The 132278-nt window shown below is 35.9% G+C and overlaps 2 protein-coding genes and 1 long non-coding RNA gene across 11 annotated transcripts; all 3 read right to left on the minus strand.

Annotated features, from left to right (window-relative positions):
• Nucleotides 1-7888: 7888 nt before the first annotated feature.
• LOC131162242 (S-adenosylmethionine carrier 1, chloroplastic/mitochondrial-like) lies at nucleotides 7889-69836 on the minus strand. 5 transcript variants are annotated; one of them, XM_058118520.1, is made up of 14 exons: nucleotides 69479-69722; nucleotides 66796-66903; nucleotides 55815-55897; nucleotides 55129-55205; nucleotides 39719-39809; nucleotides 36501-36554; nucleotides 36280-36375; nucleotides 35851-35940; nucleotides 34421-34576; nucleotides 22562-22613; nucleotides 21441-21502; nucleotides 21255-21335; nucleotides 20356-20454; nucleotides 7997-8093 (listed from the first exon to the last, which is right to left on the minus strand). In XM_058118520.1, the coding sequence occupies exons 1-14, from the start codon at nucleotides 69510-69512 to the stop codon at nucleotides 8025-8027; spliced, it is 1152 nt and encodes a 383-aa protein (XP_057974503.1). In that variant the 5' UTR covers nucleotides 69513-69722; the 3' UTR covers nucleotides 7997-8024. The 5 variants fall into 5 exon arrangements, 3 of the variants coding, with proteins under 3 accessions (XP_057974504.1, XP_057974503.1, XP_057974505.1); XR_009138730.1 differs by lacking the exons at nucleotides 7997-8093; nucleotides 20356-20454 and adding exons at nucleotides 20619-20729; nucleotides 20815-20911; XM_058118521.1 differs by lacking the exon at nucleotides 34421-34576 and having other exon boundaries at nucleotides 7889-8093; nucleotides 69479-69717.
• A 1514-nt stretch (nucleotides 69837-71350) lies between these two features.
• LOC131162244 (uncharacterized) lies at nucleotides 71351-72043 on the minus strand. The gene is made up of 2 exons (XR_009138732.1): nucleotides 71959-72043; nucleotides 71351-71848 (listed from the first exon to the last, which is right to left on the minus strand). It is a non-coding gene; the product is annotated as an uncharacterized LOC131162244 (long non-coding RNA).
• A 5300-nt stretch (nucleotides 72044-77343) lies between these two features.
• On the minus strand, nucleotides 77344-114293 carry LOC131162245 (uncharacterized). 5 transcript variants are annotated; one of them, XM_058118523.1, is made up of 12 exons: nucleotides 114117-114293; nucleotides 113954-114015; nucleotides 113532-113651; nucleotides 102689-102772; nucleotides 99766-99865; nucleotides 99322-99402; nucleotides 98733-98782; nucleotides 98486-98636; nucleotides 98346-98402; nucleotides 83219-83340; nucleotides 82898-83107; nucleotides 77344-77570 (listed from the first exon to the last, which is right to left on the minus strand). In XM_058118523.1, the coding sequence occupies exons 1-12, from the start codon at nucleotides 114213-114215 to the stop codon at nucleotides 77561-77563; spliced, it is 1146 nt and encodes a 381-aa protein (XP_057974506.1). In that variant the 5' UTR covers nucleotides 114216-114293; the 3' UTR covers nucleotides 77344-77560. The 5 variants fall into 5 exon arrangements, with proteins under 5 accessions (XP_057974506.1, XP_057974510.1, XP_057974509.1 ...); XM_058118527.1 differs by lacking the exon at nucleotides 102689-102772; XM_058118526.1 differs by lacking the exon at nucleotides 99322-99402.
• Between the last annotated feature and the right edge of the window lie 17985 nt (nucleotides 114294-132278).

Genomic DNA, 132278 nt, shown 5'->3' on the forward strand with positions numbered 1-132278 from the left:
TGTCCTAGAATGAAAAGCTCGATTCCTTGCAATATGCAAGGCACTCTGACTGTCACAATATAGAGAAATTTTCTCTTGACTGTGCCCGAGTTCTTCCAATAGTCTTTTAATCCATATTGCCTCCTTATAAGCCTGCGTAGCTGCCATATATTCAGCTTCAGTAGTAGACAATGCCACAACAGTCTGCAACTTTGATACCCAGCTTACTGCTCCTCCTGCAAGAGTAAACACATCACCTGTAGTGGATTTTCTTTTGTCAAGATCACCTGCAAAATCTGAATCAACATATCCCCTGACAATAAATTCTGATCCTTCGTAACATAATGCAGCATCTGAGGTCCCTTTAATGTATCTTAGGACCCTTTTCACAACATTCCAATGCTCTCTACCAGGATTCGCCATGAACCGACTGACCGTACCAACTGCTTGAGCAATATCTAGTCTTGTACAAATCATAGCATACAGTAGGCTTCCCACTGCTGATGCATACGGCACTCGAGACAATTCCATCCTCTCTGCTTCATCGCTAGGACACATATTTGAGGATAATTTATAATTGACAGGAATTGGGGTAGAAATTGGCTTACAATCTTGCATGTTAAAGCGTCGCAAGACTTTCTTCAAATAATTTTTTTGAGAAAGCCAAATCTTCTTGTCTTTTCTATCTCGGTTAATTTGCATCCCTAAAATCTTGTTTGCTGGTCCCAAATCTTTCATATCAAACTCCCTAGCCAATTGTGTCTTCAATTCTTGGACTCTTTCTTTGTGGGGCCTACAACCAATATATCGTCCACATACAATAATAAAATAATGAAATCATTATTACCAAACCTCTTGTAGTACGTACAATGGTCTGCACTGAGTCTGTTGTATTTGAGGCTAATTATGAAGGAATCAAATCTCTTGTACCAACATCTTGGCACCTGCTTTAAACCGTACAGAGATTTGGTTAACCTGCAAACCAAGTTTTCTTTTCCTTTTTCTTCAAAGCCTTCTGGTTGGAGCATGTAAATTTCTTCTTCAAGTTCTCCATGAAGAAAAGCAGTTTTTACGTCTAACTGCTCTAGATATAAATCAAACACAGCACACATAGCCAATACAGTTCTGATAGTAGTAAGTCTAACAACTGAAGAAAATATTTCATTAAAGTCAATACCTTCTTTCTGAGCATACCTTTTCACTACCAGTCTTGCACGATATCGTTCCACTTGATCGTTACCATCTCGTTTGATCTTGTAGACCCATTTATTTCTAATGGCTTTATGTCCATATGGTAATGGAACAAGCTCCCATGTATTATTTCTGTACAAGGCTTCAATTTCTTCCTGCATTGCTGTCATCCACAAAGAAACATCAGTGCTACTAATAGCCTCATGGAAAGTTGATGGCTCTCCATCTTCTGTTAGAATACAATATGCAGTATTACTTGCCATGACATAATCTGAGTGTCATGATGGTTTCCTTGTTTCACGTACTGAACGTCGAACTTCTGTATCATTGGCGTCATTTGATTCTTATTCCTCATGCTCTGGTGCAGCTTCAAAAGAATCTTTATTTTCTTCTATCTAAACAGTAGTCGTTTCTGAAGTGCTGTTGTTTTCTTTATTTTGCATTTCATTTTCTACAAATATCACATCTCTGCTGACTACGACCTTGCTCCGTCAGCATAACCCAAGAATATGCATTTCCTAGACTTTGGGTCCAATTTAGATCTTTCCTGGGCATTATACATTATATATGCAGGACATCCAAAAATGTGAAGAGAAGAATATTGGGCTGGCTTACCAATCCACATCTCCATTGGTGTCTTCAAACCAATTGCTGTTGACGGTGATTGATTTATCACATAACAAACGGTTTTGACTGCTTCAGCCTAGAATGACTTGGCTAGATCTGTAGTCTTCAACATGGCTCTGGTCCTTTCCAATATGGTTCTATTCATCCGCTCTGCTACGCCATTTTGCTGAGGTGTATGCACAACAGTGAACTGTCTTTGAATACCCTCTTGCTTGCAAAATGAAATAAAATTGCCATTTTATATTCTCCTCCATTATCTGTCTTTAAGCATTTGATTCTTTTTCCAGATTCAAGTTCCACCTGCGCTTTGAATTCTTTGAACACTAGAAACACATCTGACTTCCTCTTGATTGGATACACCCATAATCTCCTGGAGTAGTCATCAATAAATGATACAAAATAATGCGCTCCTCCTAGGGATGGAACTGGTGATTCCCATACGTCAGAATGAATCAAGTCTAGAATGTGTTTGCTTCTGACAGTAGATCTTTCAAATTTTATTCTATGTTGCTTACTTGTAACACAATGCTCACAGGAAGGTAGACTTACTGATTTGAGTCCGAGAAGAAGATTACGTTCTGAAAGAATCTTCAGACCACGTTCAGACATGTGGCCAAGTTTACGATGCCACATTATCGTTGATTCTTCCTGGGTTGATGCAACTGATGCGTCTCCCTGTTGTATAGTATTTTCCAACAGTGTGTATAGATTTGCCACGATCTTTTCTGCTTTCATCAATACAAGCGCGCCTTTGACAACTTTCAAGATCCCATTTTCAATAAGGGTCTTACAGTTGAGGTCATCTAACTGTCCAAGAGACAGTAAATTTTTCTTCAAGCCCTTCACATGTCGTACCCCTTGAATAGTGCGAATTGTATCGTCGTACATCTTCATTTTAATATTACCAACTCCAACGATCTCTAAGGCATGATCATTATCCATGAATACAGATCCGCCTGAAACAGGTTCATAAGAGTGGAACCAATCTCGGCGAGAGGTCATGTGACAAGTTGCTCCTGAATCCATGATCCATACATTAGTAAGTTTCTTACCACCATTAGAGATTATTTCCGCTTCGCTGTACAGGATTTTGCCATCACTAGAAGTACTCGCAGTGTATCCTTGAGAAGCGTTCTCCTCAGGAGCTTTCCCTGCGTTCTTCTTCTTATGCCAACAATCCTTCGAGATGTGCCCCCTTTTGCCACAGTTGTAGCATTTAAAATTCTTCTTACTCCTTGACTTTGATCTACCATGATTGTGACTCCCACTAGGGCCACGTTCTGTTGATCTTCCTCTCGTCATCGGTAGTGCCTTAACTTGTTGAGAACTGGACGATCTGTCTTCCTTGTTTTTGCGTCTGGATTCCTCTTCCAGAACAGCTACCGCAACATCATTAAAGACTAGATTATCTGACTGAATATTATTTGTAATGTTGATGATGAGTTGATCATACGAATCTGGCAGACTTTGGAGTAGAAGCTCCGCTCGTTCGGTTGGTTCAATATTATGGCCTAACGTTGTTAGTTGGGAGAACAACGTATTAAGATTGTTGATGTGGTCCGTAACCGATGTGGACTCACTCATTCGAAAAGAGTAGAGTCGCCTCTTTAAGAAGAACTTATTGTGAAGTGACTTTACCTCATAGAGCTTTGCCAGTGCATCCCAAATTTTTTTTGCTGACTTCTTCTCTGCAATGCTTGATAACACCGAATCTACTAATGCTAGATGAAGATTAGCCACAGCATTGTCATCCATCTCGCTCCATTTTTCATTAGTTATCTCTGTTGGTCTGTCTCCAATTGCCGCTAAGCAATTGTCCTTTCTTAGGACTGCTTTTATCTTCAATTTCCAAAGGGAGAAATTACCCCCATTGAACTTCTCAATTTCGTACTTTGTTGCCATTGTAGTAGATAAGATATGCTCCTCCACTAAACCGGCTCCCACTTTTTCACCGTGATCAATACCGTATACGTGAACAGTATTGTAAATGAATGGAACTGTATACTTGAACAAATCTCGTATACGTTCACAATACTGTAAAAGTATTCGGTGACACGTGTGAGTAGTAACCGTGAATAGTAACCCCAACCCAAAGGCCGTAACCCAAGGCTCTGATACCACTGTTAAGAAATTGAATGGGTAGGAACAGTATCACACAGCTAAAATAAGAAATTAGAAAAGAGGAATTGACACCAAGATTTACGTGGAAAACCCCCAAACAAATTGAGGGAAAAATCACGGGTAAGAGTAGAAGGAATCCACTATGAAAAATAATGATATAACTTCTCTCAAATTAGGAGAAACTAGAAACACAGGCTACAACAGAGATACTTTGTAGGAGAGTACTTGATCTCTCTCTAAAGGTGGAGTTGGAGATGCTTGGGATGGATACAACTTCCTTCACCATCACTTCCCTATTTATAAGGGTTTTGTAAGCCTCTTTTTCAAAGCCGTCAAATGAATAGTGTAGCCACCTTTGTAGACTTGTGCAGCCACTAAATGAATAGTGCAACCACCAAATGAATAGTGTAGCCACCTTTGTAGACTTATGCAGCCACCAAATAAATAGTGTAGCCACCTTTGTAGATTTGTGCAGCCACCAAATGAATAGTATAGCTACCATATAAATAGTACAACCACCATATGAATAGTACAGCCCCAATGTTAGACTTTGAATGCTTGAAAAAGACTTTACAATTTAACATTCCTTCATCTTCTCCCACCTTTAAATGAGTAAATTTGAATTTTATATTTGACTTTAAACAATTTGTAGATTCACATAGAGTAAATTAAAGACTCTAGGAGAGTTGAAGCAGATCTACTTAGGTTAATTTTTTTTTTTATCCTAATATTAAAATTAAAACCAAACTTCTCCCATTTAAAAAAACTAGAAAGAGGTAGTAGTCGAATTCTTAATGGAGTCATGAATTGGAGAGATTATTTGGTAGACCAAGTCTATCTAGTAATTTTTTCTTAAATAACCAACTCGCGAACAATTCAAATTAAGTAAAAGACAACTGGAGTTTATTTGAGTTAAAAATAGAATAGATATTAAAGCAACACTTTGATTAAATGGAACTTGTATATTTAAAACTTCACAAATGCTTGGAGCAAACAAATTTAAAATAATAATAGTAATAATCGATTGAGACACTCCGTGCACGTAATACAAGATAGGTGAGTACAAAAATTATAAACTTCACCCCCCCTTTTTTTTTTTATTTCAAATGTATAAACAAGACTTAAAAGACCAGTGGGCAAAATGGTCAATGTTAAGGAGACTTCGATTGAGGAAATATATTTCATGCGGTGAAGCATTATCAAGAAAGTGAAAACAAGAGGGATTGGGGCACGAACAAGAGGTAGGGTTAGAATGAAAGAAACTTTGTTTGGTGAGGATGGTGCAAATAAAGTTTTGCACTAGTTTTTATTTCAAATGTATGTCATGGGAAATGGAGATTGTTAAAAGAAATAATTGATGCTAAGGCAACTTCGGTAGAGGGAATGGATCTAATGAATGAAGCATCGAGAGAGAGAGAGAGAGAGAGAGAGAGAGAGAGAGAGAGAGAGAGAGAGAGAGAGAGAGAGAGAGAGAGAATGGTTTATGGAAAATCACACTTCTTTAGTTCTTTTCATTTCAAATGAATGACACAAGAAATGGAATCAAGTGGCTGGAGGAATGATGTTGAGGCAATTTTAGTGAAGAAATACCCCACGTGACAAAGCATCAAGAAGGGAAAACCATGAGAGTAATTGAAGTACAAGGAATAAGCAAAACTAGGAATGAAAGAAATTTTATTAAGTGAAAATGGATTTGTTTGTGTCCTCTTTGCACCTTTTGGGATATGGTTGTTAGACCAAATAGTTAAAAGGTCTTTCATTCCTACTATGTTTTGATGTTATCAACCCATTAGCTGCTCTCAAGGTCACTAAAGTTTCTCTAAGATATGTTTCAGGTATACAAAATGACATCTGAACCAACAAGCAGTCAAAACAACTCATGTCATGACCAGAAGCACAAGTCTCTTAAAGCATTCATGAACAATACAACAAATGTACAAAAGTCATCTGAAAAATGAGTGTGTAAAATAAGAGAGAGATTTTATCTTGTAAATATCTTGTACATAAAGTGAAACTCAATACAAAGAGCAAGAAAAGGGACATATCACACACACACAACAAAGTACTAGTTAAGCCATTTTTTAAGTATATAAAGAAACTCTCAAAATGAACAAGAACCTTGTTAGAAACTTAAAAGGACAAAAATTGAAGAAGGAGGATCTCGTCGATGAACACAGGGTTTCGTCGACGAGCTTAGTGCAAACTTTGTCGACGAACACAGGGTTCTCGTCGACGAAAAGAAACCGAGGGGCATCTGAATTTAGAACCACAACTCATCGACGAACACAGGGCGTCGTCGACGAATTAAATGAAGGCCTTGTCGACGAACACAGGTTCGCGTCGAAGAAAATATACCGAGGGGCATCTGAATTCAGAACCAGCAACTCGTCGACGAACACAGGGCTTCGTCGACGAAATTACTGAAGAGCTCGTCGATGAACACAGGGGTTCGTCGACGAACGTCGGGCAGCAGCGAACATTAAATGCTGCGAAGGGCTATTTTTGAATCTTGTCTTACATTCATAAATGCCCAACGGCTCTCCAGCGTTGCCCTCGTCCATTCAATGTATAGATAGGAGTAAAAGGCATTTTACTATACACCTTGAGAAATCATATTGAAAGAAGAACATTCATTGGTGTTGTCATCTCTAGGGTTTACTCACAAACTCACTTCCCCTCTTCTTGCTACTCTTAGTATTGCATTCACTCTATTGACAGAGGATCTTGAGTAAGGAGTTTATTGGTTTAACTACCTCAAGGAAGTATTCAAGCTTACACTTAATCTTCATTTACCTTTTTGCAAACAAAGGCTCTTTGTGGGCTGTTTTTGGGTGTCTCTAAGTGAGCACCTTGTTGAAACTCTTTGTGAGCTGGTGTGTATTGACTTATCCGCCCGAAGGAGGATTTTAGTGGATTTTGGGAATCCTTGAGTTGGTCTCAAGGTGTGAACGTAGGTGGGGTGCCGAACCACGTAAATATCAATGTGTTAAGCTTTTCTTCTCTCTTATCTCTCTCATATTGTTATTGTGATTTGCTACATTTCCTTTACTCAACAATTTTATGCACTTGCTCTTGGTAAGATTTTTGTGTTTGTAGAAAGTAATCTCATTACCGAAGAAAGTCTATTCACCCCCCCTCTAGACATACTACTAGGCCAACAATGGTAATAGTCGTTTGGCTATGAAAATATGTTGCTTAGACACATGGCAAATAAACCATAAGATCTACAATGACAAATCACTTAAATGGTACATTTGACGAGTGTCACTTGGACATATGGTAGTCACCCTATGAGGTTAAACATTCACTGCTAAACCATTCAAGAAATAGCAAGGAAGATCACCTATCTGTTCATAGCTCATCCACTCACTACTGAAGAATTTGTAGGGTGAAACACAGTGATCTTTTGTCTTAAAACTCAATTCACCATCACTTTGATGCAGTTGGTATTGACTTCCTTTCTCAGATAACTTATAACTTCTAATCAGAAGCTGTACCAACTGCTTATGAATTGAACCAAACTCGATTAGAGTTAGTAAAATTAATCGAGAAAATTAATTTGTCTTTTTGTATTAATAGCTAACACCTTTATATTGGTGCGGTAAGAATAGTCATCCTTACTGAATTAAAATTCAAAAAAATCAACTAAGATATTAAATCAAATAGAACTGAAAATAATAAATTAATGGTCATAAAATGTTCATTAAATAAATAATATAATTAAAATAACAAAACTTGCATTTATTATAAAATCCTCAATTAAAATGTTAATTTTGAAATCAGAGATTAATTTTACATAAAAAATAAATTATCTTTCAAAATCACTCAAAATTTTAGATCGCAATTTAAATGTTATAGTCATAAAAAAAAAATTATTTTTATTTTTATTTATTTTATGAAAAATAATAATTTTTTTTTTTTTTTTTTTTTTTTGTGTAGCCTATTAAATTCTCTGAACACAATGGCTGTATTTTTTAGAAAAAAAATATTTTCCAAACCAAATATTAGGTAGGAATAGAAACATCTTCCACATTCTCTAAGAATAATAAAATTACAAAGAAAAAGAAAGCTGGCATTTGGATGGAGATGCTCAACTTGGGCACCATTTATATCTCCAAGTGGGCTACGCGCTGCCGTTCCCTTCTGCACGCATCTGGAATCTGTGGATGATTAACCTAATGGGAAGAATTTTCTTTTTTAAAAAAAAAAAAAAATTGATGCATAAAACTATCATGTATGTGAAAAAGATGAATGGACAGTACAGAATCTTATTTTATAATTTTATAATATATTATTTTCACGCCTCAAATTTGTGAACCCTCAAATTTTATAATTTTAAAATATATTATAAATAATTATGAACCCCAACACTTCAAAGATTCTTAAAAAGAAGAAAATGTCATTGTCAAATACGGAATCTTTTCAATTTAGGTTGTCCACACGAGCTGTGATACCAGAATGCTGCTGGGTCCCAATCATTCCTGGCAAATTGCGTGTGCATACAAAATACAGATAAGCTATCAATGGTCATTCATATAATCGTATTTTATTTAATTACTTTTTTATTTTTTTTATATATTTTAATATTTTTTCTCTCTTTTTAAAAGATATTAAGATGTGAAAAGTTCAAGACAAAAAGTTGTGATTAATAATGTGTTTGATATCAAAATCGTGCTTCAATTTTTTCAATCAGCCCTTAAAGATCAACTAGGGCTATGCAAAAAATATTTGAAAACCGAACTAACCTAAAAATCTGATTTAAATAGAATTGAAAATTCGATTAGCTAATTTGTTTGATTTGATTTTGATTATTATTTTCTAGGATATCAATTTTTTGTTCCACTTCAATTTAATAATCAAACCAAAAGGCTAGATAGGTCTACTTGGAGACAATAACAACATACTCGTATAAAAAGAAAAAAAAAAAAAAACTAATTTACTCCCAAACCCAAAAAGCTTTTCGCAAGGGACCTCTAATGTGTAAAAAAATGTGCTATGCCCCACAATAGCTTAAAAGCCATTTAATAAGTGAAACCATCGGTGACCCGAAATTTAAATAGAGAATATAAAGAGATAATTTATATAACTCTTTTATAATGACATACAATCCCTTATTGACGGGACCATTAATCCTTTAAATCTTAGGAATACCGTCGACGATTTCCTGTGGGCTAGGGGTCTATAAAAGGAAATCTATTATTTCTTTTCCATTTCCATTCTCTCTTTCACTCAGGGTTTTCTCTTTCTCACCCCCTTTTCCTAAACCGAGCCTCTCACTCTCTCTCTAGCCCAGAATCTCTCCGCACGTGCTCTCTGGTCCTCTCTCCCTCCTCTTAGCTTACCAATCCTCGTTCCTCGGCCAAGTTAAGAAGTTAGGGTTTTCCTCCAAACACTGTAGGCAAATTTTCAGGATCAGGTAAAGGGATTAGATTATATCAGTTATTTTTGAAATGTGAACAGATTAAATTGAAGTTTATGGATATAGGAATACTATGTATGATTTTTTAAACGAATCAGGCGTATGAAAATGAAGTTTTTGGTTTATTATATACGTATTTGAGAAAACCTAGAGTAGGATAATTATCTCCTTTTTCATGTAAAACATATATTTTGAGTTAAAATAAACCCTAGAGATGATTATACCCTTACTTTCAACAAAATATATTTTCTCTGGACAGTTTATTATATTATGATATATCATTCAAATAGTGTGTCATGAGAATGATTATTATTGCATAATTAAACTTGTTGATTTTTAGGGTATGGTATGGTTGTTATGGTTTTATACTGATCTCAGGAAATGTTGAGCATAATTTGGAATTATGATATGACGGTTTTATACCAATTTGTGAAATGATGATTTGAAATGATGGTTTGATATCGAGTTGAGAAAAATAAAATCATGTTATTGTTTTTATAATGTAAATTGCATTATATGGTTTAAGAACCCTGAGAGACTTTATGTAAATGAAGCTTGGTATCGTAACTAGTGAAATTGATAGTGCAACCACACTGTAATGGAAGTGTAAGCCATGAATAGTCGATTTGGCCTAAGAAGAGTAGGGTACCCTCTTGGGTTCGGACCAGGATGAGATAGGCAAATTGTACTTTAAACAGAATATTTTTGACTTAGTCTGGTGGTAGATCAGCCATGGCTAAGTCTAATTTTTAAACCATACAACCTGATCATGGGGGTTTATACATGATGTTAGTCCAACAAGATTGGTTCTTCTATGCATATATGTGAATTTATGTAAAATGAGTTATATTGAGCCGAAACTATGTTATGAAGGAAATTATGTATTTTCAACGATATAAGTGCGAGTATAGTTTTCAAATTCCATTTTTCTTACAGTTAAATAAATGGATGTATTTTGTTCACACTAAACTTATGTTAGTCATACATTGATGATAATCTAATTCGTCTTACTGAAAGTATTTCATCCCAATATCCATCTCATATTTCAAGACCTACAAGGAATTAAGCCTAATGAGTTACAAGGCTGGGATTAGATTATATAGTTATTGTAAGTGCTTGCGAGACATTGCGTTTGTTATGTTTTTGTCTATTTTTGGATGAAATATTAAGATTTGAAGGTACATGTGTAACAATGGTGGTTTTCAGAACTTTGGTAAAGTATTGAGGTTTAATTATCTTCCGCTGCATATTTTAAATTGAGTTATGGACAAGGATACCTGAGACCCCCTCTCGGATTCAAGTCGTTATAATTATGGTATTAGATATATATATATATATATATATATATATATATATATATGGATTATTTACGAATAGAAATGTAGTACTCCAGGCCCCACTGGATTCGGGTCACTACAATTGAAGAAGCATATGAAAGACCGACCAAGAGAAGGTAAAAACTCTGTAGGAACTATGATTATGATCCCATAAATGTTACTCTATTTAACTCTTAACTTGAACAGTATAGAAGGTCCTCAGGTCACCAAGGTCTTTTACATTTTGCTTTCCTTGTAGGTAGGAGTGTTCATGGTTCAATTGTCCAAACCAAAGTTCTAAAAATAGAACTAAAAGTTATAAAAATTGAACCACTATAAAGGTTTTGGTTCACTATTTTTGTGAACCGATAGAATCAATTGTCACATCATCATAAAAAAATAAAAATAAATGAACAGATCTTGTTTGAGTTTTGATTTGGTGTGTGCAACTGCATTTTATTTATATAAATTAATTAAACAAAAAAAATTTGTATATATATTGTTTTTTTTTTGGTAATTTTAGGATATATAATATATTGTTATATAATAATATACAATATAAATAACATATATTTTAAATAAATACATGAATTGGTTTTGTTCGGGTAATCATTTATTCATGAACATTAAAACCATTTCGCCAAGTTTCTTCAAGTGGGTTTATTTGGTTTGCTGCTTAAGGCTATTTACCGAAGTCATCATCATCAGAGATGGTATGCTCTTTAATACCATTTGTCAAGTTTTTCACCTCAAAAGGCGACCTTCTCTTGAATGCTATCTGCCAAGTGGGTTTATTTGGTCTTGTACTTGGTAATCTTGCCAAATTTTTTCAAGCGGGGCTATTCCACCTTTTGAGCTTTTTATTTAGTTCTTGGGCTAATAGAAATCCAAAACACTATGCTCCTTTGGAGCTAATAAAAAAATCAAATATAATGTGATCCTACTAACTAACAAGCAGGAAAAATAAAACCTAACTTTAAATTCCTCTTCCTCCCCCCCTTTTTTGGCCTCCTCAAACCTTGGAACTAAGGTGCCTCCCTCTTCTTCTTGCCTTTTCTGGCCTTAAAGTTAAGATGCTCCTTGATCTGGGGAGCTTGATTCCTCTCTCCACAAATAAGAAAACAAGCTTTATATTGTCAAAGATAATTAAAACTTGAAATCCTTTTTAATGCTTTCTAAGACATGAGTTTATAGAGATTCACCGATTACATAATTCTTCAAAAAGGCTTGAGGATATCTCTATCTATAGATGTATGGAGAGAAAAGTCCTACTTTGGTTCGACTTCATCAAAGCTAATTTCATCAAAGAGTGTTGTGTAAAAAGCTATCTATACATTTTCTTTGGTTTTATTCATTAGAGATAAATACTTGCTATGATCTCACATATAGTATGACAGAAAAAAAACCTTTTGCTTTGGCAACATCATCTCAAATAAAGCCTAAGACACCATGTGGATTTCCATTTGGCCTTATTAGCATTTACTCAAATTAAGTTAGTGACATAACAATCTCAAATTGGTCATTAAATTCAATGAGGCATAATTTAATTAGTATTCTAGTGTTCCTTTCGAACCCTTTTGATTTGAATGGTAACAATTTGATTGGCTTGCTTTTTTTATTCCTACAAATGCCCCTCAAGACTTGATTATATGCACAATCTTTGAATGAAAAGCAAGCATTGAAAATTTGATTCTTGACCTAGACAAATGGGGCCTCAATTTCACTTAACAAAATGTTCATAAAAAATAAACACCTTTTAAAAGAAAAGTGAAAAGGGTTGTGGAAAGATGGTAGGTGCCGAGTGTTTGGGATCTCATGCCATCCCCCTTGATGCAGAATATCTTGTCTAGTAAGAAATACCTTAAAAGACAAGGGAAGAGATGGTGAGAATAGTAGAAGGGTAATCGTTACAATGCTATTTATAGGTAGCTAGCCTAACCTACTAACTTACTTTTAAAGGATTTGAGATTATTCGATTTATTTTGAATTCAAAGCTACAACTACATTATAAATCAAGTCTCTTAGGACATTTAAATTTGAATGCAGTCCTATAACTACCCTTGTAGCTTAAACCTATAAGCCATCTAACTCAAATTCAATCTCCTAACTACCCCAAATGATCTTGTAACCAATCCTTTGTAATCACATCCAATCTATTTCCTTGGTTGCAACATTTTTTGTGATAACCTGATCCTTGATGATGCCTAGATCCTATCATCTAGGCAACCATGTTTGACTTGTGGGATGCCTCGTAAGAGTGTTCGTGTGATGCCTGGCTACCTTTGCCTATGTAATGGCCTGACTATGTGCCTGCCTAGCAGTGTCTCGCAATTCACTATGATTTGACTTAGGCCTAGTATTGGCCCTTCTCATTAATATTTAAACAAAACCAAAAGTTACCTACGGAAGGATACTTCGCATAGTTACATCAAACTATCAAAAAATCAAGTCACATAAATTCTTCCCCAATTTATGTTCAATTGCAATGTAAGGGAGAGAGCATTTATTGGGGGATAAAATCACGCCCCCTAGGGCCCTGCGCTATCCACAAGATCAAAGAAATCTCCCTAAGAAGAGGGTAGGTTAGGTCGGCCACATGTTGGTCATTTGACTAGAGTAGCCTCCCCACGAGGGGGCATGTTAGGTTGGCCATATTTTGACCACGTAACCAGAGAAGCCTCCTAGTTAAGTCAGATGTGTGATAAACATGTGATTAGAGGAGCCTCCCTAGGAAGGGGCAAGTTGAATTAGCCACATGCCAACTATGTGGCCAACTTTGTTGGGGTTGAAGGTGTGATAGAATAGACTACAGTTACAAGTCTACCAACCAAGGTAATCCACGTGATATTTTGTGAGGAAGGTGGGTATGCAAGGGGGAGTTCCTCCTCCAAAGGGTATATCACTTACCCCTTTCTTTCTCTCTCAGTTACACTAAAAAAGGCACAAGTGACTTGAGCATTAGAAAGATCCCTGGAGGCCATTAGGACTTCCATGGATGCTTGCTTTTCGTTAGTCTTGTTTAAAATCAAAGAGGATTGAACAATGTGGCAATAGAAGGGTAGGTTACATCCTTATGCACAATTCAGCTTCCAAGAACTTGAATGTCACTAAGGAAGGCAAGCATGTGCCTCAAATTCTCAATGGATATCCTATTGCACATAATTAGAAAGTTGCCATGGCATGATCCTTTATTTAAAGGCCTCCTACGCTCAATATGATCCATTTATGTTAGGAAGGTATTATACACACCCATTCCATGAGTGGTAACAGATTAGAGTATAATTACCCTTTTCAGCTCAATTAAGCAAGACTCTTAACTTTTCCATGTTTATTAATTATCGAGTTTTTAATATTGAACAATCCCACCATTGTGGAGACTGCGCTCACCTCGAAATTCTCGAAAGGACTCCATTGCCCCACTTTCAAGTTCCACTATCGAGCATGTAAATCATACATAAAACACCACAAATTGTCTAATACAAATTACCAAGATAATTCAAAAGTGATTGAATTAGATAAAATGCTTTCACAGTTAAATAAGCAAGACCTAAAATGACCCATCCTTGGTTCTCCATGACTTTGGTTCTCACATGCAAGGTCTTAAATTTCAATTTCGATTCAAATTTCAAAGCTCCAAAAGTACGGAAATTTCGATTTCGATGCCGATTTCGATTTTGATTTGAAAAAATAACAGAAACTAGCAGTAAAGCATGAAATTCTTTGTGAAACTTTAGAAATGGTTAAACATAAAAATATAAGTTTTAAAACTAATATATTACAAATTAAATACATCTATGTTTTGTATGAGGTGGAAAATTTGCAAAATAGTATGTGTATCAAACATGTTTGTAAGATAATGTACATTAAACATATTCAGTTAATGCAAATGAAATTTATAAATCATTTAAATATTATTTTTTATACAAATATTGATAATTTAGACATGAATGGTTAAATAAAATATTACTATAAGTTTATTTTTTTATATAATTTCAAAAGAACTTGTGATAGCCTTTTGTTTCAATAAAATAAATTAAAAGAGAAATTTCACTTCACTCTCGAGGTTTCGATAAATTTCGACAAATTTCGCTAAAATTTCGAGGTTTTGATAAATTTCGGATGATTCGTTGAGATTTCGACAGAAATTATGCAAGACGGAAATCGACTGCCATTTCGATTTCTAGGGTAACAGAAATCAAAAATTTCGACGGTAATTTTGACAGTTTTGTGGAAATTTAAGACCATGCTCACATGCATGCAAAAGGTGACAAAATGATGGTAAAGGGTGCAAGATGACATCCAAATGCATTTAAATTCGATTTTAAAAGTCTACCTTTTGAATTTTTCTTCAAATGTTTTGAAAATGACAATAGAAAATACTCAAAGACATGGAAACACATTTTGGGATTTTCTTTATAATAACAATAATGTAAAAATGCCAAGAACATGATGTTATCAATCATATATACAAACTCACATGTACACTCATGCATGTCCACACATACTATATGCATTCACATGTTTATGCATACATTGACACACATATATGTTCATATGCATGCATGCACAGGTACATATATTCATAACCTTACATGCTCATAACCATACATATATGCATTCACATGCCATGAACACATGCATTCACGCAAATGCAACTTTTAACACATCCGTGCTCACATTCCCATGCACGATCATGCTACTACATACATGCATACATTTACAAGTCCTACATGTTCATTCTTCCACATTCATTTACCTACCTTGCACATGCATGCATATACAAGTGTAAAAACATTCCTAGGCTAAGTTATGCATACCTAGTCAAGCATATCTTCAACATGCATGCATCAATGTACTCATGCATATACACATACATTCCTACCTACACACATACACGTTCTACACATAAAAAACTCATGCATGAACATGCACATTAATATGCACACAGTCACTACACTCACTTACATAGGCAACACGAACTCATGCACACATATATAGGCTCAAACAAGAGAGAGACCACAGAGGGGCAATTCTATGTTCTTGGTGCTGCTCTTGTTATTGCTAGGAAGGGTGAGGGGGGAGGAAAGGAGAGAGTGGGGAGAATGATATGTGCGGGTGTGTGTGTGTGTGTGTGAGAGAGAGAGAGAGAGAGAGAGAGAGACCCCACAAAGGGGGGCAATTCTATGTTCTTGGCGCTGCTCTTGTTATTGCTAGGAAGGGTGAGGGGGGAGGAAAGTAGAGAGTGGGGAGAATGATATGTCCGGGAATGTGTGTGTGTGTGTGTGAGAGAGAGAGAGAGAGACCCTATGGCTTGAGTTTGGGTGTTTATATAGGAAGGAACGGAAATTAAAAAAAAAACAAAGAGGAAACCAAAAAAAAAGAAGGTGAAAGGCATAGGTGGGGAATAAGATGGAGCTGGGTTAGTATAAAAAACCAATTTTGGCAGACATGGCCAGAGTGAGGGGTGGTAGTGCATGTGGTCTTTGGCAAGGGCAATATGAGGTGGATTTTCAGGCATAGGAAGTTTGGGGGAGGAGAAAGATGAACAAAGAGGTTACACAAAGGGGAAAGGGCCATACATGTTAGAGGATGCATGGGGGATAAGATTGTCAAAAAAAAAAAAGAAATTTTTATCATCAGAAAAGGAGGGAAAGGGCTAACTCAGTGAGCTTGCGTGTGGAGAAGGAGAAGATCAAGGCCCAAAACAACATCGTTTTGGCCCTGGTTTCAAATTTTTTTATTTAAAAAATTCATTAGCAGGACCACGCACATGTGCATGCAACCACTTGCCAATTAATTAATGAGTTCAAATAAAATACCTAAAAATTTTAGAAAAATTTAGAGAGGGTAAAAATAGTAGAATTATACAAAAAAAAAAAAATCGGAAAATATAGGAATTTTCATGATTTTCGTGCAAAAATCTCAAGAACCTCCCCAGACTGTTCCAAATCATTTTGAAACGTCGCGAATCACTTGAAAACCACTAAAAATAACTAAAAAAAGTAGCATTACCCTAAAAAGGAAAAAAATGGGCAGAGAGAGAGGATCAAGGCTTCTCTTATTTAGTTTTTCAGAGCAATTAACTCAGACAAAATTTAGAACTGCAAGAGAAAGAGGAGCTTCTTTGATATGCCAATAAAGGATACCCTTGAAATACCATTAAAGACATGAAAACAATAAAATTAAAAAAAAAAAAAAAAAATTAAAAGCAACACACTGGAGGTACCACAAAACCAACCACATGAATTTATTATGTGCCTTTGGTTGGTGTTTGTGCAACTTCTGTGCACCAACCAACCAAAGGCACATAATAAAGGCCAAGTAATTGGACATTTGGTGTATAGGAAGTCGGCACACATTGGGATGGGGCCTTGCCTAAAGGTCATGAGGGCAACCTTAAGACATGAAAACACATTGGCCTAGTGTGACACAAATGTCACCCAATCATCAAACCATTGCTTGAAGTATCAAAATTTCAACCATAGACAAAAACAATAGGGTCGTTTAGTATTGAAAGGGTCCGCCTAAGGGAGCGAACTTGCATGGTCTCAATTACCAATCCAAAGCATAGGGTCCTGATCAATGCAAAGCCTCTAGAAGGAAAAGTTACTAGTTTAAGACCCAATAAATGTTAGTATCAATATGATCCATTTATGTTAGGAAGCCATTTGAAATTTTGCTAATTTAGGAAAAGATTATTAATTAACAAGAATTTGTGCAAGTATTGGGGGCCATTTGTAACCTTACAATTGATTTAGGATGGGTATAAGTAGTCTTGATACAAATCTTGTAAGGACATCTAAAACATTATTCAACTAGCCAGTACAAATAAAACCTCTCTCTCCCTCCCTTACTATTCTTTATATCACTACCTTCCTTACCTCTTCTGATATGAGTATACTTATTTCCATCCTTTCTCCCTCCTTTGACTTTCAATGATTTTTATGATTCTAATTTCCTATTTCGCAAGATGCTACCTTGCGCAATAGGAAATCCATCCTTACACCTCTAATAGGGGCAAGCATAAGATCCCAAACATACTACTTCTACCATCTCCCTATAACCAATCACCACCCCACGAAATTTAAAGTTGTTAGCACAAAAATTAGACAAATATCTTTTTGGCATACCTAATAGGACCTACCATGCCGCCAATTGCCACTAGTGCAGGACAAACAATCAATGGAGACAATGTGTTGCAAATGTTGGCCAAACTTATCATGTTGATATGGTAGTGATTCAACACCAAATAACTAAAAGAAAATATTCATTTGATTGCTTACACCTCTCATGAAGTAACGATTGCAAATGGGCATAATGGTTTGCAATTTAAAAGTTGAAATGAGATCCTCAATGGAAAGCATGCAAAAATACATGTTCAGAGATACATGGTCCATAACAGAAACTTTTTTCGTAACTCACCAGCAATATTTCCATAGGTGTGGCCAAACCATCACTCATAATTTGTGATCCATAGGGGTTTGACCAACCTGCTTTTTGTCAAGTAGACATTGGGAGCCAAGTGTCGATCACTCCATAATATCCCCCTAGCCGAACATTCACTTATGATAATTCCATTTTGGTTAGACAATAAGAAGACATCATAATCTTTTTACAGTCATTGACTATGAGGATTATGAGAATCTTCTACTTGTTGATTACATAAAAGAGGACGAAGAGCCTGAACCTACCATTGACAAAAATTATGAGAACTCTTTTGTGGCCAATTGCATCGAGGAAAGCGAGGATTCCAACCTTGAACATAAAGAAACAGAGAACTCTTTATGAATGAGAAATTGAAGCCCGCTAATGATGAAGGTTCTAGTCATCTTAAGAGCAAAAACTATCTCAAAGATCATGGGGGTTTTAAGTAACCTGATGATATAGGCTTGAACCCTCATACCAAGACTTGGAAAATTAAAGAACTTGATTTGATGTGGGCAAGTTTGTTGGTGAAGCATTTTCAAGTTAGGCGAGAATCAATATGGTATTGGCCCAAGTTGAATATAGCATGATTGGATTATGTCTTTAACTCATGACTGATCAAACTATGCTACAAGGAATTTAACCAATCAAGACATTATTTGCCTGAAAAATAAAATGAAATAAAATAAATTTGAATACTCTTTAGGGTTGTGAAGGTAATTATTGGCATGCATCACCATTGGCCAAAATGGTCGAATCCTCATCCCTCATCCAACTAGTTATTATAATATTAGTGGCTAATTATTAATAAAATGAAATAAAATAAATTTGAACACTCTTTAGGGTTGAGAAGGTAATTATTGGCATGCATCACCATTGGCCAAAATACACACACACACACACACACACTTATTATATATTGGCTTTGCATCATAGGCTTTAAGTATAATGAGATCCCAACACCATGTGGCTGAGGTCCGACACTTGGATATAAGCGCACTTCAGGATTCACAATTACCCCCTTTTACAACCAATAATTGCCCACCAAAGATGTAACATGGAGGCTAATATAATCACATGGCACATAAAAAGTTGATGCAGATTAGAATAGGATCTGGCCCAAAGTTCATGATCGCGACCTTATGACATAAGATGCACTAACCCAATGACATAAATGTCACCTAGCCATCAAATCATTACTCAAAAGTGTCAGAAGGTCGGCCATAGGAATTAAACACAAGGTTGCCTAGCATAAAAAGGGTTGGCATAAGAGAGAACTTGCATGGTCTCACCAAACTAAGGTGTAGGATTCCGATTTGTGTGAAGCCTCCCGAAGGAAAGAAGTTGTTCGTCAAAGACACAATAAATGTCTAAATCAATATGACCCATTTATGTTAGGAAGTTATTTGAATTTTTGCTAATTTAGGATAGGATTATTGATCTGCAAGACTTGTGCAAGTTTGGAGGCTATTTGTAACATTAGAAATGACTTGGGATGGGTATAAATTGATGTTGATCTTGTAAATACATCTAAAACATTATTCAACCAGCCTAGTGCCAATACAACCACCATAGTGCCTAGCAAACTCATCTCTTTAATTATTTTCTATAATTCTATGATTCTAATTCCCTATTTTGCAAGGTGCTCTCCTTGTGCAAAATAACATCGATCCTTACACCTCTAACAAGGCAGTCATAGAATCTCAAACATACCACTTTACCATCTCCCCATAATCAATCACCACCTCACCACATTTAAAAGGTTTTTGTACATAAGCTGGACAGCCATTGGCCAAGAATTTTATTTTAAAGAAAAAAATTAATTTTTAGTGTCTCTACATCAAACACTATTGGAATCACATATTTACCCTAATATGATAATTTTCATATTTGATTACTAAAAAAAGTGAGAAATAAAATGAAATATTTTGTAAATTGATGAACAGGAAAAATTCTTTGATGAACAGGAAAAATTCTTTTCATTCTAAATAGGTTTTTACATAGAAAAAATACAATGAACAGTATATTCCTTTATTTCTTCCCCTTTACTTTTCTCAAAGAAATACTTAATCCGAACTGAGCATGAAGATTGCCAAACCAACATAGCAGAACATAAAAACAAATAGGTGATGACATACGCATTCCAGTAGAAGATCTTATGCAGGGGAGGAAAGAGAAAATAATACAGCATTAAAAATAGGACTTGTGAAGAAGGAAATGGATTGGACATGGAATCAGCAAAAGTTAGTACTGCTTGAAAGAGTTTGAGTTCCGAACCTCTGGGCGCCTTTGGGCAAGTAGCTGCTTTGTCCTTTCAAGAACACCAAAGAAAATTGAACCCCCAATGCCTATCCACAGTACTCTTGGCCCAATGCCCTGCAGCAGACAACAAGGATTGTCATCAAATTATACTTTTCTACGAGTCCTTTACAATCTACCTAAGAGGGGAGAAAAAAAACTCTACTAAATGTAGTGCATCCTATGTCAAATATATTCTAAATCTAGAGACCTCTCCTGCATCCCATGTCAAATATATAGTAGCAATTATACATTTTTCACTTGTGTGTCTATATATGCATACTCAAAGCATGCCACATTTTGGGGCACTCAATGTATTGCAATTACACTTGGTGTACCACAGTGTTCGATTCCTATTTCACAAACCAGAACACTCCATCAGATTCAAGGCAATATTACTTGTGCACAAATCAGCATACTGAGTTACAGTTCAATTACCCAAGCCAAGCGATTATGACAGGTTTTTATCTTCGATTTAGTCAAAGACACATTGATCTCGCTATCATTTCCCACAAGACATATCCACATGACACTTCTGCAAAAGTACATGAACAACTTTGTTTTTCCACAGTTTTAAGTAATACAAAAAAAGAAAAATGCTTCTTTATAATGCAGTAACGGGACATCATGCAATTGGTTTGTTCTTGTTCAAAACAACAGGAATTTAAAAGAATTCTTGTCCCAATTATTACCATTCATTGCCCTCAGCCTGAACAGCTCTGTTAGGTTAGTAATAATACGACCAAATAAATCTACTTGCCAACACTTTCATTATATCATTAAAATGGAACAAGAGCAAAGAAACGATAGTAAAAATGGCTACTTCACTTCTGCATCGAATTCTCGAGGAAGAAAAATATAACATGGATTGATCATACCTTCAAAAGAGCAGGAGTACCTTCTTCTCTTATTATAGTCCTAACACAATCAAAAATCCCTCTGTACTGGTTTGCTGATCCCTGCAAGGATTTAAAAGAAAAGACGCTCATTATGCCATCGGATCTGAATTGAACCATTAATCTAGTCATCACGTCAAAAGCGAAGAAGAAGCAGATGATCTGAACCTGAACCATCATTCTCGTCTTTATCACATCAAGAGGAGTTGTCATAGCTCCAGTTATTGCGCCTGCAGTATCAATGAGATTTGATTAAAGAAATTCAGACTAATGGAAGAAAAGGGTTTATTTGTTTTCTTTAAAACACACAAGTTCCCTATGGAATATGACTGCTCAACATAAAGACTGAAACCACTGCGGTTTTCTTTTTCCCATTGGAAAATGCAATAAGGGAGAGAGATGGGTCAATGCTATCAAAATGAGATAGCATATCCTAATAATTGTGATATTGCAAGCCTATTAAAAAAAAGAAAAAAAAAAGAAAAAGAAAGAATCACAACAGCCAGACAATTATCTGGAAACTGGTGCCAAAACATGAGGAAGGGAAGCCATTTTTTCTTCATTTGATCTTTAAAGACACAGAACTTCAAAGATGTGAAGAACTGTAACAAACAAAAAATTTAGATTTTTGTACTATCTTTAAGATATTAATGTGGAACTTCCAGTATTATTTCTGGGATTTGCATTTACCAAACATTTACTGAAGGCTATCGAGCCTAAGGTCCCCTGCTCACCAAAGGAATAACATCAGGAAAAAAGCTCATCAAGGTGATAGTGACACATTTATCTGAATGGTGCACTCTTATCAGACTATCCTTTGGCAAATGGTTTTCTGTATATCAGAGGAGACTCAGAAGAGTTGTCATTTTTCAAAAACTTGGGAGATCAAAAGGGTTCAGGTTCAAGAACTTTTTAAGTGTATAATCAACCTTTGCATTATAAAGATAATCTTGCTTCTGTATCACATGATAAGCATGATCATCAGACCTGCATCATGCATTTCAACTTCAACACACTTCATAATGGGGTTTCACAGATAAGATAAGCCATTGAAGGATTTAAGCACGAGTTTCATGATGTTTCTTGTGAAACAAACGTGACAGTGGTGTAAGTTTTTTGAAATTGCATCCAGTTTCTTTTGACGATTGCATAAACAATAATAAATGGAGCTCCATCACCGAATTTTGATGAGGATGGAAATTGCAAATATTCAAATAAAACAGCAACAGCCTAAAACAAAGCATAAAATAAAGGCACACTCAAAAGAAAAAATTTGTCTGCCATGTTACCAGCAAAAGCACCAATTATGGCATTCTCTGGATCATTCAGTTCCCTTTTCGCCTGCCCAAAGAACAAGAAAAACAGAGGGGGAGGGGGTTGGAAGTTAAAAGATAAAAAACCAATCAATCCTAAAAAATTTTATCCATGAAATTATGCACTCAATATTTAATCATCCATCACATAGAAACAGAATTTTTTTAAGGAAGAAAGATATAAAAGCTAGAGGATGAGATGTCATCTGACAATTAATGAAGTAGCGAAGGATGTAAGGAGGGGAGGGAGGGGTGTCTCATGAAAGTTGGATTTTGAGAAAAGCCTGCGACATGGCGAGTTGGAGCTTTTTGGACCATGTTATGGCTAAGAAGGGATTTGGAGGGACATGAGGAGAGGGATTAAAGGGTGCTTATCCTCAATAATGATATTCATCATAGTGAATCATCATCTGAGGGAGTGGTTTAAGGCTTCATGGGGGTTGAGACAAAAGAATCCCCTATCCTGTTATCTATTCAATCTTGTCGTTGAAGTGTTGAGTCATATGTTGAGACATGCTCAAGGCCTAAGTGATTTAGAGGCTTCAGGTTGGTAGGGAGGAGGTTGTAATTTTTCATCTTCAATTTGCTGATGATACCCTTCTTTTTCTTGAGGTCAATGTTGTCAGGTTCAATGTTATAACCTTAAAATGTTTGAGAAAATTTTGGGACTGAAGATAAACATGTCCGAGGGTGGGTTTACAGCCTTGCAGGTAAAAATATTGGCCGATTTAGAAGTTTTTGCTACCCTTAGGAGGGCATACCATGTTACACTGGCCTCTCACTTATTTGGTCTCCCTCTGGGTAAAAATCCTAACTCTGCTACTTTTTGGGAGCTGGTGGTGGTGAGAGTGGGTAGCAGATTGGAAGGTTGGAATAGGGGCGTATTTATCTTTAGAGACCGCATTACTCTCATCATTCTAATATTCCCATTTATTTTCTCCCCGTATTCCAGCAGTGTTGGCTGCTGCCCTAGAGAGGATTATGTGAATTTCATATGGTCTGAGTATCAGGGAAGAGAAGAGATCATCTTGCTAGTTAGGAGAAGGTTAGAAGACCTTAGTCTGGGAGTTGAGGGGACAGGAAATGGGGTGTTGGGCCTTGTGAACTTGTTCTCTAAAAACATGTTGCTAGTTGGTAGATGATCATGGAGATTCCCCTTTGAGGTTGATTCCTTATGGCACATGGTTATTATCAAAATAACACTTTATCTAAAAGCTTAAGCTATTAGGTTGTGGGCCAACAATATATATCAAGTCTTAAGATTCCCCAACATGTGCAGCTCGATTGCACATAGAGAGATGAACACACAATGAATAACACCCATATTGGGAACACAATAATTTTTTAGCAAACTTACATTAAAAGCAGGCAACAAGACTAGAACCTCAGACCTCTAGGCAACCATGACTTTGATACCATGTTAGAATACCACTTTACCTAAAAGCTTTAGTTGTTAGGTTGTGGGTCAACAATGCATATCAAGCCTTAACAGTTATTAAAAGCAAGTATAGGTTGCATAGGAATGATTGGGATACTAGGGTTTGTGGCAATGTTTCTAATGCTAGCCCTTGAAATCTATTTCTCTAGTTGCTCACTTCTCTTATTCTCTTATCGGCTATCAAGTTGGGAATGGGAATCATATTCAATTTTGGGAGGACTCTTGTATAATGCCTCTGTTAATAGTTACTTAGTCGTTCAGCATTATTATTAATTGTTAAGAGTTTGGTTTGTAATAAGTGTAAGTAAGGGTACTATAGTCATTCCTATTGTACTTAACATATCTTATAAATAGAGGGAGAGACCTATCATTGAGTTCAGGTCTTCCATTTTACCCAATTATTCAACATGGTATCAGAGCATGATTTTGAAACCAAAACCCTAAGTGTTACCACCCCCATCAAACCGAAGCCTGAAACCCAAAATCCGCTGCGTGTCTATCATCATAGAAGATTTTTCAGCGATACTATAACCCTAGAAATCAGCCAGCAGCAGCAGAAATTCAGACCAGTCGCTGGAATTTTCTAAGCAACACTGCTAGTTCAAGAGCATCAAATCCACTATAGATTTGTCAAAATCAACACCTTAGTCACCCACAGGCACTGCTGATCTGCCCCCTCTGAAATCCCACCTCCAGGCAGTGTCCCATGCACCCTCATGCGCCGGACGAAGGCTGCCAGGGCCAACCCCACATGCCGGCGTGTGGGGCCACTTTCAGGCATGGTTTGGACCTGAAATGATCCAGCAGTGATCCAATCTCTCTATTAACATGTTTTTGGAGTTTTTCGTGATGTTTTTTGCCCAAAGATCTCACTCTTTTTAATTGCTCAAGTGCAGCACCCAAGGAATGGTTGTTTGATGCTTCATGAAGCAGTTTATCAATGGTTATCGAGTTTATTGGGTCTGAAACAGTGGGATTTGCTATGTTTTTCGATTCAATGATCTAATTCCTTCCATATATCAAAATATCAAGCAGTTGAACGTGTCTTGCTCAAAGATTAACAGTCATTGGTGACCTTCTTGGAGCAGTGACAGTGCTCATAAGCTGTTTTTTGTAAGACTATGGCAGGGTTATATAAGTAGTTGGCAATTTCTCCATGGTAGTTTCCGTGGTTCACTTCTCCAATTGTTTCAATGCTGTGAGTTGTTTTCTTGGGGCTGTGTTTGAATTTCTTGGTGCTGTGGCAGTCTTGTACTGATTTATTTGTGACTTGTTCATGGTTGGTCACATTGCTCGTGGTTGTTCCGATTGTTCCAACAATTAATCTTATGGTCATAGGGCTCAATTCGTGAATGTTGGGATGGAGTTTGCACATCCCAAACGTATGGTTCCTTCGTTGATCACTTGTTTGAGTGGAATCGTGTACTGTGACTATATTAGAGGAGGAGTATTCAAGGTTTCTACAATATTAGTTGTCCCAACTAGCATATTCTCACATTGTGTCTTTTGCATAGAAACGTAATCCTACAGTCAGTATGTCATTTGGTATCCTTCCTACTAGTCCTTGGTTTATCGATTCTGCTGCCACTGACCATATAACAGGTGCAACCAACTTCTTTTATGATTTCTAGTATCCTAAAAATCAACCTCAATTTACCCTTGCTGATGGGTCCACTGTTATTGTTGAGGGGATAGGAACAGTAAATCCTACTTATTCCATCTCTCTTTCTTCTACTTTATACATTTCCTAAATCTCCTTTCAATCTCATGTCAGTTAGCAAGCTTACAAAGTCACAAAATTGTTCTGTCACATTCTTTCTTGAATCTGTTGTTATTCAGGATTTGAAGATGAGAAAGAAAATTGGCACAGGGCGTGAGGCTCGTGGACTTTACTACTTTGAGTCGCCTTCTCCACCCATTGTCTAAATAGTCACAGCCACACCACTTCAAATCCATTGTCACCTTGGTCATTTGTCCTTGGACAAGTTGAAATAGCCGGTTTCTACATTGAGTTTTGTGTCTAATATTGAGTGTGAGTCTTGTCAATTGGGCAAGCATCATCATGTTCCCTTTGCTTCCTGAGTCAACAAACCAGTGGTTAGTCCTTTCATGCTAGTCCATTCCAATATTTGGGGTCCTAGTCGTGTCACATCAAAGTTGGGGTTTCAGTACTTTGTTACATTTGTTGATGACTACTCTAGGATGACTTGGTTATATTCAATGAAAGACCATTTCGAGTTGTTTGATATCTTTTGTGCCTCTGTTCAGTATGACAGTCAAGATACTTCGTAGTGATAATGCTAAGGAATACTTCAATACCCAATTTAATACTTATATGACTAGCTTTAGTATGATCCATCAGCCCTCTTGAGCCCAAAATCCACAACAAAATAGCATTGTAGAGCAGAAAAACAGACGTATTCTCGAAGTCACTCATACCCTATTGTATCAAATGAATGTCCCCAAAGTTTTCTGAAGTGATGTTGTGCTCACAACGTGCTCCCTCATCAATAAAATGTCATCCTTTGTCCTAGGCAGAAAAATCCCATATTCAGTTATCTTCCCTAAAGCTCCTTTGTTCTCCCTTCCTCCTCGTATATTCGATTGTGTGTCCTTTGTTCATCGTTTAACTCCAAGAATGGATAAGTTGGATCCTCATGCTATCAAATGTATCTTTTTGGGCTATCCCTATACTCAAAAAGGATATCGATGTTATAGTCCTACTTTACATCGATTTTGACTCTCTAGATGTCACCTTCTTTGAGTCTACACCATATTACTTAGATTCCATGAGTTCTGTTGACAATAAAGAGTCTCTTTCTCTACCTTGCCTTCCAGATCCAAACCTAGCATCTATGCCCAATCCTCCTACATCTTCATCCAATTTGAGTCCTTCTCGTCCCCTGGATCATCCCAATTTGTAGGTATACACACGACGACTCAAAGGGGAAGTACCTCCTTCAGATTCGACGACTCTGCCTCTAGTCCCCTTGTTGAATGATCTTGTTTCCCATGATGTTGATCCTCCTATAGCTGTTCGAAAAGGGAAATGCACTTGTAGCCAACATCTGATCTCTAATTTTGTTTGTTATGATTTCTTGTCACCCTCTTATTATTGTTTTGCAAGTACTTTGCCTTCGGTTGCTCTTCCAAAATTTGTTTCTGAAGCCCTATCCCATTTTGGGTGGAGGACAGCAATGGTTGAATAGATGCGTGCACTAAATGATAATGATACTTGGGATTTGGTACCTCTTCCTCCTGATAAGTCTGTGATTGGTTGTCGCTGGGTGTACACTGTGAAAGTCAATCCCGATGGTTTTGCGGCTTGTTTGAAGGCTCGCCCCATGGCTAAGGGGTATACTCAAGTGTATGGTTTGGATTATTTAGACACATTCTCTCCGGTCGCTAAACTTGACTTAGTACGTTTGTTCATTTCTTTAGCCACCACTTGTCATTGGCCTCTACATTAGTCAGATGTGAAGAATGTTTTCCTACATGGTGATCTTCATGAGGAGGTATATATGGAGCAACCATCTAGGTTTGTTGCTCAGGTGGAGTCAAGCTTAGTATGTCGACTTAAGAAATCATCGTATGGATTAAAACAATCTCCAAGGGCATGGTTTGGCCATTTTAGTGTTGTAGTACTTGAGTTTGGCCTTCATTGGCGTGCAGTAGATCACTCTATTTTTTATTATCATACTCCATCTAGAAAAATTGCTTATTGTATATGTGGATGACGTTGTGATCACTGGTCATGATGATCAAGGCATCCAATACCTAAAGCTTTTCCTACAGAGTAAGTTTTAGACCAAGGTCTTGGGACCATTGAAGTACTTCTTGGGTATAGAAGTATCGAGATCTCATACAAGAACTGTATTATCACAGAGAAAGTATGTGTTTTATCTTTTAGATGAGACGAGAAAGTATGTTTTTTATCTTTTAGATGAGACGGGGTTGTTGGGATCCAAACTTATTGATATACCCATGGATCCTAATAGTAAGTTAGTGCCAGATATGGGTGATTTGTTGCCTAACCCAGGCCGGTATAGGAGACTTGTTGGAAAGTTGAATTATCTCATAGTCATCCTACCAAATATATCCTTTGCAACAACTGTTATGAGTCAGTTTCTTGATTCCCCGAGAACAAGACATTGGGATGCAATGATTCACATTTTGAGATATCTCAAAGGTTGACTCTGGAGAGGTCTTTTATAACAAGATCGGGGTCACACTCATATTCAGGGATATACAAATGCATATTGGGTTGGGTCACCTTCCGACCAAAGATCTAGAACTAGGTATTGTATCTTTATCGGTGGTAATTTGGTGTATCGGAAAAGTAAGAAAAAAATGGTGGTGGTCAGATCGAGTGTAGAGTTAGAATACAAGGCTATGGCGCACACTATATGTGAACTTGTTTGGCTGAAGAACATGTTGAAAAAGCTAGGTTTTTCACATTCTCAGTCTATGGAGTTGATATGTGATAATCGAGCTGCTATTCATATTGCCTCCAACCCTGTCTTCCATAAGCGGACAAAGCACATTGAAGTTGATTGTCATTTTATTCGAGAGAAACTTGTATAGAAGCTCATTACAACCACTCATGTGAAGTCTAGGTTTCAGCTTGTTGATTTGTTCACTAAAGCCTTGGGAGGTGCTCGTGTGAAATTCATTTGTAACAAGCTAGAAGCATATGATATATACGCTCCATCTTGAGGGGGAGTGTTAATAGTTATTTAGTCATTTAGAATTATTATTAATTGTTAGTAAGGGAATTATGATCATTCCTATTGTACTTGACATATATTATAAATAAAGGGAGAGACCTATTATTGAGTTTAGGTCTTTCATTTTACCCAATTATTTAACAGCCTTGATTAATGCTTTTTATTATTTTGAGGAGGCCTCTCTTAGTATTTTCAATCTTTTTTTTTTTAAATCTCAATGAAAGACAGGTTGATAATTTCATCATGTTGCTCAGCATGGGAGTCTTTTGTTCCTCAAACGAGAAGTGATAAGGATTTGGATTGGGTTTTCTTTTGGTTCTTTTTACACTAAATCTTTTCTTTCCTAGTTGTTGAAAATGCCGAGTCCTTATTTTCCCTTGAACCATTTGAATAGAAAACCTAAGGTTCCTCTCAAGATCCAGGGCTTTTAGTTGGGCATTGACTCTTAATAGGCTTAATAACAATTATTTTCTACAGGTGAAGCCTTATGAAGCCAAAAATCCATGTGTTTGAAGGCGAGAGATACAACAACCTCCATTGTCAAGTGGCTAGACTGCTAAGGGCTTATCTTTTCTCAGTTTTCAAGGAGATCTTGGTGTTGTCTTAAACTGTTGATGCTTTATTGTTTTTGTGGCCCAGAGGCTTCGGAAGGAGTAAAAGGGGAACAATTTATGGAGATGTGTGGTATTTTCCCTTTCTTGGACCATGTGGATTGGAAAGAACGCAAGGATTTTTAATGGCAAAATAAATCCCTTGCATCTTCTTTGGGATAGAATTGTTTTCTTGGCTTCATTTTGGGCTCATTTTTCAGGTTGCTCCAAGGGAATTTTGTTGTTGGATCTTTTGCAAGATTGGAAAGGGGCTCTGATGTAATTGTTTATGTTTTTTGCTTTAGATTTATTATGTATTTAGTAAGATATTTTATCCTCCTTTATTTGAAATTTTCTCTCCTTTCTATTAAATAATTTCTTTCTCTATCAAAAACAAAAAGAAAAAAACAAAAACACCTATGGAACTCCTCTTTGCATCATATGCTACCTCAATAGCAACCAAAACTACATCAAGAATCAATATATCCTTTATAAAAGCACCCTCTGACATTGTCACTGCATCACCTAAAACGTCACAAATCTCCTACACAACAACTTAGGCATCTTTATAATGACTAGTAACAAAGTAATTGGCCTCACCTTGGAAAACAGATTTTCCTTAGGAATAAAGGCAATAAAAGTTACACACTCCTTCCAACAATCCAAAAAAATCAAATTTCATTAATCATTTCCCCTGTTTCCCCCCCCCCCCCCCCCCTCTTAAAAAAAAGAAAAAAAATCCCTCTCTCAATCAAAGACATTGTTGTTTTTACCTCTTTTGCATCAAAAGGTCTCTCTAACCAAGCAGACATTTTCTGCTTAATGTGTTAAAAAAATCTCTCTCCATCTTAAAATTTTTTGTTTTGACCTCTTTCACATAAAAAAGGTCTCTCTAACCAAGCAGACATTTTCTTCTTAATATGTCTCCAATCAAGCCCTTATCATCGACGTATATGAACATGGTTTTAAACCAGCAACCAACCTGATGCTTCATTGGGTTGATCTGACCAGTTAAACCAATGGATTAAGCAGGTGGGTGAACCGTTGATATATATCAGTTAAAAAAGCATACAAGGATAATTGAGTACATATTTTGTTCAACAATAAGATCAAATTTGTAAAAGGGTGTACTGGTGACACCCTTTGATGCAGCATGCAAACAAGAGCTACTTTCGTTTCCTAATTTTTATTGTATATTCATTTCTTTTATTCAGGGTATTTTTATTTGGGTCTCATCTTCAAAATTCTAGGGCATTATTATTTAGGAAGCAAGATTCTAGGGTATTATCAATTAGGAAATTCATATTTTCGCTTAACTAGGTTTCTTAATTGCTTTCCTTATCTTCCAAGCATTACAAGTCTATAAAAGGCAAATGTATATTTTTTTTTTTTTAAAGTTGTTGGATGTTGGTCCTGCATCAAGATGCAACTGACATCAGACTAAACTCTAATCCAACACAATTGTCTTTCATTTTACCGGGTTTGTGATCTCAACAATCAGAGCAGAACCTTGAGCCACCATTGCTGCATTGGCTATGGCTGCTGTGATACCATCCCGCCATCATCACCACTGCCCAGTCAACTCTAAATCAAGCCATCACTGCACCCAAAAGCTCTATATTAAAGCTGTTGAAATATATTGTACTTACATGTCCTTGCTTATTCAAATTTGAATATATTTCATACAATTGAATTTTGATGACTCTAAAACAGAAATGTGTTCAATGTGCTTTAAAATTACATACTTGGATTATATTGATGTAAAAATGTGAAGTAACTGCAGGGTCAGGTCATGAGATGATTGATAATGTGTCTCATGCATGGCAGAATTTACATGCTGTCTCCGCTTGATTGTGAACAACAAACTGTTTTTTTGGTAAGTTTATGTAATTTATTCTGCAAATTTTTAAATGAACAGTAGGACACATCCTATGCTTATTCTCAATAGTTTACATGCCATCCCTACTTATTCTGAGTTGAACTATCATTCTCTTGAAAGTCAACTAATTAGATAGTATTCTAGATCTTTATATAGCTAGCTTGATTCTCATTTGGCAATTTCAAAATATCATTTGATTTATTTGATTCTCTTATCACTTAAATTGCTACATGTTTATCTTAAGGAAAGAGATTCAAAATTTTGAATTTGTAATTTTTTAGAAGAGAACTCTTTATAACTGAATTTTGCTTGTCTTCAAAATCAATGTGGGCATGTCTTACACACTCCCATTCACAATGACTCTTGTCTATGCTAAATGGAAACTATATTTGAAAGTCTAACCAATTTATTATTTGATTTTGAGATATTTGACTATTGTGGACTTTTGCAAGAGACACTTCGGCAAAGAGACGTTGGAAGCAAGTCTGTATATTTCCTATGTGCTGGAAATTCAAAGATACAATGACAATAGTACACAATTGTCTAATCTCTTGCTGCATCTTACGGACAAAAGGAGTTACCAAGTGAGAAAAATCTTTCCTACACTAAATAACAAAACCAAGCTATCACCCTGTGAAGTCTCATTCGTGTGCTTGGAGAAGAAATTTGAGCTTTAATTCTTTATTATCATACCATTCTTCTTAACAGGCTTGAAAGTAATATCTTTCACTAGTCAATTGAATTAACTGATTGACTTAATAAAAAGCCTGAGATATATGTTATTTTGATTTTAAATTCTTTTTCATATACCATGTTGATGTGATTAGATTACAGGATCCATGGACTGTTGTCTGAAATTGATTGGTGGCTTTGGTAGCTGAGTTTGAGTTGTAGACCCATTGTTATTTGGACAGTGTCTGTGTCTGTGTGCACGTATTGTAAGTTGGTTGGCATAGTGGATTACCTAAAGTGTTTGCTTGGGGAGCGGATGTAGGTCATGAGGACTGAAGCACTATAAAATTCAATATGTTTGTGTTTGGGAAATTTAATTTTGCTTCCGCACCTTACTCTTTAAAATTGTTAAAACACAATTTTATGAAGCACCCAATTCAGCCCCCCTCTTGGTTGCCTAACCAGGACAACACCCCCCCTCCCCCATCCACCCCACCCATAGACTAAAACTCAGTCCACCTTCTCTATCAATCTCATTCATCAACTGACTCTGTCAACTCAAACCCTTAATTGAAATCCAAACCATCTACATCAATCAAGCTTCAACCCTAAAACCTCAATTATCCCAACCTATTTAGACTGGCACATCCAACCATTAGTCCAGCCACAATAAAATCTCTAGCCAGCATGTTGCTGTCGCAACAAAACCATATTCCAAAAACTTCAACTCAAAAGAATGGAGCATTGATTGGTGCTAGAAGCTGCCATCATTATGGAGAATTTGTCACCAATGGCATCAAGATTTATAGAAACTTCAGCAACCCCATTGAGTTCTGATGTCTCCATCAACATGATCCTTGTCTTCATGACCTCATACCTGTGCCTTTCATGTCCTAACAGGTTCACAACCCCTGGTTATCGAAGAAGTGAAGGAAGGTGAAGGATTATTATTTATCCCATATCAAAACCAGCCTGACCAGCTTTTTACATTGTGCCTAGACCACCAAGTGGGAGAATCCTGTGAAAGTAGAGATCAGCTCCCCAATTTTGGAAATCTCAGCTAAGCTAGGAAAAAGTGGTGAAATACTCAGATTCTGAAGTCTCGGACAACCATGTTACTGAATTGGCCGAAAAGGTGGAGGCAGGATATAATGAAATGAAATTAAGCAGGGTTGTACAGTTGCACAAGATGAAAAATGTCACCAATTACCAGCTGTGTGCTATTAACAACCAGCTTCACACCATCATTCCAAGGTTAATTTCCATAGAAGCAAAAAGGGCCATGAATACTGGTAGTTCTGAACCTGTAGTTGATGTTAACCAAATGACTCATCCCACTAAAAATGTGCTATCATGTTCAATCTGCCAGAGTTCAATGGGAAGGTGAACCAGACTCTTTTAGATGGGATAATGCACATGGAAGACTAGTTTACTTACAGGGAGATGCCAGAACACCCAGTATGCTGTTTCCTGCTGTGGTTATGCCTCTTAATGGTCGCAACAGCCACGGTTAATTGCATTGGTCTATATTTGGGTGGTATCATGGACTGGGAACAGATGAAGACTCTCCTGACAGATGAGTGGATGGATTATTCCCATTAGTTATGAGCCAAAGATGTATCAAAAAATGTGTGACTTGTCCCTTAAAGATAATGACATGGAGTCACACACTTGGGAGTCCTAAAAATTGCATTCTAGGAATCATCTAACTTAAAACTGTAAAGCATAAGGTTTCCAGATATCTATGTGGACCAGACTTGTATACTGATCTCCAGATTCTGAACTTCCTGGAGTTCTGTTCCATTGAGCATGCACCCTCTCTCTAGGGGTAAAGAGCTGCATCAGGCCTTTCCAAAGCAGTTTCTCATAGCAACTCTAGTCCCACCTTTTATAAACATTATATGTAGGAAAAAGGACAGAAATTTTCTTCAACTCCTACTCCTAGGACTAGGTTAAAAGGATAAGGGAAAGAAGCAGGAACCTTTGAAGTTCTTTAAATTTGGAGAGAAGGGTCATGTTGCCATCTTCTGTCTGTATCATACGCTTGCTGTTGCTGTGGAAAAACCTGGAAAGGTGGAAGGAAACATAGTTGTTGATTTGACTTCTAATGCTCAATTGCGACCACATCGTGCCAACGACACTCAACTGTTCACCCCTAGAGTAATTCGTTTTTGGAGGATCCAACCATCCTACACATATTTTGGCAAATCCTAGTTCTTCCCTTACCCTGGTTGTCTGTATTCTTGGGTTGCATGTTTAGATCTCAACCAGTTCGAATTTGTGCCTACTACTCATATCAAGTGAGAAAATTCTTGCAACTGCTCAAGTTACATTTATTATGCATGGGATACAATTCTCTATGGAAGCAAGTTAGAGCCTTTTTTTTAAAAAAAAAATAGATAAAGCTAAGGCAGTGAGATCAGGGTCAACATGATATCTTTTATCCAAAGTCCAATTCCATGTCAGACATTGACAAGCAGCAGCAAATCCAGCAATAACTCATCAGATGCAGACAAGCAGTTGCAGTACCTCATCAAGTCCCAGCTGCCAAGAGAGTAAAATGAATCTGCACCAAAGCTTCAAGAAATATTCTTTGAGTAGCCCTTCCAAATCGAACTCGAGGATCAATTTTTTCCAAGTAGATGACATTGATGCAGGATGAAACCTATGCGCCACCACATCATGCTGCTGATATGGATCATCCATAAATACTAACTATTATAGGAAATTTTAACCATTTTTGTTGTTATTTTTCAGCAGGCTAGTTTCAATTTGTTTTATTTTAAGAAAGCATATTTAAAGTATTTAGGGTTCCTTATGTAGCTTATGCTGGGTCCCAAGGCTAGGAGCCAATAGATTGTCTTCTGCAATTGACTTTCAGCAGGTTTTGGGAATTAAAGAATTTGATTTTGAGGAATTTGTGCTTAGCCATACTGTCTGCTACTTCACTTAGAGTGGAGGAAATACTCACCATCACCCCCTAAACAATGAAAATCCATCAAGGAAATCAGTTGTCCAAATTACATATTAAATAATAATGGAGGAATTTTGAACTCATTGCAAAATGATCCCATTTCTTCATTTAGGGTAGACTCAGGCGGTCCCTTCATGGGATTTTCACTTCAGGAGAGTCTTGAATGATAGGGAAACTATAGAGTTATATAATTGTGGGGTATCTTCCGAAAATGATAGTCGATATGGGTTGTTAATCCTTCGGGAGTTTATTCTTGTAAATCTTTCTTGAATTCTTGGTTGGGACAAATTTCTCCTTTCCCCTCTACAAGGTAATATGGAAGGTCAAAATCCCCCCCTAAAATCAAAGCATTTCTTTGGTTGGTTGTGCTTAATAAAATAAATACTAATGACTCGTTGCAGATGAGGAGACCTTTAAAGGCTTTCCTTCCTGATATATGTATGCTTTACTTTCAGAGTCCATCTCACATCTTTTCTTGCACTGCGATTTTGCCTGGAAGGTTTAAAACAAGTTTTTCTATTACTTTGAAGAAAGCTGGGTTTGTCCTGGAACAGTGAAGGAGTTCTTGGCAATTTTTTTTGTGGGGTATGGAAGGAAGAAAGAAGGAATCGCATTACGGAATTGTGCTTTATTTGCAGTGTTTTGCGGCTTGTGGAAGGAACATAATCTGCGTATATTTTCAGGGAAAATGTTACCATATTGATTGGTGCGGGAAAAGATTCTTTTTGTCTTCTTTATGGTGTATGGGCTATGGAAACTTCAAGGGAATGCGTGTTTAAGATGTTCAGCATGATTGGCAGTCTCTTCTTAGGGCTTCTTGAATTCCTTTTGTCATCTTTTATTTGTGTTTTTTTCTTTTTTGGTTTTCCTGAGGATTCCCAGTTTTGCTAAGGAGATGTCTTCTCTCCAGATTGTACATTCTTTCCTTATCTAATGAATTTCTTTTTCTATAAAAAAAAAATAATAATGAGGAAGGCAAGCTTACCGCTAGCTTATACCCTATCCGGAGTTGCTCATATATGCAAAATTGGATGGCATCAAAAGGCAAATCTCGCAATAGAAAGGATCCAAATCCCTACAATTTAATAAACCAAGTTCAAGAAATATACTGAGAATAATGTGAAACATACAGCATATTAAAATTTTCCACTCACATTGATCCAGATAGCTTGTGAAAAAAGAAACACCACTAGTCATTTTTAGATTAAAAAATGATAGAGACATCTCCTTACTAATGTTAATGAAGAAAATAGAAGAATAAAATATAAAAAATAATTATAAAAACTATAACAAGAAATCCTTGCGCTACTCTAGGAGGATGCCAAATAAAACCTACATAGTAGATATCACAAAACTAGAGAAGTAATCCTGATCAATTTGGATGATAATACTAAATGTGGAAAGGGATACATACTGCATACAGCCCTTTAAAACCTTCATTAGATACAATAAGGCGAACTGCATCAGGAGCTGAAGCAAACTGCCCAGTCTGCATCCTTTGTTTAACAACCTTTTTTAAGTGTTGAAAAGATATTCAGTTCAACAAACCAAGGAAAAATGGAAAAAAAAAAAAAAAAAGGAGGGGGGGGGGGGTGGGGGGCAATTTTTTTTCTTGTTTGTAGTAAACTTAACTACCTCTGTTGGTACACGAATGAAAGAAGAAGCAGCCCCTCCAATAGCACCTGCAGTCTGAATGAAGTCTGAAACCTTTTATAAAAACAAAAAGTGGGGAAGGGGAGGCTCTATCCTAATTTGGAGGAAAAAGCTATCCCCCGTGGAAGAAAAGGAGATCCTAGGCAAGGTCTTAAATTTCAATTTTGACTAAAATTTTTAGGCTTCAAAAGTATGGAAATTTCAATATCGATGCCAATTTCAATTTCAAAAATTAATGGAAATTAGTAATAAAGCATGGAATTCTTTTATGAAGCTTTAGAAACAATTAATAGACATAATAATGCATGATTTAGAACAAAAATATTATAAACAAAATACATCAAGGATGATTATGTAGTGTATAAGGAGCAATAATTGCAATGTAATAGTAGTAAACATATTCAATTAATATAAATGAAATTCATAAATCAATTAAATATTTTGCCCCCATTTGGGAACACTTAAAAAAAAAGTGTTTATAGCACTTATCACTTAAAAATAAGAACTTTTACAAAAAAAAAAAACGTGACGTTTGGTTTGAAATATAACAAACTCTTATACGCAAAAAGTACTTTTCCGAAATCACTTTTTTAATACCTATTTAAGTAAATTTTGAGAAGCAATCCAAGATAACTTTTTGGCCACTTACAAGTGGCACTGTTCATAGGTGGGGTCAGTTTTGTAAATATAAAAAAATTTAGTGGCTGTGCTTATAATTTAAAAAATAAATTAGAAGATAATCATATATTATTTTACTATGTATTATAATATATTTAATTATTAATGAAACATAATTCAATTGATTTTACTATGTATTATAATATATTAATTATTAATGAACATAATTCAATTGAAGAAGAACCATCTCTTAATTTAAATTAATATTAAAAATTCAAAATATTAATTTAATTAATAATACTATTTTAACATAAATTCATATGCTAATGATATGTTATAAATATAAATTAAGAACAAGATTATTGTTGATCAAAATATAATATTATATTACTTAATAAAAATATTTAAATGTCAATTAAAAATAATAGTTAACATAATTATGAATTAAAATTAATTATATATTATTTTATTATGCATTATAACCTATGAATTATTAATAGAAATATAATTAAATTATGGAATGAATAAAAAGAATCATCTATAAAATTTAATTAACATTAAATAAACAAAAAATATTAATTTAATTATTAATACTATCTTTAACATAAATTAATACAATAATCATATGTTATAAATATACATTAATAACAAGATTATTGTTAATTCATAAATAATAGAATATTGTTTTAGTTAATAGAAAATATTTAAATTTTAATTATAAAATTAGTATAATTATCATTAAAATTTTCAATTATAAAATATTAATATTTTTATTTAAAATATATTTAAAAGTACATATTAGTTATTATAATTCAATTTTGGATTGAACAAGAACTATTTGTTAATTTAAATTAATATTAAATAAATAAAATTTTTAAATTTAATTAAAAATATTATTTTTATCATAATGTAATAAGATAGTAATATGTAATAAACAAGATTATCATTAATTAAAAATTAATATTACATTATTTTTTTAATATAAAATATTTAAATTTTAATATAAATAATTATTAATGAAATTATTAATTAAAAAATATTAATATTTGTAATTTATAATATGTTTAAAAATAATCATATATCACCCTATAATAAAACTAAATATCCAAATATCACTTATGTTAAACACAACCAAACACTAGTTAATAACTTTTAACACTTTTCTAGTTCAGCGCTTAATTATCAGCACTTATTAAATTTAACACTTTTTTTTTTCCTGAAAAACGCTTCTATATAAGTGGTTCCAAATGACCCCTTAGTATATCAATTAAAAAAAATTTAGATATAAATGGTCAGATAAAATGTTGTAGCCAATATCTAAGTTAGTTATAACTTCAAAAGTTGGAAAGCTATAATACATATCCTCCTTGTAACGATATTTGATTCACTATTAAAAAAATATAAATTAAGAGAGAAATTTCAATTCAGGTTTTGAATCTCAATTTAAATTTGAATTTAAAATTACAAGTTCAATGAAATTTGTGTAAATTTCAAATGATTTGTGAAGACTATGATGGAAATTTTTAAAATGGAAATTTACTGCCATTTTGATTTCGAGGGTAGCAGAAAATTGAAATTTCAAAAATTTCATGAAAATTTCAAAAATTTCATGGAAATTTTAAGACCACGATCCCAAGACACAAATTTAGGCTACACAGCCTACAAGGGAACAAAATTTAAGCACCTGTAAAAATCCTAGTACATGAAAAGACTGTAATAATAACTGAGCAAACAAAGAAAAGTTCAGGTGAATGTTCTAGATCAATTATTCCTTTGATGTAAAATTCCAATGTCTTATTAGTGGATAGAAAGGACAATACTAGGTCATCACCATGGTCTTAAATTTCCACGAAATTGTCGAAATTTCCGTCGAAATTTCTGATTTCCGTCACCCTTGAAATCGAAATGGCAGTCGATTTCCATCTTGCATAATTTCTGTTGAAATCTCAACGAATCATTCGAAATTTATCGAAACCTCGAAATTTTAGAGAAATTTGTCAAAATTTTAACTATGCAATGAAATTTTGTCGAAATTCAAACAAGAGATTCGAGAGTGAAGTGAAATTTCTCTTTTAATTTATTTTATTTATTTTATTGAAACAAAAGGTTATCACAAGTGCTTTTGAGATTATATGAAAAAATAAACTTATAGTAATATTTTATTTAACCATTCATATCTAAATTATCAATATTTGTATAATAAATAATTTTTAAATGATTTATGAATTTCATTTGCATTAACTGAATATGTTTAATGTACATTATCTTACAAGCATGTTTGATACACATACTATTTTACGACTTTTCTACTTCGTACAAAACATAGATGTATTTAATTTGTAATATATTAGTCTTAAAACTTATATTATTATGTTTGTTAACCATTTCTAAAGTTTTACAAATAATTTCATGCTTTACTACTAGTTTCTATTATTTTTTCAAATCAAAATCGAAATTTCCATCGAAATATCCATACTTTTGGAGCTTCGAAATTTGAGTCGAAATTGAAATTTAAGACCTTGGTCATCACAACCCCACCCAACCGCCAAAGGTATTCGGATAAGCATAGCGGGATAACTTACCAGATGAGCAAAAGCACTAAGATTTTCAGGGAAAGTTTTTAGCAATTTCTGCTTTGCAGGTTCATACACACCAAGAAATACAGCAGAAGCCCTGTGAATGTTAAGAAAGCTAATTAGCTACTTGCCACCCATTATGTTTAAGCATTTAAAAGGACTGGGACACTACAAAGAAATTAAAAAATAATAGAAAACTAAAGAAGCATTGAAAAAAAAGTTCAATCCATTAAAAATCAGTCAACATGAAAAACATGGAACAATTTTAAAATTATTCTGCTCAAAAAGAATAATAGAGGCTAAAATATGGGATTTAACACAACTAAAGGCACGGTAAACATGCCCCGAATTGCTGATGTATGCTGAAGCTGTCAAGTTGTGGTTAATATTCTCTAGAAGTCAGACAGTCAGTCCACTCTTTACTTTGTTAGTTTCAATAATGTATATTAATTATTGCTATCTATGTGTCATTATTATGGTCTAGTCAAATGTCTCGTTTCCAAAAAGGAAAACAAAAATCCATAATTTTTTAGGAATTTCAATGTAATTTTGGGCATTTCAATTGAAATTTTGGAATTTTTAATTGAAAATTTGGAAATAGTTATGAAAATCATAAGATCAAAGTATCACATTTTTGTACGTGTCTTTGCATGCTTATCAATGTGCCATTTACATACACTAAATACCATATTCTTGCCATACAGACATCCTATTCAACTAACATTATGTTGCAAATAACATTTCCCAAGGATTATGTCAAAATTTCCATAATTTTACCATAGGTTTCCAAGTTTCCTCAAATTGAAATTTTGACAGTTTTTAATAAAATCTAAATGAAGTGGAGATAGCAATACTGAAAAGAAAAAACTACAAGCCACTAAACCTGATTGTAAGGGCTCTGAATAGCAGCCACTATGCAGCTAACAGAATTTCGAGCCTCCAGTATGACTTCCAAGGCTTTGGCACTGAGAAATAAAAAAGGCAGCCATTAAAGCTGGTTCATTCCGTGACTGAGGCCATAACGGTTACATTATTGTGCCTTACACGACCGAGAGGCATAACACTTGATTTTGGAATCTCTTTTCAGTTTCTTTTGCAATTTCTCTGTTTCCCATGATTCATGCGGCCTATTCTGGCACACACCTACCTATATACAGCTTTGAAAACACAATTTTGAGCTTGAAAATCAATTCAAACAATGCCCAGCTTCACATATACACTTTCAATAGACTGTAAATCTCAAATCTTCCACTTGTTTGGTGCTGTGAGTAGTTAATATTCATTAGGAATTCATTTCCGAAACATGATATACTTCGTTTTTGCCTCAAGAAACAAGAAGTTGAAAGGATTACCTATTACTTCGGATGGTGCTGACTTTCTCTCAGTAATTCGTTTCAATGTTTTGTTTTATTTTTGCTTTTAGCTTAAAGCTTTGTTATTCTTTGTCGTGCATGCTATCATATGATCGGATGGTAACAAAATTTATTTAATAATTATTGATATTTTTTTTATTTGCTTCTTATATTATCATATAATACACAGCAATACTTGAGTAACTTTTTTCTTGTGGCTGATGATACAAGTATATATTATGTACAAGGTAAAAATGTAGTTCAGGTATATCAGTTACCACTAACTAGGTTTTGAAGAATATTTTACTTAGTAATTAATGTTTTTAGTTAGTAACTGATATCATAATTACTTAATTAGTTGATTTTTGGTACTTAGTGTTTCTAACCAGCAATTAATAATTAATAATTCTACTTTCTAGTTGTATTTAATGCATTACATACTTAAATTTAAGTATTCTGAAATTTATTTTTGATTTTTTTATAGGTAAAAATAGAATCCATTGAAGGGTAAAAAGGGGTGCCACACTGCCACCAAAATCCAAAAAACAGCCAAAGGGAAAGGCTCACATTTGATACAATCAAGGTCTTAAATTTCGACTTCAGCTAAAATTTTGAAGCTTCAAAAGTGCGGAAATTTCTATGGAAATTTCAATTTTGATGTTAATTTCAATTTAAACTTTAAAAAATGATAGAAATTAATAAAATGTGGATTTTTTTCATAGAAAAATGATTAATAGACATAATTATGCAAGTTTTAGAATTAAAACATTATAAAATAAACACACCAACAATAAGTTGTGTATAAGGTGTGGTAGTTCTAATATACTAACCATAATAAACATATTCAATTAATAGAAATGAAATTCATTAATCAGTTAAATGTTATTTATTATATAAATAAAGATGATTAATTTATAAAGGGTCAAATAAAATATCGTTATAAGTTATATTTTCATGTAATTTCAAAAACTTTTGTAAAAATTTTGTATTTCAACAAGAAAAAAGATAAATCAAGAGAGAAACTCCACTTTTGGTTTTAAACTCGCACTTGAATTTCAAGGAAATTTCATTCTATGGTTAAAACTTCAACAAATGTCGATAAAATTTTGAGATTTGATAAATTTTGGATGACTTTTAGAAATTTTGATGGAAATTTTTTAAGATAGAAATTGATTACCATTTCAAACTCATGGAAATGGAAAGCAGAAATTTTGACAGAAATTTCCACAATCTTGTGGCAATTAAAGACCATGGATACAATGTGTCCAAGAAAATCAAGAGCTGTTTAAGTGTCTAACATTTACAAACCACAAACCAGCTGAGGTAAGTGTCTAAAATGTACTGACCACAAAACCAGCTGGAGTAAGCCATCTATCTTTGAGAATCATGAGCAACGTGACTGATCCATTGAGTGCCCTTCTATTTCTTTTCCATCCACGCAATCAAAATAAAATAAAAAAAATGGTATGAGGGATCAGAGTCAGTTTTTTACCCCCTTTCTTTGCTTTTGAGCAAATGTCTCTTCAGGCCTAAATCTCCCACCTCACAAGGCTGCTTGACTTCCTCAGAAGCCTATCCACTGTTGTCAAGACCATATTTTAAAGAATTGACCTTCCTCCAATATAGATATTTTTGATTCCTGAATTTCCATAGCTATTGCCGGGGAGGACTTTGTTGAACATTGTGAGGGATTTCAGACTCCGATTGCTAGATTGAAAAAAAGTTGCTTGACAACCCCCATTTTAACTAAGCAGCACCTCAACTACTCACTTGTGCTTCCCACAGGAATTTTTTCCAAATATCTTCAAGTCTTTTGGTCAACAAGCTGTGAATGGGGAAGAGGAGCATAATATGCCAAGAGGTTTGGGGAAGTATTTTTGATAAGGGTGAGTCCCCCTAATTTCTCTTCCAACCAGCAATTTTTTTCTCAAATCTCTCAATAATGCCAAAACTCTTCTATCTTTAAACTTGGTTCCAAGAGGAAGACAGCTTGAAGCCCAAAATTGAAGCCAGGAAAGTGCTCTCAATCACCTCATCTAAAGGAATAAGCTCACTTTTACCAACGGTGACTTTCAATCCTGAAATTGCTTCAAAACAAAGAAGGATACAACTTAAATTGAGAATTTTCTGCCTTAAAAAATATTATGGAGTCATCTGCAAACAGGATATGAGGAAATTCCATTTCCCTACCATTTCTTCCAACCCAAAACCCTTTAAAACAACCTGCCTCTGAAGCTTTTTTCAGTAAAGACTCTAAAACTTCCACAACTATGATAAATAAGACAGGAGGGAGGGTATCACCTATCAACTTGGCACAAGCCTCTAGATGAGTGGAAGAAATTTGAGGGGCTGCCATTGATGAGAATGGAAAAGGAAGGCATGGTGACATATTGTTGAATCCATTTGCACAATTAAGTCCACAAAAGTTGTTTTTTTAAGAATGTATGAAAGAAAGTCAACTCACATGATCGAAGGATTTTTCCATTTTGAATCTACACTACCAGGCTACCAGCCCCTAGACTGAGAATCCACAACGTCAATGAGGGCTGCTTTCATAATCTCTCTACCTTCAATAAAGGCACGTTGGTGCTGGACAATAACTTCCAGAACAGCTTTTCTAAGTCTCAAAGCAAGCACCTTGGATAACATTTTGTAGATACTTCCCACTAAGCTAATAAGACAAAAGTCTTTGATGTTTGAGGCCCCTGCCTTCTTTACGAATCAAGGCGACAAGTTGAATAAGCGATCTCCATTAAGCTGCCTGATTCATGAAAATCCTCAAAAAACAAGATGCACATCCAAGACACTTTGGACACTCAACTAATCCATAGTATTTACCAAGATAAAAGGCCCGCCCCTCTACTATTCTCCACTTAAATACCAAGGTTCAATCTCAATTGGGAAGTTTTAGCTCCTTACATTGTCATGTTTGAGAATATCCCAGTTTGCTTAAAAGAGGGCCATCATGAAACTGACAAAGGCCCGGGGCTTTTTCATCATCACAATTTTTAAGGGGTTGGCAATTTCTTCCTCACTTAAGGGGCTTTAGAGCCACAGGGTAAGAAGAGTAATTTAACTTTCTGAAGGTGATGCCATCAAGCTTTTGTCTCCAAACAATTGGTTTGGAATAGGATTCCATAGAAATCATAAATGTCTTCCTTAATCGCCCCTTCTCCAAGATTTGTCCATCAATCTCAACTAGACCTTCCGTGGGCATTTGTTGTTCAGTGGAAGAACCATAGGACTTGGTGTTTTGCAACCCCACACCCAGTGAGCCATAAGGCCCTAGATTTTTTGTCTCCAAGCTATTTTTTCCATATTAACGGTCTTGGAAATCTCTTTCCAATGAGGAAGTCTTCTTGTTTTGTCTTTGGTAGTCAGGCATCGGGTTATCTCTTCATCGTCCAGCACCTTAAGGTTGCTTTGGATAGAATCCTTTTTCAAGGCAAGCCATCAGAATCACACCCAATATACTACAATCAGCACACATGAAATGAAAACCACAACAACACTGCAGAATCAGGCAGAACACACTAGCACAGAACAGCACCGTAGAATTTCAAGAGGCAGCTACAAGCACATAACCGAAGTTACAGTACCCTGGAAAGAATGAAAGATGTAAATAGTTTCTCGTGCAATGTGACAAAAGTTGCCTTTAACCACACAGAACACAGCAGACTACATTTTGATTGCACAGAACAGGGCAGGCCACAATGAACACTCAATAAACAACGTGGCAGTAGCTAGAAGCATATGCATGCATGAAAACAGCAATCACAACATCATAACAGATTAACAGTATCACCAAACAGTATTATCAGGATTTTCATCCTTGACCTCACCCAAAAAATTTCTTTCTAGAAAATAATTGCCTTGCACAAATTAAGAAAATAAATTACTTAAATCAAATAACAAATTGAGAGAAATTTCTAGGAATTAACCTCTTTTGACGATTCTTGATGAAGGCAAGGCCAGGCCTCCATCCTCTCAGCACCCCTCAACTTCGAGCCCTTGAGCATGGCGACATACTCGATGACTCCCTTCCACAACCTTCCAACTTTTACCCTGTTACAGTAATTGTCCCACTGGATAACTCCCTTCCACAAACCCATCCTCGAAACTGACATCTGTTCTTTGGATCCTTGTCAATACCAGGCCGCTAGGTCATGATCAGTGTTCTCCTTCATAACCTTTCCTTCAATTGCCAAAATCTCAACCCTATAGATGGGGGCCTCCTCTTATGCCATTGACCAATCTGGTAACCTCATAACCGAACTTAAGATTCACAAAATCTCTCAACCTACCCTTGTAATCCAGAAATTGTAACCTTTCTGCTTTGATACCCAGGAATCGACAGGGTCAAGCCTTCATCAACCTCGGTAGTCCTATAATAAGCCTTGAGAAATTGTTAGACCCTGCACTGAACCTTTTGTCCCTCTCCCTCTTATAGTCTTGTCACGAGCCTCACTAGCACTCAAAGTTGAATGGGTGAACAGGCCACACTTAAAATTGAGAGGAAGGTGATCGGTATCACCCAACTGGATGCTTTGAATTTTCACATCTCTGAATACACTGGCAAGCTTGTCTTCATCATTGTACTGGAAAAAGAGAAACTTGTGTGGGTATAGAAGTTGATGGGGGTGTTAAGGTGCAGCCAATGAAGGGGATGCAGCAAGCCACAGTGGAATTATATACCGAAAGGCATAAAACAGTGTGTCAGTTAAGGTTCTTGAAAATGGCAGGGAAAGGTTCTTATGCTTGAAGAAGGCCAATAGCAAAACATTTTACGACATACAAATTCCAGAAGGGGAACAGGAAAAAGGGTGGAGGGACTTCCTTGCTGCACTGTTGGAATTATCAGCACCACCTATAGATATTTCCAAACTTAACAGTGGTAGTTGGAGATGCTCCGACTACAGGTCTTCAAACTTTCAGAGAATTGAGAAAGAGTGGACTAGCATGTTTCAGAGGATATCGTCAAATTCCTCCTATGCCAATGTGACCAGATGAGGGGATGCAGCAAGCCACAGTGGAATTATATACCAAAAGGCATAAAACAGTGTGTCAATTAAGGTTCTTGAAAATGGCAGGGAAAGGTTCTTATGCTTGAAGAAGGCCAATAGCAAAAATTTTTACGACATACAAATTCCAGAAGGGGAACAGGAAAAAGGGTGGAGGGACTTCCTTGCTGCACTGTTGGAATTATCAGCACCACCTATAGATATTTCCAAACTTAGCAGTGGTAGTTGGAGATGCTCTGACTATGGGTCTTCAAACATTCAGAGAGTTGAGAAAGAGTGAACTAGCATATTTCAGAGGATATCGTCAAATTCCTCCTATGCCAATGTGACCAGATAAGCTCCAGCAATGAGAATGGAAGCTGGAATGGAAATAAACCACCAACAAAGGGATCGGGGAGGCCACACGACTATTACAAATCCTTTTCCCTTGACACATGAGGGTGGGGACACCGAGATAGACCTCATTCATGCTGGGGGAGTTTTTGTACGGCTGACAGGTTTTTGCAGCTGGGGCAGGCATTTCAGAAGTCTAACTTATTCCGGTGGAGAAAACTAAGGCGGTGTGGGTCAAAGGAAGATACCAAATCCAGAAAAGTGGTTGGAGAGGGTACAAACCCAGAAGCACAGCAACCACGGCCAGCGGCAGCAGCAGAAAAGGGCGGCCCAAATCAAGTTAACTATGTTCTGGGTGGGCAAACTTCAGAGGGCAATGGTTGAGAAAAAACAGAAGCAGTGTTATATTGAAGAGGCTTCTATGAGCAGCAAGAAGCAAGATTATATTTGCAACCAAGATGCACTGTCAATCGCAGCTCCATTGGAGAGGATGTTCTAAATATCACAAGGGAAAATGGAGGATGACTTAATGTACAATTAGAAGAAGAGATGGGCAGTATGTGTGAATCAGAGAAGGAGCTGATTTTGAAAAGGAAGGGCGGGCTCAGATGTTCAAAGGATTTAGCGGGGATCTTGAAGAGGATGGGTCAGATAAAGCCAATATTCCAGCAGCGAGTTCTCAGCATCTGGAGAGGATTAGCCTTCATTCATATTCAGATTTTACTCCAGCAGTTGATCAGATGGGAGCTGAGTTTGAACTTGCTGAAGACAACGGGTTATTCCAAACAAATGAAGATGAGGGTGTGCATGGCTCGAAGCAAAATGCACTAACACCTCACTACGAATGGAGAATGATCGCCCGCATAGGGATCCTGAGTGTACACAGACAGGTAAGGACTCTATTAATCACTTTTCAGATCAATTAAATGCCTTGAATGAAAGGGGTCTTTGTCTTCTAACCCTGAGCTTAATCTCCTTCGTGTCAATAACTTGGTTTCTTCCTTGGGCAATTTTGAAAAAGAGGGGGGGGGGGGGGGCGCGCTAATGATGAGAAGGTAGATGCTTCTTTAAGCGATCTGGGTTCCTCTAGAACTAGTATTGGTATCCCCCCCTTCCTAATCAGCCTTGTCTTGTCTTAATGCTATATGCCAGAGGAAGGATTTGTAGGGGAGGGCCGTGAGTTTAGCTCTGAAGGAGGTGAGGGAGACTCAATGAACTCACACAAAGCTCCTAGAAGACCTTAGCTTGAAACTAATAGACCCCTTAGGAAAGGAGGTGAGGTTGGGTTTGAGCCCTAGAACCTACAAGAGAAGAAAAAAGAAAGTTCAAAAAGAACAAAGAAATTTGGTTTCCTCTATTAATTATGAGGGGGGTAAGGGGATTAGGAAGGGTGGAAAGCAGGTTAATATAGATTATTAGTTGAGATAAGAGGCCTAGGGGGTGAGAGAAAAGGAGCCTAATCAAGAAAGTAATGTCTAAGTACTCCCTGAGCATCATAACAATTCAGGAAACTAAAATGGAAATTTGGGGCGATCATAGTAGGGAATGGGACTTCTTACCCTCTCGAGGTGCCCCTAGTGGTGTTGTTATGTGGAATTCTCGGTCTATCTCTAAAATGGATAATTTAGTGGGGTTCTTTTCCCTTTCTGTTCTTGTGGAGGTGAAAGGGAGGGGCCAATGGTGGGTATCCTCTGTGTATGATCTTCCTAGACCAACTCTTAGGAGTTCTTTCAAGATGAGCTTTATTACGTTTTTGGGTTTTGCCCACCTAGGTGGGTAATGGGAGGGGATTTTAATGCGGTTAGGTTTGTGTGGTAGAAGAAAATGGGGGGCTGACTTAATGCTAGCATGCAGCAATTTGATATGCTTATTAGGGAGGGTGGCCTGAGAGATCTAATCACTTCCCTATTATGCTGGAATCAAGTAGGGCTTCATGGAGTTCCATTCCTTTTAGGTTTGAGAACATGTGGCTGGACAATGCTTCTTTTAAGCCCTTGGTGAGAAGCTCATTGGATGAAGATATATGGAGGGGTTGGGAAAGGTTTAGGTTTATAAGGAAGTTGAAACATTTGAAGGGGAATCTGAAAATTTGGAATAAAGAGGTGTTTGGGGATGTTAGAATAAGAAAAGCCAGCATCTTAGGTGAGCTAGATTTTTGGATAGAAAGGAAGACGAGAATAACCTTTCTAAGATTAAGGAGGAAAAAAGATCTCTTTAAAGAATTATTTGGAAGAGATGATTTTCAAGGAAATAAGGAGTTGGAAACGAACCGTCATGCCCTTATTTTTGGCACATGACCGGCAATGACTCCCTCTAAAATATGATGGAGGCACTGGGCCTAGGCATGAATTTGTTTTACAAAACCATCATTTGAAAACAAGTTAGAGACCCATTAAGAGTGAATATTTGGTGAAACCACACGATATATACAACATTTCATAAAGTAACTAAAAATGTTTTACTTAAAGTGACAAGGTCTTTACACTGGGGTGTACTTTACATACAACATTTTTCACTTTCCCTAGTCTACATACATAACTTCCAACCAAAAACATGCTTAGTATCTCTATCATCTTCCTGCCAACCTATAAAACATGTCAAAAATTGCAGTCTCTTGGAGAACTTAACAAGTGGGCCTCTCCTTAAGTTCGAACCTAAAATTGTAAAGGAATAGGTTGAGGAACCACAAGCTTAGTAGACTTTCTTAAATCCCCCTTATTCAAATACGGATTTCAATACTTTAACATATGATTTCTTATATGCATGCACAATCAATAGACGTATGAACACACTCTTTATTCTAAGCAATATGCATGACACACTCTTTATTCTAAGCAATCTCTTCATCTAAAGTTACCATCACAAAACATCCAAATAGCATGCATATACATATTTTTTTCAACATAGCAGCACTGTCCAAAAGAAGTGCACATTTTACTCAAACAAGTACCAAATTCCAGGTCATTTTGGCGAACCACCGCTTAATGCAAACTTAGCTTGGCTAACCACCGCTTATTGAGTAATACTCTGGAGGTTTACCACCTTTCACCCAAGGAAGACACAATCCATGCTTAAATTTCACAATATCACAGCCACAAACAACACATAGTGCCAGCTACTTCGCACAATAGCAGTTCAAGATATGCATAAACAAGCTATGCCATAGCAAGCAAAACCATCATCCTTACGAGATGAATATCTATTGCATGAAAATTTCCTAACTAGACAAAATATGCAGCCATGATAACAAATGAGAGCATATATGCAGCCATATCAAGTAGATAGAAACAACAAGCTTAAACCTTCCATATTAGGATTCATTTCCATGCAATTTTCTACCCTCTACTTCCAAAGGATATGCAAAATCCCTATATGAATAACAAAAATTAACATCAACCTTCATTTTCAGCGTCTCCAAATTATTTTAAGTTTCCTTTCAATGTTTTATATTTTGTCCCGATTTCCCTGACTTCTTACAAAACTTCTCTCTTTTCCTCTCTCTCTCTCTCTCTCTCTCTAAAACTAGGGTTTACAGCAAATATTTGTGGCATTTTGTGTTGTGGCTGCTCTGCAGGGCTGGAAGGGTCAAGACAGCAGCTACGTGCTACCAGCTGCCTGTCAAGTGTCTCCTTCTAGGCTGGAAACATGACAGGTACTGCAGCAGCTGGTGGCAACGAGGGTCCTGTGGTGCTGCCATCTATGCACTAGGTGGGCTGCTGGTTTTCGAAGCTGCCAGGTGGCTGCTGCTAGGTGGTTTTCATCATACCCTATCCTGTTTTAACAATCCCCCTTAAATTTCCTTTCATCAAAGCCCCCCTACACTAATAAGTCAAATGGAATTTTCCAAACTTAATTAATGAATAATATGGCTAGTATGAACTTGTTTAATACGAAAACAAAGCAAAACCATGGCAAGTTATCAAAGTAATTAAATTTACAGTGGCCTAAAGGGTATGGTTATCATACAAAAGACCAAATTTAAATGGATCAAAGAAGGAGATTGTAATACTGACTTCTTCCTTAGGCTAGCTAATGGAAAGATGAGGAAAAATATGATTAAGGAGCTAGAGGTGCAAGGAGGGAGAATTATTAATGATCCTAATAGAATAGCCTCAAAGATCTCTAATTTTTTTGATAATCTTTATTCTCATGAAGAGGTTTGTAGACCGATGGTTGAGGGTTTAGAGTGGGATCCCATCTCTAAAGATCAAATGCTTTGGTTAGAGAGACCTTTTGCGGAGGAGAAAGTGAGGGGGGCAGTTTTTGGGATGGAAAGGGATAAGGCTCCAGGTACAAATGGTTTTAGTCTAGATTTTTTTCAAGACTGCTAGGATACTGTTATGGATAACTTGCTCAAAGTCTTTTATGAATTTTATGGGAATGGAATTCTAAGTAAGAGCATTAACTCCACTTCTATTACCCTGTACATAAGAAATCAAGGTTCATTAAGATAGAGGACTTCAGACCTATCAATCTAGTCTTCTTATATATAAAATTATCACTAAAGTTCTAGCTAATAGGTTGAGGTGCTTGATAAGACCATTTCTACAGCTCATAGTGCTTTTGTCGGGGTAGACAAATAGTGGATGCCATTTTTGGTGGCTAATAAGGTGGTGGAGGATATTTGTAGGAGAAAGAAGAGGGGATTCATATTCAAACTGGATTTTGAGAAGGATTATGACAGCGTTAGCGTTAGTTGGAGTTGTTTGGACAAAATTTTTACAAGAAGGGGTTTTGGTGAGGTTGGCGATGATGGTTAAGGGGTTGCTTATTTAGTGTATGGCTCTTGGTTGTGGTGAATGGGGAACCTAGTCTTGGTTTAGGGCTTCTAGAGGCATTAGCCAAGGGGACCCACTTCCCCTTCTTCTGTTTGTGCTGGTAGTTGATGCATTGAGTAGAATGGTGGATAGGGCTGAGGATCGGGGGTTGTTGAAAGGTTTGGGAGTAAAGAGAGAGGATGTGGTGATTTCTCATCTTCAGTTTGTAGATGACACTATTTTCTTTCTAGAAAATCATAGGCCTTCTTTCAAATGTATTTTGGGCATCCTTCATGTCTTTGAGAGGGTATTGGGGCTTAAAATAAATTTGGGGAAAAGTGTTCTAGCTAATATTAATGTGCCTTTTGAGCATGCTTGGGAGTGGGCATCTGAGGTGGGTTGTGGTCTTTTAGAGTGGCCTTTGACTTACTTAAGGGTCCCTTTAGGAGGCAATCCTAGATCTATGAAATTTTCGGACCTGGTGATGGAAAGAGTGGCCAAGAGGTTGGATGGTTGCAAGGGGGTGCTTTTTCCCTTGGGAGAAGAACCACTCTTATGCAGGCTTGTTTATCTAGAATCCCCTTATTCTATTTTCCAATTTTAAATTTCCAGTGGGGGTTGCAAATAATATTGAGAAAACAATGAGAGATTTCTTACATTCTAGTGGGGGTTTTCGGGATTACTTAGGTGGGAGCAAGGTCTTAAATTTCGATTTTGACTCAGATTTCGAAGCTCCAAAAGTACGAAAATTTCGACGGAAATTTCAATTTCGATTTCGATTTGAAAAAATAATGGAAATTTGTAATAAAGCATGGAATTCATTGTGAAACTTTAGAAAAGGTTAACAAACATAACAATATAATTTTTAGGACTAGTATATTACAAATTAAATACATCTAAGGTTTGTATGAGGTGGAAAAGTTGTAAAATAGTATGTGTATCAAACATGTTTGTAAGATAATGTACATTAAATATATTCAATTAATACAAATGAAAGTCATAAATCATTTAAATATTATTTATTGTACAAATAATGATAATATAGACATGAATGGTTAAATAAAATATTACTGTAAGTTGGTTTTTTCATATAATTTCAAAAGCACTTGAAATAATCTTTTGTTTCGATAAAATAAATTAAGATATAAATTTCACTTCACTCCTAAATTTTTCATTTGAATTCCGACGAAATTTCATTGTATAGTTAAAATTTCGACAAGTTTCGCTAAAATTTCGAGATTTCGATAAATTTCAAATGATTCATTGAGATTTCGACAGAAATTATGCAAGACGGAAGTCGTCCGCCATTTCGATTTCGAGGGTGACAGAAATCGGAAATTTCGACAATTTCATGGAAATTTAAGACCATGGGTGGGAGGAGGTTTGCAAGTCTAAAATGGAGGAGGATTGGGTCTTGGAAATTTGGTGTCTAAAAACATCGCGCTCCTAGCTAAATGGTTATATTGTTTCCCTTAGAAGATCATTCTCTTTGGCATAAGGGAATTAGAAGTAAGCAAGGGTTGGGTGTGAATGGGTGGGATACCATTGTTAGTTTGCAATGTTCTTTGGAGAGTCCATGGAGATCTATTTCTCACATTTATCGTTTATTCACTCCTCACATTAATTTTGTAGCGGGGAAGGGTTCTTGGATTTGTTTTTGTAAAGATCCGTTGTTGGAGAATGATGTTCTATCCACATCTTATCCTCGTCTCTTTCAATTGAGCTTAGGGAAAGACAGTATGATTTATTTCTTTGTGGTTGATTCGGTTAGCCTTTTGGTTTCTTGGAACTTTCATTTCAGAAGATCTCTAAATGATAAAGAGTTGATGGCACTCTCCTCCTTGTTGTTGTTATTGAACAATTGTCATCTTTCTTCAGCTAGGGATACTTGGTCTTCAGCTTCAGCTTCAGCTTCAGCCTTCTCAAGTATTTGGAAGGCCAAAGCTGCCCTATGGATTAAGGCTTTCATTTGGCTGAATGTGCTTAATAGAATCAATACTAATAATCTGTTGCAATTGAGGAGATCTTTGAAGGCCCTAACTCCAGATGTTTGGGTGTTTTGTTATTTGAATTCTGAGTTGGCACCTCATTTGTTCTTACACTCTGATTTTTCTTGGAGCATCTGAAATAATTATTTGGCGTGTTGGGAGAAGCTTGGGTTTGTCCAGCGTCGGTGGAAGGAATGTTGGCCATTTCTTTTGAGGGTCTTGGAAGAAAGAAGGTAGGGCTGCTCTTTGGAAATGTGGAATATTTGCAGTACTGTGGGGTTTATGGTTGGAGCACAATGCATGGATTTTTTCATGGAAAAAATTGAATAGGCAGCTAGTTTGGGAAAAGATTCATACTTGGCATCTTCATGGTGCATTGGTTTTGGATGCTTTAAGGGAGCAGAATTTTCAGAAACTCAGCGAGATGGAGGAATTTTTTGCTTTGATACTTCTAAGTATTATTTTGTGCTTTATGTTTCATTTTTATTGATTTCTCCACAATTTTGTTGGAAGATGTCTTATTCTCCTCTTTGTAAATTATTCTCTTTATAATGAAATTTCCTTTCTCTATTATATATATATCATCACTTGACACCAGTCAAAGGAAACATCAGAACAGCAACAGCAGCTTGCCAGAAATAACATTTCTGTTTTGACATGAGAAAATTACCATGAGCCACACAACACCCACAAGACTGATTCAGAGCTGAGAGGAGAAGGATTAGAAACCATAGTCAACTCTCTAACCAGGAAAAGAATCTAAACTTTAAGAGTCAACAAGGAAGAGAAAGGGAGAAGAAGAGAAGTGTTGTCACCCTGCATCAAATTAATCAGGGCCTAGGAAGTTTATTGCTCTGATACCACGTAAATCTGAAATATATTAAAGTTTCAATGAAGAAATACAACAAATAGGGTTAGAGATCAAGGAAAAAAAAAAGAGAAGAAAGGGAGAATGCCTAGTCGGCAGTTTCTTGGACCATGTGTACAGATCCAGGTCTTCCCTCTTTTACATTAGTAATAAAAAATACATTAAGTACAAAAATACCCCCACTCACACCACCTAATTACAAAAATAACATATTCTCTTCTAACATAAACAGTAATGAGGCAATGCTATATGCATTGTTTGAATCCAATGGAATGCACCCCTAACCCTAACACAATTAAAGCTTTACTGCTTTTTCATGCCCTGGGATTTTCTGATAAAAAAATTAACAAAAATGTAATTAGAGGGCATTTAAACAAATTTGCATAGAATTGGCCCTGTAAACTTATAGAAATTTGCAAGGCTATTCCAGATTATGTTGTCTTTTAAAATTTATTCTTGTGCACATTTAGATTGGCCAACAGACATGAAAGAATCTATAGTTCAAACTTCAAAATGATGCTTAAGGTTTTATCTATGCAACAAGTGCACATCAATTTTAGCATATATTTTTCTGTCTGAGAGGTAGATAAGAAAGAGGATGTCCTGTATGCTGCCATTTGCCATAAATCCCCGTAAGATCCTAAGTTGGACAGCTAGTATCAGTACCAAGCAGCAACAGCCACTCTTCTGTCTACTCTACAGAACTTTTGACATAGAAATGCCTTTATCCAGGCATACATTTTCTTCATTTGTAGTTTGATCAGTCGAAATGGATAACAATTGGTGAGCAGGAGAATATAGTTAATCTAGGTATTTAGGACATAAAAATTTGAAGTTGAAAGGGACACAGTTCCAGTAACCCCAATAGTTAGAATATAAGGCCTTATTAGGCCCTTCTTGCTTATGGAGTTGAAGTTAGCATTGACTCAAACCCTAACTTGGTGCTGAAATGCAAATTAAAATAGTAGAGAATAACTATTATCTCATGACAGAATGAAAAAGTAACTAGTATGATTCTGTATGCACACTAACACAGAAAGCTTTTATATAAATTCCCATAGATAAATAAAGCCAATTTTGAAACTATAAGTACTTACGGTAAGACGCCAGCAAGATTTCCAGCTAGTCCAGTATAGAGACCCCTCCAAATAATTTTTCCTCCACCATGAACAGCCTAACATGTAACTCAGCCAGTTAGCCAGAATTATTTTGGAGAAAAGGAATTATAAACTGAACAAGAAAAACGAAGAAGTTGACATAAATTTCATAATCAGGACAACAACTATTGAAGAATACCAGAGTGAACACGATATTAATAAAAGGGAACAAGGCATGAGAGAAACCCCAAAGGGATCGGTACAGCTACTCTCTCATAAAAGTGAAACTAACCAAGACCAATAAAGTGAAAGCTAAAGCTACAAAATTATGACAACTCAACTTGAAACAACATGAATTTAGCAGTAATCATTCATAGAACTGGGATCAATCAGCTGCTACAGGTGGCAGAACAGTCTTTATTCAGTTCCTGATCCAGCAACTCCAGCCAATAAAATTAAGCCAAAACAACAGCCCCATATTAACTGCCACCACTACGACTCAGAACTGAAAGAAAATTATAATTTTTATCTTTCCACCATGAAAGTAAAAAGTTCACATAATAATTATAATTCTTTTTTAATTTCATTTCTTTCAGAAATATTAGTCTGTAAATGATCGAAGAGAACTGGTGGGTTAACAAAAAGCAATAGTTGACTAAGAATAATATTACATATAATTAACCTGCCTGAAGTCGAGTTTTAATTGTATCAATTGGGTATAAAGCTGCTTCAACAACAACACCAGCAGTACCTCCAGCTATAATGCCGTCTGCAAAATTCATAGTAAAGAACTTAGAATGATGAAACCTTAAGCTTGCAAGCTTTTTCTTTTCAAATGTATGAGATTTATCAAATGCTAGCAAGGTCATAGCTTAAGGGGAAAATGACATTTTTCTTTTAAAGAGCCACAGCCAATAACAAAATCCATGACTAGAAAACAGAACAAGTTGAGAGACTATTTTAGTAATTATGTGATTTGAGTGGGGCATTTTTGTATTTCATGCCATTTTTATTATTAATATGTAAGACGGCAGACCTAGACCTGTACATATGCTCCACAACATGCTGCCCAATTTTTCCTCTTCCTTTCTTCTTGTTCTAGGGTGGTGCAAAAATTGGTTTCAACGAATTAAGCCAACCAAATCAAATTTATTTGGTGCAAACAGTTTGGTTTGGTGCCAAAAATTATGACTGAAATTTTATTTGGTTCAGACTCAGTTTTATTAGTACAAAAAGAAACCGAACTTCCCCAATTCTTCAGAACAGTTTCGGTTTTCCAGTTCCTCTTCAATCTTGCCCCCACCGCAGCACTGCTTGTCTGCACCAACAACATTGCCACAACCATGCTTTGACAGAGAAGCCTCTAGTAGCCCGGTGAATGGTTAACATCACTCACCCTAGCCTCAATGGGGATGCAAGGTGGCTGATCTGACCCCATCAAGCATCAACCCCATCTCTGCCATTGTACATCCTGAATCCATCACCATGAGCAGATCAATTTGAAGAATTGATGAAGAAGACAAGATGTAAATGAATTATAAAGAGGGAAAAAAGAACTAAAAAGGCAAGGGCAAATGGGAGAGTAGAGCAGATAGACCCATCTTTGCACCTCCATCATCACCATGAGGTAAGATTTGAGAGAGTGGGTGTTCATAGAAATGAGAGAGAGTATCAGATTTTTTGGTGGGGAAACCTCAGGCTTATAACTTCAGTCCGTTTCGTTTCTTAAAGTTTTGGACCAGTTTGGTTCGGTTTTGATTATGTATGAAAAGTTCGGTTGGTTTGGTTCATGTTTGAGTTGAACAAAAAAAATTTGGTTCTGTTAATTTTTGGACGAATCGACCGATTGCAAGCCCCTATCTTCTCCTCTCCTCTTCTTCAAAGTTCAATCAACTTCTCCTTCTCTTCTGTGGGACAGAATCAAGTTTTTTGCTCCTCTTGGGGCACATTCCTTGGAATGTTTGGGATGATATTGGTGTCTGATCTTCAAAGGGATTAGCGGGACAGCAATATTTTAGTTAGACGTTTTGTGGAGGATGCGTCCTTTTGTTTAGATGTTATTGAATTTTTTATATTTTACAAACAAAAAATAAATAAATAAATGAAAAAAGGAAGATAATCGTTATACTCCTCTCAAGACAGGGTAGATGACTTGCTCAACACTCCCCAATGGAGCGACCAGCAGTCCAGCACTCCCCGAAGCGTCGAATGACCATCTCATCGACCACCAATCGCTTATTGGTAGTTTCTATACTTACCTAAGGGCCCTGCGATCACTTTGGCAACACTTCCTAGGCCTACAGAGGGTGTTCAAACATCAAGTTCTGAGCTTTCGAACCAGGGAGTCCACACCAGCAAAGAAATTCTCTGTTTTTTACCAACCTCCTTGCACCGGCCCTCTGTCACTGTCAGTGTTCTACTGAGGCTGTGTTTTGTTATCAGTGTTCTTCCGAGGCTGACACTGTCTGACCTTGTTGAGTGATTTCTGCTGCTAGACAATTACTGGCTATTGTTTGACAGATTGCTGTTGCTCATTTGCTTTTTGACCGCGAACTGTAAATTGAGTGGGCATGGGGGAAGAGACTGAGATGAGTGGTCACTCTGCTCTAAAGATTTGAGAGGAAAATTTTTAATGTGAATCGCAAATTATAGGAAAGAGTGGAAATGAAGAATTAATTTTTGAGGCTTAAATTTTGAGGGAGCCTTGGCCTTCCAAACTATAGGAAAAAGTGGAAATGAAGAATTAGAACAGACTGAATTCAAAAAAAAAGATTTGCAAGAAAAAACTCCCAATTGATCAAAGGATCAAGTGCAAATATCCCTCCCTGATGAAAGTTTACTTCCATTCAACAAGGATAGGAAAGAAGACAACTCCTCCATCTCCCTCTCATTAAGAGGTCTCCTAAAATGAAGATTCCAATAAACCAAAGGACTACTCAAATTCCCAACAGAAAAAAGAAAAGAAAAAATATTGCTCTATTTTTTTCAGCACACAAACAAAAGAGACAAGAGGCAAAGGTGGATAAAACTTCATTACCTAACCACAGGTCTTTCCAGAAGCGGAAACATGACCCCTCCCCACCACAAGATTAGTGTGAGGTGTAAAGGATAAATCTAAGAAAATGGACCTCCACAGACTCCCTAAATAACATCTTAGATTACTATTGGACTACTGGTATCCCACCCATTTTCACCCAACCCAAACTTGCTTCTTATTACTCAATGCCCAAGGGAAGATTCTTCTAGAGGGAAGTGCCACAACCATTTAGCTAAATGGGCAGTGTTTTTAGACACCAGCTTACCTAGACCCAACCTACCCTCCTTTTTCAGCTTACAAACCTCATCCCATCTAGCTAAATTGATCCCTATGCGCCCCCCCACACCAGACCATAGAAAGTCTCTCATGATTCTCTCTAGTTTATTAGCAATTTTAGTCAGAATCTTAAAAACAAACAGAAAATAAAGGGGAATGTATGAAAGACAAGCCTGAATCAGAGTAATTCTATCCCCTAAAGATAAGAAAGGCCCTTTACACCCATCTAACCTCTTCATCACCCTCTCCACCATTGGATTCCAAAACTCCGCTGTTCTAGGATCCCCCCCCCCCCCCCACCCAAAGGAACCCAAGATTAGTAAAAGGCTAATCCAGAATGCCACATCCTACTTCAACGGCCTGCTCCCTAACTCACTCGTCGATAAACATTCAAAGCTTCTAATCCACTCTTCCCCATATTAATTTGGAGACTAGACATCCTCTCAAAAATCTGGATGATACCCAAAATACTTTTAAAAGAAGGAATGTGATCATCAAGGAAGAAAATGGTATCATCAACAAACTGGAGACGGGAAACCACCATATCCCTCACTAATTTTATACCTTTAACCAGCCCTCTCTCCACAGCCCTATCCACCATCCCACTCAACACATCGTCCACAAGAACAAATAAAATGGGCGTAGAGGATCACCTTGTCTAATGCCCCTAAAAGCGCTAAACCAAGATCTGGTTAACCATTAATGATCACTGAAAACTACACATTAGAAAGACAGCCCCTAATCCAATGACGCCAACACTAACCAAAACCCTTCCTCACAAAGACTTTATCCAAAAAACTCTAACTTGCTCTATTGTAAGCTTTCTCAAAGTCTAATTTAAAAGCAACCCCCCTCTTCTTATTCCTATGACAATCCTCTACCACCTCATTAGCCATGAAAATGGTATCCAAAATTTGCCTCCCCCCCACAAACGCACTCTAGGCACAAGAGATAGTATTAGCAAGAACTGCACTCAACCAATTAGCCAAAACCTTAGTAATAATCTTGTCCACAATAGAAACAAGACTACTAGGTCTAAAGTCCTCAACTTTAAAAGATCTATATTTTTTAGGCACCAAAGCTCTAAAGGAGGAGTTAATACTTTTGGTCAAAGTCACATTCCCAAAGAATTAGGTAAAAGCTTTCAACAAATCCCTCTTAACAGCCTCCCAACAACCTTGGAAAAAAAAACATGTTGAAACCATCCAAACTTGAAACCATCCAGACCTGGGGCCTTATCCCTTTCCATCCCAAAGACCACCCCTCTCACTTCCTCCTCCTCAAATGGTCTCTCTAGCAACTCTTCTAATCGTCAATAATAGGATTCCAATCCAGCCCCTCTAACATTGGTCTAAAATTATCGTCCTCCAAATAGAATTCTAAAAGAAATTAGTAATAGCGGAAGCAATCTAATGAAGGTCATTAGAAACTCTCAAATTCCACATGTCTAACTCCCAAATCAAACTCTTGTTCCTCTTACCATTGACTAGCCTATGGCAAAAAAGGAGTTACAATCGCCATCTTTTTACCCATTTCAGCTTCGTATTTTCCTCCCAAAATGAACTTATAAGAGTTGGTCGCTAAGGTCCATAAACTAAGGAAACCCACCATTGCCCTCTCTCTCTTACTTCAAAAAGCACAGAAAGGGAAAAAAACCCTACTAGTGTATCAACTTTGGATACATTCCAAGAGTGCCACATGACGAGGATGCCACTAGAGGCGCCATGCGAAGCCAAAAATTCCCAATACCTGCTACGGTCCCCCCCAAATATTACTCACAACCCCCCGATCTACCAGTTCTAGCAAAGTTTCCTAGATAAGGACTATGTCCAGGGAATACTCAACCAAAACTTCCTTTTAGGTTCCACTTCCTAGTTCCCCCCTCCCTAAACCTATAACATTCCAACTAAGAATCTTCTTAATTTGACATGTTTCCCTCCTTTCCCTACCATTTTACTGTCCTTGTAATTCATCGACCAGACCAAGTTTTTAAGTTCCTTTTGAACTTTCTTTTTCCTCCTCTTATACGTCCTAGGGCTCAAACCCATCTTCACCAAACCACCATTAGAGTGAAGTAGTTCCAAGCCAAGGTCCTCAAGGATTTTTTGTAAGTCTATGTTGTCTCTCATCGTAGTTTAAACTGTAGCCCTTCAATATAATAGAATCTTCCCTATGGCATACAATTTCAGACAAAAGAAAGTGTTGATTGGGAAGAGGAAGAATTACTTTACTAATGAAAGATGTACCAAGATCCTCTAAGAAAGTATCACCCTTTGCAAACTCACCGCTCCCCCCCCCCCCCCCCCCCCCCCAAAAAAAAAAAAAGCACCAAAAGAAGGAATAATTGGATTAGTAGAAGGGGAAATATTAAACCCAAGGCCAGGGTCGGAAGACAAATGCGCCTCATTATTTAAAGCAAACCTATGAATCCATGATCAAGATTATGATCAGTAAAATTCATACCTTCTTGAGTGAAACCAAAATCCGACTGAAGACAACCTCTCTTTGATTCTTGTGGAATTGTTTCTAGACGAAGACAACCTCTCTTTGATTCTTGTGGAATCGTTTCTAGACTATCTTTCATGCTGCCCTTGCTCCTCGAACTCTCTGTTATCGTCTTCAAAGAGCTGTTTTAAACCCTCCTTGTCTGCATGTTCAATGTCAGCTCTCATCTGATTGACCAACAATTCCATTTCAGATTCAACAATGCTGCCCTTCTTCCAAGTTCATATATTCTAATTCCCCCACTTGTCCCATCGTCATCTCCTCTCTTGGAATTGATAAAAAAGGAGAGATCTAGTCCCTGCTGGTTGTGAGGAAAACTGCTTCCTCACAAGCACTCCTTTGGCCATCGCCAGCCAAAGAACTTCCTTGATTCCCTGAACTCTGCCCTACCAAATTACCTGAGCTTGCAGGTTCTATGTTTGCTCTTTCCACCTCAGCCGCTAGCCTACTTGCTGAATTTCTTGAGGTGGAGTCCTATCAGCATCCCCAATTGGACTAGTGCTCTGTTTTTTAATAACCCATGTCGCCATTTGTTTTTTATGCCCATACGAATAGGGCTTTTGAGTTTCCAGCCCAGCCTTGTCCATAAGAGAGTGATTCCTTTCTTTCCGGCCACTGTCTTGTATGAGTTCAGAGCTCCTGTAAGGAAAAGAGCCTCCCCAATTCCTAAGGCTTCGAATGATTGCCTTTCTTGATTCATTCCCCATAGTCTAAACTCCTTTGGTTACATCGGCGAAGGAGATATTTGGTGTAATTTTCCAGAAGACACTTTTTCTCTCTGCACCTTCCTCCGACCTAACATTTTTTGAGCCACAGTCAGCACATCTCCAGCTTCTAAGATTAGTTTCACTGGGGTTCATTCTTGGGCGAAGAGAGTTCCAGAAAAGCAGCAAAAAAGGCCCTCCACCCACTTTTCTGAACTCCTTCAGGGACTCACACTGCATTAATTTGTCCTTTATTCTCCTTCTTCAAGCAGATATATCTACCTATGCTGTTTTCTAAAATCTGGAGGCTAATTATACTGCCTGCTTTACTGAAAGTAAGTCTCCTAGGACCTCCTTCGTTCCCTTTTCTAGCTTCACAGATCACCCGTCAGTTTTGTAGCCCATGCAAACTCCTCTTTCTCCATCTCAATAGAGGAGACATATTTCCCTGCAAATTCCGTGATACAGTACGTTGAGGAGGCCAAAATAACTAAAGAGCCTACCTTCCTTTCAATTTTGAAGGTTGCAAAGCCACCCTTCCTTGCTGCCATAACGAACCAAGAGACCAGGGTTCAGGTACAAAAGAAAATTGGCGGGTTATTCCAGGAGGGTAAAAGTGGTCTGGTAGAAGAAGGCCTGTGTAGGGTACAGGAGCTGTAGGTTCCTTCGTAGGGATGAGGGAGCTGTCGGAAAACAGGTCAATGTTTCCTGTGTATGAAGTTAAGGTTCAGCAAAAGGGGTGGAGGAGAGGAAGTATATTGGGTGATAGTAACGGTTTTTGCAAACTTGGGAAACGAATGGAGGCTTACTGCAAGTAGGTGAGAGGGCGAAGGGAGACGAGTGGAGAAGGAAAAGTTAAGACTAGAGATTAAGGAAAGAGCTGAATGGTCGCGAGCTCACTGGAGGGATACAGATGAAATTGAAGCAGAGAACCATCAAGGGTAGTGTGTTTTTAAGATCGTCAGATTGGAGCACTGTTCAGGCAGCACAAAGCAACGTCAGTGGGCAGAAGGTAAGCGGATGAAGTTGAAGAAGAGAACCATCACATCTGAGTGTAGAGTGTTCGAATTCCTCGGCGTCGGAGCACTATTCAGGCAGCATCAGATTCGAAGCAGAGAACCATTGGAAGAGGGTCCCAGTTTTATGAGTATTCAAACTAAAGAAGCAAGGATCTTCCTCCAACAAGACCGAAACTCCTCTGATCATCATTGCTTTGGCAAAGCATGGGAATCCTGGCGGCTAGGAGGTCCGGCAGTGCAAGGCAGCGGCTGGTGTTTTACCTTATTGATTAAATTTTCTATTACCTAAACATCTCTCTCCCTTTCCATAACTTATCGAGGCGGCAAATCTTTCTAGTTCCCTACTCAACCTATAGGAATTCCTCTTAACTCTTATTCACACTCCCCCAATCCAAACAAATCCACCTTTACAATTCACCAAGCTGAGATCTAACTCATCAAGAAGGTTTTGAGCCTCACTGTTGCCTCTCTCATCACCTAAAGAGTCCACAATTTGGAATTTACCTTGAACGGTTGATTCCTTATGGCACAAAAAGAATTAAAAGAAGTAACAAAATGCTTAGGAGTAGAGAGAATACCTTGAGTATTGGCAACGTTTGTTAGGCTAGCTGCAAGATCTATTTTTGTGCAGAATACTTTTTTCCTAGGTTACAAATTTCAGTTGGATAAGATTCAGCGATCGAATTTGAGGCAACAGAAAGATTAACCACGACCCCCCCCCCCCAACTAGCAAAGGCAAGGTTCCTCTAAAATCAGGGTCCCATCTGAACAATGACCCTTTAGGTCCTTAATACCAAGTCTTTGTTGTTCTGAGGGAATATTGTTTGATAGAGCCAAACACTCCACTTTGCTAATCAGTAATGATGGCTCCCCTTCTTCAGCCTTAGAATCTTCTGAGCGCCTCAACAAATCTGGTAACAGACCCTCCTCCACAGAGTCATGAGAATGTAACAACTCTGTCTCCTCATCAATTTCTCTGAGGGAAAAAGGCTTGAAAGAATTACAAACTTCCTTCCCTTTCCGCTTCGTTTCTTCATTCCCAGCCCTCAAAGATTCTCTCGCCTTCTCGTGTAGTTCCGAAAGTCTATGAACCATCACTTTCTGTGGCGAAGAAATCTATTCATGTTCACCCTCACCATCGATTTCTCTTGCTACCCATTAAATTTCCTCCAAATCTCCAATCCTTCATAATAGACACCTCTGTGAAGCCTTCTCATGAACTCTAGATAAAGAATTTGATTGCTGCTTTCTTTTGTGCTCCTTGTTACGCTCATTTGGTTCACATATCGATGTGGCCCATCCTCACAAAACTCCTTAGATATTGGACTGGTGACTTGGAGTTCATTAGATTAAATCTCATTAACCACCTTAGGCCAATTTTAGTTGAAGGCCCAATCTCTAGGCTTTGTTGGGAGTGTTGGTCCTCGGACCATCAAAATACCGCTCTCCTGTATCACCCTTCTACACAACATTCGCCACTTTTATATTGTTTCCCCTTGTATTATCTTGATTTGCTGCCAGCATCCCATGAATGTTGCCTTGATTCATCCTTCCAAAATTATAAGATTGCCTTCCTCATCTCAAGCCACCAAAAAAATTCCATTGCTGCCACCAAGGAGCTTCCAAACGATGGTAAACTAATTATCATTGGATCTCACACGTTGGAACCAAGAAAACTGAACCACGGCTTACATTCAAAGAACTGCAATCCAAACATCTTCATCCTTTCTCACCTCATTTCTCCTTGGGACTATTTCAATTGTTGTTTGCCTCCACTCCCTCTAACATTTCAAGCAAATTCCTCCACCTTGAAGCTTCATTTCCATCTAGCAAGCATATCCTATGGAAGGCACCTTTGTTCAAAATATTCTCCAAAGAAATGAAACAACCAAATCCATTTGCTCTTAACCGAGCCAAGAAGAAATGGTTTAGGGTCTTGAGGGATTTCACCCATGGAAGTGAAGTGTTGGTGAAGAAGAAATCGTGAAGCCCCTTTGCAAACCACCTTTTGTCCTCTATGGAGAGCAAGATGGAATAACGATGCATCCTATTTGTCTCGATGATGTTGAAAGCACTGCCTTTTTTCCTCAAAAGAGAATTTTTTTTTTATCAATAAAGATGCTGGAGTTCTGAATTGAGAAAAATAAAAATAAATAAATAAATAATAAATAAAAACCAATCTTATTTTAATAACTCCTAATGAAATACCAAAGGATCAGGGAAAGAACTGAAAAAAGATTGAAAATTTACTAGGACCCATCATTTTCCTCACGTCCTCCCCTCTCGTTTTGATAGATGCTACTGGCAAACACAGGTCAATCAACAATGGAGTACATAGATATCCTTGGGGCTTAGTTTGAGCTTTTGCTAATTCTGCCGCTTTAATGGCTAATTGAATGGGCATATTCATTTCCAATGAGAAATTTTTGGCTTCAAGAAGGAGCTTCTCTCTGGTAATTCTGGACAGATCTAAGGCTTAATATGACAATCTCTTCTCAAATCTTCAGGATATTTTGTTAATTATGTGGTCTAGAATTCTTGGAATTCGTTGTTTCAATTATTTGGAAGGTGATGAGCATGTCCTAGTTCTTTGGAGGATTTTCTACTTACTAACTAGAGAGGTTTTGGAAGGTATAAGGATAACAAGAACAACAATAAGCCTTAAGCTCCATTCGGTGGGGTTGGCCTAGTTTATTGTCTTCAATGGGTGTCATGCCTAGTTTATTGCGTATATGTTCATTCCTTAATTTATCTTTTAGTGTTATACCACTCATCCACTTTCACAATCACATTTCCTCAACTTTTACTTTTTGTACATGTTGTTTCTTAGTTGTCCAATATTCTAAACCATAGAGCATAGCTGCACTTATAGCCGTCTTATAAAACATTCCTTTCAATTTTATAGGTATTCTACAATCACACACCACGCCTGACGCACTCCTCCATTTTACCCAACCTACTTTAATTATATGTATTACATCTTCTTCAATTTCACCTTCCGCTTGCATAATAGATCCAAGATATTGAAATCTATTAGTGCTAAATAATTTCTTGATTATCAAGTTTAATCTTACCTCCACTACTCCTCCTTCCGTTACTGAAATTACATTTTACATATTTTGTCTTATAACTACTTATCCTAAAACCTTGAGACTCTAAAGCAATGCAAATTCCACCTCACTCCTACTTTCATCAATCAAGACAATATCATCTGCAAACAACATGCACCAAGGGATCTTGTTTTGGATATTCCTAGTGGGTTCATCAATCACTAAAGCAAAAAGATAAGGGCTCAAAGTAGAACCTTGATGTACACCTATTGTGATTGGAAATTTTCTAGATTCCCCTCCTACAGTTCTAATGCTAGTCGTTACTCCATCATACATATCCTTAATGACCTCAGTATATCTACTGCATACTCCCTTCTTTTCCAAAACCCACCAAAGAACTTCCCCATGTACTTTATCATAAGCTTTCTCTAGGTCAATGGAAGGTGTAAGGATGCGAGAACATTATGTGGTGGTGTGCAGTTTTCACTGTTTTTTGTGTTCTTTGGTTAGAGAGTCACGCTCATACTTTCCATCATGACACATCACCTCCTAATTTGATTTCAGATAGGGTCATATTTTTTTTTGCTTCGCAGTGAGCTTATTTGTCAAGTTGTTTCAACAATGTCAGTGTCCCAAATCTTCAATGTAATTCGAAAGCTCTACTCATTAGATTTTCCTTGCCTTTTTGTATTTATTCATCTCTCTTCTTTTTTGTTTTTTAATAGGTTCATGTAAAGAGGACTTCTTATCCTTGTACATCCTTCTTTCTTAATAAAGTGAATTTTTCTATAAAGAAACAAATCAATGATCTCAATTATGAGTGCCCATGCAATCGAGGTGAGAAATAATATGATGAAGCATGAATGCATAATGAATGAACCATAAACACAATTCTGGATCCATGTAACTTTTTCCACCCTTTTTTTCTGCAGCAAGACACAATGCATGTATAAAGTTTTAGCATGTATCTTGAACCACAAAAATACACCAATTCAACCATCAAGTCACTACAATAACATTTTTATTTTCTGCACTTCCAAGCAACATCCAACTTCATCAATGATAATACAACATACCATAGAATGCACGTATGAAATCAAATGGCTTATCATCTCCTAAGCTGAATAATGAGAAACGCGTTTCCAGCTCCTGATTAGAAGTGCACATTCTATGTTTCAACGCATCTGTAAAATAACAGCATTTGTTTAGAACAGGAAATAGAATAAAGTAATGGGCTCAAATCCTCTGCTATGCGCTCATGCATAGCACCAGTGCTTTGCATGATCAAGATTTTAACATGTAACATCACAACGCAAAATATGAATTAAATGATGCAGGGCCATTTTAAGAGAGATCTGCTATCTATTATGTGATAAAATCTAAAGCATGTAAACAACAGGTGCAGTGCATCTATTCATAGCAGAGAAGATGAAGCCAAAAATGTGATATTAATTTAATGCCTGCGCCAAAACAAAACTTGACTGATATTTCAAAAGCATCATTATCAATAACAACGGTAAATTAGATTTTCCAAGCAAAGACATGCAGCTCATAATCTATTATAGTAATGGCAAAAGATGCAACACATGTAATGAGGATAACAATTATAAATTATAATAATGGCAAATCTAAAACACCATGGACAGGGGCACTGTGTTTCAACAGGATAAAAGGCATTTGACAAGGAAATTCTCAAAATCTCAACAAAGGAACATGGGTACACTTGTATCTTCTTAAGCTTATAATTGTCCTACAAATGAAAGGATAAAGGGCATTCCAATGAATGCAAAGGGATGGGAGACGGGCTACCTCCCGATGTGTAGCCCAAATTTGGCGGAGGCCTCCAATACAACACCAACAACATAGCAAGCCTAAAGTCTCACTACGTGGGGTTGGCTACATGAATCATTTTCAAGCACAATTGACGCATTTTCCTCGGTTAGCTTAAGAGCAATTTAATCCTTACTCACTATCTTATTCTAAGTTATTTTAAGTCTACCCCTACTCCTTCTACTTCCACTAACAATAACTAGCTAACTCCTCCTCATTGGTGCACTGTTTGACCCGCATTTCAAATGCCTCAACGATCTAAGTCGCCCCTTTTGTCATCTTATCTTCTACCAGTGCTATGCTAATATTTGCGAATATGTTCATTCTTTAATTTATCTTTTAATGTTATACCACTCATCCACCTTAGCTTTCGTTGTTCAATAACTTTTAATTTTTGGATATAGTTTCTATCCAATATTCAGATCCGTAGAGCATGGCTCGTCTTATAGCTGTCATATAGAACTTTCCTTTTAATTTTTAGGATGTTCTACAAGCATACAGTACATCTAAAACACTCTTCCATTTTACAGTACCTGCTTTAACTCTATGTGTTACATCCTCTTCAATTTCTCCTTTTGCTTGCATAATAGATCTAAGGCATCGAAATCTACTAATGCTCTCAATTTCTTGATTATCAAGTTTACTCTTGTCTCCAATTCTTCTCCTTACGTGGCTGAAATTACATTCCATATACTTTATCTTATTCCTACTTAACGTAAAACCTCTAGACCTATAGTTGTTCTCCAAAGTTCTAACCCAGATTCTACTTCACTCCTACTTTCATCAATCAAAACAATATCATCTACAAACAACATACACCATGGGATCTCGTTTTGAGTACTCCTAGTGAGTTCATTAATCACTAAAGTAGAAAGTTAATGGCTCAAGGTACATCCTTGAAGTACACCTACGGAAATTTGAAATTCTCTAGACTCTCTTCTTGTAGTCCAATTGCTAGTCGTTACTTTGTCATACACATCCTTAATGACATCAGTACATCTACTGCATACTCCTTTTTATCTTAAAACCCACCAAACAGCTTCTCTAGGTAGGCAGTCCATCATAGGTTTTCTCTAGGTCAATAAAACCATATGCAAGTCCCTCTTCTTTTCCACAAAATTTTCTTGTTGGCCTTCTAAGAAACCCCGGGTGTGGTTCATGTGGTAATGAATGAAAGTTCATTTCTGTTGCCGATCTCCCAGGCATAAAACCAAGAGGAGGCCTCCAATGAAACCAATAAATAAATAAATAACATGATCAATAATCAGATAATATCTTTATGCATGGTTCATAAGTCACTTTATTCTGAAATCTAAATCAGAATTCCTTTCCCACTTATTGGAGAATTGCCTTGTTTACTTCACAGCGATACAATGGGCTATACTTGCATCAAGTTCCCCTCTAAAATTGAGCGATGAAGTCAAAAAAAAAATTTTGTTTATCTAATTTTAACAGCTTACGGGGGAGCCTAATGCCATGAACCCGTTGAATTTGATATATGTATTGCCCTAGAACAAAATTCATGATGATTTCCAAGCCTTCAGTGAGAACGCCGTCAAAGACATGTCCCCACAACTTTCAAACGTTTAGCCAGTTCCTATGGCTCTAGCTTGCAATTCTCTCTATGAATCAAAATCAAATTCAAAACGGAGCTAACACCACTCGAGTAATGCAACAGAATTTCTGAAGTCATTTATACTCTCGCAGCTATTTTACAATTTGATTCCGACAATCTAATTTTTGGATTAACTAACAAAAATGATAAAAATCTAAGACTTTCTTGTCTCGCACAATCAAGTCATTGAGAAAGCATTCGGTCTAGTGCACTGAGATTAATTCAGGAACCAAGAGAATCGAAAGGCAAAGTCTATCCAGTGAGGTACTGTCGGATAAATAATTAGAAGAATAGAGCTTTCAGGGATGGATTACCAGGTGAGTGTGGCGAAGAGCTTTTCGCATTCATCGAGTGTGTCCGGGGTTCAATCGCAGCGCAGCATGCAATATGATTCAGTAACACAACTGTGTGTGTGACAGTGCGTGTGTGTTTGAGAAAGAGAGGTTTTTTTCTTTAAAAGAAAGTGCCGAGGTCCGCGACGTGAACAAAAACTTATAACCTTATAGTTATAGAGATGGGAAAGTCTTAAATCTCAATAAAATGTATCTACTATTTTGCTATTCCAACTCAATTGCATCATTCATGAGAGGGATTCCAAATCTTCCCTTAGTTCCTTCTTCCATTCCAAATTTTTTATTTTATGAAAATCTGACTTCTTCCGATGAAAATACTAATAAATTTCTTGCAATTTCTAAATTATTGTTTGCTACCTAAAATTCTAATTATTGTTATTTTTTGTTTACTTAACAATAAATTATTGAGCTTTTTTAAAAATTTCAAAATTTGAATATATAAAAGACAAAAAATGTATTTATTTCCTAAATAAGAAATTAAGAAAACAAAAATTTATTATGAGAAGGAACAATAATTAGAATTTACTTATATTCGTGCCTTTTAAAACCTTAAGTACACAATATAAGTAAATTCTAATTATTATTCATTTTCATAATAAATTTTAGTTTTTTCTTCATTTCTTATTTAGGAAATAAATACATCTTTTTGCCTTTTATGTATTAAAATTTATACATTTTTAAAATAAAAATAACACTAAAAATTGAAAGAAAAAAAAAGTGAGTTTGAGAAAAAAGAAAAATAATAAATTAAATTACAAAAAAAATAAATTAAGTTTTTAATTGAATAAATATAAAATTAAGAATATATTTATCGAAAAATAAGAATATAAAGTTGAGATATAAGTAGATCATAAAAGTTTTTTTTAAAATCTTTATAGTGTGTTATCTGGTTTATCTAATGAATCACGAGGGAATAAGGATGTGTCAATGAGCAGGTGATAATATTTTTATCCCTACGATTTGGTGCTGCCTGAGTGGACTCAAAGGGCTTGCCTGGATAGGAATTATAGGTCATTAAAAAATAAGTAACATAAATAAAATGATATTATATTATAAATAATAATAATAATACATATATTTGTATATATTTCCTAATAAGGAATTATTAGAAAATAGATTTTTTAAATATATATATAATATATATATATTATATATATCTTCTTTTCCCAATATTTATGAAATATATTTTTGTTCTTTACACAAATAAAATTTTTATTTTTATGTAAATTTTTGAATAAATTAAAAATGATAGAAATATGTAACATATATTTGCACATGTTTGAATTAGAATATCCATTGAATAGGCCAACCATTCAAAAGATCAAAATACCCTTAAACAAAAAAGATATAAAAATCTAATTTGCCTTTAAGTTACACATAATGTCTTTTAATAAGAATTTTTTTCCGTGTCCAAATATTACATTTGCACATGAAACTAGTCAAAAGGCAACAATATATAATATTTTTATTTTTTTAAGGTAGTGTTTGGGAGTATGGATTTCAGATCTTGCATTTGAATTTGGGTGGATTTCGATAAATTTCAAAGCAATTTTACATTACATCTGATTTAAATCCAATACAAATCTAAATCGGAGGTCTCTCCAAACATAGTGTAAATGTATTTTGAATAAATTCATTTTCCTTTAAATTTAACATTATCATATAACATAGATAAGTAACATTTTCTTTAATATGGAATATCATTTCATTATGTAACCATTATATTTTCTCATGACATTAGTCAAAACTCAAAAGGCTATAATAATATATAATATTTTTAAAAATTCTTTTAAGTCTAATATTACGATGATGGCATTTTTGTTCTTTACACAAATATTATATATGTATATGATATATCAGTCAAGTCACATATGATAAATATTGCGCAACCACAATTCAATAATAAATACTATTCTATTCATACTTAGATATGTCTTAGCATAAAAATAATCCTTACTACAAGTACACTCAACTAAAAATTTAATTTAGCAATTCATAATCCTTCAAACCTCCATTTATCATAAGGATTATGCTTCAAATAGGCATCCCATACCGTCCCCATGGGCCTGGCGCGGTGGAAAGGTATCAACATGTAAGGAGTATCGGGAGTTCAATTCTAAGTAGATACACTCATGGGACCAGCAGTACCTATGGATGGTGAGAATTTACTCTATAAGTCAGCGGAAACCGTGGATGGTGAGAGTTCGCTTTGTGAGCCGGCGGAGATCGTGAATGATAATGGAGATGTGTCCAAAGGGTTGGACTGGCCGAACGTCAAACTGATACACGAAAGCCGTCTTCGCATTCCGAACTTTATTTGATCAGCGATACCTAGTGGAAGGACGTTAATCCGTAAGTTTGGTGCCACATCAGGGGATCCGAAGGGCTTGTTAGTGGCTGAAATTATTATGTAATAAAAAAAAAAAAAAAGCATCCCATACCTTCTGAGACGCATTCAGAATTTTGAAGTGGCACGACGGTCTACTCCAACAAAATCAAAATAAGTTAGATTTTTCAGCTTTTGGATGACACAAAATCATAGCCGTGCAATATCACAATGCCTAAGAAGCTAGACTTGTTAAACTCGGTTTGGGCAAACATCTGTAGCAAAATAGAGAAATTCACAAAGAAATGGTGGGTAAAATAATCATCTCTTATATTTTACTTCATGAAGATTTGATATAACATGATATGCCGAGACAATAATTAGAGACAGCTGCTGCAATTACTGCAGTGATTCTTTTTATTAAGAATGGATTTGCAATTATTGTTACTAAATCACAAAACCATTCCAAGCTACTAACATCAACTCATCAAATTCAATGTCTTGTATTAAATCTCAAGCTCATAAAAAAAAAAGGTGAACCTTCCTTGAAATTTGATGAAGAAAATACACTGACCTCTTTTAAAATTTCAACAAGTGTAAAAATTTAAATCTCTTAAAGATTGTCGAAAAGACACAAATTTTTTCAAATATTTTATAAAAAAAATATCTTTTTAAGGGAAGGTTTTGTCCTTTTGACATATCTCGTAAAATGTTTATGTCATTTTTAAAACCTTAAAGCACGTCCCTATCTTGTTATCAAATCTCTCAGGGAAGATCAATGTCCTGTGCCTAAAAAGTTTATTCATGATTTCAAAATAAAAGGCAAATGAATTTAAAGCTCACACTTGGGGGCGGGAGCCAAGCATATCGCTATAGACTTTAATTAGTATTAAACTTCAATTCATTTGCTAAAAGATTATTATCCCTTTAAAAAGTTTGCGAGAAAAAAAAAAAAAAAAAAAAAAAAAAAACCACAAGAATTGAACAAAAAAAAAAAAAAAAAAAAGTAGAAATAATAAATTTAATAAAGTAAACAACGCAGGGTACACGGTTCAGCAGTAAATTCATGCAGCAGTTAAGGCTGCCTGGGAGTTGGATGGATGCATGGAAGTTCAATTCAAAACACACAAGAAATGATGTTTGAATCCAAACAGCCAGAGAACCAGAGCCCTGACAGCCAATGGATACAGTACAGTGCAAATCTCTTGGCAAACTTAGCTCCACAGCAATGATTTGAAATTTTGATTTTTTTTTTCTCTCTTTCGAATTTCTAAAGCATTCTTTGAATTTCTATAGTAGGTGAAGCATTGGTTTCTAAAGCTCTCTCTCTCTCTCTCTCTCTCTCTCTCTCACACACACACACACATAAATGAGTAGGCAAATCTTTGGTTGAAAGTCTTATGTTCCATCCTTCAGTAGGAGGATACAACATTCTCCTTTGTTTTGAGCTATACTTTTGGATTTCTTTTGAATTTAATTGTCTGAAATTAAGCTTAGATTTGAATTTCCATAGCACTCGCTTACAAAACAACTCCCCAACACCGATCATCCAGCGTACAAAACAGCAATCATTGGGTAAACCAGGTAAAACATAAACAGAAACAAAAGATGAAATGCAGGGAAAGGCGCCAAGCATGCTCCTAGATCTCCACGAAATTGTCAAAATTTCCATCAAAATTTTTGATTTCCATCATCCTTGAAATCGAAATAGTACTTGATTTCTGTCTTGCATAATTTCCATTGAAATTTCATCGAATCATCCGAAATTTATTGAAATCTCAAAATTTTAACAAAACTTGTTGAAATTTTAACTATACGATGAAATCCCGTCAGATTTCAAATGGGAAATTTAGGAATGAAGTGAAATTCTTCTATCTTAATCTATTTTATCGAAACAAAAAATTATTACAGCTGCCTTTGAAATTATATGAAAAAATAAACTTACAATAATATTTTATTTAACCATTCATGTCTAAATTATCATTATTTGTATAATAAATATTATTTAAATGATTTATGAACTTCATTTGTATAAATTGAATATGTTTAATATACATTATCTTACAAATATGTTTGATACACATACTATTTTACAATTTTTCCACCTCATATAAATCATATATGTATTTAATTTGTAATATATTAGTCCTAAAACTTATATTATTATGTTTGTTAACTATTTCTAAAGTTTCACAAAGAGTTCCATGTTTTTCTACTAATTTCCATTATTTTCTCAAATCGAAATCGAAATTTCTATCATAATTTCTGTTCTTTTGGAGCTTCAAAATTTGAGTTGAAATCAAAATTTAAGACCTTGGCGCCAAGGGACAAAGAGTACCCTACAACCACAGATGATTAAAAAAAAAAAAAACCACAAATCATGGTCTAATATGGCCAAAAAAAGAGTGTAGAGTGAGAGACAGACTAACTTTGCAGATAGAAGAGTGAGCTGTTGGAGAAGATGACCAGTGTGACAATCTCCTGGTGGGAAGCGGAGAAACAAGCAATGGTGGAGGAGCCTTGGTGTTGTGGATGGAGGGGCGCTGTGGGTCTCGAATCAATTGTAAAGAAACTGGATGGTGAGGGGCCTCTCGATCAGGGTGTGTATTTGGTGGGGGGGTTGGGGGGAGGCAAGGGCAAATAAGTTCGATTGTGCCCTTGCCGTCATTGGTCAGTGGTGAGCAACTGGCCACCCTTATCCTGTAGTGATGGGCTATGACCCTCTTTCTTATCTAGTCCCCATTGAGTTTTGCATTTGTCAAAGTATTGTGTGAGTAGCCGAATGGTTTGGCATTGAGTTATGTATATTATATATAGACTTTACAAGAATGCTATACATGGAAGTAAATAAGTTCTAGCATGATTTTAGCCCTATACATGTAAACTATAATCTGTCAAGCCCTATACATGTAAACTAAATAAATGCTAACTGTACAAAATAATGAATGGAGAAATAAGAAAATAATTGTGGGTTGAAATAAGGAAAGAAATCTTTTGCTGTATACTGTTCCGTTGACAGCCCCCCTCAAATTGATGCAGATTGATCAACAAGCATCAATTTGCTACTTAGGAAGTAATGTCGATGACGAGTGAGAACCTTAGTGAAGATATCAACAATTTGTAATTCAGTGGAAATATGTAGAAGAGTGATAAGACAAGCCTCAAACGCTTCACGGATAAAGTGACAATCGACTTCAATATGTTTCGTGCGCTCATGATAGACAGGATTGGTCGTGATTTGGATAGCACTCGTATTATCGGCATGTAGAGGTGTAGGATCGATCTCAGAAAAATCTAGCTCAGCAAGCAAACCTCAAAGCCAAATAATTTATGAACAAGCAAGAGACATCGCCCGGTATTCAGATTCCGTCGAAGACTTAGAAACTCTGTCTTTCTTCTTACTCTTCCAAGAGATCAATGCATCACCTAAGAACACACACCAACCAGTGATGGAGCGACGTGTATCCACACAACCAGCCCAATCAGCATCGCCAAAAGCAGCAAGGCGAGTAGAAGTGACTGTAGGGAAGAATAAACCACGGGCATAAGTGCCCTGAACATAGCGTATAATCCTACGGACAACAGCCAAATGAAGATGGTGAGGAGTCTTAAGAAACTGACTGACTTGCACAACAAAAAAAAATGTCCGGTCTAGTAATGGTGAGATAGACAAGACTACCCACCAACTTAAGGTATAAACTGGGATTAGCAAGTCACCCTCCTCTTTGCACATCTTGACATTTAATTTCATGGGAGTAACAACAAAAGTACCCTTCTGAAGGCCAGCTATAGCCACCAAGTCACTAGCATACTTGTGTCGATTGAGTGAAATACCAAAGGGACTACAATTCACCTCAAGACCAAGAGAATATGTGAGAGACCCAATATCTTTCATATGAAAGGACTCTGAGAGATAAGTCTTGAGCTGAGCAAGTAAAGCAGAATCGGAACTAGTAATCACAATATCATCAACATAAACCAAAAGAACAACAATATCCATGTTTGATTTCCGAAGAAACAATGAAGTGTCATACTTGCTCTGCTTGAATGAAAATTGTAATAAAGTGGTGCGGAATTTATCAAACTAGACCCTCGGAGCTTGTTTGAGACCATAAAGAGAGCGACAAAGCTTACACACATGGGAAGTCGAAGAGGAAAACAAGTCTGGGGATGGCTTCATATAAATACACTCTTCAAGATCCCCGTGAATAAAAGCATTCTTGACATCCATTTGATGTAGTGGCCAATCACAAGAAGCAGCAATAGCCAGAATCGTACGAACAGTAGTCATCTTAGCCACAGGAGCAAAGGTCTCTTCATAATTGACACCATATTCTTGATTATTCCCAAGTGCAACAAGGCGAGCTTTGTAACGATCCAGACTTCCATCAGATCGGGCCTTGGCTGAGTTTACAAGCCAGAGGAACAATGGTTGGAGGACAAGGCTCAATGTCCAATGGCAACGTGTGAGTAGAATGTAGGAATATCTAAATTGGACAATGCAGCAGTCAAAGTTGAAACAGAATTGTCAGAACTGGAAGAGAGAAACCCATACCTATCCGAGGGTACGGACACTTGAGAAGAGTGATGAACCAAAGGCTCTGAAGGTGCTGCAATTGACTGAATCTCAAGCGTGGTAGGATCAGATATTGGATGAGCCATTGGAAGAGACTGTGGGCGGGAGCGTCGTGTATACATAATACCTCGTTTAAAAAGAAAACTGACTTGATGAGATCTGAGAACTGCTCCTCAAAGGAAGGGAGAATCACAGTAGAAGAGGAGGGTACAAAGGACACAGGAAAGAAATGTTGATTTTCAAAGAAAATAACATTCCTAGAAATGCGTGTACGATGTAATGTAGGATCATAGCAAACAAATCCCTTTTGACACAGATTATATCCCAAGAATACACATCGAACGAATTGAGCAGATAATTTATGTTGCTTATGTGGAGGTAAATGAACAAAACATACACAACCAAAGGTATGAAGGTTATCGTAACTAGGTTGCTTAGCAAATAAGCGGAAATAGGGAGACTCCGTGAGTAGGACTTGAGAGGTAAACGATTAATCAAGTTGCAGTTTTCAGAGCCCCAACCCAGAACAAGGATGGAACAGAGGATTCCAACAAGAGAGTACATACCACATCTAGGAGATGACAATTTTTGCGTTCGGCTACTCCATTCTGTTGGGGAGTAGCGGTACATGAACGTTGATGAATAATACCTTTAGAAGCAGAAAATTGATTGTCAACATACGCTAAAAACTCAGTGAAAGTATGAAAAACCTCAAATTTAGAGCTAAGAAAGTAGACCCACGTAAATCTGCTATGATCATCAATGAAAGTCACAGTGCTTAAATTATTCATGTGAACTAACTGGAAAAGGTCCTCAAACATCACTATGGATAAGATCAAAGCATTGAGAAGCTCTACTAGCATGCAAAGGGAAGGGAAGATTTTTGCTTTTACCAAGTTTGCAAGAAGCACACTCAAGAGATGAAAAAAAACATTCCTTATTACCAAGTAAATTAGAGTTCAATACTGAGATAAGATCTGAGTATTGGGATGGCCTAAACGACGAGGTCATACCATACTAAGATCTGAAACATTATTACAAGCAAAAGACTTAATATAAGAAACTGGAGAAAGTGTTGGAACAGGCAAAAGTAGTGGAAACAAGTGCCCCACTTTAGGTCCTTTTGCAATCGGCTCCCCCGTTACCTGGTCCTGCACAACACAACCATCACCAAAAAAATTAACAGCACAATTATTATCAACTAATTGACCAATAGAAATAAGATTCATGGAAAGCTGAGGATCAAGAAACACATCAGTGAACTTAGAAGAGGCATCTCCGACAACAGCTATTGGTAAAGAACTGTCATTGGAAGTCTGAATAGCAAATTGACCAGCGTAAGGCCGAACATGACATAGGGTAGTAGGAATATTCGTCATGTGATTAAAGGCACCCGAGTCCATATACCAGAGTTTAGTAGAATTGTTACCTTGGAGCCTTATTGTTGATAATGCCGAAATTAGCATCTATTGTACCCAGTGTGCCGTAATTTGTTGTAGGAGGTTTAGGAATAGAGGAGTCACCTAAAGAAGAGTCAGGGGCCCCAAAAGTCATTGTGTGGGGTACAACAACAGAAGTTTGTAATGCCTGGGCCTGAGATTTCGCGAGTGGATATGACATTTTTTGATAATGTGACCCTTCTTCTTACAATAAGAGTAGTGTTTCTTTGAACAATTAGTAGTGATATGCCCAAATTCTTTGCAACAAAAACACTGCAAGGTAGTAGAGCAGCATAAGCCACAAGGACGGACCCTGAACTACCATGAGATTGTGCCAGAGTAACTTGAGTACGAAGTCGTTGTTATTCACAAAGTAACTCTCCAAAACAAACATCAAGAGAAGGAACATGAGAGCGATTCAGCAGAGACAAGCGAACAAATTCATACTTCGAGCGGAGTTTCATAACTGATCATGACAACTAGTCTCGTGAAAAGGTTGAATAATGGGAAGAGAGGCAACATGAACATCCGTGGTAACCAAATTAGATTATTTGTTCCAAAGGGTCAGTAACGTCGAATAATAGTCTTGGATGGAACGATTGTCATGTTGAAACATGACTGTAGACACCCTATTTTTGCCCTAATCAAATAGAACAAGGGGTCCACTCTTATTATTTTCTTATTTTTATTAATTATTATTATTATTATTTTATTAGTATTATTTTCCTACATTATTAGTACTTTACTATTATTTTGCTAGTATTTTTATTATCATTATTATTATTATTATTCATTTTTTTTATTATTATTTTCTTTATTTTATTTTTACTTTACTATAATTATTTTTATTTTTCATTTATTTTATTGTTTTTGATATATTATTATTATTATTATTATTATTATTATTTATTATTATTATTATTACTATTATTATTAGCATTAGTGTCTTATTTTGGCTATTATTATTTTTAGTAATGTTATCATTATTATTATTATTATTATTTATTACTTTTAATATTAGTATTATTACTTTATTTTATTTTACCAATAAGTATCTTAATTTTTATTTTTGCTATAATTATTTATTATTATTTACTATTAGTAGTAGTATTATTATTATTATTATTACCTTTTTGATACTTATATGATAATTATTATTATTATTATTTCCATTTTTATTATTACCATAAGAATAAAAGCATAAAAAAAGAGAAAAAGAAAAATAAATTCAAAAAAGGGAAGTTTTGTTTTAGGGTTTCAATTTTTTTTTATATAAGGGCAATGAGGCACGGAGCCAAAAGAGGGGGGGGGGGGGGGCAGCGCACAACGCACGGCAAGGGCAAAAAGCAAAAAAAAAAACCTTTTTGATTCTTCTTCTTCTTCTTCTTCTTCCTGGAGACACTACAGCGGCCATTCTCCTCCAGCTCCAGCAACCACCATCCCTCCCCTACTCCTCTGCAACTCCCTTTGCTCCAACCAAAGCCCACACCAAACCAGACCCGAGGAGCCCCACAGACCCGAGCCTTCAGTCAAGCAGATCCATCCCGGACCATGAGCCTCTTCCAGCCACAGCAAACGCCACAGGCACTAGTGCACCAACTCCGACATCACCTGCAGACAAGCACGAACAACAGGCTGCTTCCTCACGGCCAGCCCCTCTGCAAACTCCCCGTACTCCGGCGAACCCAGCACACCGCCTCTCTCAGTTCCGTCTCTCCTTCTGCTTCAGTCCTCTGTTTCTTCTCTGTTCAACAGAACTCTGCACAACTCCACTCTCCTGCAGCCGCTGTGGAGAACCAGAACACCCGAGACCCACCAGGCCACTCTGCAACTCTCTTGCAGCCACCTTGGAGGACTAGAACACACACAACACATACAGCAACACACACACTGCACATACAGTAAAGCACACACAGCACACACATGTTTTTATTATAAAGTTTAAATTTTGCTTGGTTATTGTTTTAGGATTTTTAATAATTAATTTCCATATTTATAAATACTAATTTGTTTATCTTCATTATTGTAGGATTTTTTCTTTTTATTACCAAGGTAAGATTTCATTTGTAATATTTTCTATTGTCATATTTTATTTTATTTTTTTTTAGTGCATAATATTCAAATTGTATGTGTAATATGTATTCGTAGGTTTCGGGTTGTTATCTTGTTGTAGTTCTTATGTATAAGATATTTTTTATTTTATTCATGCTTATATTGTATGTTAACTTTATATTATATTATTAGTATTTTAGAATTTTGGTCATGTTATATATTAGTTAGGATTTTTAGTAGATTAGTTGTAGTACATGTGATATTTTAGAACTATAGTTGTATGTGTATTTAGTATTCTAGAATGTTAGTCATATTAGGTATTTAACAACTTAAGATTTATAAGTAACATCATACATCTAATTTAGTATTTTAGATAACTTTTAATATAGCATCTTAAGTAATACTATATATTTATTATTATGATATTTTTAGTATGTTAATATATAATGTATCATGGTAAGTTTAATATTTTAGGTAATATAATATATTTGGTGTTTTGGTATCATGCTATTTTAGTATATATAGTTTTATAGTAATTTGTTACGTATTATAATATTTGTGGATATTTATTATTATTATCGTGATCATGTGTATTATGGTAAGTTTGAGATTTTTTGTTTATAACGTACATGTAGTATTTTAATATTATGGTATTGTCATTATCTTAGTCTATATTATATATTTTATATTCTACTATCATTAGTATGTTGGATATTTTAGCTTGTGTTATATATTTAGTCTTATAGTATGGTGGTATGTTTAGAATCTTAGTAAATACCATATATTTATATCTAGTATTTTGTATTGTGCTAGTTTTAGTATTTTAACTTGTATGTTGATTAGTATGTATTGTGGTATGCTAATACTCTAGTTTATTACTATTTTTTATCTTTATTATTATGTTTAAATTATTATGTCTATTATCCAAAACCTCCCAAACTAGTATTTTCATACTTAGGAAAACCTATAAAATTTCTAAAATTTGAGAGTGTATTTGTAAAATATTTTTGATTTTTATTCCCTATGATTTTATTACCGGGATATGAGCCTTCGGGCATCACATACCTTAAGCTCTGAGGGAATATATGTGTATATATTATATTTATTTATTTATTTATTTATTTATTTTTCATGTGTATTTATAAATTCATAAAAAGGAGTAATGTAAAGACTTATTAGATTAGCTTAGGGATAATTTCAAATTAATTAGGTACCATTCGTAAGAACGGGCGCGTAGGGGATGCTCGTACCTTCCCCTCACGTAACCGAACCCCCGACCCTAACTCTGGTAATGTAGACCGATTCTACCCCTAACGAGGTAGTAATCATGTGTTCTAACCGCACTAAAGGTTAGTGGCGACTCCGACATTCACTATTTTTCCTTGAAAATTAAAATGATTTTTAATTTCGCCGCCCGGGGCACACGCGCTCCCGAGAGTCAGTAACCTCGAATAATAGTCTTGGATGGAACGATTGTCATGTTGAAACATGACAATTGCATGTTCTAACCGAAAATGACGGGCACCGTTGTCTTGATGATATATTGTTTTTAAATTAGTCCACATGGATTGAGCGGTGCGATAAGGTCGCAAGTTGGGGACAATATGTGACTCAACCAAGCCAAGATGCCAAGACATAATCCGGGCATCAAGCACAACTCATGAAGGACGAACCGCTGAATCCTTGGCATCAAACACGGCCTATGAAGGACAAGTCGTTGAATCCTTGGATTTATTTGGATTGGGTGCACAATTCGTGCCATCAATATGACCCCAAAGATCTTTCCTCTTCAAGAAAAGTTCAAATCGAAAAACCCACATAGAATGATTGTTGCCCGTAAACTTGGAACACACAGGTACGGAGTCCATGCTAAAAAAAGGAGAAAATCGAGAAGCCCAAAAATAAATCAACACAGGAACAAAGAAAACCAAGATCAACCGGCCTGCACAAAAAACAAAAAAAAATCTTGGACCAAGAAATCTGCTGTGCCAAGAATCACAAGGGCAGAGAAGCACCAGAACCAGCAACAGAAAGAAGCAAGATCAACCTTCCTGCACTAAAAAATTAAATATTGAACCAAGAAATCTGCTATGCCGAGAGTCACAAGGACAGAGAAGCACCGAAACAGCAACAGAAAGCAGTTCCGACTGCCAATCAACCACAGAAATACCGAAAAACAAAGAACCAAAAAATTCTAGAAGAGAATAGACCCACAACAGCCACAGAAACAAGAGACACATCCAAAACCGAGAAGACAAAAAAACAAACTTCGAAGGGAAAAAAAAATTAGCAGTTGGCAGGCTATGATACAACGTCAAAGTATTGTGTGAATAGCCGATTGGTTTGGCCTTGAGTTCTGTGTATTATATATAGACTTTACAAGAATGCTATACATGGAAAGTAAATAAGTTCTAGCATGATTTTAGCCAACTGTACAAAATAATGAATGGAAAAATAAGGAAATAATTGTACAAAATAATAAATGGAGAAATAAGGAAATAATTGTGGACTGAAATAAGGAAAGAAATCTTTTGCAGTTTGCTGTTTCGTTGACAGCATCAAACATGGGCTAAGAATCCTTAGCTGAGCCTAGCCTAGCCTGTGAACCAAAAGCCCCGGAATACCTAATCGAATGGTAAATTCCTGATGACTCCAACCACCTTGGAAATCCCAGTTGGAATCTCAGCTGTTGTATTGTTATTTGGAAATTCCATTTTGCATTTTCCAGACCCTACCTAGGAAGTTCTGATGCAGAACAAGAAGGAAGCGCCACATTTTTGTACAGAAATGTAGTTGGTCTTTCAATTATCAGGTATGAAGTACAGGTACCAATGACCTTGTAATTTTTACAAACAACATTTAGCCAAATTTTATGAGCCTCACTTACCTATTAATTTGACTTGAAAAACCTAATATTTAATCTCTTATTTGTACAAAACATAGAACATCATACACACTATAAGTATGAAGAATTATATTTAACTTACAAAGAAGAAAGACCGGACAAGGAACGAAGGCTATCGACAATGGAATCAATCTCTGCATGAGAGCCTTTGGTAGCTGCAAGAATCAGGTGTTTTGGTGCTTCTGCTCTATCAAAATAGAATGCACCTGATACCAATTTTTCCTTCGGTTGTAAGGCCAGCCAAATGATTGTGTCTGCCCCTTCCTCACTTGTTCTAAGCTTTCCTGAGAACCTGGAAAACATTTTTTAATAGTGAGTTCTTTTTAATAAACTTGGAAGAGAAGTAGGTGGTAAGCATAAATGGAGTTCATTTAGAACAACTATCAAAGGGTAAGCTATTTACGATTTGGAGAAATCAGGCAAGCTCTTGGCAACTCCAGGTGTCTCAGCCCAACCTGGATGCATTGAATAGAATCCAACCCCCTTATTCTCGTATGCTTTCGCCCATTTCTCCATCAAAGCCACCTGACAAAAATGGATGTTTAGCAGAGGATTTTTCCAAAAAAATAACAAAAGTAATCAGTCATTGTAGATTAATATGATAATTTCATTAATATACATATATTTGGAAAAAAATGCAGCATTCTGTTTACATCTGTAAGGAGGGGCAAGCTCCAGTTTCCACTTAACCATTGAGTACATTTTTTTTTTTCACAGGGCCTTATCCACTGAATATATACTAGATGGGGGAAAAATGAAACAAAAAAAAAAAGCACCTCTATCTTGCTTGTGTATATAATAAACATCCAGTGTGGGTGCAACTAGGATGCAAAAAAGAAAATTTTCTTGGTAAAAAAGATATCAAACTATTGAAAATCCATTCAATATAAATTCCATTATTCAATGATTCTCATTTCAACTCCAATCCTAGGGCAGAGCCTTACTCTGAACATGTTTCATCCATCACTCAGCAGAATGGATTCCCTAAATCCCACACTACCCAGAAGCATTTGTTGGGTGGATGAGGGGTAAAAATTGCCACATTGCTCCATGCCAAGAATCCGATGGGTAAAGACTTCTTAGAAAATGGCATTTTAAAGAGCGCACGTTATGGTAAACCACAAACATTATGTTTGTTGCTAATGATTCCACAAGCCACTCTAGTTTTAAAATTGGATGCTTTTACTAGAGTCTGAATTCCATTTAAGGCTATTCTAAAGATAATTAGAAGCTGAACTTCCTGTAAAGCAAATTAACATCTAGGTCTTCTCCAAACTGGAAAAGATGATGTTGCAGGTAATGATACTGTTTCCATTTCAAGCTGGTATATTGTCTCCCTTTGAGACTGGTTACAAATTTACCTATTCTATTCTTATAATTTGTCTCCATTAGTTCTATTAATGACCAGTTGGCCAGACTACTAGTATAAGACTAGTGTTTGTTATGTTTCAATAGTTCAGAATCTCTCATTTTTAACTTCATTGTTCCTTTTCATGGAAGGCATGGAATAATTTATTTGGACTATTTGGAGAAAATTGTGAGTCCAGAGTCATTGGAGGATCTATTAACTCTCTCTTTTTCAGGTTTTGGGAGGAGTGGAGATGTTATGGCATTGTGGAGGTGTGAACTTTTTGCTGTGTTATGGGGGATTTGCTTGAAGTGGAATGCACATATATTCACAAAGAAAGAAGATGTCTTTGTCTATGCCTTGGGAGAGAATTCAGTACTTGGCTTTATTGTGGGATTTTGCATCTGTTTTTTTAAGGAATTTTCTTTTTCAGACATACGGTGTGATTGGAGGGCAGTGCCGTCCACATATTGTTATTTTTTTTTTGCTATTTTATGTTCCAAGGAGGATATTTTATGCTCCTTTTGTACTTCCTCTTCTCTTTAATAAAATTTCTTCTTTTTCTATCAAAAGAACAAGGATAGAAAACCTATACTTTGGAAAAAAGATAAAGAGTTTTATGTGAGGAAAATGGTCTGGTACAAGGACTTTAATTGGTTAAAATCATGCTTTGATAGCCAAGCAATGCTGATGCATCTTATCAAATTCTAATACCATCTCATCCCATGCTTTATATCCCCTTGAATTACTCACCAGTGTGGCAGGAAGCATGGTTCAGTGGTTAAGGAGTTTGTCAATAATAAAAGGATCAGGCTGTAAACCCTATGGTAGAAAAAAGAGATGGAAACATATATAGAACCATTATATTGCCTTTAAGATTAAATTTCCTCTGTTGAAATGATTTCAAGCATACTTCCAACTAAAATGCAGCGTTCCTCAGGAGGGTAGCAGAAATTTCTTTCCCATCCTCGCTGTCTAGAGGTTGAAGATGGCATTAAACATTTACTTCTGGAGTGCATTATTTCCAGAATTGTACAATCTAGATCATACTTGGAGCTGCCTTTCAACATAAGCAAGTCGGTCACCTTTGAGAACTGACAAGCAACTTCCCATATCATTTCAGAGCCTAACACAGGGAAAAAAAAACATTTGCTTCCATGTTTTCAAACAAATTCTTGAGAATATTAAGGGCCTGTCTACTTATGGAAAACAGTTTTTACTTTCCATTTCCAGATTTCCAAAGAATTACCAAAATACCACATGCTTTCCAACATTTGTGTAGGAATGCTGTTCTATAGAAATGTTAGAAATTTGAAAAGCAAGGCAGCATTTTTGTAGTTATTTGGAAAATTGGAAATGGAAAACATAAAAATTGTTTTCCACAACCATACAAGCCCTATATTTTTCCCAATTAAATTTTAATTATAGGGAATATTAGATGTTCCCCTATTAAATTTGTTTTCAAAAAAACTCTTTTGGATCTGGATGGGTAATTAGGTATGTGGCTTGTAGGAAGTAAGGAATGAATTGGCCAGTGGTGGATTGCAGGCAGGAAGGGTTGAAAAGAATGCTGACTTGAGACAACGGTTGCCCTAGATCATGCATGTAGAACGAACTCAAGGTTTTTTTGCTGTTGTTATTGTGCCTGATGATAAAGCACTCTATATAGAAGTACATATGCAACTCTAAAAATTTCATTAATATGACGAAAGCTATCAAAAAGAACAGACACTCTTGTTTTGGACAGCAAGAACATCATTAGGGAAGGATCATTGCAATTTTAATGAAGAAAAACAAAGTCAGCACTCAATCAATCGAATGCCAGCTGTACAAATTCATGCTGCTCAGCTCGAAAAAAATTCAAGAGAAACACAATGCATTAACAAAAAAGGGACATACACAAAATGGACTCATTACAAATCTTATAAGAGACAACAGATTCATTCAATTTCCATAAGACACAAGGACTCATTCAATTTCTGTGAGACATTAAAAGAAAAAAAAAAAAAAACAACTCCTAGTATTAGAAGGATCAGTAAGACTCATATGCCTGACTGATATTCATGAATCACAGTCAAAATAATAATAAATATTTTTTAACCTTCCTTTTATACACTCAGTTCACATCCTCCCAGAAATTTTCTTCCAAGAAATCAAATCTGGCTTGTCAAGAAAGTTTCTTATCCCACTGCATCTTAAGGATAGAAAAGAACCCGCAAAGAGATGCTACAATAGTTTTGAGGACAAATTTATTTTTACAAGAAAAATTAAACAATATTCCATAACATGCAATTGAAAACAATGAACCCAATCAAAAACTTTATTTATCTAAGAAATGGTAGACTTGTACACCTTTATTCTTTACTTAATACAAAATATAGTCATATCCCCATGACAAGAAAACCCCTCATACCAGAGCACAATTTACTGCATAGATTCATTATCAGGTAACTAGGGGCCCATTTGCAACAACTATGAACAGAAAGTGATCCATGAGTGGAAAATTACTTTTATGCTTACATGAGAATATTTAGTTGGTGAATGATCAGGATATAAAAGCAGTTTTGGAGAAAGCTTCAATAATAAACTCTCTTAAAGTGATTGTAAGTTTGAAATCAATGTCCAATACCAAGAATGCAACTTACCGACCAAAACAAATTTTTTGCACTGAAAAATTATGTTTAATTGAAAGCCATCCCAAATGGGCATTCTATTCCCATTATCAATATTAAAGCATCATCAAGAAGCATTAACAGCATGTTTGGTTGGCTGGAATCAAGGCCAGAATGGAGTCGCAATTCCGATCTCGATTCCTTTCCACTGTTTGGTTACAAAATATACTACTGGAATGTGGATTCCTTAGAATAAGCATTCCTCTTGATAAAGGAATGGGCATTCCCCAGATTTTCAATGGAATAATCATTCCATTCTTTCCTCTTTTTTCCATAGAGACAAGAAAACCCTTCTACAAGCTGGTTTAATCCATACCCATGTCCCTGATAACCCTAATAGATGACGAGTTTGGTTGGTGGCCACTCTCCCTTTTTTCTCTCTCTAGCTCTCCTCTCTCCTGACTCCATAGCCACGCTTCTATGCAGGTACAACCAGAAAGCTCATTCCAGGTGTGCAACACTTCTACACTCTTTCATTCTCTTTATCGTGCAGAACTGTGGATCTTCCCCCTAGCTCTACTCGTCTCCACTCACTTTGCCAGCCCTAGATTTGAAGCTGGCTTTCCTCTCTGAGTCTCTCCTAAGTCAGAAGTACCATTGGTCTGTTGTTTATGAGGGAAAGAGGTTGTGGCAGGGACTCCTAGGTATGTTTCGCTAATAAAACCTTATATATGCTTCACGATATATTATCACTCACAAAATCATCACGAGACATTGGCTATTGTCCACAATAATGTGCTGGAAAAATCATTTTGAATTGGCTTCGAAGTAGGAGGTCTGTTTAAGTGGTTATTGTGTTCATTCATGATACAAGATTTGCAAATGATAATTAATCTTTAGTTGTAGATTAATTTCTATTACCTCATTGATCCTGCATTATATTCTGGTTGACTCTGCATTATACAAGCTTTGGTGACATAAGATTTGCAAATGATTCTTCCTTAATCTTTACATGTGTTACAGAATTTCCTACCTCCATTCGGCCAAAGGGAGCCATTTAGCCTCCTCTGTAGGTTCCAGAATGATAAACAATGAATACATTGTTTAGAATTAGGTTTTTGGTTATTTATTTATTGTAATATATGGTGCTCACACAGAATGCACTTGCTGGTTCCAGGTTTTGATGTGGATGGTAGAAAACTAGTTACTAGTATGACTTACCCTGTGATTATGTCTTTGAAATTTTAATTTTTTTTTGGTTTGAATTTCATAGAATTGGTATTTGATTAGGTTGGTTCTGATTGTTCTGTTGGCAATCAAATATTTTGGCATCATTATGCATTTTGCAAATCTTTGATATCAGTACAATTGTAAGTATTTTTTTTTTAGAAAAGTAAATTCATTAGATGTAAAAAGAATGTACAATCAGGAGAGAAGACATCCCCTTAATGAAATCTAAGAACCCCCAAAGAAAAAAGACATCTCCTTAAAAAAATCTAAGAAACCCCAGAGAAAACAAAAAAAGAAAAAAAGAAAAACACAAAATGTAAAAGGCAGAAAAAGAAGATCAGCACACCCTAAGAAGAGAATGCCAAATGCGCTGAACATCTGAAAAGCACATCCCCTTGAAGTTTCCAATGCCCACACACCATAAAGAAGCCATAAAATGAACCTTTTCCCACACCAGCAAATATGATAACTTCTTCCCAGAAAATATATGCCAGTTATGTTCCCTCCACAAACCCCAAAACACTGCAAATAAAGCACAATTCCATAATCCAACTCCTTCCTTCCTCCTACCAAACCCAACAAAAGATATTGCCAAAAACTCTCCACTGTCCTTGGACAAACCCAGCTTTCTCCAAAATAACTGAATAGCTTATTCCAAAGCTTTCATGCAAAATCGCAATGCAAGAAAAGATGTGGAACAAATTCTGAACAATCAAAACAAAGCACGCATATATCTGGAGAGATAAGTACAGTTGTTCTATGCTTCTCCACTAGCATGTGAAGTTTCACTGCTCAAATTCATGTTTCTCCAATCATAGTTATCAAAATCATAAAATATATGCAGCAAAGATAAATCTTTTATCTTGCAGAAGAGTTTCAGTGAGCTAAGATCATGAATACTTTTGGCTGCTAAGAAAATGTATACGGACAAGAAACTGAAATTCTTTGAGTCAAAGCAGAAAGTTCTAACTTATTGGGCTCAAAATAAAGTATTTGCTGAGTTTTCTTTCTGTAGAAAAAAATGAAGAATAACATAATTGTTTAGTGTTTTTTTTTTAAAGAAATTTAAGTTTTCTTTAATCCGTAAAGAGAATTTTTTATTAACAGGGCATCAAGGGGATGCCATCCCAAGGTACAAAACATCAACCACCCTGTAAGTGTCACAATTATAGAAGATAACATTATGATCATTAACAATTTGCCCACTATGCCAGATGGAAACAACAGCAATCACTGCTCTTTGCAAATCTGAAGCGGAGTAGCTATATCTTTGAATCTCTTATTTCTTTCTTTCTTTCCAAACACACAAAAATATGGTGAGGGATAACATTCAATGCCTTTTACCTCTCCTTGGTGGCTCTGATGCCTTCCCAAGCCTAAATCCCCCCTTCAACCAAATTTGCAATAACCCACTAACATCCAGTCAAGGAAAGAACCATATTTCACAAGTAATAGTATTTTCTTTTTGAAATTTAAAATTATTAGAGGGATATGTTAGCATTACTTTTTGAAATTTAAAATTATCAGAGGGATATTTTAGCATGTTGAAAAGTGGAAGCAAAAAATGTGTTATAAATAGCTTTGAGGAAGGAATCAAGAAAAAAGGATTAAAAGTTGGGTTTTGGTGTTTATCAGCAATTAAAAAAATAATAATATTTCATGCATATTTTTTCTCGGATAAAAAAGAATAAAATCATTACCCTAAAAAAAGATAATAATTGAACAAACTACTAAAAAAATCAACTTCTGAACCTTAACAAAACAATGAAACAAGAGTACCAACTTAGCTGGTGCGTGTTCTGTTGCTTCTTCTCAATGACAGGACATTATACTAATAGAGTGAAGAAGATTTTGTGAAGACAACATCAGACCTATAGTTCTATTTTCTCCTCTTTCTTAGCACAAAACTGACATAGACAAGGAATGGAAGGTAATTGTGTAAAAATAAAAGCAATAAAAAAAGAAAGAAATGTTCTTTTTAGGATTTCAAACTAATCGGGTTTGTCAGGATATGTAAAATCCAGAATCGTGTGAATTGATAGATCTGGATCGAATCATTAGATTCACAATGGTGAATCGATAGATTCACAATGATTCAGTTGTTTCTAGATTCACTAGTAAGATTTGAATCGATTTCGTGTAGAAGTGATACGAATTGTATGAACCGAATCGGAAATCATAAGATTCTAACAACTAGTGTCTAAATGCTTCTGTGGTAGCACTGCTACATTCCATTCCCTGTTTGTTTGCTGTAAACTGGAAACTTTCTTGAAATCATCCTAAAGAAATTTCAAATCACGTAAAATCAATAATTTCTAGATACCTACATTAGAAAATGGGCCATAACAACATAACTTATATTATCTTTAAAAAAAATTAAATTAAATGTCCTATGAATTTATAAATTTACTCTCATTAGATAACACAAATGAAAAATGGAATATGTTTGTGTGCATTATAAAATGAAGGTGAGATATCTATATCTTATGATTTGGAAGCAAGACCAGCAATAGACTGCTGAAGTTGTGAATATTTTAGATATAGCTCAAATGACAAGATGTGAGGGGTGGGTTCCTGGGTAGCAACTTTCCATTTGAATAAATTACAAAATTTCTGTTATTTTATTAGCTGTAAAAAGGGTATTATTTGGAGCAACAGCAACAGGAATCTGCATTTAAATAAGACCGGAAAATTCCATAGCATCTGTTCATGTGTTAAAATATAAAGAGGTTCAAATATAAAAGGGAAAAAGCATTTTTATAATGAATTTAGTTTTTAAACCAAGAAGTGCTAGTCTAAATTCTAAATTATAAAGTATGTGTTACTTTTCTACTCTGTAAAGAGTAGCAAACATATGAATTAAACCAAGTGCCAGTCTAAATTGTAAACTATGATGTAGATCCACATCATATATCCTCGTACCCCGAAATTGGCGCTCTTTACCAACCAATTGAGTCTTTGTACAGACACAACCCAAAAAATGGTGAAAGGGATCTGCTAAATAATTTTTATCACCTCTGTAAAAGTCTTTATCCTGATCCAGCCCAAACCTTTGAGCTTTAGGAAATATTAGTATGGACAGAAAAGGCAGACAAAAAATCAGCATATGGAGGAACTGCTGTCCTGCTTCTAAGCTAGTAAACTATGTTAATGCCTGACTAGTTATGAAGCCAATATAAGCAGAATATAAAAAATAGAAAAACTCAGAAATTTTCTGGAAAATTGACTCCTCATTGAACAATTATTTTAGCATGTTTTGGAGATGTAAATGAAGCATGACACTTGGACATTGCAGTTTGATAGGCTGGTAGGTTTGTTCTTTTGCAAGGATCAGACACTCAACACTCATTGTAACAGATTTTATGACTTCTTCTTTTGATAATCCTGCATGCATTTTTAAGGAACCAGATTCAATCTAAATATACCAAAATGTTTAAGGTCTGACTACAATAATGACCAATAACCAGATTCACTCATTGTTTTTTTTTTTTTTTCAAAATTTATTACTCTTTGCTGTTTTAATTATTGGTGGTTCCTATTTTAATTATTGGTCATTTAAATTATTGACAGGGCTACTTTGCTCACTAGAAACTTATTTTTAAAGACATAGATTTCAAGTAGAACATGAGACTGTTTCAGGTGTTCTAGTCTTTTTTGTGATGTTATTGTTAATTTCCACTAGCCACATTTACAGTAGATTCTTTTTAGTCATTTACTTCGATAAATGATGACCACTGCAATGGCAATCAGCTAATATAACAAAAACAGTTCATTACAATAGCAACAAATGTTATTTGAATACAATGTGTGTTTGTAACTTGGATTGTTATAATTTAGTTGTATAAGTTTTTAAACAGAATGTTCTTTGATTAGGACGTAATGACTGTTTGTAACTTGGATTGTTATAACTTAGTCGTATAAGTTTTTAAACAGAATGTTATTTTATTAGGATGTGACATGAGATATTGTCATTTGACAAGCTACTGTTAAGACTTCAGAGAGGAAATTAGTTAGTAGATAGAATACTAGGCTGAATTGCTGACATGGGTAAGGGAAAGGGATTGTATCAAAAACTTTTGAGTTCATGGTTTTCTGACAAAGGACCTGAGTCCTAGAAGATGAACTAGGCCTATTATTAGAGGATGTTTATTCTTTCTTTTTTTTTTTTTTGGTTTTCTAGAAATGGCTTCAGTAACTCCGCCTGTGATGCACTTAATGTCCAATTTTTTTTCACACAGCCGGTCCCAAGCCCGAGTAAAGGAGAAGGGTTGCGTTAGGTAGCTAACAACCAGCGTAAAATTTGTCAGACCACTATGATATGAATCCTAACCGAATATTTGCTGGGGCGTCCCCTACGAGCGACGCATTGAACTTGAACCACCCGGGTGTAGCGAAAAGTGGGAGAAAATGGGCTAGGTCGTCGCCCCGAAGCGACGCACCGTGTCGGCGCCTGGGTACGGTGTCAAATATGCGAGGGTTTCTGCATCATTCTGGACATGGGCAGGTAAAGACGTTAGTTCAGGAAACTAGAATTAGATTAACAACTTTGAATATAGGGACACTTATGGGTAAAAGCATGGAAATTATGGATACAATGATCAGAAGAAGAATTAATATAATTTGCCTTCAAGAAACTAAGTGGGTGGGGGAGAAAGCTAGAGAAATTGATAAATCAGGATTTAAACTTTGGTACATTGGAAAAGAAAAACATAAGAATGGAGTAGGCATTATAATAGACAAAAACTTAAAAGAGAGGATTGTGGATGTAATTAGAGTAGGGGATAGAATTATAAAAATCAAGATGGTATTAGGACAAGAGATAATAAATATCATTAGTGCTTATGCTCCTCAAGACGGCTTAGCAGAAAATCTTAAAAGACAATTTTGGGAAGATATGGATAGTATTATACGAGGCATACCGGGGACTGAGAAAATATTTATAGGATGAGATCTGAATGGACACGTTGGAAGGGATAATAAAAATTATGAGAGGCTACATATAGGATATGGATATGGAGACAAAAATGAGCCTGGGGAAATTATCTTAGACTTCGCTATGTCATATGATTTTAGTATAATGAATATTTGCTTTAAGAAGAAAGAAGAACACTTAATAACCTTTAAAAGTGGAAAAAATAGAAGTCAAATAATTTTTTTATAACTAGGAGGGTAGATCGTTTGTCATGCAAGGATTGTAAAGTTATTCCAGGTGAAAGCCTAACCACACGACATAGAGTCTTAGTGTTAGATATATGTATTAAAAAATGGAAGAAAAATGACAAAATAAACCAGTGTAAGAGAACTAAATGGTGGAACCTAAAAGGAGAAAATATAATAAAATTTAAAAATAAAATGATCAAAGATGGGGATTGGACTATAGAGGATGGGATAGATTCAAATACTCTTTGGAGTAGATTAGCTAGCTCTATTAAAAAGATAGCAAAAGAGATTTAGGTGAATCAAGGGGGAGATTCTCAAATAGCAAAGAAAGTTGTTGGTGGGATAAAGATGTATAAAAAATCTTAAAGACAAAAAGAATTTCGAATAAAACGTGCCAAAAATATAGAAACAGGGATAACTTTGAAAAGTATAAGGAGGCAAGAAAAGATGCAAAAAAGGACATTAGTGAAGCTAAATATAGATCATTTAATAGTTTGTATGATTGATTAGGTACAAAAAAAGGAGAAAGAGATATATTTAAACTTGCTAAAGCTAGAGAAAGGAAGAGTAAGGACTTAAGAAATGTAAAATGTATAAAAAGCGATGATGATATTGTCTTGGTTAAGGACGAAGACATTAAATAAAGATGGTGAAGTTACTTTAGTAAGTTGTTTAATGAAAACCAAATAGAAGGCTTAAACTTAGAATTGTCAAATGAGCAAAAGACTAAAAATATGAGATTTATTTGCAAAATTAGAGTTAACGAAGTTAAGTTTGCACCAAAAAAGATGAAAAATGGGAAAGCTATGGGACCAAATAAGATCCTAATTGAAGTTTGGAAATGCTTAGGTGATAACGGAATTATATGGTTAACTAATTTATTTAATACAATTATAAAAACTAAGAAAATGTCAGATGAATGGAAAAAAACACTTTAATACCTATATACAAAAATAAAGGAGATATTCAAAATTGTAATAACTATCAAGGAATTAAACTTATGAGTCATACAATGAAACTATGGGAAAGAGTAGTTGAACAAAGATTAAGGTTAGAAACGAAGGTCTCAGAAAATCAATTTGGTTTTATGCCAGTGAGATCTACCACAGAAATTATTTATCTTTTAAGAAGACTAATGGAAAAGTTTAGGGAAAAGAAGAGGGACTTGCATATGATATTTATTGACCTTGAGAAAGTATAAGATAGGATACCTAGGAAAGTTCTATGGTGGGTTTTAGAAAAAAGGGTGTATGTAGTAAGTATATCGATGTCATTAAGGATATGTACGATGGAGTAATGACTAATGTAAGGACTATAGATGGAGAAACTAGAGAATTTCCAATCACCATAGGGGTACATCAAGGATCTGCTCTGAGTCCTTATCTTTTTACTTTAGTGATAGACCGATTGACTAAGAGTATTCAAAATGAGGTTCCATGGTATATATTGTTTGCAGATGATATTGTATTAATTGACGAAACTAGGGACGGAGTAGAGGCCAAGTTAGAATTATGGAGAGAAGCTTTGGAATCTAGAGGCTTTAGGATAAGTAGAAATAAGACAGAATATATGAAATGTAATTTTAGTAATGATAGAAGAAATATTGGAGACAAAGTTAAACTTGATGATGAAGAAATAAATAGCACTTGTAGATTTTGATACCTTGGATCTATTATGCAAGCTGAAGGAGAAATTGAAAATGATGTAACGCATAGAGTTAAAGCAGGTTGGGTAAAATGGAGAAGTGCTTCAAGTGTCCTCTGTGATCGTAGAATACCCTTAAAATTGAAAGGGAAATTTTATAGGACAGCTATAAGACCATAGGCTATATGGATTAGAATGTTGAACGAAGAAAAAACATAATATCCAAAAAGTAAAAGTTGCCGAGATGAGAATGCTTAGATGGATAAGTGGAATAACAATGAAAGATAAATTAAGGAATAAATATATTCGCGGTAAGTTAGGTGTAACTCCTATAGAAGATAAGATAAGAGAGGGACGACTCAGATGGTATGGGCACTTACAACGTAAGCCACATAGTGCACCTATGAGGAAGAGTGAGTTAGTTACTACGGGCGGCAGTAGAAGGAGTAGGGGTAGACCTAAAATATCTTGGGAGGAGATAGTGAGTAAGGTTTTAATATCCTTGAATCTATCAAAAGAAATGGTCCATGATCGCATAAATTGGCGAAAAAGGATTCACATAGCCGACTCCACATAGTGGGACTAAGGCTTGGTGGTGGTGTTGTTGTTGTTGTAGAAATGACTTCACTAATATCTTAATGCAATTTATATAATTCAAAAGCTCTAAAAAATGTTGTAGGATTAAAGCTTATGGTACCATATTTCAGTCTCCCCTTCAAAGATACAGAGAATATATTTCCACTTTTTCAAGGACTTGATTGATGTGAAAATATATTTTTTACCTTCTTCAAACCCAATCTCTTGGACTGCTCCCATAAAAAAAAAAATTGGAAAATCCATGTTTGTTAGATTACCACCTTACCTAAAAGCTTAAGCTGTTAGGTTGTGGCCAAACCATGTATAACAAGCTTTAACACTCCCCCACACGAGCAGCCTCAACAGCACATGGAGAGATAAACACAGGGAATAAACAACTTTTTAAACACCACACAATAAATGCGGGCAAGGAGACTAGAACCTATGACCTCCTGGTAACCTGCTCTGATACCATGTTAAATTACCACTTACCTAAAAGTTTAGGCTATTAGGTTGTGGTCTAACAATGTATATCAAGCTTTAACAAATACCTTAAGGAATATGTTGGTTTAGTGAATCTGCCTAAAGCACTTTCCCAACTTTAAGATATCTAGCTCTAAACATAGTTTTTCCTGTTTTTAATTTTTTTACTTCTGACATGGACAGGTACAGTGAAAGATTTATTATGCCCTATGAAGAACCTGTAGCATTGCTGAAAGTTTCAGATTGAGGATGGACTTTATACTAAAGGACATATTCAGAAAATTTTAAATAGTTTCAGAGGTGTCAAATATTTTATGGTGATTGCTTTTTGTTCTACACATGTTTTTTTTTAAAAAATTATTTTAAGTAGTTATGAAAGATAGTTTAGTTGAAACTAATAAGTTTTGGTTGTGATGGATGTTATTTATTTAACTTTTAAATTTTTTTTATTCATATGTGCTACTTCATTTGAAATAAGGTTAATTCTTTTGTGTCAATTTCAAATTGAGAAGGTAGTATTTATTATTTGAACGATTATTATTTGTTTATTATCAATAATATGCACGGGGGTCATTCTAACACTATCGACATTGTTAGCAACACTGTTGGCGTTTCAAATGATTATTATTTGTTTAAATTTTTTGATTCATAGGTTCTAGCTTTATTTTTTGAAATTGAAGAGATTGTACTCTGCAGTTTTTTTCCTAAAAAGGTGATAATTTAATCACCGTCAATGTACCACCTAAGCAGTCAGAAAAAATAATAACTCATCATAATAGTCTTTAATTCTGCTGGCCATTCATTTCAGTTCCGTCAACAATAAAAATAAATTGCATGTGTCCGCCAGCAAATAAGTATAGGATTTCCGGCTATTATGGTAAAATATATAAATATAATTTCACAAAATACATGTGCATTTTCAGGATCCATGTATTTTGATGTTTAAAATAGTAAGGACATTAGGGTAAATATAGGGACATATTACTAAAATATTATGGGCCCATTTAGTAGTGGAAAACATTTTCCGTCTTCTGTGTTTTGGTTTCCAAAGAATTATAAAAGTTTTAGCTTATTTTTTAGCATTTCAACATTCGTATTAAAAAGATAGGAAATAATGAGTTCGTTTACATGTTCAAAACAACTTTTCATTTTTTAGATTTCAAAGTAATTACAAAAAAGACAACTTGTTTCCCAATTTTCCAAAAATTATACAAGGTAATACCTGGGTTCACAGATTTTGGGCTTAAAATTTGGATTTGTGTGGATTTAAAAGAAAATCTATATATAATCCACACAAATTAAAGTTCAAGATCCGAATTCCATGCTCCCACATGCAAAATAAGAGTTAGAACTCAAGAAAAATAATATAAAGTCGTTTTCCCGCTTTTCTATAAAAATTTGGAAAATTGGAAAACAAGGTGGCATTTTTTGTAATTATTTGAAAAATTAGAAATGAAAAATAAAACTATTTCCACAAGCAAATGGTGTCAAAATTGTTTATTGTCATTTCATTTGTTTCATACAAACGTTGTAAAAATAAAAATTTTGATTTTTTGTACTATTGGAAAACTAAAATGGAAAATTAAAACTGTTTTCACCAACTAAACAGGCGCAATATTTTTTTTTACACAAGGGCATTTTGGCAAATTTTATGTGCATTTTGATGATCCATACACAGTAAGGACATTATGGTAAATAAGAGGATATTGTACTAGAATAATATATTTTTGTACATTAATGCATTATGGTAAATTTAATATAAATGTAATTCCGTATTTTTGTTCCTCTAATTTAATTATACATGGCGAACAATGAAATGGAATTAGTATACCATTCTGATCTTGATTCCAGGCCTCAACCAAAAATTAGAACAAATTCACAAATTCCATTTCATTCCTCCAATGATTCCGTTCCCTACTTGATCCCATTCCTTTCTTGATTCCATTCTCAAACTAAACATGCATAAATGCTTCCACTGGATAGTGCATCATGAATTATTGTATAAATGTTGGCAACAGTTCTGCATACATTTATTTTAACTACATATACTGGGACATTTATTTGGCGAAAGAACAGCTTAGGATAGTGATTGTAGGTTCAAAATTAATTTCCAATATCAAGGATGCAACTTACCAACCAAATAGAAGGCTAGACTACAACTAATTTTGCACAGCAAAGTCATGTTTATTGAAAGCCCAAACATGCAATAGATCTACCCTTAGTACCCTATTTCCAATACTAAAGCATCATAAAAAAACTATAAATACTTCGACTGAATGGTGCATCACAGATTTTTTACAAATGTGTGTCACAGTTCTGCATACTTTTAACAACATAAACTGGACATTTATCTGGCAAAAAAAGCAGAATAGGGTATAGCTCCTCATAACAACATATCTTCATTAATAATTAGCACCAAATAATGTGATTTTGTCGGAGAATCCCAATTTTTTTTATATGACATAAATGTTACTAACCTGAACTCGCTTGTTCCTAGCGTACTGCAGGACTCCATCAAATTTGCTATCACTAAACTGCATTCAGAAACTATTCAGAAATTCCATATATACGATGGTGAAATGGAAGCTGCTAAGAGGATGTTTACTAGATCACTTACCTGTAAATCTTTGGTTAGAGGAACTGAGTACATTCCACCTGAAGAAACTGTAATGACACGAGCATCAGGTGCAGCTTTTTCCAGTAATGGCAACATCAGTTCCGTCATTGCATAAGTGCCTAACACATTTACAGCGAAATTCAACTCGAACCTGGAAAATAGAGATGCAGATACAGATTGTTAAAAATTTTCAGCAGAAAAAAATGTGAATGGTTTTGAAGGAAAATAATCAACAGGTGATATTTACCCTTCTGGGGTCTTAATGAGTGTACATTCAAGCAAGCCAGCATTGTTAACCTGATGAGCAGAAGAACTGGTGAATAATAAATGCAACATTCATACAAAACTAAAGCAGTAACAACCTGGCACATCAAAGAAAATTATACATGAATATTAGCTAGTTTCTCATCAAACAATGCCACGACAAAAAGGAGGGAAAAAAAAAGTTAAAAGCTACATATAAATCTGTTACACACACCAAAGACTAGAAAGGCTTATGAACGGGAGCCTAGACCAAAATATCCAAAAGATTGGATGTAAAAAGCTAACAGGAACAACTTATATGTTTGGTTGAACACAACCACCACCACCACCCCCACTGTCAGTGGGGCACAAACAAGGAAAAAATAAAACAGATTAGAAAGGCTTATTTATTCTTCAAGAATGGATTTTGAGAATTGAGACATGTTCACATCTGGTCATCATTATATAATACACCCGATGTGGTACAGGATCCCTAGGAAAAATGCACCATCAACAAATTTTTCCATCACAGATATATGCAATTTTTAAATTCTATAGACACGGGCTTATATTTAAGAAAAGGAAAACTTTACCAAAACATGAACAGGCATGTTCTTTGAAGAAAACTTGGACACAAATGATTTGATCCCACTAATGGATGAAATATCGCATACCTGAAACTAAATTTTGTTAGTCACTTAGCATAAAAAAATATCTGCATACAATATTTGCACAGTTACAGGATCGTTTGGAAGCACTTACAGAAAAGTAATTTTCTGAAATTACTTGAAAAAATACTTATCTAAAAGTACTAAGACTTAATTAAGTATAAAACACTGCTTTAAACATAAGTACCTATAAAAAGTATTTTTCTGAAGAAGTACTTATTTAAGACGTTCCAAACAGGGGCTAACTTACCAATCACCAAATTTTAAGTAACAATGATTTGTTTTTTGAAATAATTGAAGTCCTACAATAAATAAAAGCCTAAAAAATACCATTAAACAACAAAAGGAAAAGAAAAAGAATCTTAATACCTCCAAGTGAACATTTTGGTTGCCAGTCATTGACTGAATTTCTGAAAGAGCCGCTTCTCCCTTCTCCTTATTGCGACATACCATATAAACAGTCGCCCCACTAAAATATATTTCATATTAGCATATTGAGTGCAAGATATTATTAGCCCCTATTTGGTGCCCCTTATTTTAGAAGTACTTGTATCACATATCACTTATATAAGAAGTACTTGCAATAAATAGGTTCTTGGTTTGTTATAGGAAAAGCATGAGTAGCACTAGGCACTTACCAAAACACTTTAAACAATAAAAAGGTTTTTGACAAAAGTACTTAGGAGATACTTATGGCCTCTTATAAGACATTCATCAATACATAACCGTATTAAAATATACCAATATCTTATTATAATGATATTATGTATGCATCTTACATTGTAAATAATAAAAAAACTATATTTTATATTATTATTCATAAAATGATATAGTAATATATTCTACCTTAGAATATAGTGCTATCATAACTATTATGATATTTGTAATAATATAGTATTATATCACTAACAGTAGGAAGTTTGATCATTATTATTGCACACTAATGATATAATGTTAAATTATATAGTAATATTCGGCTGAATGATTGGGTAAAATGGAAGACCTAACATCAACGGTAGGTCTCTCCCTCAATTTATAATATATGCCAAGTACGATACCAATGACCATAATACCGTTACTAACTCACACTTACTAACATAATCTAACACATACAAATAATGCCAAATGACCAAATAACAATTAACACTCCCCCCTCAAGCTAGAGCATATATATCATATGCTCCTAGCTTGTTACAATGAACTTTACATAAGCACCTCCCAAGGCTTTGGTAAACAAACCAGCAAGCTGAAAATCAAACTTCACATGAGTCATTGTAATAAGTGTACAAGTTTCTCTCGAACAAAGTGGCAATCAACTTCAATGTGCTTTGTCCGCTCATGGAAGACTAGGTTGGAGGCAATATGGATAGCAGCTCAATTAACACATCAGCTCCATAGGTTGAGAATGTGGAAAACCTACTTCCTACAACATGTTCTTCAACCACACAAGTTCACATGCAATGTGAGCCATAGCCCTATACTATAACTTAGCACTTGACTCGGCCACCATAGTTTGTTTCTTACTCTTCCAAGAAACCAAATTACCACCAAAGAAGATACAGTACCCAGTTGTGGATCTTTGGTCAAAAGGCAACCCAGACCACTCTACCTCTAGATATATCCCTACCCTAAATATGTGTGTATAAGAGACCTCTCCTTGATGCACCTTTTAGATACCCCAAAATGCATATACTACATCCCAGTGACTTATTCTAGGAGAATCAAGAAACTGGCTCATAATACTTGTTGCAAAAGATATATCTAGTCAAGCGATTGTGTGATAATTCAACATTCCAACAAGTCTCTCGTACTATCCTAAGCTAGGCAACAAATCACACATATTTGGCACTAACTTATTGTCAGGATCCATGGGTGTATCAATAGATTTGGATACCAACAATCCAATCTCACCTAAAAGATCAAGAACAAACCTTCTCTAAGACGAGACTATTCCCATACAAGATCTCGATACTTCAATACCCAAAGAAGAACTTCAATGGTCACAAATCCTCAGTCTAAAATTTAATTTGTATGATAAGTTTTAGATCCTAGATGCCTTGGACATCATCTCTAGTAATCATCATAGTAGTCAAAGGCACGGCTCAAGCGTGAGGCGAACTGAGGTGATGAGGCTTGCACCTCACAGGGGTTGCGACGAGGCGACCTTTAAGAGCTGCAGCAAGGCGCTAGGCGCATTGAGGCGTGCATCACAATACTTAGTTTTTTTCTTCTCTTTTAATCTCAACCATCTGTTGACACATATACTCAGCCCTTTTCTTCTTCTTCTTAATACTTTTTGTTTGGCTCGGGCAAAATCCAAAGAAGAAACAATGAGAATTCCCTGTGACTATGAAGAAACTGTCTCGTCAGCAGCATGTTACGCCTCAAGCATGAGGCGCACTGAGGTGATGAGGCTTGCACCTCACAGGGGTTGAGACGAGGCGATCTTTAAGAGGTGCAGCAAGGCGCAAGGCGCACCGAGGCATGCATCACAATACTTTGTTTTTTTCTTCTCTTTTAATCTCAACCATCTGTTGACATATATACTCCCTTTTCTTCTTCTTAATACTTTTCATTTGGCTCGGGCAAAATCCATAGAAAAAACAATGAGAATTCTCCATGAAATGAAGCAACTGTCTCATCAGCAGCCAGCTACGCCTCAAGCGTGAGGCGCACAGAGGCGATGAGGCTTGCACCCCACAGGGGTTGAGATGAGGTGACCCTTAAGAGGTGCAGCAAGGCGCGAGGCACACTGAGGCGTGCATCACAATACTTTGTTTTTTGCCTTCTCTTTTAATCTCAACCATGAGCCCTTTTCTTCTTCTTCTTAATCTCAACCATCTGTTATTTTTTTGGATTTCTGACTTCTTCTTCTTCTTCTTCTTTCAAACTGTTCTGCTGCTCTGTGCCACCTCATTAATGTTCCTTTTTTTTTTCCCTCTTTCTTTGCAGTTTTATTGGGAAAATGAGCTGTTTTTTACTCTTGAAAGCATTTCTGCTTCTGCAATCTGGAATTTCTGGCATCAGTCAGTGCTGCACTGCTGCTGCTTTTGCAGTTTTAATTTTTATTTTTATTTTTAAATTTCCCTCCTGCTTATTGCTGCTTCTATTTTGTGAACTTATGACATGAACATTGCATATTATTGAAAATATATGTTACGGTATTCATTTTTATGTCCTAGTATTGAGTATTTTTGATATTTTAAAATTCAAATATTAGTCCTAATGCATTTACAATCAAGAATCCATTACGTGGGAATTCAAAAACAATTTTAATAAATGTGCGCCTCACCTCCACAAGGCGCACACCTTCGCCTCATGCCTCCTGCCTAGGCTCCAAGCACGCTTTGCTCCTCGATGCGCCTTGCGCCTTTGACTACCATCCACATACACAATAAGCAAAAATCTGTTAGATGGAGTATGAAGATAAAATACAGAGTGATCCACTGCACACCGTTAGAGACCAAACTCAAGTACAACAACACTGAATCAACCAAAACATGCTCACAAAGACTATTTAAACCGTATAATGATTTCTTGAGCCGACACATTAAGTCCGACTCCCCCTAAGCAACAAACCAAGTGATTGCTCCATATAGACCTCCTTTTGAAGATCACCATGTAGGAAAGCATTCTTCACATATAACTGATGTAGAAGCCAGTAACAAATAGTGGCCAAGGAAATGAACAAATGTACTGAAGCAAGTTTAGCAACTGGAGAGAATGTAGTCTAAATAATCCGAACCATACACTTGAGTATATCCCTTAGCAACAAAGCAGGCCTTCAATCAAGCCATGGAACCATTTGAATTGACCTTCACAATATACACCTGACGACAACCAACCACAGACTTATCATGAGGTAAAGGTACCAACTCCCAATTATCACTACCCTGTAATGCATGCATCTCTTCAATCATTGCATTCCTCTACCTAGAATGGGGTAGGGCCTCAGAAATAGATTTTAGGAAAGCAACACAAGACAAAGTGCAAACAAAATAGTAAGATAAGGGTGACAAGAAATCATGACAAACAAAATTAGAAATTGGATCTTGGGTACAACTACGTTTACCTTTTCAAACAGTAATGAGAGGATCAACATCATGGGAAATAGGATCATCTGACGAGGGAACTAAAGGTGTAGAGGTGCAAGCTAGAGGTGGCTCTCCTCCCTTGAGTCGCCATGTGTCTATCTACAAATTGGGATGATACAAGCAACAAGAAGGACTCAAAGATGAACATGTAAGAGGATTGAGCACAGATATTAGGTTAGGATTTGGAAGGCAAGGTAGAGAAAGGGACTCATTAAAGTTAACAAAACTCAAGGAATCTGAGTAGTATGGTGTAGATTCAAAAAAGGAAACATCAGAAAAGACAAAGAATCGAAGTAAAGTAGGGTTATAACATCAATATCCCTTTTGAGTATAGGAATACCCTAGAACAACACATTTGATAGAACAAGGATCCAACTTATCTGTTCTTGGAGTTAACTCATGGATCATACCAAAATTAGTCATATAGGTATTGAATTGGGTACTCAAGTACCCCTTGGCATTTTCGCTACGAAGTACTTGGCTAGGATATCAAACTAAGTCTTTATTTGAGAACAAAAGGCACAAAAGTTATTAAACAACTAAGAAGAATCTTACATTGTTATCGACAAATGGAACAAAGTATTGAAACCTCAATTTTGATGTGACACAACTAGGACCCCAAACATTAGAATGGACAAAGCACGAATGAACTATCTTCCCATTTGTTGACTCGGGAAGCAAAGGGAACACAATGATGTTTTCCCAGCTGACAAGACACATTCAAGACTAGACATAGAACTCAAGGTAGGAACTAGCTATTTCAATTTGTCCAAGGACAGATGACCAAGGCGGCAATGGATTTGAAGCAGTGTAGCAATGGTTGTGCAGGCAATGAGAGAAGAGAGCGACTCAAAGTAGCAAAGTCCGCAAGCCTCACGTCCTATGTCAGTTGTCTTTCTCGTCTTTAGATCTTGAATAACCACATAATCAAGAAAGAAGGTTATAAAATAATTTTGTGCCTTTGTAAACTTACTAACTAACATGAGATTGAAAGAGAACTTAGGAATGTACAAAATTGAAGAAAGAGAGATGGAAGGAGTAGGATTTACTATTCCCATCCCCTTAATTGTAGTTGTGACCCATCAAAAAGCGTAACTTGAGGTAGATCTTTAGGATACTAGAGAGCAGAAAAGAAGTTGGTTCCACCTATCATATGGTTGGTAATAGCAAAGTCAAAAATCCAAGGACTAATAGGAGAGATACCAAATGACATATAAATTGTAAGATTACCCTTCAAAGCAAAAGATACAATGTGATGAGATGCTTGTTGGGATGCTTGACACTATAGGAACCTTGAATACTCTACCTCTGAGACAGTTATAGTACGTTGTTCACCTAAGCTAATGTCTGACGAGGGAAACACACTTCTGGTATTTGAGCACGCCAAACCAACATACACACAACCTCAATACAGCAACAAATCAGAAATACACAGCGAACAAAATGCTTTTGAGATTCCAAAAGTGAACTTTTGGACCAACCGAAACAACCACAATTGAACTTCCGGACCAAACGAAACAAACACAAACCAGTCAACCACTAATTCAACCACAAAAGAGTCACCAACAACTGGACATAGCACTGCCACAGCCCTACGAAATCAATGTATAAACGCTGCCACTGCTCCAAGAGACCTAGACACAGTCCCAAGAAACCACCACACAGCACAGGAAAAATTGGAGCAACCACGAATAAGGTGACCCGCCACTTTTGAGTCACAACTAAACCACCATAAGGCTTCCACAACACCCCAAAAAAAAAAAATACTCACAGCCCCAAGAAACCAGCACACAGCTCTAGCAGTACCAAACAGCCTCTGTACAGTAGCAAATCAGAAATACAAGGCGAACAACATCCTCCTGGAATTCATGGACACCATCCGAATTCATGGACACCATCCCAACACAAAACGTTCAAAACCCGCAGCAAACCACAACCACAAGATGAACAAGAGAAAAACGAATCAAGAACACAGCAGCACCACTGTTTCAGGCCTCGATGAACTCAATAAACATTGACCAACAGCTTCAGGCAATAGTAAACAATCATTCCTGGAATGCTGCACATGAGCACCTAAAAAAGGTAATATCTTTGGGGAAAAAAAAAAACAAAAATGACAAACAACTTGGTATTAAGGTTTACAGAAGGTTCTAGACATTTGGAAAAAATTGGAGCAAAAATCAAAATGGCTGCTCAAAAGACTCACACGCTGGTGAGTGAGCTCAGTGGGCTCCTCTGACAGTGAAATTTTGCAGGCTGGTAGATCAGCAGGTTTTGTGGCTTGCTATGTGGTTAGTTTTGCAAAATATGAAGTATTTCTTGAGGTTTTGAAGAGGACAGCAGCATCCAGGATAGTTCCGGAGACTGCAGCTTTTTCCAGCAACTCCTGAACCTGCTCCTGGACTTTGGTGATGCTGATGATCCTTCTACAGCAGCAGGTTTGCATGGTATTATGATGTTTAGGGTTTGATTTAGCAGTGGCCAAGCAATTAGGGTTTAGGTCAGATCTTGCTTTGATACCATGTTGAAAATTGGGTTAAATGGAAGACCTGACATCAATGCTAAGTTTCTCCGTCTATATATTATGTCAAGTACATTAAAAATGACCATAATACACTTATTAACTCACACGTACTAACATAACTCTAACACCTCAACACATACTAATAATCTCCTATTTAAGGTTTGACTTGATCAATCATTAAAACTCTGATTGATAATCAATGATTTTCCAAGTCCCATAACATTCTTCATCACAATCGGTGAATTTATCAACTGGCTCAGGATCAAGCCCACACCCATTTATCCCAATGGCACCAATCCCAGGATTTCAGCCAACCGGTTTGGCCCAGTTGGACTTGATGGGCCACGTGTCCACCTACAGTGGGGACACGTGGCAGCTTCTCTCCATTTTTTTTTTTAGCTTTCTGCCATTTGAGGGCTCATTTAGGACCCGCAGGATAAAGAGACTGTGAGGTGAGAGAGAAGCGGTGAGAAGAGATGAGAAAAGAGAGACCAGAAGGAGAGAGATGAAAGATCCCAACAAGGAGAGCGAAAGAAAGTGAAAGAGAGTTGAGAGAGAGTTCACCTGAGGCCGCTGTAGGGGTGCCGATGGCTGCTGGTGGTGGGCGGAGCCATTAAACACCATATCGAATTTATGCGAGAGTAGCCCTTCTAGCTTGGCCAGCCTCCTTTCCTCTCCTTTCCTTTCACCAAATAAAATACTTGATCCAAACACACCCTAAATCTTTGTAAAGCTAAGGAAACTTCTTGCATGAAGTGTTACATCCCCTCTGGATTCAACAACTTGAACCCTTTAATCCCCTTTTCATAGCCAATGAAAATGCATCTCTTGATTTTAGGGTCTAGTTTGGATCAAAGCTCACTAGGAATGTGGGGCAAATTGGTGTCTTTTTCCCTTCTAAGTAAGCATAAATTATATGAATTACACATAAATCCCAAATAAGCATGAGATTCGGGAGTTCAGTTATATGAGAGGAAGATATTAGCACCTCCTATACACCCATCCTTTCAAATGGTACCGTGATAAGTTCGATATATTCAAACATTAATTGTGACTGGTCTTTGAATCTTAAGGATGTATAGGATCAAGTTGTGCAGAAAAAAAGTCAACAGTTCCATGATTTGATCAAGAAAGGAGGTTTATCTTCATTTTAATTTAAAATTGGACAAGAATAGGGTTAGTTATTTCACAAAGTGGGCGAAGGCTGCATTTTATGCTAGTACCACTAAGGTGGTGGTGGTCTAATTCATTAAGAGGGAGATCATCTATAGATATAGGCTTCTAGAACCAAGGTCATAGAATAGATATGCAGATGCACTGGATCCTTTGGCTTCTATGATAAGAATCACTGATGAAGAGATTATCCAACTATTAAGTGTGGATGTGCAAAATGATCCAGCTCATTGTATGGACATTGATACATCCATCCCATATCCTCCATTTCCTCCAACATCTTTAAGAGTTTCTTGCAAATACAACATTTCAAATAAGCTAATGCCATGAAGGCTTAGATGCTTGTTTAGTAAGCATTGCTCTTAAACAGGGAATGAGAAATAGTTCTACTAAGGTGTTGAATCATGGCTCATTTCTGAAAGCTCACCATTGTTGAACTTGATATTGCCATGGAAGTCTTCAACGGTGGGCTAGTTTTCAATGGTAGGTGATGAGTTGTTGTAATAGTGTTATTTTCTAACCTATATAACCCATCACTTCCATTTGTAAATCCATACCCAAATATGTCTACTTCTCTCTTAGGCACATTCTCTCTTCTCTCTCTCATTTTGTAATATTTCTACAATAGACGAATATTAGTTGATAGTGTCCGAGGACGTAAGCACAATTAGCCGAACCTCGTTAAATTTTGGTGTTCTTCCTTTCATCTATTCAGTAGTTAGCTATTGTCGGGTATAGTTGTAGTAATATATTGTGCTAATTACATGTCTAAAGAAAATTATGTCTAAAGAAAATTCTGTCTAGGAAAGTGAAACTTAACCGGTCCGTTGAGACCCCCCACTTCCTTGGGAATTTACTCGGTGTAATTTTGCACAATCATTCACTCTCTATTCACCTGTGCAATAGTACATTGTGATGAAGTTAGGTGGAATAATCCTGAATTTCACAACAATTGGTATCAGAGCCAAGGTTATTCTTAGTATGCTCTGTGGTTGCAGCTTAGCCTGATCTTCAACATCAGAAAAGTTTTCCTTGGGCTATTGGCATTCCGCATCAGCAGCTATTGAATAGTATTATGGCAAAGATGGCAGATAGCGCAAAAACATCTACATCAAACTCGTCTATTCTGGCAAGAACTACTGTGACAAATGCCAGATTTGCAGTGGAGATTTTTAACGGGACCGGTCATTTTGGTATGTGGCAAAGTGAGGTTCTAGACGCTCTCTTTCAGCAAGGTCTAGACATTGCCATTGAAGAAGAGAAACCAAAAGATATTGAGAAGAATGAATGGGGGACCATCAATCGGTTAGCATGTGGTACAGTTCAATTGTGTCTTTCAAGAGAGCAGAAGTATGCATTCTGTATGGAAACTTCTGCAAATAAGTTGTGGAATGCACCAGAGGAAAATTTTTTGAAGAAAAGCTCTCAAAACAAACTCCATATGAAGAAAAGACTATTTCGCTTCACTTATGTCCCGGGTACCACTATGAATGATCATATCACCAACTTAATAGGTTGGTTACTGATCTAGTTAATCTGGATGAAACTTTTAAAGATGAAGAACTGACTTATATGTTGTTGGGATCCCTTCCTGAGCAGTTTGAGTTTCTTGAAACTACTCTACTTCATGGAAAGGATAAAGTGTCTCTTAGCGAGGTTTGTGCTACTTTGTACAGCTATGAATTGAGGAAGAAGGACAAGCTTGAAAGCAAAAGTGGAACCAACAAGGCTCTAATAGTTCGAGCCCGTTCACAAAGCCAAAATAGAAGAAAGAAAGAGAGATCCAAATCAAGGTCCAGACCAAACAAAGATGAATGGGCCTTTTGTCGGGAAAAAGGGCACTGGAAGAGTGACTGTCCAAAGTTAAAGAATAAAGGCAAACCTAATAAAGGAAAGGTCGTCTCAAATGTGGTTGAGTGCGAAGATGGAAGCTTAGATCTTTTACTTGCTGTTACGCCGTCAACTAGTTCTTCGAGCATATGGCTACTAGATTCTAGGTGTAGCCATCATATGTGTCCCAATCGGGATTGGTTCTTTGATTTTAAAGAACTAGAAGGTGGAGTCGTCTACACAGCAAATGATATCACTTTTACCACACATGGGATTGGTTCAGCCCACTTGAGGAATCAAGATGGATCAATCAAAATATTGACGGACGTTAGATATGTACCAAGTTTGATGAAGAATCTTATTTTTGTGGGAACCCTAGAATCAAAGAGATTCAACGTAACAACAGAAAACGGAGTCATGAAGATCATCTCTGGTGCACTTATGGTAATCAAGGGAATTCGGAAGAACAATAACTTGTATCAATATCACGATCGTACAGTTATTGGGACGGCGGCAATAGTTTTTACTGATGATAAGGAAATAGAGGCAACCAAGTTATGGCATATACGCTTGGGGCATGCAGGTGAAAAATCCTTGAGACTTCTTACAAATCAAGGATTATTAAAGGGAGCAAAGATCTGCAAGCTAGATTTCTGTGAACATTGCATCAAAAGGAAGCAAACAAGAGTGAAATTTGGTACGGCAATCCATGATACCAAGGGTTTTTTGGATTATGTTCACTCTGATGTGTGGGGACCTTCCAAGACAACTACACTGGGAGGAAAACACTACTATGTGACCTTTGATGACGATTTTTCTCAAAGAGTATGGGTGTATACTATGAAAACTAAGGATGAAGTGTTAGGAGTCTTCCTCAAATGGAAAAATATGGTGGAAACTCAAACAAGCAGAAGGATCAAGCGCCTTCGTACAGATAATGGTGGAGAATATAGAAGTGGTCCATTTCTTAAAGTCTGCGAAGGAGAAGGTATTATACAACACTTCACAGTGAGAAGTACACCACAACAGAATGAAGTGGCAGAACGTCCGAATCCAACATTGTTGGAGAAGGTTCGGTGTATGTTGTCCAATGCTGGGTCGGGTAGAGAATTTTGGGCTGAGGCTGTAACATATGCCTACCACCTCATCAACCGCATACCATCTACTGCTATTTGTGGTAAAACACCATTATAGAAATGGCTTGGAAAGCCTGCTACAGATTATGATTCCTTACATGTATTCGGTTCGACTGCCTACTATCATGTCAAGGAATCAAAGCTGGATCGGAAGGCTAAGAAAGCAATCTTTATGGGAATCACCTTTGGAGTAAAAGGATATCGTCTTTGGTGTCCAGAAACAAAGAAGATAATCTTCAGCAGGGATGTTACCTTTAATGAATCTACTTTTTTAGAAAAGGTGACAATAGAAAGTGTTGAGCAAACATATGGTGCTCCAAAATAGGTGGAGTTTGATAGAAGAATTGTTTTCCCAGAAAATGAAGACTCTCCTATGGTAGAAGAAGAGTCGCCTGAACTTTCAACCTAAGAACCTCCACAGTAACATGAATCTATTGCATTGAGTAAGCCAAAGAGAAAAATTAGAAAGCCTGTTCGCTTTGTTGACATGGTGGCTTACGCATCTCCAATTGCAAACGATGATACTCCTATCACTTACAATGAAGCAATCCAAAGTTTAGAAGAAGAAAAGTGGAGGGGAACCATGAATGAAGAAATGCAATCCCTTCATAAGAATCGAACATGGAAGCTTATTAGTCTTCCGAATGGAAAGAAGGCAATTGGGTGCAAATGGGTATATACAAAGAAAGATGGATTTCCTGACAAGAATAGTGTTCGCTACAAAGCAAGGTTGGTGGCTAAAGGCTACGCACAAACGGAGGGAATTGATTACAATGAGGTATTTTCTCCAGTAGTAAAACATTCCTCCATTAGAATCTTATTGGCTTTGGTAGCAAAATTGGATATGGAACTAGTTCAATTGGATGTAAAAACTGCATTTTTCCATGGAGACTTGGAAGAAAAAATCTACATGACTCGGCCAGGAGGTTTCAAAGTTGCTGGAAAAAAAAATATGGTGTGCAAACTTGAAAAATCATTGTATGGATTAAAGCAATCCCCAAGGCAGTGATACAAACGATTTGACAAGTTTATGATGGGGAAAAAGTACAAAAGAAGCAAATATGATCACTGTGTATATTTTTACAAGCTACAAGATAGATCTTACATATATCTTCTTCTTTATATTGATGATATATTGATAGCCTCCAAGAGTCAGATAGAAATTAACAAACTGAAGGCTCAGTTGAATAGGGAGTTTGAGATGAAGGATCTAGGCGAAGCAAAGAAGATTCTCGGTATGGAAATAAGTAGAGATAAGAAATTGGGGAGGCTTTGTTTGACTCAAAAACAATATTTGAGGAAAGTGCTGAAGCGTTTTGGTATGAATGAGAAGTCAAAAACTGTTAGTACTCCGCTTGCTCCTCATTTCAAGCTGAATGCATCTGTCTCCAAAAACTGAAGCAGAACGAGAATACATGTCAAAAGTACCGTATTCAAGTGCTCTTGGTAGCTTGATGTATGCCATGGTGTGTATAAGGCCTGATATTTCACAAGCCGTTGGAGTTGTGAGCAAGTATATGCATGATCCTGGAAAGGAATATTGGCAAGCTGTGAAATGAATTCTACGATACATTTTGTATAAGGTAGATGTTGGACTGATATTTGAGCAGGATAAGCAAGATCGTCATAGTATTGTTGGATACTGTGATTCTGACTACGCTGGTGATTTGGATAAGCATCGGTCAACTACTGGCTATGTATTTACTCTTGCAAAAGCGCCGGTTAGTTGGAGGTCTACCTTATAGTCAACAGTTGCTTTGTCCAAAGGCAAAGTATATGGCAGTCACAGAAGCTATAAAGGAGGCAATTTGACTTCAAGGATTGATGAAAGAATTGGGAATTGAACAGAAGCACATCAAGGTGCATTGTGATAACCAAAGTGTTATCCATCTAGCAAAGAACCAAATCTACCATTCAAGAACAAAGCACATCGACGTTCGATATCACTTTATTCGAGAAATTCTGGAAAAAGGTGGAGTAGTAATCCAAAAGATTCAAGCCACTGAGAATCCTGCTGATATGATGACAAAAGTGGTGACTGTGGTCAAGTTTCAACATTACTTGAACTTGATCAACATTGTTGAAAATTGAAAGATTGGCGCTACAAGCGCGTTTGAAGACACTATGGAATCCATGAGAGATTTTAAGAGATGGAATTTCGCCAAGGTAGAGATTTGTTGAATTATGGCTCATTTCTAGAAGCTCACCATTGTTGAACTTGAAATTGCCATGGAGTCTTCAATGGTGGGCTAGTTTTCAATGGTAGGTGATGAGTTGTTGTAATAGTGTTCATTTCTAACCTATATAAACTCATCACTTCCATTTGTAAATTCATACCCAAATTTGCCTACTTCTCTCTTAGGCACATTCTCTCTTCTCTCTCTCATTTTGTAATATTTCTGCAATAGAGGAATATTAGTTGATAGTGTCCGAGGACGTAGACACAATTAACCGAACCTCGTTGAATTTTGGTGTTCTTCCTTTCATCAATTCAATAGTTAGCTATTGTCGGGTATAGTTGTAGTAATATATTGTACTAATTACATGTCTAAGGAAAATTCTATCTAGGAAAATGAGACTTAAGCGGTCCGTTGTGACCCCCCACTTCCCTGGAAACTTACTTGGTGTAATTTTGCACAATCATTCACTCTTTATTCACCTGTACAATAGTAAACTGTGGTGAAGTTAGGTGGAATAATCCCGAGTTTCACAACATAAGGATGGGAGCTTATTTTTATCTGGTATAACTCCTCAATTAACTCAACTAAGGCTTTTATAAAACATTTTTATTATACCTTATAATATATAACTAATGAAAATATGGAATAATATTATATTATTTTATAATATAACAACCAACAACAACTAAGCCTTAGGTACCATTATTACAACATTATATAATAAACTGTTATTATATTAAAGTATGCTAACAATGTTTGATTACAATAGCATATAATATTATGATAATATAATATTCTGATAAAAAAGTATTATGATACCACAGTATTGTACTATTAAAATAAATGTTCATATATTATTATATTATATTTTCAATTATTATAATAATAAGAAACAATTATTACCATTATGCACATGATATTATGATTATAATATTACAACATACAAATATTATTATGTGCAAGTGAGAAACTATTATTATTGTTGTTGTTTTTATTAAATTCAAGTGAGAATTTTTAAATTGACACATATTTTCCAACATTACCAACACGTACTACCAGTACTTTCAAAGTTACTGCTTTATCTCCTATTCAGTACTTATCAATAAACAGTACCAAACGAAGCCTTCATACAATCTATCGCTTTTAAACTTAAATTCAAGAAATGTAACAACATGCAAAAACTAAACAAGATAAATACCGTGAAGCCAGACCATGAGCAGTCGCGTAACCAATGCCAGAATTTGCCCCTGTAACTATGCAATTTTTCCCTTCTATATTCGTTTCCATATCTTCTGATTTAAATTTTTTCGAATGTTCTCTAGAAAATAATAAAACACAGATTAGTGGGAGGCGCAGATGTCATTTCCAAAAAAAAAGTGCTTTTCGAATCGTCACTTAGGGAACAGTAAATTGTGTTAAAATTCAAAAGCAGAAGCAATAAAAAATAACAGAAAAGTGACAAATAAAATATACTTCAAACATGCTCAAGTCCGAAGAACAATAACTATGCACAAACTCACTTTCCACTAGTTTATGTGAAACAAACACTATACATCACGTTGTCCCCCCATTTGGAGACAGCCCATATGCGAAAACCCCAAATTGGATTATTAGACTTACATGAAGGCAGATTTGGTGAAATTCAGGTACCCATAAACCCCAAAAGCTGTGGACCGCCATGCCTGAAAAGACAAAACAAATGATACAGTGATTGGAGAAAGTCGAAGAGATGAAGTAGGAGTGCTTGGAAAGCAACAAAAACAAAAAAAAAAAAAACAAATACCTTGAGAATAAACATTGGGAAGGCTCTAATTGGGATATGAACTCGAAAGTGCAAAGAACTGAGAGGCGAAATTCTGATGTTCAGTATCACACTTCGCATTATCGGGCTTAATCTCTGAAGGAGGCTGATGATGGTAACGTGCGCTGTGGGCGTAGCAACACACTTGGTTGAGGGACCAAAGTCATCCACGTGGAAGGCTCCTTGGCACTCCTTTGCTCTTTGGTTTTTTTTTTTTTTTTTTTGGCTAGGCCTCTTTTTTTTTTTTGGATTACGTACCGAGTTTTCACGTGTCCGTTTTATGGTCCACATGACTAATCCCGCGCCCCTTGAAACCGATCCCATAACTCCAAAAAGAAGTAAATTTCAGGAATTCAGGGACGGAAACGAACTCGAGAGGGTTTAAACACCTAATCTCGTGAAAGGCACTCCCGTAACCCGTACTACCACCTGAACCACACCCTGGGGGTTTGGCTAGGCCTCTTTTGCTCTTCCATTTGAATGTTAGCTTTTGAAGGTACATTTGAATTAATATAATTTTAATATGTATAATATAAAATTATAAGTTAATTTTTATACTATTAATCAAAATTTATTTAATTTTATATTTTTTGTTAGTACAATTTAGCACCTATACTTATTGATTTTATACAATTGTTTTTATTATCTAAATTAAATAAAAATATTAATAAATTTCTCTTATGTACATTATATTGTCATTATTATGGCATAATGAACATAAATAGTTCAAAAATAGTATATGCATTTTCTTGTAACTAGTCATATATAGGTCTTAAATAGGTCAAATAATTCCTTGGGAGACGGAACCTTTCTATAATTTCTACCTTTCAATTCATAACCGTCAAATTATTTTAGATGATGACTTTAACTAAATAAAATGAATAAATACGTATCTTTAATAGCATTTTGAAAGTATAGGGATTAAAGCATATTCAAGTTAGTTGTATAAGGACTAATACTCTACAAAATGTAATTATAACTACCTAATTCAACAAAAATAGACACATGGTAAAATTATATTAGTCTTGTTGTATACACCTAGTGTACCTAATATTTTCTCGAGATTTTAATCCAATTACTCGCAAATTCTCCTTTTCCCTTTCAATTAAATTTGCTGCTTTCAACTTTCCATCCTTTCTATGTACATTAGAGAAAGTCGTCATACACATTATAAAGTAGGTGAAAAAGTTTCTAATGTGTATATGGAACTTTGTTTAATGTTTATCTCAAGATTAAACTTTTTTTGATTTTTTTTGCCAACACTAAAACCTTAAATATTGAAATACGTTGCAAAATTAGATTGTTCCATAAGTTTACAAGCTCCATTGTCTTTAAAAAAATTTCTTTCTTGTCTACTCAATACTACCATTAGTCGTACTCATACCAAGTTCAGTGAGTTCCACCCATTATCTTCCCCTTTTTATTTCAAAATATGTGTAAATTCATGTTCTGATAAGAATATATTTCAAATCAATGCCCTTAGAATAAAGCACTTCAATTTTCAAATAGAAACGCATCCACAATAAAGACCAAGTCTGTTGAGTCAAGTTTTGGAGGCAGTAATACAAATCACATTATAGAGACTAATTTATCTCAAATTGTTAAGCTTAACTTTGTTTTTATTTCTATGTTATTAAGGTTTTATTGAAGTATTTAAGTATAAAGCAATTGTTAAAAAAGTGTAATTTCCAACAATATGCTAAAAAAAAATTTGCATCCATTTGATTTAGGAGCATTTGAACCTCCAACTTGAAATGTGATCTCCTCTCTAGTGGTTTCTTGCATTAGTAAATCTACTTAGCAAGTCTTTTAATATGATATCAGTTGTCTCCTCACTGATTTTCTTTGGATTTATGGAATTAAAGTGGTTTCGAAGGTTGTATTTGAAAGTATCGATTTCAAGTTTCGAATTTAGATATAAATTTGAAAAAGACAATAAATTTTACAATATATTTTATCAAAAATATCCACAAATTCAAATCCAAAGTTCTAATTCTAAACTCTTAAAGACAGGGTATATGCATCTACAATAAAACTACTTAGCTCCTTCACATTACTAATTTAACAACCATCATTCCCCTTGAATTCATCTATTAAATTCTATCTTGTTCTTGCTTTGGCTACTACATGAAAATACGTTATATTTTTATCCTCCACTAAACCAATTTGCTTTAGTCCTCTAAGCCCATTTCAACTCATTAATTATATACAACTCCTCCAACTCCCTTCTAATGCACTTTGCCTCGTATAATTTCGAATTGTTTCTTTTTCAATGTGATATTTGCAACAAATTTATGCCTTCATTCATTCTTTTCTTAGTATTAACAATTTCCTATTCATTTGAAACCTTAACTCAATGTTTAGTATGTTGGAATGAGATCGATTAAGTGTCAAATGGAATAAGAAATTATAAAGTATGTAAAAATATAAAGACAAATTCCATTATATTATTGCGCGCCAAATGAATTGTGAATTCTTTTGCATACTTGGTAACCTACATAAGGGGATCCTATCTAATTCTTTTTCCAAGCATCTTCAACTACTACTTCAACCTTTGTTTTCACCAACCAATGCTGCTTGAATTTAGAGTTTCTTTCTCTCATTCTCCTTCTAATATTGTAAGCTAGCAAAATTGGACATGATCTAACATAACTAATAGTAAAGTTCCTTTTAAATCTCTATAAGCATAAGGCATTGCTAAAACCCATGTACGGTAGGAACCTGGAAAAATAAATAAATAAATAAATATTAATTATTAATTAATTAATTAATTAAATATTATTAAGGAAACTAATTAAATTAAGAAATCTGAGGATTATGTGTGTGTATATATATATATGCTTAAATACATATAAGAATAAATTATTATTATTATTATTTTATATATATATATATATATATAAGTATAAAATAATGGATAAAGGAAAAAAAAAAAAACAAAAAAGGAAAAGGATAAAGAAGCTTAATGTTGAAGCTTCCTGGAAGCTCTAGGAAGGTTAGTAGAACAGAAAGAAGAAGGAAAAAAAAAACTCTCTCAGGCTCTCACGCCACTCTATCTCTCCTCACGCTCTCCACTCCTTCTCTCTCTACGATTTTGCGGCGGACTCTCGCCTAATTGAAAATATGAAAATACCAGTGGACTCCATTCTCCGCCACTGACATTTCTATCGAAATGGATTTGTCATAAGAGTAATGTAGGTATATCTCTTAGGGTAAGACAAATTCTCACTCTTATCTCAATTTTTTTTAAATTTTAAGTTAAATTGACGATCGGACACCCCCACGAGAACCTAAAGATGATTCTCTACAAGTCTAGCGGAGCAGATTTCTTATGGGGTCGTTGTAGGCATAGCCCCAAAATTAGGATAAATGGGTTATTTAGAAATTAATTGTTATTTAATTATTGTAAATTAGGAAATGTTAAAATAATATTTTATTGTGGTTGATTTGATTGAATCAGGATTTGAGTGAGTGACGCGGGTATAATTTTGGGAATCCCGCAGGCGTGGTTCAGGAAATTAGGTAAGTGGGAATAAAATTATATCAATATTTTATTATGGTGAATTGGTTATTTACGAGCATATGAAATTTATTATTTATCTATATGATTTTTAGAACAATCTGAGTACTGGAAAATGATAATTTTGTTTAAGGTTTATATTTGGGATAATTGCATTTGATATTAAATTCATGTGACATGAGAAAATTTTTCGTAATAAATTAAATATGAATTATTGTAATATTTGGGTTTGCATATGGGGATGTTTGTAATAATTATGGTATGATAAATGAATTGTTATGTTTGACTCATGTGTGAAAATGTATTGATCTGTTGGGGTACTGTGTGGAAATGTATTGATCTATTAGATTCCTGTGTGGAAATGCATTAATGCGTCTGTATGAATTAACTGGTATGGTTATTCGTATGCATCTCAATATAACGTTGGCATGAGGAGGTTGTTATACTGCCTAGATATAAATCATGATATGACATTGGCAGACCGAGGAGTTTGTCATATTGTCATTTATATAGGATAGGACATTAGCAGGCTTGAGGAGGTGGTTCTACTGATGTACTACGGGTAGGTTATAAGGACTGGATATAGGTGAATAGTGGTGCCTGTGTGGGCCACGTGCTACGGAAGCCGGAGTGGTACCTATGTGGGCCACATTATATCCCGTGTGGATGATGGCACCTGTGTGGGTCATGTTATGTATCATATGTGGATAATGGTGCTTGTGTGGGCCATGTTTTGTACCCTGTGTGGAAGTGGTGCTTGTGTGGGTCACATGTAGATAAGGAGTACGTAGGTGCCTGTGTGGGCCACGTACTGATATGTACGCAGTTGCTCTGTGTGGGCCATGTACTGAGGATATTGGAAGACGAAGTATGAAATGCATGATTCCTATGTGGATGTGTTATGTGCATGTGAATTGAATTATAGCATAATAATAATGGAATAGCATATTGTGAATGCATGTGTGTGCATGCGGCGAGGTAAACATACTGTAGGGGGCTTACTGAGGAAGGCGAGTGCTCTGATAGGTAGTTTCTTGGTATTAGTGCAAAGGGATGCGACTTGTATGAGAGGTAATCATCCCGATCCTCGGAAACCTTCGCCTTTAAAATAATAAAGATGTGTATATTAACAGCTAGGTAATTCTTCATATGAGGGCTTACTGAGTAAGGTGAGTGCTCTGGTAGATAGTTTTTGGTACTAGAGCAGAGACATGCTACTTGTATGGGCAAGTAATCTTCCCTATCCTTAGGGACTTTCGCTTACATAAAAATGATGCACTTGTGCATATTCGATGTGTGCATGATATCAGATGTCAATGATGTTATTAATGATACATTTTCTCAGCTGTTATGGATATTATATGAGAAACAGTTTATTTTGATATATAAATATTAAAACTCATTTGTCATACACTGTTATAATTTATTCCACTCTTACTGAGAAGTGTCTCACCCTAGTGGATTATCAACTTTTCAAGTTCTTCTGGGGATCAGGCTTGAAGGCCTGGGTTGGGACTGTTTTTGGTAGTTTTTTTTTTCAGGTATTGTGAGATACTGGTGAATATCTAGATATATTTGTACGGGGTTATGTTTTAAATGCTGGTTGTAGATATAGATATTTGGATGTTGTAGTGTCCAATTTTGGGTTGTTATATAAAATTCTGGTATTTTTTTTTAAGTTATTTATTTATATTCCGCTGCGTGCATGTTAATTATGGTATCAGATACAAGTGATTGGAACACACGGTACCCGGGTCCCACTTGGCGGGTTTGGGGCGTTGTATTATGGTATCAGAGCATTAGGTTATAGGTTCTACAAACTTAGGATTAATTAATACCAGAGTATAGGTACGAATAAGGATAAGGATAGGAATGCGTAGATTAGGATGTTTATAAGAGATTTTGAGTTTTTTTTTCGTAGCTTAGAGGCAGAAATCCCTTGATGGACGTCTATGAGTTTCTAAATCCGGCTAGTTTCAGAAAACCGCGGTAAATCCATTGACGGTGATGTTTCTGAGTAGAGAGACAGGAACTCAGAATTAGAACTTGAGGGTTAAATTGGTATGGGGATAAACTGGTTGTTTGATGTTTTAATTGAGGATTTAAATGTTAAATTGATTCATTGTTCTATAATTGTACCTGATGTGATATAAAGGTTCTAAATTCGCTTCTGTCCTATCTACAGGATGGATTCTAGGGGAAAGGACGTTGATACTGGAGGGGAGAATGATATAGGAGCTACCAAGGTGGGAGAGATCGATACCTCCACTTTACTATGGGGTTTAGCTTGGCAGGTTCGGGAAGAGAATGGGCGAGACTCTGAAGGAAAGAATTGCCCACCTGTGAACCAAGGCTGTTCGATTGACCAATTTACTCGCCTGAAGCCTTCTACATTTGCGGGTGGTGCTGACTCATTCGTAGTGGAGAGCTGGGTGCAAGAAATGGAGAAAATGTTGGCAGTGTTGTCTTGCACTGAGGTACAGAAGGTTCTCTTCGCTACCTTTAAGCTAATAGGGGAGACCGAGCGCTGGTGGCAAGCAGTGAAGCTGTTGGAGGAACAGCGGGCAGTACCCACGGATATGACATGTAGTTGATTTAAGGAGCTTTTCTATGATCGGTACTTCCCTGCCACCACCAAGGCTGCAAAAGGTAGAGGAATTCTTCCACTTGACTCAAGGGCAACTTATTGTGCAACAGTATGCTGTGAAGTTCATGGAGCTCTCTCGTTTTGAACCTTTTATGGTTCCAGATGAATTCCAGAAGGCGAGGTGGTTTGAGAGGGGGTTGAAACCAAGAATCCACGAGTAGGTGTCAGTCCTGAAGGTTTAGAACTTTGCAAAGTTGGTGGATAGAGCCACCGTTGTAGAATTGAGCTTGCAAAGGAGTGCAGAGATGACAGAGTAGGGGAAGAGGCCTATGCCTCCCAGTTTTTCTGATGATGTCATATAGGGCTCGTGGAAGAGGGACAAATATGTTGGGGGATAGAGATCTGATAAAGGTGATCGAGGACGATAGAGTGATTCGTCACCTTCCTATTGTGCTCATTGTAAATTGAGGCATTGGGGAGAATGCCTAGTTAGGAACATTAAGTGTTATCGATGCGGCAGATACGACCACATGGCCCGTGATTGTCGGGGACCTCCGAACAACGCACCCGCTTTTGATCAGCACCAGAGGAATGAGCCACTGCCTAGTGGTGGTCCGGCATGTGTGTATATCATGGTTCCAGCTGATAAAGATACTGCTCGTGGTGCAGGAACAGGTATGATTTTATATTAATGGTTGATTTAATTTTAGATTCATATGCTTACTTAGAATTGTATAGTATATTGAATTTGTGGTATAATGATGATTAAGTAATTTTAGAGTTGTGTAAAAGGATTGATTAGCAAACTTTGAGAACGAAATTCTTTTAAGGATGGGAGAATGTAGTAACCCGAAAAAGAATAAAAATAAATAAATAAATAAATATTAATTATTAATTAATTAATTAATTAAACATTATTAATGAAACTAATTAAATTAAGAAATATGAGGGTTATGCGTATATATATGCTTAAATAAAAAAGGAAAAGGATAAAGAAGCTTAATGTTGAAGCTTCCTAGAAGCTCTAGGAAGGTTAGTAGAACAGAAAGAAGAAGAAGAAGAAAAAAAAACTCTCTCAGGCTCTCACGCCACTCTATCTCTCCTCACACTCTCCACTCCTTCTCTATCTACGATTTCGCGGCAAATTCTCACCTAATTAAAAATATGAAAATATCACTAGACTCCATTCTCCGCCACCGACATTTCTACCGAAGTGGATTTGTCATATGAGCAACGTAGGTATATTTCCTGTGATAAGGCAAATTCTCACTCTTACCTCAATTTTTCTTAAATTTTAAGCCAAATTGACGATCGGACACCACCACGAGAATCTAGGGATGATTCTCTACAAGTCTAGCAGAACGAATTTCTCATGGGGTCGTTGTAGGCATAGTCCCAAAATTAGGATAAATGGGTTATTTAGAAATTAATTGTTATTTAATTATTGTAGATTAGGAAATGTTAAAATAATATTTCATTGGGGTTGATTTGATTGAATTAAGATTCGGGTGAGCGCCGCGGGTATAATTTTGAGAACCCTGCAGGCATGGTTCAGGAAATCAGGTAAGGGGGAATAAAATTATATCAGTATTTTGAGAACCCTGCAGGCATGGTTCAGGAAATCAGGTAAGGGGGAATAAAATTATATCAGTATTTTATTAAGGTGAATCAATTATTTACGAGCATATGAAATTTATTATTTATCTATAGAATTTTTAAAACAGTTTGAGTACTGGAAAATGATGATTTTGTTTAAGATTTATATTTGGGATAATTGCATATGATATTAAATTCATGTGACATGAGAACAAATTTTCCTAATAAATTGAATATGAATTATTGTGGTATTTGGGCTTACATATGGGATGTTTGTAATAATTATGGCATGATGAATGAATTGTTATGTTTGACTCTTGTGTGGAAATGTATTGATCTGTTGGGGTACTGTGTGGGAATGTATTGATCTGTTGGATTCCTATGTGGAAATGCATTGATGCGTTTGTATGAATTAACTGGCGTGGTTATTCGTATACATCTCAATATAACGTTGGCATGAGGAGGTTGTTATATTGCGTAGATATAAATCTTTGCCGAACCACGTAAATCTTTGTGTTGTTGTTCTGGTTGTGTATGTTTTTATTTACTTGTTGTTTAATTTTCGTTGTGCATCTTCATTATCCGATCCATTATCACAACGAATTGGTATCAGAGCGAAGTTGTTATAGCATCAGGATCGTCTTCTGTAAGGTTTGACATCGTCAAATTTGATGGAACCAGAAACTTTGGTTTATGAAAGAGGAGAGTGAAGAACATTCTTGTGCAACAAGGAATGGCTAAGGCTCTTCTTGATACTTAACCGGAAGGAATGGATGAGACAACATGAGTAGATTTGAAAGCAAAGGCAGCGTCTACAATATGCTTATGTTTGGCTGACGAAGTTCTCTATCGAGTGATGGAGGAGGATTCCCCAATGATTATCTGGTGAAAGTTAGAAAGTCAGTACATGTCTAAATCCCTTAATAACAAACTTTTTCTTAAGCAACGTTTATATTGACTTAAGATGGTAGAAGGATCTAGTCTAGATCAACACATCAATGCATTTAATCAAATCATAAGTGATCTTATGAGAGTTGATCTGAAGTTAATAAGGCTTTGATGCTGTTAAATTCCTTGCCCTCAACTCAAGCCTATGAAAATCTTGTGACCACTCTTACGTGGGGAAAAGAAACTCTTGATTTAGGAGAGGTAACAAGTGCCTTGTTGAATTTTCATCAAAGATTGAAGATTTGTGATAAAGGAGAAGGACTTGTGATAAAGGGTAGCAATGAGTGAGGCAAAGGAAAGTTTAAGAATGGGTCTAATATGAAATCCCGAAATCAATCCAAGAAGAAGAAGGAAATTCAGTGTTATAAATGTGGTAAAAAGAGGCATGTGAAACCGGAGTGTCCAGATTGGAAGAAGGGAAATGCTAATAAGCATAAGGGGATTTCAAAATTTGTGAATGTTGTTCAAGAAAAGGTTTCAGTGGATGGTGATGTTCTATCAATTTCAGTGGAGTTGGATAATCTAATGAATTCTTGGATACTTGACTCGGCATGTTCTTATCATAGTCTCCAAACAAGGAGTGGTTCAGCACTTACAGGTTAGTAAACTCTGGATCAGTTCTTATGGGTAATGATGATTCTTGTGTTAACCCTATGGGTCATACTCCGATTTTGATAATGACAAATACTCATATATTTAATGGATATCTAATTCATGTGCAGCTCTATACTAGCAGATATATTGATGACACGTTAAAGCTTAAAGTTGGAAGACCCTATACATGTTGTACTTTATTTCATTATCATTTAAAGGGTCTGTAATAGTAAATAGGGCTTTGATTGTAATCATTGCATGCATCACCTGCATGATGTAATGTGTAAGCTCAAAATGAAAATGTCCTTAGAAAGACCTTAGGGATTAGTCGACCGACACCGAATTTTTTCGGTATTTTGAAAAAGGTTTAGAAAAGACCCTAGGACACTCACACACTCACTTGTATATGTCATACTTTTGTTTAGAGTGTTTGTTGCATGATAAAGGACTGAATTGCACAAAATGTGCACCTTTGGTCGACCAACCTGTGCAATTCATTCTGCCTTAGTCGACCGAACGGGCTCTAGGTTAACATGTTGACCGCAGTCCGATTGACTGAGCTATGACAGTTGAAATGGCCTCGGTCGTCCGAACCCTCCAGAAGTCAACACTTTGACTTCCTGGTCGACCGAGAGAAAATTGTATACCAACGATCTAGTCGACCGAGGGTCCTTAGGAGAAGTCCCAACGGTCTGGTCGACCGAATCACCCAGTTCAAATGTCCCTGATCAACTGAACAGCGCAAAATAGGAAAATCGCCTCTCCCAGTCGACCGACTTTGAAGTTCAAAAATGGCCCGGTCGACCGAGCCATATGAACTTCGGTCGACCGAAAGGTTTCTGGTCAATCGGGTCTTTCGGGTTGCTGTGAATTTTTACCGTAGTTAATATTTTTAAAATACGGTTAAAATGGCTAATACATCATTAAACTTTTCTAATAATCCCGACTATGTCCCCAACGGTTATATTTCATGGGGTGTCTATAAATACCCCTTCATTTGGGAAAATTAGAGAGAGGATTAGGGAACATCAATTAGGAAAATACTCTGAAATTCCAAAATTTATAATACTCCTTTTTGAGCCTCCAACACTCATTCTTACCAGATTTTACCACTCAAATATCTTGTGTAAGTGTGATGTAAGTGTTGTTGGTCTATAAGGTTTGCTCTCCTTGTTTGTTTGATTGAAACGATTTTAATGAGAGTTAAACCTAAGTTCTCTTAGGGGACTTTGTTCATAAGCCTATCCTAAGAAGACTAGTCTAAGCTTCTGAGTATTGTATTTGTGTTGCAATATTTTAAGAAGCTTGTATTTGTTTTTGGGTTGCAAAACATTTTCAAAACTCACTCAAATATCTTGTTTGATTTATATTTGATATACTTGTGAGAAGATATTTGTGTTTGTGATATTAATCTTTGTGCAATAATTATTCACTCACATATTATTTGCTGAATACAAAGATTACACATCTTTTGTAAACCAAGCATATACATTATCTAATATTCATGTGATCGAGACATCCTGCTAATTGATATTCTTTAGGATTGCGTGATATCTTTGTTTGAGCACCTTGATTGAGAATATCTTGAAATACAAAGATTGATTGTTGACACTCTCACGTACTCATTACACAGATAGAAAATAAATTTTAGAGTTGAAATACTTGACCACACTGAGCTTACATATTAAATCATATTGTGGTGTATGTGATTGCGCGTAATTGGGTACATATCTACTTTACTTGAAAGCATAATCACTGTACCGTTTCATTGATTGAGCAAAACTGTTGTATTCCAGGCACGGGCCTGAAAAGGGAGACTAGCCCTTTGAAATAGTCTCAGATTGGCTTAGACCTGGTTAGGAAAGTTAGGTGTGTCATCCTGTTAAGACGTGTTGGTTGAGGTTAGCCCCTTAAATTGAATTGGTTGTAAAGGTTGAGGTCAGCCCTGTGCTAATTGACCTGGTTGTAATTGGTGCCGCTCCACCCTTAAGTGAGCCTTTAGTGGAATCCTCGGGCTTGTGAGCTAGAGGCGGAGACGTAGGCACAGTTGGCCAAACCCCGATAACATATCTTATGTTTGTTTATATTTTCGCACTCTATATTTACCACACGTGTATGTTATGGTGTGAATGATGCCCATGATTTAAATTTTCGTACATTATATCTACTTGCGCATTTGGGATTGTATAGAAAGATCCTAGGTAGCTAAATTATATTGATTTCTAATTTAACCTAAGAGAAAAGTTTAAAATTTCAATTCACTCCCCCTCTTGGGAATACACCAATTCTAACATCTTGTAAGATCGTTAGCATAGGAAAAGTAAAGATAAAAAATGTTTGATGGTATTGTAAGAACGTTGTGTAATGTAAGACATATACCTAAGTTGTGAAAGAGTTTGATATCACTTGTCACTTTGGATTGTAATGACTTCAATTACAAGTCCAAAGGTGGAGTCTTAACGGTATGGAAAGGTAATCTGGCTGTAATGAAAGGGCAGAAACTAGATGGAAATATTTACACGTTTCAGGGAGCTACTGTTGTAGGTGGAGTTGCAGTTGTGGATGCTGAATCAGATGAGACCGTCTTGTGGCATATGTGTCTTGGACATATGGGAGAACATGACATGAAAGAACTACACAAAAGAAAATTTTTGAAAGGTTTGAAATCATGTCAGTTGGAATTTTGTAGATTTTGTGTTCTTGTAAAATAGAATAAGGCAAAATTTAGTTTAGTTACTCACAAGATGAAAGGAATTCTTGACTATGTGCATTCAGATGTTTGGGGCCCAGTTAGAGTTGCATCAAATGGTGGACATGTGTATTACGTGAGTTTCATTGATGATTACTCATTGAAGATTTGGGTTTACTTCATGCGTTACAAATCTAGTACGTTTGCCAAGTTTAAGATTTGGAAAGCTGAAGTGGAAAACTTGACAGGGAGGAGAATCAAATACTTAAGGTCGGATAATGGGATTAAGTATGCTGATTCTCGGTTTATGAATTTTTGTGTGGAGCAAGGCATCAAGAGACATTTTATAGTTTGCCGGACACCTCAGCAAAATTGTGTGACAAAACAGATGAATCGGACTCTTGCTGATAAGGTTCGATGTCTCAGATTGAATGCAGGGCTACCAAAGAATTTCTGAATCGAGGTAGTTAGTATGGCTTATTTTTTGGTAAACTGATCACTAAGGGCATCACTAGAGGGTAAAGTGGCAGAAGAGGTTTGGATAGGAAATGCAGTAGACTACTTCGGATTGAAGGTATTCGGGTGTCCAACCTATATCCACATGTCTACTGAGGAGAGGTCTAAGCTTAACCCGAAGTCTCATCATTGCATCTTCTTGGGGTATCTAGAGGGTGTGAAGGGGCATAAGTTGTGGGACTTAGTGACAAACAAGGTGGTGATCAGTAGAGATGTAGTCTTTGATGAGAAGGCTATGATGAAGCGTACTCAAGAGTTTGATGATCAGAAACAGGAGCCAGAAAGCTGGGGCAGTGATGAACATGTTGTGCAAGTGGAGTTGGAAGCTCAGGGCAACAGAAATGATCATGGTCACGTGGTTGCAAGGAATCCTAACTCAAGAAACCAGCAAGTCGACAATATTCCTATACAGAGATCTAGACGCACTATCATGCCTCCATCAAGGTATGGTTTTGATGAGTTAGTATCTTATGCCTTTCTTACTTGTTGCAATGATCCAACTACCTTTCAAGAGGTAGTGCACGATCAGGAGAAAGATAGGTGGATGGGAGCGATGATTGAGGAGATGAAATCTTTGCATAAGAACCAAACTTGGGACTTGGTGGAGCTTCCAGATTGGATGGAAAGAGACTGATAGGTTGCAAATGAGTGTATAGGAAGAAGGAGGCAATTTTAGAAAAGGAATGAGAGGAATTCAAGGCACGATTGGTGGCAAAAGGATACTCACAGAAGAAGGGAATAGATTATGATGAGATTTTTCTCTAGTGGTACGACATACTTCTACTAGAATTGTGTTCCGGTTGGTAGCTCATTACGATCTTTATTTGGAACAAATGGATGTGAAGATGACGTTTCTTCATGGTGACTTGGAGGAACAAATCTACATGGTACAACCGGAGGGATTTATTGAATTAGGAAAAGAAAATTTTTTGCAGGTTGAAGAAGTCTCTTTATGGGCTGAAACAATCTCCAAGGCAATGGTATAAACAATTTGATTCCTACATGATCAAGATTGGCTACAAACGGTGTGAGTTTGATTGCTGTGTTTATGTGAATAAACTTTATGATTGTTTTCTTATTTTCTTGTTATTGTACGTCGATGACATGTTGATAGCCGCAAATGACTTAACTGAGGTGAATCAGTTAAAGGATCTATTGCATAAGGAATTTGACATGAAAGATCTTAGTTTAGCCAAGAAAATACTTGGGATGGAGATTCACCGTGACAGGATTGTAGGGAGATTATGGTTATTTCAGGGTGGTTATGTGCAGAAGGTGTTGGAGAGGTTTAGCATGACTGATGCAAGACCGGTGAGTACACCTTTAGCGAATCATTTTAAGTTGTCTACTGCAGATTGCCCAAGTTCAGATGAGAAAATCAGGGACATGTCAAAGGTCCCCTATGCTAGTGTTGTGGGGAGTTAAATGTATGCCATGGTATGTACAAGGCCAGATTTGGCGCATGCAGTAAGCGTGGTAAGCAAGTTTCTCTCTAATCCAAGAATGCAACATTGGGAAGCCGTTAAATGGATATTTAGATACTTGTAGGGTATATCAGGATATGGCATCATATTCAGCAAGTAACATGGTTGTCCTTCAGTTATGTGTTTATTGATGCAAATTATGCTAGAGATATGGATGACAGAAGGTCTACCATAGGATATGTATTTACCCGTGTAGAAGGACCGGTATGTTGGAGATCCATGGTACAGTCTGTGGTTGCATTGTCCACGAGTGAGGTGAAATATATGGTAGTTGATGAAGCTGCAAAGGAAGCCTTATGGCTTACTAGTTTAGTCAGAGAGTTGGGAATACAGGAAGATGGTGTGGTGCTGCATTGTGATAGTTAGAGTGCCTTTATTTGGTGAAGAATTAGGTATATCATGCTAGAACCAAACATATTGATGTGATATTTCACAGGGTTCGAGAATTGATCTCTTCGGGTGAACTTGTGTTAGATAAAGTTCATACATCTGATAATGCAGCAGATATTCTAACCAAATCAGTTACTTTAGAGAAGTTCAAGCATTGCTTGGACTTGCTTCATGTCTCCAAGTGATTGAAGGGAGACAAGCCCAAACCTAACGTTTTCAAGTTCAAGGTGGAGGTGATCATGTTTTTCGGGACTCTTCTAAAGGGCGTATAATCGTCAAGGTAGAGATTGTTATTTATGGCTCTTATACTTTTTTTTTTATAAGCAAAGAAAAAAGAAGGAAAAACATGAAGGGGGCAGCATAGCAGCCTCGTCGACTAGGGCTTATGTTCGTCGACGAGGGGATAGCAGAGGCTCGTCGACGAAGGCTTTGAAGTTCGTCGACAAGTAATTATCGGGAGCAGGAAATTTCAGACTTTTGGATTCGTCGACGAAAGTTTGTTCTCATTGACGAAGGGTCTTCTTGGTCTTGTTGACGAAGCTTTGTGTTCATAGATGAGAGGTGCCTGGGCTGCAAGCAGTTTTTCAGATTTTTTGAATTTTGAACGTTGGGTGGTTGGGCAAACGGGGGAAAACCTCCGAGAAATTTTTATATATGTTATTCTAGGCATATATGAGAGAGAGGATGATCATTAGAGAAGTGTATTGTGTACATCTTGATTTTCTTAATGAAAATTTGTGTGTCATTGCTTCTGTGGATATAGGTTTTGCTGAACCACGTACATCTTTGTATTGTTGTTCTGGTTGTGTACGTTTTTATTTACTTGTTTAATTTCCGCTATGCATCTTCAATATCCGATCCATTATCACAACAAAGGTTGTTAGAGATTTTCTTAAAAAGAAGAAATGTGAAGATAATCCAAGAAGAGTTAGATGATCTCATTACATTTCTCAATATTCATATGAAATTGTACATATTAACTCTTCTTAGATTGTGGCTGCAGATTGTCTTATCATGAGTTAGATGATCTCATCATATTTCTCAATATTCATATGAAATTGTACATATAAACTCTTCTTAGATTGTGGTTGTAGATTGTCTTATCATACCCGTGAAAATGAAAAGGATGTCTAACTAAGCCTTAGTTTGGCCTCCTAATACTTTTTACAAGAATTTTTTAAAAAGGAATTGATACAAAAGAAGCTACTTGAGATTGTTGCAAAAATTACTTGGCTTCCTCCCTATGAAAAAGGAACTTTTAGAAAGAAAAATTGTCTTTCATTATTTGGTAAAAGAGTTGTAAGGTGCCTAAAAGAATTTAAAATTACTCAAACAAATATGTAATTTTAAAAAATATAATTAATGCATTAATCATTTTGTAATATTTGGGAAAAAAAAACTAAGGACAATAATAGAATACAATAATTAACGGGGATAAAAAAGTTATCTTTTTGCTTTTAAAAGTTTCAAATATATACTTTTTAAAAGTTCTTTAAAAAAGTTAAAAGTTAACTTTTTAAAACTTGAAAAGTTATTAGTTGTTCAACATTTACTTTTAAAAGGAAGTTTACTTTTAAAAAGAAGTTGAGAGAGAAAAAAGGTAGGGGAGGAGGGGACTTAGCCTAAGTCTATGATCTTCTAGAAAACCATTATATGGCAAAAAAAAAAAAAAAAAAGAGGCTTAGATCATGAGGAAGCAAGCAGCTTGAGAGGAAAAGAGATTTTGATAAATCAGATTTGGCATATTCCTATAGGAAGAGTGGCTACCAGAAACACTAACCCAAAAAATTTGGACTAGAACTGAGCCAAATGAGAAAAATTGGCATGCACTAATTCCTTACTCCAAACAATAGCTAACAAAGAATATCCTATCCCAAAGCTGATTCCACCATGATCTATACTGAATCTGAAGTCTCAAATTTCTATAATCCTGGAATCAGTAAAATCTTTATGATCCTTTCAATGAAATATGGAAAAAACCATGCTCTTGGATGAAGGGTTATTCTCAAATTTCTATAATCCTGGAATCAGTAAAAATCCTTATGATCCTCTTAATGAAATATTAAAAAGAACCCAACTCTTGGAAAAAGAGAACTTTAAACCAAAATTTGAAAGGGTTAAAAGAATAAACCCTTTTGAGAAGCTAAAGAAATGCACCCTAAGGAAATTTTTGACAAAATTGAAATTCAAGTGAACCCTAATTCACTTGAGGCCTAAAATCAAAATTATATTTTGTCCAATCCACTCAAATTTAAATCCAATGATCAAAATCAAGCTCCCAATAACAAGTGAATTATTTTATTATGAGTTCTAATTTGAGGCAAATCTTAAATTGTTTTTTTTTTTTTTTTTGCCATATTGAATGCTAAATTGTTTAGCAACTTATATTGAGAAAGAGTACTAGAGGCAAATCCTAAATCGGTAGTTTGTATTTTTTTTTTATATATTGAATCCTAAATTGTTTAGTAACTTATATTGAGAGAGATTTTCAATAGCATATTACAAATAAATTGATTATACAACGTCCAAAACATGAAATTCATTGGGAATAATTTTAAGGTGTATCATTTTTTAGAATGAATGCAATGAAAAATTAAGTTTTATTTATTTATTTAATACTCTAATGTTATGTCTAAATTAATAATATGATAGTTTAGGATATGATTGAGTATTTATAAAAATTTTAAATCTTATAAAACATATAAATAAAAAAAGGATAAAATCCAGCAACACTTCCTAAGTTTTCTGAAAATGACACTCCACTCCAATGCTTTTTAAAACTATCAAAGAACTCCCTGAAGTTTAATTTTATTGACAAAATGAACCTTTCATTAATTGACCGTTAATCAACAGTTAAGCATATGTGAAAAAATAATAATTTTAACAATAATAAAATGATATTTTAAAATGAAACCTATTTAATAAATAAAATTGAAAAAACAAATTAGCTTGCATAATATCTTAAAAACTAAGTGACTCGAAGATCTAATTGATCCTCAAATTAACTAGTCTATCTGATATAATCACTAAAAATCAACCAACTTACATCAACATAACCAAAAAAATTCCATTATTATTATCATTTCAATTTTTTTTTAAAATATATGAAATATAAAAACTACTAATAAATCATAAAAAAAAAAAATACTTAGATGTAATTTTCATAAAAATTTAATGACTAAATACATCATAAAACAAATAAAACATAATTCAATATTTTTTAAGTTCAAGTAACTTATTAAACATAGTGTTGAAAAAAGAGATGAGCAAAAGTTTTAAAATTCATTCTTTATAAATTAAAATTATAAAATTTGATGTTAGTTCCTCTATATTAAATATAAATGCTAAAAGGATAAAGAAAATTCTAATTTAGAGAATTTGTTGAACTTTCCTAATTTTATTTGAGCCAATTTTTTTGAACTATATTATATTGTTTAAAGATATATATAGAATTTTATTTTCATGAAATGTATACAGTAAATATTTTCTAACACTATAATCATTTAAGTATTTTTCTAATTATTAGTACTATATATATATTTTTTTTTTCATAATTTTAAATTTTTTAAAATAATAATTTAATTATATTATCATGCTTATATCAACCGGGGTGAGAAAAGAACGTTGGGGTTGTACATCTTCCCGAGCATGCGTGATGCGATGTGGTGTGTGTGTGTGTGTGTGTGTGGGTGCGCCTTCTTCTGAGGATTTTTTGGTAAATAAGAATGGAATGAAATAGAATGAAATTGGTCATTACAATTTTATAAATTCACAATACAAATTTTTATTTCATTTTACTCTCAATCTATTCCATCCTCTA

This window comes from Malania oleifera, chromosome 8 (assembly GCF_029873635.1).
Source record: "Malania oleifera isolate guangnan ecotype guangnan chromosome 8, ASM2987363v1, whole genome shotgun sequence".
Lineage (NCBI taxonomy): Eukaryota > Viridiplantae > Streptophyta > Magnoliopsida > Santalales > Ximeniaceae > Malania > Malania oleifera.

Bases quoted from the DNA above. Each gene is read 5' to 3' on its own strand.
- LOC131162245 (XM_058118523.1), bottom strand. From the start codon at position 114,215: ATGCGAAGTGTGATACTGAACATCAGAATTTCGCCTCTCAGTTCTTTG. The intron at 99,866-102,688 runs GTGAGGCGCACA...AATATATTTTAG, and splicing joins AAGGTGTGCGCCTTGTGGAG to TGGGGCGACTGTTTATATGG. The intron at 99,403-99,765 runs GTATTAAGATTC...ATTTAGTTTCAG, and splicing joins ACCAAAATGTTCACTTGGAG to GTATGCGATATTTCATCCAT.
- LOC131162242 (XM_058118520.1), bottom strand. From the start codon at position 69,512: ATGAATGCGAAAAGCTCTTCGCCACACTCACCTG. The intron at 66,904-69,478 runs GTAATCCATCCC...GTTATTTTACAG, and splicing joins CTCTTCGCCACACTCACCTG to ATGCGTTGAAACATAGAATG. The intron at 21,336-21,440 runs GTTCAGATCATC...AAATCCTTGCAG, and splicing joins AGACGAGAATGATGGTTCAG to GGATCAGCAAACCAGTACAG.